This window comes from Somniosus microcephalus, chromosome 18, assembly GCF_052327205.1.
Source record: "Somniosus microcephalus isolate GS21.2 chromosome 18, FLI_Smic_1.0, whole genome shotgun sequence".
NCBI classification, from domain to species: domain Eukaryota; kingdom Metazoa; phylum Chordata; class Chondrichthyes; order Squaliformes; family Somniosidae; genus Somniosus; species Somniosus microcephalus.
In genome coordinates, this window is record NC_141004.1 from 60,213,268 (window position 1) to 60,357,446 (window position 144,179).

At 43.0% G+C, this 144,179-nt stretch overlaps 3 protein-coding genes across 5 annotated transcripts; 1 reads left to right on the forward strand and 2 right to left on the reverse strand.

Moving 5' to 3' along the window:
- The first annotated feature begins 616 nt into the window (after window positions 1-616).
- On the forward strand, window positions 617-113,702 carry LOC147105315 (homeodomain-interacting protein kinase 1-like). Of its 3 annotated transcripts, none has more exons than XM_086011565.1 (17): window positions 617-1,191; window positions 11,858-12,214; window positions 20,052-21,135; window positions 58,708-58,831; window positions 69,138-69,257; window positions 72,121-72,207; window positions 75,400-75,584; window positions 76,997-77,168; window positions 79,249-79,468; window positions 80,770-80,888; window positions 83,789-83,923; window positions 89,816-89,958; window positions 91,708-91,881; window positions 95,871-96,080; window positions 97,127-97,377; window positions 101,966-102,078; window positions 107,587-113,702. In XM_086011565.1, the coding sequence occupies exons 3-17, from the start codon at window positions 20,054-20,056 to the stop codon at window positions 108,070-108,072; spliced, it is 3,621 nt and encodes a 1,206-aa protein (XP_085867691.1). In that variant the 5' UTR covers window positions 617-1,191; window positions 11,858-12,214; window positions 20,052-20,053; the 3' UTR covers window positions 108,073-113,702. The 3 variants fall into 3 exon arrangements, with proteins under 3 accessions (XP_085867691.1, XP_085867692.1, XP_085867693.1); XM_086011566.1 differs by having other exon boundaries at window positions 89,819-89,958; XM_086011567.1 differs by lacking the exons at window positions 617-1,191; window positions 11,858-12,214; window positions 20,052-21,135 and adding an exon at window positions 28,158-28,182.
- Window positions 113,703-127,496: 13,794 nt separating this feature from the next.
- LOC147105316 (uncharacterized) lies at window positions 127,497-130,860 on the reverse strand. The gene is made up of 3 exons (XM_086011570.1): window positions 129,738-130,860; window positions 129,074-129,236; window positions 127,497-128,915 (listed from the first exon to the last, which is right to left on the reverse strand). Exons 1-3 carry the CDS (start codon window positions 129,972-129,974, stop codon window positions 127,771-127,773), a joined length of 1,545 nt encoding a protein of 514 aa, XP_085867696.1. The 5' UTR covers window positions 129,975-130,860; the 3' UTR covers window positions 127,497-127,770.
- Window positions 130,861-130,957: 97 nt separating this feature from the next.
- On the reverse strand, window positions 130,958-132,288 carry mcee (methylmalonyl CoA epimerase). Its single transcript, XM_086011571.1, has one exon. The coding sequence runs from the start codon at window positions 132,241-132,243 to the stop codon at window positions 131,758-131,760; it is 486 nt and encodes a 161-aa protein (XP_085867697.1). The 5' UTR covers window positions 132,244-132,288; the 3' UTR covers window positions 130,958-131,757.
- Between the last annotated feature and the right edge of the window lie 11,891 nt (window positions 132,289-144,179).

Below are 144,179 nucleotides of genomic sequence, written 5' to 3' on the forward strand. Positions count from 1 at the left end.
CAGTAAGCACTGATTAAATTATTAAATGTAAATCCTTTGAAACGTTAAGATTGACTAACTCAACGTGAATGAAGTGGCAGATTGAAAATAAACTTTTTTTTCCCCCCAGTGGCTTTTCACTTTGAGTCAAATCTGCTGCTGAAACTGGCTTTGTTTCACCGCACTGATCTGACACTTGTAACATCACAGCCTCCGTCATTATGTACAGTTGCGTTGGGGAGAAGGTGAAAGAAAAGACAAGCAGGAGGAGGAGGGGGAGGAAAAAACTCCAACTCCCACATTGCATCGCGCCCCATGCCGCGCCTGCGTGCTAGCTGCCCTCCTCGCATGTCATGACGTCAACGCTCGAACCCGGCGCGGGCAAAGGGAGACGGGCGTGCGGATGAACCAATCGAAGTGGCGCACTGGGCTTGTGCGGCGCGCGGGGGGGGGGGGAAAGAAGGCGGGACTTCCGGCAGACAACCTTCCGAATCGATGCGGTAGGTAATCGGCGGGCCCCCCTGGTTTGTGGAACTAGAGCTGGAGGGGGGATCGTTCCGCGGGCTTCACACTAGTTGGTTGGGGCGGGTGGGAGGGAGGGGGGTAGAGAATGAAAGGAAAAGCCTCGCCAGTCGGTGTTGCGATTTAAATCGGCTTTTTATTTCTCTATGCGTGTTTATTTTTTTAATTAGTGGAGGGGGGGGAGCGTTTTAATGTGTTTATAAAGCGGCGGCGGATGGTGTGGTAGTTTCCAAGCGCTTCCAGCGGGGCCCCCTCGAGCGCTCGACGTCGTCAGCCGCGGGTGCGCGCACGGACGTGCGTGCGCGTGCTGGCGTGGGGGGAGGCAGAAACAAAACAATTGGAGGAAAAAAAAAAGCCCCGGAGCTCGAGCGAGAGACCGGAGCCCGGGAGAGGAGAGGAGAGGAGAAGAGAGAGAGAGAGGCCATGCGGCCTGCCTCACAGAGCCTGCCGGCCCACGGCTATTGCTGACACCCGCCTATCTCCCTCCACCCGACCGACGCTTCAGCTTTAAGGAAAGAAAGAAAGGAGAAGAAGAAGAAGGAAGCGAGTGCGAGAGAGAGCGAGAGAGAGAGCGGACATGGGGTCGGGTCGGGGCTGTCCGGGCCTTCTGATAGCCTCACTGCGCGGCTGCCAGCACTGACCAACCTCCCCTCTTCCCCCCACCCCCCCCCCCCTAAGCACCGTAATCAGGTAAGGCTGAACAAGGCAGTTGCAGCCCCCGGCCCCTGTCCATCAGCTGTGTGTGGGGAGAGAGAGAGAGAGAGACAGACAGACAGACATTTCAAATCGCCCCATCTCTTTCTCCCCCCCCCCCCCCCAGAGGGGGCTTGTCTCTACTTTAGAGAGATTTTAAACACATTGGGTTTTTTTTCCGGTGGGGTGGGGGTGGTGTATATGTGGGCAACATTGCTGGAAGTGCCTCATTTACTGGCGTTGCTTTTAAACTCTTTCTTTCTCTTTCCCCCCCCCCCCCCCCCAATCCATTTATTAGAATTGCTGTGATCAGATTGGAAAAAGTGATCTGGTTTCATCTTGTCATTTGGTAACGTAGTCGTTTCGGTGAATTTCCCCTCGGTGGACCCCCCTCCTCCCCAAGTGAAGAATAGATGACTAGTTTACCAGGATTTTAGTGCCGGCTGCTGAGACGTGCTTATTCTGTAAATCTGTAAATGTCTGCCTTTGTTCGAGGTTTGGTTTAGTCCGTTGACCGTTTAGTGTTGCTTTGCATCTATGAATTATTGAATTTTTCACACGTGTCAGATATAGATTTCTAGAGTCAGTGTAAAGTATTGATCCTGTAGACAATGGAACAGCTAATCTAGAATTTGAGAACCTTCAGTCTTTATATACCCTGGCTTGTAAGTCTGTCTGCCAGAATCATTCAAATCATGAACATATATGTTGATGCCTTTTAGCATTTGTGTAGATTGCATCGAGCGTGCTTATGTTGGCGGTTTCATTAGTCCAATCCAGTGTATTTTTGGTATTGTATGATAGATGTTTACCTGCCCTTGCAGAGAAGTCAGGGTGTACATTGCTATCTGTTCATCCAGCTGTTCAATGTGTTGAATAGCTGCTTATTTTCCAGGTTCATTTTGACAGTTTGGGCACTTGAATCAAGGATTCTAGCAAGACTTCATGTCCTAAATTCAAGGTCTATACACTGAATTAATTGAACCAGTGTTGGGGGGGGGAGAGGAGAGTTGTGGGTACGATAATGCTGTCCTACCTGTCTTTAGTGCACTTTGGAAATGGTATTTACAGAATACTGTTGGTGATATGTCAACATGTTATGTTGATAGTGGACCAAATGTAACACCATTGAATATATGGAGAGTTATGACTGAACTCTGAAATTAAATATGTTTATTATGGTGTAACATTTGCATCACCAACTGATTTCTGGTTGTATACATTGTTTTGTGCCATTAATCCCAAATGGATTGTGGGCTTGAAGATGTAGCAGATGGAGATACTTAGTTAGTTGATATTGAATTGCTATCCTTAGACTTGGGCGGCGGGGGGGGAACAAATGCTTGACTGGAATGCACTTTGCCAGGCACAACATGCAGTTAAAATTTCTTTTCACAAGTGTGTTTTGGTATTGGAGGCAGGGGTCCAACTGAACCCTTTTCCTTCTTCACTTTGAGTAATAGTCAATCGAGTTAAAAACAATATACATAGGAGTTTGCTGTTCAGTGACCTCGCTGTCATTGTAATTGCAGATCTAGTTCAGCACCTAGTAAAGAATATTGTTGGAGCCTACCTCAGTGTTTGTATCCAGTGTGTTGGTTTGTATTTTGTGAATAAAGTTTCTACTGCAGAGAACATTTCTTTTGTGTAAATGTTAGCAATAATATGTGTGTTGTACAAGAAATTTAAAAAGAAAAAGAAAGACTCACATTTATATAGCGCCATTCACAACCACCAGACGTCCCAAGTACTACTTGAAGTGTAGTCATTATTGTAATGTAGGAATAAATTTACAGTTGTACCTGTCAGAAATAGATGTCTAACTTTTTTCAATCAAACTTATATTTTCTATAGACTCCTGCTATGGTGGGCGTACAGTTTACCCAGGCTGTGGGCACATTTGGTGTGGCTGGGGGATTCAGATGATCGTGACTGTTGTGGCATTTGTTGAATTCATTAGACCTAATGTAATGTTGAGTTCAGAGATGGCAGTATGTTATTAAGAACAATTTCTGATGTTTTCTGGAGGTTGAAATAAAGCTAACTATGTGTGAGCAAATGGGGTGAGGATGTGGCACTAACCCTATTGAAGGTTTGTAGCTGTCGGTTCCTGTTGAAATGGGGTTCCTAATATGGGCTTGTATTTCATGTTATGGACATCTCTGTTGTATAGATGTAATGCAGTTGATTGTGAAGTCCTTTTTGAGTGATGAGATGTGAAAGTGAGTGAGTTATGCCTTGTCCCGTTATATTAATTTCCATGAATCAAACAGTCTTCATCGTTATCCACTTGTGACTGTTCCACAATGTGGTGGGGCTGCTGGGGTGCCCCAAAACAAATCCAGTTTACACATTTGGCTGTATCGTCCCCAACACCAGAATAACTACATATACAAGATTTGTGCATGCACAGTTGCTCAAAGTTTTCAATGCTTGTGATTTTGTGTGTGGCTGCAGAACTTGCTCAAAGCTATAGAAAGATGTGTACCGGACTGCAATGTAAAAATGGCTCGGTGAGTAGCTTTAAAGCCTCAAGCTCAATCCTAGTCTGTGCTGCATTAACTGATCTTTGCTTGAATGAAGGTCGAGGCACTATAATTGGCCTCAGCACATCAGGTTAAGGAGAAGAAAACAGGCCAGACGTTCCACTTCCAATCACTGTCTGAGGATGGAAGTATGTGTGAACGTGGGTCTTGGACAAGGATAGGTTCAGCTTGTGATGCCCCTTGCAGTCAAATGGCCTGTAAATGAGATATTGTGACTGACAATTGAAGAAGGAGCACCAAGGAGAAGTGGAGAAAATTGGCGAAGGAAAAAGTATGGCGAGAAAATACCTGCAGGAGTGTTTCTCGATGAATGGCTTTAAGTGGAGGGGTTACAATTGAGATGTAATCGACCCATAGTCTCCAGTGCGAGCAGCGAACTCGTATACATGCGTGCAAAGTGAAAGTTAATACCAAGAAATGCGCCTAGGTGAGCAAATTGACACTTCTCTTCGGATGTTCACTGTTTCTGTTCACTGTTTCCATTACTTTAATTTGAAATGTGCTGTTTTTACAATGTACTTATGATGCAGTAGCAGCAGTGATGCCAGTGGAGAATTGCGATTACACTCTGATCGTTCCGGTATGCTGTTAACTGGCCTCTGGCAGGGTCAGCTTTATCAGTTGAGAAGAGCTGATGCGGCAGTTTGATCTCTTAATTGGTAAAAATTGAAAGGTGGCTTTCTGTACTGCCATTGCTTATCAGCACGGATAAATGAAAAACGTAGGCTTTGTACAGAGGCAGTAAAGTAATGTCAGCAGCTTTTGTCCAGTGCCATTTGGCAATAAAGACACCATTAAAGTCACAGTGAGACGTCTTCCTCGTGGTTTTCTGCCTGTTATCACGAAGGTTGCATTGTCTTCAGTTAGGTCAGTTAAATTTTTTTCTTACTTTAAATCTGTGTCCCCAGGTTCATTTGGAGGGTTGAAAGTAAGGTGGGATTTAACACTGGCTGGGTTAGCAACTTGGCTGGTGGAATGTGAATGTGAAAATTTAACCAGACGCTTGGCCTGCTCTGTAGTAGCAGCTTTTGATCTCTGGCGTTTTTCAACTCTGAACAGAACCCCTCGGGATTTCCGAGCCATATTTAACCATAACTGCTTATTATTTCAACTGCATGTGGCATCTTATTCATGAACGAAGTACTTGTAGAACGAAACCGAATTCCACCTGCAGATCTAACCTTTTGAAATAACTCTTTAGTTGAATCTAAAAAAGGGAAATAGTTCATTTACATGCGGAATGAGCTACACATCCAACTCACTGAGCCAATGGGGTGAAGTTACCACCATTTTTTAGGGTGGACAGAGGGCTTTTGTTTTAACAGTGAGAGTTCTGTTTTATTTTTGCAAAATAAATTAGTCAAAACATGTAAATTTGAACATTAATCTGCCAGAGCATTGCAGGGGTATTTTTTACCAGATCATTAATTCAATGATTGTGTATACTAAGCTATATCCATGTATCCTTGGCTGTGGAAATCATTTTACTATATAGCTTGTGGTCATGTGTTGGTCTTCTATAATATTGTACAGCATATGTTGGGCGCTTGTGCTTATTACGATTTCATTTGCAGGATTGAATACCGTGCCTTTTGTTGTTTAGTATGTACACTAAAATTACCCTAGTTTCACATTTTCTATATGGGAGTTCTTCCCTGTACCATTGGGGATTTGGGGTGGAGATTGTTGCACGGAGCAGTCGCGTGCAACACATTTTTAATTCTTTCAGGATTCCCAGGCCTCTTGCGACTTTTTCAGCCTGGATGAGTTCATGTTTATGTTGTGTGAGAGAGGTTGCTGCCCCTCTAGCTATCTGAAGGGGCTGCACTTCAGCCCTGTGCTCATAATCTTTGGTCACCTGATGTGGGGGGGGGGCGGGTAAGTTAGCAGACCTTCTTGTGGGTCAGGGCTTGGCCAAGAGGGTGATTTACAGGTCCATGATAGGGGGGGGGGGAGGCTTTGCTCTGGCTGCCTGCCCCTCTCCTGCAGTATTGTCTGTGCCCGGGTGACTGCTTGAGGCCCTCCGCAACCGGTGGGAACCGCTGAGAATAACATTATGATTTTGTTAAGTTCCTTTTGGTTTTGTTGGGATTTTATTGCTTTTATTTTAAGCATCTTTTAGTTTAATTGGACCATAGTTTTGATTATTATATTAGTGGTGTGTCTTAAAGGGACAATTGTGGTGCCGAGTCTTCTTGTTGGGTGACATTGGGGCAACTTGGTGTCACCTCTTTTGCTCCAATTAAAATGCGCCCAAATTTCATTGCTATCATTTTTTAAATTCAGTTTATATTTATTGTGGACAAAGAAAGCTATGCTATACATACGTATAGCTTAGTAAGTAAAAGCACTGCCTGGTATACTACTGAACCATGATTTTGCTATCATACTACTGAACCATGCAGACTACGCAGCCCCAATGTGTTGCTGAAGTAACTGATCTCAGCTGGGGCTGCAATTAGGGTGCTACATTTGACCTCTGCGCTCCTAGGCTTACCAGGGTAAAATTAAGCCAATGTTCCCAAGGTGTGTCGATAGACCTTTGGTATGATTAGGTGCAGGGTCATTGATGAATAGCCTGTTAATTACTATCTGAAGAATCGTCACTTGGGTAGTATACCAGACATCTATCGGTGAATGTGAGCAATTGTTTTTTGGTGAGAGTCTGCATGCCTTAAAGTTTTTTAGTTGAGGGGGTTGAACCTTTGCCAGTTCTACTCTACAGTGGACACTGAAAGATGTAGACAAGTTTATTTGGGTTTACCTCCCCCTTTCCCCCTATTTCTTCCCCTGATGGCAGAGCAGAGTTGGTTGTGAATTGCAGTCTAGTGCTTTTTAATGCTCTGACCAGAGAAATGAGAAACCACTAAGATGAATTCAGTCATTATGTAGAAAAGAACTACTTCACTACTGTGGTTTAGGTTCCCCTTTTAAGAATTCATCTAATACTGCCAATGCAGAATTATTTTATTAGTTTACATTTATCCACCATGTCTTTTGAGTAATTATCTTTGAGCCCACATTGGTATATTTGCAAGTGAGAAACATTTAAAGTATAATCCTGTTTTTACAACTTCTTTTGGACTAACCATAGTTAACAGTGCTAATGAGGAACAATACAGAATAGAACATTAACCAAGAATCGAAATGTGCATTGTATGTGTTGGCATATATAGTCTGCTACAACAAGGCTAAGCTGTGTGCTTGTAGTTTTCAATTATTGCTACTACCAGTACTTTGGAGCGCAAGGAACTTTGTATCTGAGATTGTTTGATTGAAACTTCTAAGCAATGGGCTGTAGTAGAATCTATTATTTATCCCACTTGACTTCCTCGCACATGGGTGAGGGCCTCCTCTTTTGAGATGGAACCTGTCTTGATAGTTAATCAAAAGCAAGAGAATTTATTGGGTAGTGAATACTCTTATTGTCGAAGTAAGAGGTTACCAGTGAGTTACGTAGACTACCATCCCAAATGGTACAAACATGGTCAACAACCTTGTGTGCAGTATTTACACAACATGTGTGATTTTTAAAATCGTAAAATGTATTGAGTAGACTGCTTGTATTTTGGGGTATTTTTTATTGAGGTTTTGCTTACTTGCTGGTAGGTGTAATTGGATTTTATTCGGCTATGTAGGGCCAGCATTTATTTTTGTACTCTTGGTGTTTCAGAATGGTTAGCGACAATTAGCGTGGGCGTTAGGATGTTTAAATAGTGAGAGTGCGCACAGCTTTTAAAAATATTAGCGCCTTGCTGGAAAGTAGCTTTTGGCCAAGGTGGTACCTTGCCGTGTAGAATTAATTTTATATTCTTCCCATAAGAACAAGTATAATCAGCTCTTTATGATCATGTACATTGCACATTTGAATCATTGCACATTTGAATTATTTTGATGTATGTGGATTCAGTGGGAGGGCGGAAGTTGCAAGGGGCTTGATTGACAGATTATTGAAGTGCAAGATTAAATTGCAGCCTTGAAATAGCTCCTTTCTGTATTTACGCTATTGTCATTACATTTTTTGGGGATCTGTTTTTGGCCATGGTGTTGTGCCTAAAAGCTGTGAATATTTATTTTATATTCAATTATATTTCTTGGGTTGGATTAAAAATACTTCTGTCCTTACTGATAATTGTGTTGACAGAAGTTGAACTGTTCTGCAGTAGTGTTTAAGGGCGATTAATCTTTGGAATTCTCTACCCCAGAGGGCCGTGGAGGCTCAGTCGTTGCGTACATTCAAGACCGAGATCGATAGATTTTTGAATATTAAGGGAATCAAGGGATATGGGGATAGTGCAGGAAAGTGGAGTTGAGGTAGAAGATCCGCCATGATCTTATTGAATGGCGGAGCAGGCTCGAGTGGCCGAATGGCCTACTCCTGCTCCTATTTCTTGGGTTCTTATGTATCAATTTAGTCCCTAGGGTTCCTGCAGGGCATTGCAGTACAAAGAAATTGCAGTATAATGGATCTAAAAATCTCCTGTAGACTCAACACTGAGAGAATTAATAACAACCCTTAACCTTGCTGTACAAACAGTCCAAAGCAAACTACAGGTACATAGTAACTTGAAGACTGAGTCACTTCATCTTTACCCCATCTTCTGCTTGTGTTTTGTTTAAGGTAGTATTTTTGCATAAACAGTGCTGGTGACCTAATTGAGGAGGAACTGGGTGGGAGTCGTTGTTGATGATCTTGTTTATGTTCCAAGCGGCGTGCTGAATCTGCAACAATTTTTAAAATCTTTTTAACCACCATTTTTAAGAAGCTTGGTTGGAATTTACTTGAAGTGTAATGGCAGCAACAGAGGAGCTGGAGGTAGTCATACTAATTTGCCAACTGGCCAGTGCTCTACTATTAATAGTAAATGGGGATTGAAATCTCTCTTTCTGTCTGCAGTTTAAGTTCTAATTGTAATTTATGTAAAGCCAGAAAGGGGACTGACATTAAAATTACTGATTGAAGAACCGAAGCTAAATCGCTGCAATGACCTTATCATTGCTAATTCAGCTCCCTCACCGTTGGTCTCTTAATCTTCCAAATTAGCCTGTTCAATGTCTGCTCTTCTATTTAAGATAATGCTAAAATTCCCATTGGTGAACTGGGATAATCCCAGTTCTTATCAGCTACGGATACTGCTGATGCACTGTTTTTAAGGGTTATATTGAAATTGACGCAGCATCTTTGTAGTAATTTCTGAATGGAGGATCTGCAAAACTGCTTTTTAGGACATGAAGCTAGGATTGCTGTCAAACAAATGTAATTCTTCTGTTGGTAATATAGTAAACAAGATAATTATGTAAATGCCCCAAACCTCCTTTGTGTATATAATAGTTATAAAGCTTCATAAATATTTTGCAATATTGAGGAGGAGACCTGTGATTTGTCAAGGTTTTTGCAATCAGTAGGGTTTGGAGCAATGCTGGGAAATTCCACTCTTCACTAGTTAGTGCAAGTTACCGCCTATCTTTTGACAGTAGGAAACAAAGCAACACATTAACTTGCAAATAACATGAGCATTCTTATTTCTCCAACTCCAAAACGTCATATTTCTTTCTCTGCATCTGATCTTTGTTTTGTTACAGCTCTTCCATAATATATACACTAATTGGTGTGCTGAGGACACGATCGAAATTCAGCAGTTGAGTTCTCAAGGCTCCTCTTGTCTTATAGTGACTGGTACAACGGGAGCATTCTAAGGCCTCTGGACCGTCAGCTATGTCCTACTAGTACAGGAAACTTTGTGATATCCGGGACCGGCGTGTTGCCGATCTATCAAAACTGCCGACATACAAAGTTAATGTTGAAGCATACGGAGGTTTTCATCTCCGTATCTGACAACAAACACTGTTGCTTAGCAACAGCTTCTAAAGAGGCAGCTGCAAGCGTCTCTAGCTGAAGCTGTTGCTATAGCTACAGACCTTGCAGTGGCTGACTGGGGGGGAAAAAAAAACGAGATCTAAAAAAACTTACAGAAAACGGCTCCTGATTTTTGCCGTTAGATCGAGTATTCCGGACATACAACCTCCGGATAAACCAAAGTTTCCTGTATTACTGTTGAAGTGTTCTTTTCACCATATACTGGGACCATATCTACTGTATATAGCTGCATTCAACTGGGAAAACAGGCTTTTAAAATGTTATGTTAAGAATAGAAGCTGATAAAATTACGAAGCTGTTTAATCGGTTTCAGGAACGTCATTTAGTCACCAGACTAAAGTATATTGAATCACAAAAATTGATACTGTCCTTTGCATTGTCCTATATGGCACTTTTGTCATCTTAAAATGATATGAAACTTCAAGCCATGTTTTGGCTTGAAGGATAGATAATATATCCTTTCTATAAGTTTTTTTATTGCACTTATAAAACTTTATTTAGCACATTCATAAAGTTTAATTGCATCTCAGTTAAAAGTTTATTTAGCACATCCGTATCTCAGTTTTCTCCTGTCTTCACTCTGTACTGGGTTTTGTTGCATTGAATCTGTTTTTTTACTGTAGTTGACTTGGTAACAATGGCGTGTTGCCCATTTTCAAGATTCATAAATGTTCATTTGCTCAAAGTTGCAAAAGCAGTTTTGATGCCATGGTGCATGTGCTGTTAATGCAGAGTCTTGCAGACTATGCCAGCTTGGTTGGGAACTTCTCAAATGCTCCAGTCAGAGGCACCAGATGAAACGACCATTTGTATAGTCAACACCGTAGTATTCAGGGGTCATGAATAAACAAGTAAATTGGCTGTACATAATTCCCATGCTCCTGGCTGTTTTAGTCTTCTCGATTTGTAAGCAGTTTTAATCAATGCAGTCTTTAAGGCTGCGACGCTTCAGAACACTGTTGTGGGTGTGTCTTCAAAGCTAGTCGTCTAAGAACAGTGTGACTATGCACTTGCTGCTTTTTTCAATCTTTATTCTGCCTGAAACACCGGACAAAAGAGTTTGAGGAAAAGTTAGATTGGAAAAGCCTATTCGACACATTGACGCTCATCTCTCTGGTACTCCAGCTTACCCAGCCTAGCAGTATTTGGAATGTCCTTAATGTCTTTGACTCTTCTACTTTACCTGGTAGTTTGATTGAAATGCTAATCACTTTTTAAATAAATAAATCATTTCTGATATCTCTTAATTGTCAGTTTAGCTTAGTTGGTATGACATTCAACTTTTAAGTCAGCAGGTAGTGGGTTCAAATAATCTCGATTGATACCAAGCCAGTGCATTTATAAGGTGCTGTTCTTCAGAGGAGACATTAAACTGAGACCCTTTCTGCTTTTTCAATGGTTCAAGCAGATGTTAGAGATTCCATAACTCTGTTCAAAGAGAAGGGAGTTCTCTGGTATTCTGGTCAAAATTCCTCCCTCAACCAATACCACAGAAACATTTAGCTCATTCATCTCATTGCGTTTGTGGAACTTTTTGCCTCTCGCCTCCCTGAGCGCGCTCAATGCATGTGTTTTTTTTTTGAAGCATAGTGGCCAAAATTGTATATAGTATTTCAAGTTATTTGTGACCAGTACATTATAAAGCCTCAGTATAATCTGTGTGTGGTTATAGTATAACACTATTGTCATGATTGAAAATGGAAGTGCTGACCATCTGAACTCGTACAGTTACTATTGCACAGTTAACCAATCAGCATCCTTTTTTTTTTGGAAATGAAATTAAAGTTCTCAGTATTTGCGGGGAGGGGGTAATCATCTTGTACACAGCACCTAGGCAAAAGTTTTTGTGTTAGGGTTGTAGCTATCTGGTACCAGAATAAAAAAATTTCTAGTGTCAAGCATTTTGATGTGCATCTTCCCAGTGTGGGTAGCTGATAATGTTGTCGTAGCTGGCCAACTCTCTCAAAAGGGAGGAATGAGTCAGAGGGAAAATGAAAGTAAGCAAAATAGTGACAAACATTAGAAAATTGTCCAGAAAAGTTACACCACATGTAATCATATGTAAATGAGCAGCGAGTGTGGAATTACCTTGAGCAACTGTTATAAACAGATGTTGAGCAGTTTGGAAAAGCACTGTATAATGTACAAGTGAGCTATGTAACTTGAGACTGAATCACCATTTTCCTACATAAGGCAGAATTTATAGATGTTTAATAAAGGTTTTCTTGTGTTTACACAGGTTTCTACTGGAAAGTGGGGCAGACTGATCTTGGTGACTTCAAGAGAATTGTGCGGAAGCTGAATTGTGCGGAAGCTGAAGTAACCTTTTGTATAGTTCTGGAACCATCATTCATAAGGAAGGACTCACTGCTGTGTTGGAGGAGTTGTAGTTGCTTACACAAGAAGCTGCTTTGGAGGTGGAGTCGCTTGGATTGGAAACCGTGCTTGTGGGGAAGTATTTGTGCTGGGGAACTGATCTGGGAGAAAACTGGCTGGTGTGGAAGGATTTGAGGACTGGAGAAAGTCTGGCTACTACAGGAAGTTTGTGAGAAGAGCTGCTGGTGGAGTGTGGTGGCGTGATTGCTGCTTATACAAGGTGGGTGTTCTTCCCTAATGTGAGCAGTTTTATTTTGTTAGTTTGTGTATTTCTAAGGGGCCAGTATATTAAGATAGGAGGGTAGTCAAAGATCTCTGGTGGGAACGGGCAAGGAATTTACAGTAACTGAATGTTGTGTGAGATGGCAATGAACGAAGAGCTGCATATAATGGTACTGCTCGACTCCCATGCTGATGTAGGACAGAGGTAACGCTGTTTTTATAATAATTATATAACCTATAATGTATTATTCTGTAGCTTTGTCTAATTTTGTGTGCCCTTTACACGAGGAGTTTTGCTGTGCCATGCTCAGGTCAATAAGACATTGATTGTGCTGAACAAACATTCCAATCAATTGGAGTTTACACTGACTTTATCTTAATTATTAAGTGCAACGCTTGAAGTCTGAACATATTTTCTATGCCTTTCTCTGTTCCATTAGATGGTGATTGCTTTTAGATTCTCTCTGCAATTAAAGGTCAGGCTGGCTACTTTTTTTTTTTAAGTGTAACACGCACACTCAGCACCTGAGAAATTATAAATGTGTCTGAAAGCTCTGATATGTTTGAAATAACAACTGAAAATGCTCAAAACACTCAGCTGGTCAATGAGCACCTGCCTGGTTAATGCTGAAGTGTCCAAACTGTGGTCCTTATTCCTGGCAGCTCAAACAACTTTTTTTTTTTTAAATTTGCTCATTTTTTAATTCATTTGTTTGTTTGTTTATTTTAATTTTGAGGACTTGGAGATTGAGAAAAAAAGTTGTTGGTTCTGTTGCATTATCAGTGGCTAAATCTTAAATCGAAACATCAAGATGTGTTGGTATCTGCAGCTGGCAATGCATGTAAATTAACAGGCACATTACTTTGAACGTTATAATTTCAACTTTATGTATGGTCCATGAGGGTGTGTGGTAAGCACCTAAGTGGTCTACAAAGAAAAACGCTTGGATACTCCAAAGCTCATGGGGGAAACCTTTAAATTAAAAACAGTCAGAAGTTCTGTAAGGAGTTGAAGTAGACCATTTGACCTGTTGAGTCTGCTCCTAATTTTACTAACCATGGCAGCTCTTCATACCAGTTCTGTGCCTTTCACAATATACATTAATACCCTGACTGTCTACTTCTACAGATCCAAAGTAAAAGTTAATGTGTTCCACATTATTATAATTTTTTGTGGATTCCCTTTTAATTGGCATAGCTCAAATTGAAAAATGGTGTCCCCTTGTTCTACATTCCCAATAGTCACCATTCCGAGACTTTTATTTCAACTCTCTACCCAAACTATTTCCTGTGCATGCCGCATGGCTACCCAATTCTTTGAGCTTCAATTTTAGCTAGCAGTCTCGTGTGTGGAACCTTATCTAATAAATCTTTATACATGATACCCCTTGATACTCCTTTATCTGCCACCTCAGTGACTGTCAAAAAACAACAATTTGATTAGTTAGAATTATTCACTTACCTGTCACAAACCATGCTGATTCTCACTAATCAGCTCGCTCACTCTGTCCCCGATGATGGATTCTAGCAACTTTCAAAGTATTACAAAGTAATTCCTTCCAGTTATTTACTCACTTAGAGTAACTTGGTTTGCCCTTTCCTTTTCTGTGTAAAAGATTGGCGTTTGCTGCCTTTTAATTCTTTGATACTATCTGTGAATTGTTTTTTTAAGATTATGCATTTCATTTTTCTGCACTCTCCCTATTCCTGGCACTAGGCAGAGACAGCCTAGGAGCAGTTTTTCTTGTTCCAGGCCATTAACATTGACTCCGGACCCCATGAAGTGTCATGGCTTCAGGTCAAGCATGGGCAAGAAAACCTGCTGGTTACCATCTACCACCCTCCCTCAGCTGATGAATCAGTACTCCTCCATGTTGAATACCACTTGGAAGACGCACTGAGAGTAGCAAGGGCACAGAATGTACTCTGGGTGGGGGACTTCAATGTCCATCACCAAGAGTGGTTCGGTAGCACCACTACTAACCGAGCTGGCCGAGTCTTGAAGGATATAACTGCCAGTCTGGGCCTTCGACAGGTGATGAGAGAATCAACACGAGGGGAAAAACCTACTGGACCTTGTCCTCACCAATCTATCTGTCGCAGATGCATCTGTTCATGGCAGCAGTGACCGCCGCACAGTCCTTGTGGAGACGAAGTCCCGTCTTCACACTGAGAACACCCTCCATCGTGTTGTATGGCACTACCACCGTGCTAAATGGAATAGATTCAGAACAGATCTAGCAGCTCAAAACTGGGCATCCATGAGGTGCTGTGGGCCATCAGCAACAGCAGAATTGTATTCCACCACAATCTGTAAACTCATGGCCCGGCATATCCCTCACTCTACCATTACCACCAAGCCAGGGGACTAACCCTGGTTCAACAAGGAGTGTATAAGAGCATGCCAGGAGCAGCACCAGGCGTACCTAAAAATGAGGTGCCAACCTGGGGAAGCTGCAACACAGGACTACATGCATGCTAAAAAGCAGAAGCAGCATGCTATAGACAGGGCTAAGCGATCCCACAATCAACGGATCAGATCAAAGCTCTGCAGTCCTGCCGCATCCAGTCGTGAATGGTGGTGGACCATTAAACAACTAACGGGAGGAGGAGGCTCCATGAATATCCCCATCCTCAATGATGGTGGAGCCCAGCACGTGAGTGCACAAGACAAGGCTGAAGCGTTTGCAACCAACTTCAGCCAGAAGTGCCGAGTGGATGATCCATATTGGCCTACTCCCGAGGTCCCCATCATCACAGAAGCCAGTCTTCAGCCAATTTGATTCACTCCATATGATATCGAGAAACGGCTGAGTGCACTGGATACAGCAAAGGCTATGGGCTCCGACAATATCCCGGCTATCGTGCTGAAGACTTGTGCTCCAGAACTAGCCGCGCCTCTAGCCAAGCTATTCCAGTACAGCTACAACACTGGCATCTATCCGACAATGTGGAAAACTGCCCAGGTATGTCCTGTCCACAAAACGCAGGACAAATCCAACCCGGCCAATTACCGCCCCATCAGTCTACTCTCGATCATCAGCAAAGTAATGGAAGGTGCCATCGACAGTGCTATCAAGTGGCATTTCCTCACCAATAACCTGCTCGCTTTGGGTTCCACCAAGACCACTCTGCGCCCAACCTCATTACAGCCTTGGTCCAAACATGGACAAAGGAGCTGAATTCCAGAGGTGAGGTGAGAGTGACTGCCCTTGACATCAAGGTAGCATTTGACCGAGTCTGGCATCAAGGAGCCCTAGTAAAACTGAAGTCAATGGGAATCGGGAGGAAAATGCTCCATTGCAGTCATAGCTAGCACAGGGAAGATGGTTGTGGTGGTTGAAGGTCAATCATCAGGGCCCCAGGACATCGCTGCAGGAGTTCCTCAGGGCAGTGTCCTAGGCCCAACCATCTTCAGCTGCTACATCAATGACCTTCCCTCCAACATAAGGTCAGAAATGGGGATGTTCGCTGATGGCTGCACAGTGTTCAGCGCCATTCACAACTCCTCAGATAATGAAGCAGTCCATGCCCGCATGCAACAAGACCTGGACGACATTCAGGCTTGGGCTGATAAGTACGATAGCAAAATACTGCAGATGTTGGAAATCCGAAATAACAACAGAAAATGCTGGAAAAACTCAGCAGGTCAGGCAACATCCGTGGAGAGAAATTTGAGTTGATGTTTCGGGTCGAACCCTTCTTCAAAAGTTTCGAAGGGTTCGACCCGAAACGTCAACTCAAATTTCTCTCCACGGATGTTGCCTGACTTGCTGAGTTTTTCCAGCATTTTCTGTTATTTTGGGCTGATAAGTGGCAGGTAACATTTGCACCACAGTCATTGCCTGGCACTTCTATCTCCAACAAGCGAGCGTCTAACCACCTCCCCTTGACATTCAACAGCATTACCATCACTGAATCCCCCACCATCGACATCCTGGAGGAGGGGGGTCACCATTAACCAGAAACTTAACTGGACCATCCACATAAACACTGTGGCAACAAGAGCAGGTCAGAGGCTGGGTATTCTGCAGCGAGTGTCTCACCTCCTGACTCCCCAAAGCCTTTCCACCATCTACAAGGCACAAGTCAGGAGTGTGATGGAATACTCTCCACTGCTCCAACAACACTCAAGAAGCTCGACACCTTCCAGGACAAAGCAGCCCACTTGTGTACCATCTACAAGATGCACTGCAGCAACTCGCCAAGGCTTCTTCGGCAGCACCTCCTAAACCCGCAAACTCTTCCACCTAGAAGGATAAAGGCAGCAGGCGCATGGGAACACCACCACCTCCAAGTTCCCCTCCCAAGTCACACACCATCCTGACTTAAAAGTATATCGTCGATCCTTCATCGTTGCTGGGTCAAAATCCTGGAAGTCCCTACCTAACAGCACTGTGGGAGTACCTTCACCACATGGACTGCAGCGGCTCAAGAAGGCGGCTCACCACCACCACCTCGAGGGCAACTAGGGATGGGCAATAAATGCTGGCCTTGCCAGCGATGCCCACATCCCATAAAAAAACATAACCAGAGGGCATGCCCGACAGGGTGCAGCTCTGGCAAAAGGGAAGAGGTTGTAGCGCAGCTGTAGGCCGCAGACCCGCAGCTGTAGGCCGCAGACCCGCAGCTGTAGGCCGCAGACCCGCAGCTGTAGGCCGCAGACCCGCAGCTGTAGGCCGCAGACCCGCAGCTGTAGGCCGCAGACCCGCAGCTGTAGGCCGCAGACCCGCAGCTGTAGGCCGCAGACCCGCAGCTGTAGGCCGCAGACCTACAGCTGCACTCCCAGCTACCAGGCTTGGGCCGTCCAGTGTGAACCTGGTGGAAGCATTTTGAAACCCCCCAGCATCTGGTGGCCCAACAACTACAAGCCGAGTGAAGGGAGGTGGGAGAACAAGAATGCTCCTCCTTAGCTAATTTGCATGTCACTGCTGGGCCTGTGCCTACTTCATGTGCCGGTGCTCTGCCCCCTCTTCCCCCACCCCCAGGGAAAGCTGGAAATCCTGGAGCAGCCTAAAAGGGGCACAGACTCAACGGTACAAGCCTCCAGCCTCTCTTGTCTAAATCTTTTTTTAATGGGCCCACTTCCTTTTCTGTTCTTTTATTCTTGTACTAAAAAGAAACTTAACCTTGGCTACCACCTGCAAGCTTGTTTAATTCCCCCCCATACCTTTTTTTGTTGCTTTCTGTAATCCTGCCAGTCTTCATTCATGTCATTATCTTCGACCTTATATAAGCTCCTTTTGTTTAATACTGATCTAACCATTCTTTTAGAATATGGTTGCATCACCCAGAAGTTTCCTTTTTGCCTTTCAGAGGTATGTACTTGCTTTGTAATCGACAAATTACCTTCCTGAATAGATTTCGCTGCTGGTCTGTAGATTTGCTAACAATTTTCCCCAACTTTTTTTAGTCAATTGCGTCCTCATCCCTTCAGGGTTAGCCTTGTTCAGACTTCAAATGTCACACTTTACAAACTAAAGCTTTAGTTTTTTTTAATCATCCTTTCTGCCTCTTGAAGCCTGATAGTGAATTCACTCGTATTATGGTCGCTATTTCCCATGTGCCTGCTCACTACCCGATCATTAACTATCTTTTGGTTTGTTCTGCAAATCGTCGGGTTGAAGACGCACTGCTTTAGGAAACTATCCTGAACAAATCAAGTAAATCTTGTGCTTGTGCTGTTAGCTCTACCTAATGTATATAAAGGTTAAAATCTCCCATTAATACATTTTCTTGCAGGCCTCCCTAATGTGCATAAATCATTTAAATCATCCCAGTCAGGAGAGCCATAAAATATTCCCACCTGAAACAACTGCTTTTTCCCTTTCAGACGCAAACTAACCCTCTGGGTATTTCTAGCATTTGCAACTTTCCTCTTTATTTCTAATATTGAATGTTTGAATATTGGTTAAATGTAAATCTGATTTTTGATAAGGTATTGATATTGCATTAAAAAAAAATGCATTTTGACGTTAAGAAATGACCATCTCGCTGTCCATGCACTTCGCTAATGAAAATACATCAGTGTGAATTAGCTAAATCAGATGTGAAGGCCAGAACTGATTCCGAAGTGAAGCGGAACGGAACTCTGACTCCCTCCTCCAGGGAGTCTCACTCAGTTTTGTTGTGGTGTCATGTTATTGGATTCAGACTGCATTTACACTGTGACTCCGTGCATCTCGGCAAAGCAAAACTGCTTCATGCTGGTGCTACAGATGTATTGTAAATGCACTCTTGATGGAAATGGTACCTAATCTATAGGAGCTCAGAAAATGTTCATTGTGTGTTGGGTAATTGCATTTTTGTTGTATAGCAGCAAAGTACTGTAGGCAATCTCCTCAGGAGGTACTAGAGAGAGAGGTAATAGCAAATGAACTAATGTTTCCACTGTTTGTTTTGAAATGGAGAAGCAGCAACATATTTCTACTGGTGTAAGAAACTTTTCTCCCTTTCTGATATGGCTCCATAGGAATTTTCAGCCTTCCAATAGTTCACCCATTCTTCATATGTGAATCTAGATTAATGGGGGAGAGGAGGCAGCATTGTATTGGACACAATCCTGACATTTACATACATGCCCTTTCCAGAAAGGGTCATTGGAAGAATTTCAGCCCCTGCTCCAGAGCGCTGAAGTATCCTCTCCACCACTGTCCTGTCTTACGATCAGCAAGCTCAGTGCTGCTCAGTTCTGCTTTGTACGATTCAGTTCTACTCCACACAGTGCATGTAGCACTGAATCGCTAAAGTTTATTTTTCCTTTTTCTTTCTTTCGCACAGTTTTCTCACCGCTAAGGATACTGCCTCCAGCTGAGTTATGACTCCGAGTGCTGGCAGGGCAATGGTACCTCAACCAAGTAACCATCCTTCGTGTGTGAGCTTAAAGAATGTTTTGTCAGCAGGCTGCATGACGGGTGGAGGCAGCACATCTGATTTCAATTCTGTCCTTAGTGGATGCCCATACACAGGTGTTTTTCAGCAGTAGTCATTGGAAAGCAATCAGAAGCAGAAGCCCCAATTTTTGATTGTTCTCTGTGGTTTAGATTACTGAGACCAGTTATAGCATCCCACCTGCTACCCTGACTTTGCTGAAAACTCCGTACAGAGCAGAGGTCAAACATCAGACCTTTCGGTCTTTATGGCTTAGTGCTACATCACATGATGCATCTATCACATATTACATTTAGATACTGAGGAATCCAATGTAATAGTTGCAATTGAGTAAAGCTTTTTAAATGCTAACCAGCTAAAAATCCATAGGTCGCATTCTGATTTGTAAGTTACTAAAATGTGAAACCTATATATGGCCATCTTTCTTCTGACAAATGTCACTGCAGCATATTTCATTAAGAAAGTTCCTTTTGGCTCTTTGGAGGAGCTTTATGACTTATTAACTTCAAAAAGACATTTGCTGAGTAAATATATAGTGAATAGCATTTAACACTGAATATATTTAGATCTACAGTAATGCCTCCTTTTGAAGTGTTTTAGAACAAAATTCACCTCCTAAAAGCACTTTATTTTGGTCAATTTTAGGAATGTGTCCAAATATTTGAATATTGCACTTGTTACCAGTTTTAATAGAAAAGGTGAATAGTGTTCTTTTAATAGCAGTGCAGTAAACACTTCATTCTAGCCACCTGTTGAATAAACACGGCCATAATCACTTTTTTTCTGGTCTATGGGTTGCTTGTAACCAGAAGGGAAAATTTGTTTGAGAATTTTTAATTTTAAGGGCTGTATTCATCAAGGTCGTCAACTATCAATGTCATGCTAGCTACAATTCTGTGCCCATGAAGAGCTCGCTTATAAACGGATTGTCTTTATTTTGACAGGTATGGCCTCACAACTGCAAGTGTTTTCACCAATGTCAGTAAAGTCCAGTGCCTTTTGCAGCGTGAAGAAATTGAAAGTGGAGCCCTCCAACTGGGATGCAACGACGCAGGGCTGCACAAAACATTACAATCCGAGCAAGAATCCACCAGTGACTCAAATCCAAGCAAACCTGCCCCATCAGGCACCGAGCAGCTTAGTGGTTTATGACCAGACTTTACACCTCGCCACCTCTGGGCTGATCCCAGTTACGAGCGCTGACGGCGGGACCTGCAGGGCGGCCCTGTCTGTGGGGTCGTCCAACGGAGTGCAGAGCTTGACGCGCAGAAGCACCGTGACGTTGTTGGATACCTATCAAAAATGTGGCCTGAAGAGAAAGAGTGAGGAGATTGAGAGCAGTGGCAGCGTGCAAATAATTGAGGAACACCCACCTCCGATGCTTCAGAACAACACTGGCAGGACTGCGGTGGGTACTACTGCCACCACATCAGCTGTAACCTCAAAGAATGGCAGTTCCACCAATGAAGGGGATTATCAGCTGGTGCAACATGAAATACTTTGTTCGGTGACCAGCAGTTATGAGGTGTTGGAGTTTCTTGGCCGTGGCACTTTTGGGCAGGTGGTGAAATGCTGGAAAAGGGGCACCAATGAAATTGTAGCTATCAAGATTTTGAAAAACCATCCCTCCTATGCACGGCAGGGGCAGATTGAGGTGAGCATTTTAAATCGGCTGAGCACCGAGAATGCTGACGATTACAACTTTGTCCGGTCCTATGAGTGCTTTCAGCACAAGAATCATACCTGCTTGGTCTTTGAGATGCTGGAGCAGAACCTGTATGACTTCCTCAAACAAAACAAGTTCAGTCCTTTGCCGTTGAAGTATATTCGACCCATCCTGCAGCAGGTGGCCACGGCCTTAATGAAACTGAAGAGCCTTGGTCTAATTCATGCGGATCTGAAACCAGAGAACATCATGCTGGTGGATCCAACCCGTCAGCCCTATCGGGTGAAGGTCATAGACTTTGGTTCAGCCAGTCATGTTTTAAAAGCAGTCTGTTCCACATATTTGCAGTCTCGGTATTACAGGTTAGTGTGATGTTCTCCTACTTTTCTTGGAGCATTTATCATGTTCTTGCAGCAGTTGTAGAGTACTGATTGTGGTAATTCAATGACTAAACCAAATTGATTAAAATAAAATCTGTATATGGGGGGATTTTAAGTGGAAGTGGGTTGTATCAAACCCCCTGCTTCCCACCTTCGACGTCACCAATTTGAGGCCTGGGCTATTTTAACTCCCGGGCCTCATTTATATCCCACTAGATATAAATTCATTTATCCAGTGCTCCCATTGGGGAACTATACTCAGAGCATGGGTTGGAGATGAGGCGCACCATTGCATCACCAATTCTCCAATCTGTGTGCCTTTTGAGTGAATTGATGCCCATATATCTGCACTTAAATTTTGGCAGTAAAATGAATGTTTCCCCTCTTTCACTGGGGTGATTTCAGAGTGAGAAGTATTGCGATCCAGTCTATGACCTCATCAGTGGAACATGAAAACAGTTGTTGGGCAGCAGAAAGATTGTCAACTAAGTAAATACAGTCTCCACCACTTAAAACATCCACGCTTAAAACTGGCAGTCGCTTATATCGGCCAAAAAGCGATAACCATTATCCATTTGCATTAACACCAATTTCAGAGTTTCCAGTTATAACGTCTTAAGTGCTCTGTTTATTTTGGGCAGAAACAACAGTGCTTACTTACTAGTTTGCTCAACCAGCACACTAGACTAGCACTAACCACATTAGATCAAACTAGAGCAGGAGTGTTAGCTGCTCACTGATTTGAAGGAGTGAATAAAACAAATCCGTATTAAAGCGGTGGAGCTACATACTCGGGCACCGCTTGAATTTCAAGTTAATGCAAATTGATGATGTGCAGGAAATACAGAGCCCCCAAAATTCTGACTGTTCTGAGAGGTCAAAGATTGGTAGGTATGTTTTAACATGCTTCGGCTTTTTACACTGCTGACGCTTTTATGTGATATAAGCCTACAGTGATGGTAACGCTCACAGTTAAAGTGGATACCAGATATGATTGGATAATGAAAAGCTGGAGATCAGAACCATGTATTCTCAGGGGTGGTAGAGATGGGTGCAATATTTCCTCTGAAGTAAAAGGTTTTATGGCTTTGGTCTCTGACAAAGGGAACTATTTGTACTTTACAAAGGTCAACAATATGGCAAATTCTGAGGCAGCAGGGGTCCTAGTTTATGTAAGACTTGGCAGAGCACTTCAGGATATGAACTATGAGGGAGCAGAATGCCTCAGTCATAAACATATCCGCCTTGATAATGCATTTTCAGAAAGACCTGATTGATGCAGTAAGAAACCATATGAAAGTCTGTTAAATGTTATTCCGGCCATCATGTTCACACGAACGCACCCGCTATAAGTGGCGGGGACTGGAATCTGGATTATTAATTGCCTGCTATTTATGCTTATTTTGATTGTTAAAACCCTGAGAGCTACACCGATAAAGAAGCTGCTCCCTTTATATGTAAAACAAATATGCATCAAGGTGTGGTGTAATCTTTCCCAACACCCTTGTAACCATTCACTAGTTGTCAAACTAAACAGCGTACTTTAACTTGGGAATTTTAAGAAACTGTTCTCATTAGCAAGCTGCTTCTATAAAATGTTTTCACAAAATTACATTTAGCAAGTTTGAAATGTGGAACAAATTCCATAACAGGTTAAATAATTTGATCAGTCAAGGATGTCCAAGTATATTTGCCTCTAGTCCAGGATATAAATTTAGGCAGTGGATTGAGGGGGCTGTGTATTAACAAATCAACATTTCCCAAGTGCTTTGGCCACAACAGTTCTGGCCAAAGAATATCAAACACAAACCACTTATTTTTCAGGTTTAGATTTAAAAATGAATTTAAAAAAAGTCAGTTGCAACCTTTTGGTAGCTAGTATATTTCAGCCAACCAGGGATGCAGCACCGAATTGGTTTTGTATGCGGTTTGCCAAATGTTTTTCTGCTCTGCTACCTCTCAGAAATACCTCACTCGTTTGGGATATGACTATTCTGGTGATTTTACCCATTTGGTATTTCCCTCTTGGAGCTCCTCCAGGTTTTTGTAAAGATATGTCTAAACTCGCCCCCCCCCCCCCCCCCTCCTCAAATAAGTTTGCAGTGCTGTTGCTTTGTACAGAAATCTGCACTTTCATCTGCAAGCAAGGGGAATGGGGGAAGGAAAGGACATTGAAGCATTCTAACCATGAAGAGAATTTGTTCCCAAATCTTGTTTACACAGACCAGAGTTAAGATGTAATCTTGTAAGATTTAATTCTATTCAGAGGTTAAATTCTCTGAGCTATCAGGGGAGGGAAAATAACTCCCAACTCCCTTTCCTTGTAAAATGTTTATTCGTTGCACTTTTTTGGGGCACCACTATTGCAGATTAGGTTATTTTTGAGATGACTCTTCAGTGCGTACAAATGTGAATTTAAAAACTTAAATTCAAAACCAGCATTTGCATGTATTATATTCACTTAAGTGGAATAGGTTGCGTGTTTGTGAAGGATTAAGCTGTTCAACCGACGCATTTTACCAGGATTATAGACCAATTGCAGTCATTGTGTGATTTCTATTTAAAAAATGTACTAAGTTGCAGCAAGTTCAAGATAATAACCTGAAGTGTACAATGTGTTCACTGGTTCATGTTACAAACAGTGTCAGGCATCGGGAGGGAAGCTGAAGTAAAGGAAAATACTTGGAGCCTCAAACTGTACTTGCCCATGTTCACACAACTGACATTCTTTCCTTCCCCCAGCATAATTGAGGAACTAGTGTGTGGCGCTCGAGACTCGACTGCACATGGCATTTATGTATATATGTTATTTGACTACATTTAGGGGACGTTTTGTTCATTTTTGCTCTCCATTGCATTCACATAACTATTTATCTGGGGAGCATTTTGTTCCTTCGTTCTTTTCTACCAAGCATTTGCATTGATCATTTTATCCCACAATGTAAAGTTAAACTTCCAAATGTTGTGGGGTTAAAACCTCTGTGACCCACATATACCCCTATACTCAGTGCACTAAAGAGAAGTTGCTGCTTATTTTTTTTATGAAGCTTGATAAAAGTGCCTAACCTGGATGCATTCATTGCTGAATGCTGTATACTAAACTCCGAAATAAAATAAAAAATTGGATATCGGTTGTGATAATCATTGACTATTGTGATTTGATTAAAATGTAGTGACTTGTAATGTGGCGCCTTACTTCCTCATATTATCCCTTTATTTATTTTGGTAGGAAGGATATCTAAGCTTTAGAGAGGGTACAACACAAATTCACCAGGATGTTGCCTGGTAGGAGGAAATCCAATACAAAGAAAGTCTCAAAGTTGGTCTCTTTTTGTTACAACGCCGCAGATTACAGGGAGATATAATAGAAGTTTTTAAATTATGAAAGGCTGGCACAGGGTAGATAGAAGCATGCCTATTTATCTATTGTTTCCAGTAGTTGAGAGGTCAAGAACAAGGAGCCATAGAAACAAGCTTAAATGTGTTAGATTTAAAACCGAGGGCAGAAGAAACTTCTTTACATGGAGTTGTAAAACTGCAGAATTCACTTCCAAGGTTAGTGGTTGGGGCCAAAACTATGTTGGCATTGAAGACTAGATTGGATAGGTGGATGAAGGAAAAGTGGTTAACTGATGTGAAAACAGGGTGGGTAAACCTGATTAGAACTATTTGCTCGCATGGAGGGTAAACGTCGACATGGACTGGTTGTGCCGAATAGCCTGTTTCCACGTTGTAATTTCTATGCATGTCTGAAGAACCAAGTAAAATGGAGAGTTTCAGGGCTAACCTTGTGATGAGTTGGTAAATGGCCTGTAATACTTGACCGTTTAAGAAAAACAAAGGTCAAAGACTTGACCCATGATCTGTGCTAACTTATCTAAGCAAGGCGGTGGCATAGTGCTACAAATAGTCTTGATGTCTTAATTTTGCCAGTCACAATCCAGTGATTCCCCCTCCACCCCCCCCCCCCCCCCCCTCCCCCCACCAAACCTCTGCTGGAAAAGACACGTTTAGATGTTTGGCTGGGACAAGAATAAACTGGATAGTACTCCTCGCAGGTGGATAGCGAGCTGATAAAGAATGATTTACTGAAATGAGCGACACAAAGCTGTGCTTGTGAATCGGTAGTCTCGCATGAATCAACAACAGGAGAACGTGTCTTGCGGAGATTCCAATTAATGTGTAAATTCCAAATTTGGTAAATGTCAAATCTCTCAACGTGGCCCTAAATATCAAGGAGCCGACGAGTGTTGCTACCTTTTACTTTGCAAGAGTTGTTTAAGGCAGTGAATATCTTCTGCTAATGGTCTGCCATTTTCCATCTGACTGTAGCCATCTGTATACTTTTAGAATTGCTAGCCTGTACAGATCTGTTCTGACACTGGGGAAGATCCTGGTTATATTCACGGTCACAATCACAACTTTGCACAAACTGCATCATTTAGATATGTTTAATGGCAAAATCACATTTGCAATTTTGGAGTAACTATATGTGCAGTGTTCCTATTGCCACGTGTGCCTCACAGCATGCACAGGGTCTATTGGCACCAATGGGAGCTTGTACAATACTGAACCATTGCAATATTGAGGTGCAGGAGTGGCCTCATTTCTGAATATTTACATTTAGCTAGACGTCTGCCTACAGAGTGAAAAGTAAAAATACTTACATTTATGATGCTTCCGATCCTGTCAATGTCTCAAGTATCTAGCACAATAAATCACTTATGATATTTAGTGATTATTGTTACATAGGCAAATTGTGCCGGTGTTTTCTAGTTGGCTGAGTGTCAGCTTGGCCCAGGTGGTAATATTCCTGCCTTTGAGTCGGAAGGTTTATGTTCAAGTCCTGCAGTACAGTACTGAGGGAGTGCTGCATTGTCGGAGGTAATGCCGTTCAGATGAAATGGTAAACCAAGGCCATGTCTGCTTGTTGTGGTTTTGGTTGGCATAAAAGATCCCATGTCACTTTTCAAAGAAAAAACAGGAGTACTGTTTGCATTTAGATTAGTGTTCCTCCCTCAGTCAATGCCATTTAATTAAAAAAAAAAAAAAAAAGCCCCGATTAACTGGTTATTCTTCCTGCTTTTTGTGGAATTTGGAATGTGCAAAATGGTAGCTTTGTTGCTTACATAAGCAGTCTTTTTCCCTTTTAAAAGTAATTGTCTTTTGATGTACTTTGGGCTGTTTCTGAATAAATGTGGTAAGACTATAGGTAACTGCAGGTCTCCTAAATACACACTTAATTTGTAATCTTGTTGACGCAATTGTTCAAATTTTAACAATGTATGGGGTTAAAAGTTAATGGTTCTCAGTATTTTCTAGGTTACACTGTAATGAAACACAGACATTTTGTGGTTCTTGCTCATGTTGGGATTTTTTTTGCTGTTGGTTTTTATGATTCTCTATGTACAGCACTTGCATTCAGACTTTCTAACCTATAACTAGGTACTAAAATGCATACGAGTGGCCTACTTGTAACCCAAGGCGAGCAATTACAGATGTGTTCAATTTGCAGGGTGTTTTTTTTGAGCATATGACCAATATGCTTCTGACTGGAAATGAAGCTCGTACTTCTGACTCATGCAGGAAAGTGTGTTTTTGCAACACTTCATCCTGTATACAGTGTATGGTTTGAGCAAGAATGTTTTGAGGTCACAGTTTTGAGTGGTCTTGTACTTTCCATTACACTGCATTATTGTACAGCCACCTCATTCTTGTAACATTAAAACCTTGAAAAAGTCATGTTTCTTTTCCTAGAGAAGTACAGTGTTGTATTTAAAAACCAGACCCATTTAAATAGAACGTGAGAAAACTGTAAGCGTGTGTTGATTGGTTGATTTTTCCTCCCCATTTCCCTTTTTCTGATCTTTTTTCCGAAGAAAACACACCCAGAAGTGCTACACTTTTCCAAAAATTGGTGGGGGGGGGTGGGGAATATTCTAACATATCTGGAGTGTAGGTTTATCTGTGCTTTGCGAGTACGGGAACTCTTTATTGACCGGCGTGGTGTCGGTTTATCAAAAAGTCCGGATTACAGAGAGGTATAGTTAAAAGGTACGAGAGCTCTGTACACAGCAACAAATCCAGGCTTTCCTGTTGCTTAGCAACATGTGCAGGAACCCCGGTTACACAGCCACAGATCCAGGAACGGCCACTAATATGAAGTAAAACTTACCTGAACCTACTCCTGAATTATGCCGGTTAACAGAGCTTTCCGGTTATTTAGGTGCTGGTAAATCGAGTTTCCTGTAACTGACTTTTTGCAAATTATTAAATAAAATTCATAAAAACCTAAAGTTCTTGTTTACAGTTTGCAAAATGCAGGTAATCTCTTAACTTACTTTCCCATGTGATTTCTAACTGACTGGAAAAATGTGCTGGAGTATTGCACAGAAATGTTAGCCACGTGGCAGTTGTTCAGATAAGACTAAGGCACAGAACAATTTAATAATTTTTGAGAAGAGGCAAGAAAAATGATAAAGACCAGCAAAAAATTGCTACCAGCGGTAATTGATTCAAATATTAGTATTGCATTCGGGACAATACAACTCAACTGTTGGCTAAAGAAACACACCCAAGTTGGCAGGTTCCCAGCTTGAACCTCTGCCTACAATTTCTAGGATTTGATATGATTGACACAAAGATTAGCCATTCTCAGAGCATGCCAGGAATTGCCATTTGTAAGTCCTGTCCCTTTTTAGTAGAAAATTACTGGATGAAAACCCCAGGCAAACCATTTTGAGTAACTGTAATTTTATTTGTACGAAACACCAGAACCAGGTAAAGCATGAAATCAACTTTTCTAAGGTAATTTTGAAAGTAAAAATGTGTGTAATATATATTACCAGATGCGTTGATAGTCCAGAAAGAGCTGGACATTAATACAGTTGAGGAGAAAACTGGCAAGTGGGAAAAGAGTCTGAGCAGGATCCTTATTTTTTGCAATGTATTCTAAATCATTACGTTGTTTTATTTAGTTTTTTTGAACAGTGATTTTGGAAGGACTGCAACATTAATCAAGATTGGAAGGTGATTCTCAATGCAAGTTCTGAATTTAAATGTTTACATTTATCTTTTACAAGTTATTCTAAATGTTTAGTGCTTTTCTAATAGAAAAACATTGCAAGGTACTTCAGAGGCATAATCGGACAAAGATGGACCCTGAGGTAAAGAAGGAGACATTAGTAGGGGTGACCAAATGCTTGATCAAAAAGGTGGGTTTTAGGGACGGTCTTAAAGGAGAGGGAAGTAAGGAGGTGGAGGGAAATCAGAGAATGGGCCTAGATGGCTGAAAATATGGCTGCCAGTGGTGAAGCGAAGCGAGGGGACGATGCACGAGGCCAGAGTTCTTAGGTGGAGGCGTGGGAGTGTAGAGCTGGAGTAAGGTGAGGTAAGGCTATGAAGGGATTTAAACACTGGGATGAAAATTTTAAATTGGAGGATAGGGAGCTAATGTAGATCAGCAAAGACAGGAGTGATGGGACTCGATACGGGATAGAATACAGACAGCAGAATTCTGGATATGTTTATGGAGGATAGGAGTATGGTCAGGCGGGCATTGAAATAGTCGAATCTGGAGGTGACAAAAGGATGGATGAGAATTTCAACAGCAGGTGGGCTGAAGCAGGCACTGTTATAGTATGGAAATAGGTGATCTTTGTGATGGAGAGACTGTTATGAACAGTCTAGCTCAACCTGAGAGACAGTGACCAAGCAGGGGTATGGAATAAATCATGGGTGCAGAGTTTGTGGTGGGGGGGGGGGGGCCTTAGACAATGGCTTTGGTTTTCACGCTATTTAACTGCAGATAATTGTGGCTCATCCAAGACTGAATGTTGGGCAAACGGTCCAACAACAGAGGCAGTGGTCGTGAGAAGTGGTGGAGTGGTAGAGCTCGATGTCGCCAGCATTCATGCGGAAGCTAGCCCCATGTCTTCCAATGATGTTGCCAAGGGGAAAACATGTAGCTGAGGAGGGGAGGCAAGGGTAGATCCTCGGGGGACTCTAAGATAAGGATGCAGAGGCATGAAATGGAGGCATTGCTGGAGATGCTCTGACTGCAGTTTTATAGGTGAGAGTAGAACCAAGTGAGGCCAGTGCATTGAGCTGGACAATTGATGCGGGGCATTGGAGGAGACTGGCATTGTCTACCATGTCAAAGGTTGCAGAGAGGTTGAGGGCAAGGAGGAAAAATGCACTGCGTGACTTTGATTAGTATTGTTTCAGTGCTGAGCCAGGGGCGGCAACCAGATTGGTGCGATTCAAGCATGGTGTTGCAAGAAGGATGGGCACTGAATTGAGCGGCAACATGTTCAAGAACTTTGGAGAGGAAAAGGAGGTTGGAGATGGGGGTGGAGGGTAATTTGCAAGAACAGAGGAGGGAAGGATAGGTTTTTTGAGGGGGGATTGTTTTGAAAAAGAGGGAGACAGTTTCTAGAGTGGGAACCATTTCGAATGTCAGCTAGCATGGCGGCCAGGAAGGGAAGTTGGGTTGTCAGCAGTTTAGTGGAGTGAGGTCAATGGAGGTGGGTCTCGTGGACAAGATGAGCTCGCAGGAGGGGAGATGGAGAAACTAAGGAAGGATATGAGATCAGTGGTAGGGTTGGGGGGAGGTCTGGCTTGGTGGATAAGGGGCAGAGGCAGTATAGCTGATGGTCTCAATCTTAGTGACATATGGAGTCCATGAGCTTCTCGCACTTGTTGGAAGTAAGGGTTGAGAGGGATTTAAGGAAATGGTTGGCAATGGATAAAAGAAGCTGGGGTTTATCTTTGCTCTCCAGGAGAATCCTGGAGTAATTGGTAGTTTTGATAGACGAGAATCCTGATAGTGCTCGATGTGGTCCAGCCAGATCTGATGTTGGATGGCGAGCAAGTTGTGCATCAGATACACTCAAGTCTGAGTCCCTTGGACTTGAAGAGAAGATGGAGGCTATACTAAGGGGAAATGACCAGGATGGGAGAGTTTTTAGTGGACAAGGGCATCAAAGGCGGAGGTGAGGAAGTGGTTCTGACTGTTCTTTGAATGCTATTAAGAACAGGAGTGTAGTTCTGCATTGATGCCTTGTTTTCCCTCAACCAGTAATTCATACTTTTTTTTTTAAAACCTTTCGAGCGTGTGCGGCATGTTACTCCTTGCAACTGACCAGGTGGATGGTAACTTAATCTTGATCTCTGCCAGTATCTCCTGTGGGAGGTGCTGGGGAGGAACTCTGGAGTAACTGCATTTATCCTATCCTGAGACAAATCATCTAACCTTTGCTCAAAGCCGTGCCAAACCAAAGTGGTTGAGAGCAAGAACTTGATGACATTCGATCAGATCTGTATTCCACCACCCCATGCTTCTATATGTGATGGTGTTCAAGTGCGAAACTCAAATCTGTTAATATTTCTTGTAGGATCAAGCAGTTTGACAAAATTGTGACATTAAATGTTGTAAAATCTACGTACTTCATTTGTATGCTAATCGTCAATATGTTTTGCATAATTACTTAAAGAAAATTGGCAGAGTGCAGGTGAAATTGTTTTGCAGTATAAATGGAGTGGTTTCGCAAAGATATATCTTTTGAATACTTAGAGCCACATCCTGAATATAACTGAGCATAAACAAACTTGCAAGTAGGTTGCATTGCATTTGCCTTACTAGGATATTGAATTTAGCTAAAGTAATACAGTATTATTGATGAAGAAACAACTTTAAAAAAAATCTTGCTTACTATTCACCTCTGAATTCCCTAGACCAAACTATTTGACTTGTTCTCAGGCCTCTGCCAATGCTGCTTTTGAGCTAACTTGGGATGTGCATAGTCCACTTCTTCTTAGCACCATACCCCAATTTGAGATAAGCTTGCTGTGTGAAACCATCAGTCTGCCTGTGGTACATTAATGCCCTGTTGCACCACACTGGTATGTGCAAAGATTGCCTTCACGTTCATACATTTCAAAATGTAGAAAAACTGTCGTTTTCTGATACGTTATAAATATTCACGAGTGTAATGCTTGTTTTTGCTCTCTATGCTGCTGCCATGAGGACTCGGAATTAAAGCTGCAGGACCAGTAGATGACTGACAAAATTACTACCGTCATTTAAACTAAACAGGTGGCCTAGAGGCAGTTTGTCTAAAGCCTTCACAAAAGAGTCTTGTTTATACAACATTGTGGCTGCTTCAGCGACATTGCTGCCATAGTACCAAATTGCAGCAGTCTCTCTGCTATGGATTCATGCTCACTAGAAACTAGGTTGAGACTCATGATTTAGGATCCTTGGAGAGCAGATGCAGATACTGCTTGGATTCCAACCTTCATTAAGCTAAAAGGTGAAAGGTGCACTAAAATTCCCTACGCCACCTAGTCCTTACTTTAAAAAAAAAAGTAAGTACAGGTCCCTCAGTAGTTCACTGGATAAAGCCAACATGTAACTAAGCCATACAGACCAGAGGGTCCCAGGTCAATTTCCTGGTCTCTACTAACTTGGCTGATCTCAGCACAGTGGCAGTAGAGATTCTACAACTGACCTCAATAACCCGGGGGGGGGGGGAGGGGGGGGCGTGCGGCAGGGAAATTGGCTAAGATTCCAATTCCTGATCGCATCCAAATGATCTGTGCTAGGAAGTGCACGTGTGGTCCTCGAGTGAGCACGGGATTGGGCCGGCTTTGATATCCTGCAAATGCTCACTCTGTCTTGGGTGCCAAAGGACATGCAGCAACTGTGGATACGCGCAGTCCACATCTTAAAAGGAGGAGGGAGGGGGAATATAGAAAGTCGATTTGAGTTTGTGAATTTACATAATGCCTAGACAAGTATGGTCACATTACACTTTCGATTCAGGTATGCAGCATACAGTTTAAAAAGGCACACCAAGATCAGTGATGCATTACAATATCGGCTCCATTCAATGCATGTGCATATTTTTTTATTCATTCACGGGTTGTGGGCTTTGCTGGCAAGGCCAGCATTTATTGCCCTCTAGAAGGTGGTGGTGAGCCGCCTACCTGAACCGCTAGCATATCCAGATTACCTGGCATTCTGCAGTCAGGCCAACTTCTGTCAGAAGCCCAACCAAATTCTGTAACTCAATGTATGTCACAGATGTCCAAATTTCAATATTTGTCAACATCCCAATTTCAGTATATCATTTTTAAAATGCAGTATAAAACATTGCTAAACTGGTGGCCTTGTTTATAAAAAAAAATCAGGCACTTTAAACTGTTTAAAAACAGTTGAATTGTGATTAGCTATTGAGTCCTCGTGGTACATAGCTGTTCACAATAAAATAAGCTCTTACTACCTGGCTGTGTCTAGAAGACCCTCCTTAAAACCCACATCCTTGACCAACTTTGGCTTGGCATCTATTTTCTTCACGTCTCTGATGCACCTTGCCGTGTTTACTACTTTAAAGGTAATCTAAATGCAAGTTGTTTGTTGTCTGGTGCTCATGCTGCTTCCCGCATCCTGTTCAGCAGTTAAGACCTGTTCACCTATTACTCTATCTTCGCAGAATTGGCCGTTTGTCCCCCCCCCCCCCCCCCCAAGGCATTAAAGCCCTCTTTTTTTTAAACCCTCAGCCAGTGGCCCAGTGGGTAGTGCTCTCGCCTCTGAATCCGAAGGTTGTGGGTTCAAGTACCACTTGAGTACCAAAAAATCGAGGCTGACACTCCAGTGCAGTGCTGAGGGAGCGCTGCACTGTCGGAAGTGCCATCTTTCGGATGAGACGTTAAACTGAGGCCCCGTTTGTGCTCTCAGGTGGACAGAAGATCCCATGGCACTATTTTGAAGAAGAGCAGGGAAGTTATCTCTGGTGTCCTGGCCAATATTTATCCCTCAATCAGCTTCACTGCAACATTATCTGGTCGTTATCACATTGCTGTTTGTGGGAGCTTTCTGTGTGCAAATTGGCTACTGCGTTTCCTACATTACAACAGTGATTACACTTCAAAAAGTACTTCATTGGCTGTAAAGTGCTTTGAGGTGTTGTGAAATGCGCTATATAAATGCAAGTCTTTCTTTCTAGTTTTCATCTCTATGACCTTGCCGTGCCTTATCTCTGCATCCTCCTCTCACAATCCTTTGCCACCCATCTCCGGCCTTCTGTGCATCATCGTTCCCTTCTTACACCCCCCCACCACCCCCGACTTCCTAGTCCTACCACTGCTGGCAGGGCTTTCAAACCGAATCTCTGGAAAACCCTTCCTTAACCCCTACGCCGCTTTACTTCAATACTCGCTGTAAAAATATTCTTAAAATTCATCTTTTCAGCCAAGCTTTGCAACTTCTTCTTACTCTGATAATTCAGCTCATTGTCTGCTCCATTTATTCTGTTTTATATTTTATTCTCCTTCCCCCTTCCCCATTTTTATCAACATGATCAAGAAAGGTTTCCGCTTCTGGTGTTGACTGTTGTTCAGAGCTTGAGATTGAAAGACGTGAGCCCTTCTTATCCTCTTTGTTTTGTTCTGTTCAGTTCCACTAATTTTCCAGCTCTAACTGAGTTCACATCCACAATATTAACCTGTCGTTTGTCTTTACCAGTGCTGTGTATTTCTTGTGTTTTCTGGATTAAAGCCAGTTCCTGCACCAGGCTACCATTTGGTCTTTCTTTGCATATTTAAAAAAAGAAAAAAAAAAAAATTGCTGGCTGTTCCGTGTTGTTTCACCAGCTGCTGTTCTTTTGTCTGCTAGTAGAACATTTCATACCAATTTAAACTTGATCTGTATTTGTGTGTGTTTATGTATGTAACCATCCACAGAGAGACGTGACTTCAAGCTAATAGTTGGGGAGGGTAATTTTGTAGATTTCTGGAAAATCCAGGTGCGCAGTGAAATGCAGTTGCTTTGTAAACGAAAGTTGCTGACTTTGTAAAATGATAGTGCTGGTATGTATTGATCTTCGAATATATCAAGACTTGATGCTGGCCCGTTAGATGAGCAGCAGCAGTCTTGAACCAGGGCTGGGACAATCTGAAGTGACTGGTCTATTTGCCCAATATTTTTCCTGTTTGCAACTGAGACATTTCGTGTGATTTATAAATCATGTGGAATCTTATCAAATAAAAATGTGTGCAGCATTTTGGACTGCTGCTGTTTGATGCGGAGGGCAGAGGTTTGGCCTCTTATCTGCTTCATCCCACCTTGGCTGCACTTTTACAGGAAGACAATAAGTTGATCTAGTGAGGAGGAAAACTGGAAGGGAAGTTGTCTCCAGCCTGTGCTGTCACACCTTCTAACAGCTAGCTAAGAGCAGCATTGGCGAAGGCCTGGGAGTAGGACTTGGGTGGTATGAGGAGCCTGGGAAGAAACTTGCAGTGTTGGCAATTTTGCTTCCTTTCATCGCAGAGATGTTGTTTACTTGCTCTGTGAGTAGTGGTGCACTGGGATTGCTAATTTCAGTAAATACCACCTACTAGCACCAGGTGTGAAGTCTGCAATTTCTCGAATTCTACATCACATAAAATTACTTCGATGTACTGCGTGAAAACTTCCGACAGAAGTCGCTGCAATTCCATTTTGTCTGTTGTCTCTTAAATTAGCCATTAGATAGAGCTAGTGCCTTGCTATCAATCCACAACCTCACGTTGAAGCATTAGTGGTGCATCAAATTTTACATCACATGGACTCCAATCCATTGTTGAACATCAGTTGACTGACTAGTCATACTGAATAAATTTGTGCTGATCACAATGATGGATGCTAAGGAATGGGATACTTTACCCAGTGTTAGCGTCCATCCTGACACCGGTTCGATGCAGTCTGCCTTTACCCCAGTCTCCAGATCAGATCTTCTCCTCAGTTCCTTCCCCGCGCCCCCTACCCTCACACTCTTCTCTCCACACTCTTCCCCGATTACACGAGCAGGCATTTTTCTAGCTTCTCCCTCTCTGCTTCTATTTGAGATGGGCAATTGGTGCTGGAAATGTGAGTAGATTTGTGCCTCTGTCTCTTAATTTGTAAGTCCCTGGGATGAAGAGCAGAGATGAGAAGTATGTAGGCAGACCAGATATTCTCGAGGTTTGGCTTCACTAAATATCTAAACAGGCCAATGAAAGATAAATTGCAAACAGTGGACTTTCTTGTCTCCTGTCCATGTTGGGAAAATTGACAACTAGTGGCCACTATAGCCTCTTCAACATTAAAAAATTCAAAGCAAAATTAGTCGACTTTAACTGGAGGGGAAGAATGAATAAGTGGATCATAATCAGACGGAAGTGCTGGCATTTGTGTGGTATTTTTCATACTGAGGAACGCCATCTCGAGCTATGTTGCTGTATAGTTGGGCTGATCATGTATTGGTGTAAGTCACTTCTAAATGGCTAAGAACTGGTCTAGATCTCACCAGAATGGACATGTGCTAAAAGCACTCAAGTTTCTGGGAACAGTCTATTTGCATAATTATTTACTACTGACTACAGATTTAGACAGCTGCAGGGCTGGAACATTGAGCGATCTGTGCAACAAGTGAAGCAGGAGGCATCATGTCATTACTCCTGTATCTGAATATTTTAATAACATACTCATGATAGATATCATTTGGGAGTCATACAAGATGTATTTGACAGCAAGAGTGCGGTGGGATATGGCTTTGTTTTCTCTTGGAGAAGGAATATGCACTATTCAGGTTCCTATTGGAATATATTAAAGCAAAAATCTGGTTTATTAATGTATGGATATAGATTTAATTAATATATTTGATAAATGCTGGAATATATAACTTATGAGCCAGTCATTGTTTTCAGAACTACTGCTGTTTAGTTCAGATCATTGGTTGGAAGCAGTGTTGTAGCCAAAATGCTTGTGTAATTGCAATAGTTTCATGGTACTACTTTTTATTTCACCTGTGGTCCTCTAGAATATTTAGTCTTGGGCCAGGCCATCACAGAGGTGTGGAGGGCATGCAAGAGGGAAGAGAGAATCTGTGATCTTACAGATCTGTGACATACCCTAATTATTTGGATCAAACTTACATTGCAGTGCCCCAGCTGCTATCGATTGTTCAGTTTGGGCACTGTTCATGACGCGCAGAGTCTAAACCAGGAAGTATAAATTAGAATATTTAATTGTAAAATCATGTACAGAAAGATAAATAAAGTGAGGGAAAGAAAGGTGGGAGTAAGAGAGGGAGATGAGAGACAGAAGAAGTAAGAATTTTTAAATTTTAATTTGTAATTTAAAAAAAAAATCTCCAACAATAATTAAATTCTGAATGAATGGGATTCCACACTTATAAAATTGAATTTTCAGTGCCAGAGAGGTTGTTTGGCAGTAATTAAGATTTATCACGCTGTTAAAAATTCACTTACATCTGAATACACCAACCCTAACTTATTCTGGTATGTTTAGTGGGTAAGTACATCAACTTCCTGTCCTTACATGAACTTCAAAGCCAAGCCTATTGGCGAGGTACCGATGGAGCGCAGCTTGTGGAGGAGCAGGGCAAATGGACAGCAACTTGCGGATTCCGTGTTTAACTGCTCATGTGCAGATACTAGAAGTTGCTGTCAGATTTGCTCCTTAATAACAGTGAGTGCTGTTGGCCTCCCCATTATTCTTCACGCAAAATCTGGGTCATTGTATCTATTTGTCATGTCACTTCTCGTTTAGATGATTTGACAGACCATATCTAGTGATGCTTCCTAATATTTTGAGATGAGTTCCCTCTGTTTTTGTGGTCCATGCATTGACTGAGGATGACCTGCTTCCACGCCTGTGCCAGTGCTGCTGTGAGGTGGCTACTGGGACGTTTGAGTGGTTTAGAGGGAGTTGAGACTAAGCTCCGCAGAGTTGGGGGACTAAATCTGTATACAGGAAACTTTGGTTTATCCGGAGGTTGTATGTCCGGAATACTCGATCTAACGGTAAAAATCAGGAGCCGTTTTCTATAAGTTTTTTTTAGTTCTCGTTCTTTTTTTTTCTCAGTCAGGCACTGCAAGGTCTGTAGCTATAGCAACAGCTTCAGCTAGAGACGCTTGCAGCTGCAGCCGACTCTTTAGAAGCTGTTGCTAAGCAAGTGTGTGTTGTCAGATACAGAGATGAAAACCTCCGTATGCTTCAACATTAACTTTGTATGTCCGGCAGTTTTGATAGATCGGCACCAGCTCGGTCCCGTCGGTGCCGGATATCACACAGTTTCCTGTATTACTTTTGCATGACATTGGGAGCCTAATGTGCAACATCATTCTGACTTGAGCATTTAGAAAAACAACTAACCAACTGAAAACTAGTGCCTAGTATAAATTAGTCATTTTAAAGATCGCAGAAGTGCACCATTTGGACTGGTGGCAGGTTTGTTGTAGTTATGGTGCACTTCAAGCTCTGCTTTATGGTAGTTAATACATTTTGTCCCTAATGTTGTTTATAAATTGCTGTACTCGTATCTATAATTGAAAGTGCCTAAGTAAACTTGTCACACTGTAATTACACCCTCCTGGCAGTGGTGGCACTGCAGTGCATCTCCTAGTGCGATGGAGTAATTACAACGTGACAGGTTTATATATGCAGTTTTAATTATCCATGTGGGCATAGGACTTTATAATGGCGAAGGATGACCGGAAATGTGTGAAGATGTAAGATTTTTAATATATTGTAGAAGTGGTTTAGGTCCTTACTGTTGAAATGATTTTCCTGCATTTCTGCAAATTCCTTGAAGCATTTCTGCACGGGAGTATTGATTGTCTGTGGATCAGCGAAATTGCATTTCTGGTCGTGGAATCTTGGAAATTTTACCAATGAAAGAAGCCATTTGGTCAAATGTGCCGTGCCAGTAACACAATGATGAGAAAACTCACTGTTCCACATTCCGAGTGCACATTTAGTTGAGATTTCAGGTATGTGAATTATACCTGTTGCTTCAAGTTCTAATGCTGAAGCAGAAACTATCTTGGCTTTTTGGGGAAAAAAAGTCTTAATTTTTTTCCCGTTCTCTTGCTAATCCTTTATTAGAAAATATTAAAAGTAAATTTAAGGATGAACAAATCAACCATGTGCTTGTGCACCATTCCTCGGAAGAATAGGGTAGGATTCACCACTGTTGTAACTGTATTAAGAGATACATGAGCATAATTTTAAATGTTTTTGATTTCCATCATAAATTACCTTTTTTTTTCCAGGTGTATTGGGATTTCTTCCCAAATTCTTTTTCCATTCCTAGATTTGAACAATATTTAAGAGTACAAATTAAAAATGTACATTTCTAGAGATATTCTTTCCAATACTTTGTATTTTCTCTCTCATACTCTTGATATACAGTATCCTGCTCTCTCGCTGGCTGTCTCTGCATCTTTGTCTCCTTCCCTCTGTCCCCTTTCCTCTTTCCCTTTATTTCCTTGTTTTCACTTTTTTTCTCCCCTTTTACCATCATGCTCTCTCACCTTAGATGTGCACTCTCTCGCCTCGCATGCTTTTACTCACGTTTTCCTTCCCCATCACGTATTCAACAAAAAAAATGCATTTTTAGTTTAGTTTTTCTTGTTTTCCTTTGCTTGTTTCCTTGAATTTTAACAATGTTTCAAATTTTTGCTGAATGTACTATATTTTTTTTTCTCCCATTTTTGATTGGTAATTAAAAACCATCATAATTATGATAAATGAGACTGGATTGACTTTTTTATTCTCTTCCCATGTACAAGTGTCTAATTTTCATACAGCGTCTGCCTGAACTTCCAACATTAGGAACTATAGTGTGAACCCATATGCTGTAACTCCATGGCCAGCTCATCACAATAGCGATGTGCTGTGCCATCAGGCAATTACTAATGGTCACTAGATTTAATGTTGGACAAATGCATTCTGGATTAAACTGTCAGGTGATGCTGTATCCCAAACTAAATGATGATCTCGATAGAAATTGATACTTTTTAAGTAAACTCTACATCCAGTTTGATGCTTAAAATGGGGAAATGCGAAAAGCTTGTTTTATATATCACGAGATGAAAAACCTTTTACTTCAAAGGGTTACAGTCCTCTAGAATCTTTTATAGATGTGATGGTAATGTGAAAAGTAGTACTGTAACAAACTTTGGTGTGAAAAGCTTTTCAGTAACTTGCTTTTATATGTTGTGTTCATAGCTGTGTTCCCGGTCCTGACTCGTGTTCCTGTGGAGGCACTTCCCTGCTGCAGTTTTTACTTTGTGTACTCTAAGCACACCGATTGCAAAGTTCTGAAGGTTCAGTGTGTAGTTCATCCAAAGGGGGATGCATCATAAGGTCAGAAGTGGGGATGTTCGCTGATGATTGCAGTGTTCAGTTCCATTCGCAACTCCTCGGCTAATGAAGTAGTCCGTGCCCATTCAGGCTGGGGCTGATCAGTGGCAAGTACCGTTCATACCACACAAGTGCCAGGCAATGACTATCTCCAACAAGAGAGAGTCCAGCCATTTCATTCAATGGGATTACCATCGCTGAATCCCCCCCACCATCAACATCTGGGGGTCACAATTGACCAGGAACTTAACTGGACCAGCCACATAAATACTGTGGCTACAAGAGCAGGTCAGAGGCTAGGTATTTTGTGGCGAGTGACTCCCCAAAGCCATTCCACCATCTACAAGGCAGAAGTCAGGAGTGTGATGGAATAGCCTCCACTTGCTTAGAGGAGTGCAGCTCGAACAACACTCGAGCAACTCGACATCATCCAGGACAAACCAGCCCACTTGATTTGCACCCCATCCTTCACCTTAAACATTCACTCTCCCACCGGCGCACCGTGTCTGCAGTGTGTACAACCTCGAAGTTACACTGCAGCAACTCGCCAATGCTTCTTCAACACCTCCCAATCCCGCGACTCTACCCCTAGAAGGACAAGGGCAGCAGGCACAAGGGAGTACCACCACCTGCAAATTCCCCTCCAAGTCACACACCATCCTGACTTGGAAATATATCGCTGTTCCTTCATCGTCGCTGGGTCAAACTCCTGGAACTCCCTCCCTAACAGCACTGTGGGAGTACCTTCACCACACGGGCTGCAGCAGTTCAAGAAGGCGGCTCACCACCACCTTCTCGAAGGCAATTAGGGATGGGCAATAAATGCTGGCCTTCCCAGCGACATCCACATCCCAATGAATTTAAAAAAAAAAAAAAAAAAAAAATGCTCCCTTTCCTTTCAAAACTTCAGTTGGTCAGATAAGTTTCACAAAGCATGGAAGAGATGTTGGGAAGTGGTCAGTGCATTTTTATATCTCATCAGTTGCCTCTATTATACCATACCTAGAACAGAGCCAATACCTTGTTTATAGTGGGGAAAATGCAGCCAAGTTGACCTGCACCTTGGAGGATTGACTCTTATTAATACAGTATAAATGGTAACATTGGAAAAGTAGGACTAAAATGGCATCTTTTTAATTGATTACATCTATGTTGAACTGTTTTAAGAGTTCCAGGAGCTATGCTGATTCTGCACAGAACATGGCCATTGGCAGTCCTGCTTCTTTCTGTTCTGGTTGCAGGTAGCTTTCTGTGGATATGGCTCCTCTATGGCTCTAAGAAGGAGAGCAGTGTTAAAAAAAACTTTTCATGCACACTGTCTTGTTTGATCACAATCTGTATAGACAAAACCTTGTCCATTTTTCCTGTAAACTGATGTAGCTGTGATATGTTGAGATGGAAGGTTTGTTTATAGGTCACATGGCTTTCACTGCCGTCATTTCGCATTGCTGTTGAATGCAGTGCTTCAAAAAACATTTGGCACACCCATAATTGTCTAAATTGTAAACCTGTTTCATTAAGGTGTGTTTTTGTAACAAAATGTAGTTATTTCAATTATTTTTAATTAGTCTTGTATTCTTACAAATAGGATTTTAATCAAACATTTTTAATGCTGATTGTAGCACTTGTTGCATTAAGGTGGGAAGTACCTTTGCTAATCAAGTGTTATCTACTTTTTGGTCAGCTGAAAAAGACAAACAATTTGTTAGCTTGTAAATAGCTTTGACACCATCTTGCCATTTGTAGTATTTTTGCTATCATTCTGTTCTGCCCTGTTCCAAGTCTTCCCTACACTTTAACGATTAGCCCCTACTTCAAGCAGTGGTGCATTCTTTTTTCTGCTTAAAATGCAAGTTATTTGTTTGAGTAAATTTACTTCAGTTGCAGCCAAAAGCAGCTGTCATTACCAGATACAAGTCACTTCCAGAAAGAGTTAACACAATTGAAGTAGTTTCCTTATTTATCTTTCTGCTTTTTACTGGGAGCCTGGGCTGCTTCAAATTTGCCTGACTGACACATGCAGGTTTTATTAATATTGTGCAACGGATATTGTTATGAAGCTAAAGAGGAACAAAGTTAATAAAGAGATGGCTGAACAGAATAGCTCATTCTTGATGCACAGACAGCAATTAATACTTTGTCACTGTTAACATGAGGCATGCTAGGATTAGAAATTTGGGAGCTTGTCTCAACATGGTATGTGCTTAAGTGAGCATGACGCCCAGCAAGTGTTGTTTCGAGGTCGCTTGAAAATGCTTAGTGGCAGATGCAGTAAATCTTGAAGTCACATCCACAAATCAGGTCAAAGTATAAAACAGGAATCATTTTACATTGGAATTTGAGGTAGATTCTGATTAACAGGCAGTACTTTCTGGTTACACGGGACAACAGGCATTGAAGGGGATTGAGATTCTTCTCCTCCGCCCACCCCTCCAAAAAGTGCCGTCGACCATTACCAATGAGGGAATGGGTACATAGGCTTCTAAGCTACTGCTATGCCACTCTTAATTCAGCAAGTAGGTGATGTGCAAGAGAGGCTCAGGGTGACTTTGCTTAACTTCATTCTGTCTGGATAAGTGACTGGCCTCTGCTTGGCATCTGCCCGGATGGTATTGAAATCAGGAACTTCCAGTACAGTATACCCGAACATGTATACATGCTGCCAGTGGTTTAGCATTGTTTTTCTCACCATTTTACCCCTCTCCTGAAATGCTGACTACTGCTTTGGTGAGGTACATTTACCAAGTGTCTGTTCATGTGTGGGAATAGATGGTGAGTTTTAGCAGTTTTTATTATCACAGCTGAAGCCAGCCTGCCCTTAATTGACATTTACACACCTGCACATTCCAGCAGGGGTTACTGAATAGCAATCGGACAATTCTTTCTTCCTCCCCCCCCCCTCTCCCCCTCCTCCAAGTCTAGGAGTGTTGATACCAAGTAGCCAATCACCAAGTTGATGCTCTGGGTGGTGCCTTTTACCCATAGGTATTGAGATCTGAATTGTGTTTAGTGTTTACAACTACAGTAAGGCCCCAATTGAAGGAATAACCTATTTAACTTCTGATTACTGTAATTTGAATTGGTAATTTCAGATGTAGGCCCATATCTTGTTGGTTATAATCTTGAATTTATGATGTTCTGATTTATATACCAGTTTTCAGAATTTAGATCATAACCCCCCCCCCCCCCCCAAAATTCAGGATCCATTGCAAGGCATAATGAGCATGCTGCTAACCAAGACGGTTTGAAAGCTAATACTAAGCAGCCTTTTTATTGAGGGCGTATTACATTGGAAACATTACAGAAAGTTTCAAACTGAACTTGAAAATTAGCTTGTGTTTCTTCAAGAAAATGTGGTAAAATAAAATTGATCAAAGCGATCTTTCCACTCGGGCTCTGGTTATGTAAACATGCGGACATACATTGAGAATTGTGGATTAGTCTCCTGATTGTATAAATGCCTGGATCTGTTTACAGCAGATGATTGTTCTGTTTAAGCACTCTGAATACAATTACATAATCAATGGCAGGATTACAGCGAATGTCACATGAGGCCAAAAACTAGTTAGAATCACTTTGAAATTAATTTATTCTGTAATCCAAACTTTAGCTGGAATTTTAAATCCATACAGATTGCTGTAGCTACTATTCTAAATTCATTTTAATGTATAGATACAACTGCCCTATGAGCTGTTGCATCTGTTGACCTATTTTGTGCTGCACACACTGTTGAGAATCAATACTTAAGTTATGCAATAATTTTCATCTTTGCTTCAATTTAAGCTCTGTATAATATAAAAACAAAGATAGTAGCAGGAGTAGGCCATTCGGCCCCTCAAGCCTGTTTCCCCCATTTAATGAGATCATGGCTGATCATCCAATTTCAGTACCCTGTCCCTGCTTTCTCCCCATATCCCTTGATCCCTTTAGCCTTAAGAAATATATCTAACTCCTTCTTGAATATATTTAATGAATTGGCCTCAACTGCCTTCTGTGGTAGAGAATTCCACAGGTTCACCACTCTCTGCGGGAAGAAATTCCTCCTCATCTCAGTCCTAAATGGCTTCCCCCTTATCCTTAGACTGTGACCCCTGGTTCTGGACTCCCCCGCCATACATCCACTTGTACATTCATAAGAACATAAGGACATAAGAAATAGGAGCAGGAGTAGGCCAATCGGCCCCTCGAGCCTGCTCCACCATTCAATAAGATCATGGCTGATCTGATCCTAACCTCAAATCTTCTATCACTCTGCATCCACCCGAACCCATGTGATCTCCCGGGAGAGGCGAAAAACCAGATAAAGACCCAATGGCCAATTTGGGAGAAAAAAATCTGGGAAATTCCTCTCCGACCCATCTAGGCGATCGAAATTCTTCCAGGAGATCACTCTGTCCCTATATTTTCTACAGTACTTACCTTCTGTAAAGGCGATCTCCACCCCAGCCAGGAACAGGAATAAAACCATCTCCTGAAATCTAACAGAATTAGAACACAGTAGGAGCAGAACAAGGCTACACGGCCCCTGGGCCCGCTCCACTACCCACAGGGCCATGACCATTCCGAACCCAGACTCATGTCCAATTTCCTGCCCGCTCCCCGTAACCCTTTATTCCCTTTACTTCTAGGAAACTATCTATTTCTGTTTTAAATTTATTTAATGATGTAGCTTCCACAGCTTTCTGGGGCAGCAAATTCCACAAACCTACCACCCTCTGAGTGAAGAAGTTTCTCCTCATCTCAGTTTTGAAAGAGCAGCCCCTTATTCTAAGATTATGCCCCTTAGTTCTAGTTTCACCCATCATTGGGAACATCCTCACCGCATCCACCCGATCAAGCCCCTTCACAATCTTATATGTTTCAATAAGATCGCCTCTCATTCTTCTGAACTCCAATGAGTAGAGTCCCAATCTACTCAGCCTCTCCTCATATGTCCATCCGCTCATCCCCGGGATTAACCGAGTGAACCTTCTTTGTACTGACTCGAGAGCAAGTATGTCTTTTCTTAAGTATGGACACCAAAACTGTATGCAGTATTCCAGGTGCGGCCTCACCAATACCTTGTACAACTGCAGCAATACCTCCCTGTTTTTATATTCCAACCCCCTAGCAATAAAAGCCAACATTCCATTGGCCTTCTTGATCACTTGCTGCACCTGCATACTAACTTTTTGAGTTTCGTGCACCAGGACCCCCAGATCCCTTTGTACTTCAGTACTTTCCAGTTTCTTGCCATTAAGATAATAACTTGCTCTATGATTTTTCCTGCCAAAGTGCATAACCTCACACTTTCCAGTATTGTATTCCATCTGCCAAATCTCTGCCCACTTACTTAGCCTGTCTATGTCCCTTTGCAGGTTTTTTATGTCCTCCTCACTCACTACTTTCCGTCCCATCTTAGTATCATCTGCAAACTTTGATATGTTACACTCGGTCCCCTCCTCCAAATCGTTAATGTAGATTGTAAAGAGTTGGGGACCCAGCACTGACCCCTGCGGAACACCACTAGTTACTGGTTGCCAATCTGAGAACGAACCATTTATCCCAACTCTCTGCTTTCTGTTAGAGAGCTAATCCTCCACCCATGCCAGAATATTACCCCCAATCCCGTGATTTTTTATCTTGAGCAATAATCTTTTGTGTGGCACCTTGTCAAATGCCTTTTGGAAGTCTAAATACACTACGTCCACTGGTTCCCCTTTATCCACCCTGTATGTTACTTCCTCAAAGAACTCTAGCAAATTTGTTAAACATGACTTCCCCTTCATGAAACCATGCTGAGTTTGCCCTATTAAATTATGTTTATCCAAATGTCCCGTTACTGTCTCCTTAATAATGGACTCTAACATTTTACCAACCACAGATGTTAGGCTAACAGGTCTATAGTTTCCAGCCTTCTGCCTACTACCCTTTTTAAATAATGGTGTTACATTAGCAGTTTTCCAATCTGCCGGGACCTTTGCTGAGTCCAGTGAGTTTTGGAAAATTATTACCAATGCATCCACAATCCCTACCGCTACTTCCCTCAAGACCCTGGGATGCAAGCCATCAGGTCCAGGGGATTTATCCGCCTTGAGTCCCATTATTTTACCAAGTACCACTTCCTTAGTGATTTTAATTGTATTTAGTTCCTCCCCCCCTAGAGCCCCCTGTTTGTCCAGTGTTGGGATATTCCTAGTGTCCTCTACTGTAAAGACTGATACAAAATAATTGTTCAGTGTTTTTGCCATCTCCATGTTTCCCACCATTAATTTCCCGGTCTCATCCTCTAAGGGACCAACATTTACTTTAGCCACCCTTTTTTCTTTTTATATAACTATAGAAACTTTTACTGTCTGTTTTTATATTTTTTGCTAATTTACTTTCATAATCTATCTTCCCTTTCTTAATCAATCTTTTTGTTATTTTTTGCTGTCTTTTAAAGACTTCCCAATCTTCCATCCTCCCACTAGATTTGGCTACCTTATATGCCCTTGCTTTTAGTCGGATACTATCCTTAATTACTTTACTTAGCCACGGATGGCTATCTTTTCTTTTACACCCTTTTTTCCTCAGTGGAATATATTTTTCTTGGAAGTTGTAAAATAACTCCTTAAATGTACACCACTGGTCATGTACCGTCTTACCCTTTAATCTATTTTCCCAGTCCACTCTAATTAATTCCGCTCTCATACCTTCATAGTCTCCTTTATTCAAGCTGAGCACGCTTGTTTGAGATCCAACCTTCTCACCCTCTAATTGAATATGGAACTCAACCATGTTATGGTCACTCATTCCAAGGGGATCCTTTACTAGGACATTTTTAATTAATCCTGTCTCATTACACAGGACCAAATCTAAGGTTGCTTGCCCCCTGGTCGGTTCAGTTACATACTGCTCAAGAAACCCATCCCTAATACACTCAATGAACTCATCCTCAAGGCTGCTCTGCCCAATTTGATTTGTCCAGTTAATATGATAATTAAAATCCCCCATAATTATAGCTGTTCCCTTATTACAAGCCTCAACTATTTCCTGATTAATACTCCGTCCAACAGAGTTGCAACTGTTCGGAGGCCTATAGACTACACCCACTAGTGTTTTTTTCCCCTTATTATTCCTTACCTCCACCCAAACTGTTTCACTATCCTGCTCCTTTGACCCAATATCATTTCTCTATTATAGTGATTCCTTCCTTTATTAACATAGCCACCCCACCTCCTCTCCCTTCCTGCCTGTCCTTCCTGATTGTTAAATAACCTGGTATGTTTAATTCCCAGTCATGGTCACCCTGCAGCCATGTTTCTGTAATGGCCACAAGATCATACCCATATGTCATTATTTGTGCCGTTAACTCATTCATTTTGTTACGAATGCTACGTGCATTCAGATAAAGAACTTTCAAATATGTTTTGTAACACTTAGTTCCTGTTTTTTCCCTTTTTAGTACTTTACTTTTTACTCCATACCTTCTGTCCCTTCCTGACACATTCTGTTTTTTAATTCCCCCACTGCTACCTAAGTCTATGACCTTCTCTGTTGTCATTTCTATTATTTGCTCTCTAGAAACCTCCCCCCCCACTAATTAGTTTAAAGCCCTCTCTACAGCCCTAGTTATATGATTCGCCAGGACTCTAGTCCCAGCACTGGCCAAGTGGAGTCCGTCCCAACAGAACCGCTCCCTCCTGTCCCAGTACTGGTGCCAGTGTCCCAAGAAGCAAAACCCATTTCTCCCACACCAGTCTTTGAGCCACGCATTTAACTCTTTAATTCTATTTATCCTAGCCAAATTCGCTCGTGGCTCAGGTAATAACCCAGAGATTATTACCCTTGAGGTTCTGTTTTTTAATTTGACCCCTAGCTGCTCATACTCCTTTAACAGAACCGTCTTCCTTGTCCTATCTACGTCGTTTGTACCAACATGGACCACGACAACTGGATCCTCCCCCTCCCACTGCAAGTTTCTTTCCAGCCCAGAAGAGATGTCCTTAACCCTGGCACCAGGCAGGCAACACAGCCTTCGGGACTCCCGCTCTTGACTGCAGAGAACCCTATCTATCCCCCTAATGATACTATCCCCTACCACTACAACATTTCTTTTTACTCCCTCCACTTGAATGGCCCCCTGTACCACGGTGCTGTGGCCAGGTTGCTCATCCTCCCTGCAGTCCCCGCTCCCGCCCTCACAGGGAGTAAGAACCTCGATCCTGCTGGACAAGAACAAGGGCTGCGTCTCCTTCAACACTACATCCTGGATCCCTGTACCTTCCTCACTCGTAGTCACACCGTCCTGTCCCTGACCACGGACTACATCTGCAGTAATTAACTTCATAGGTGTGACCATCTCCTGAAACATAGAGTCCAGGAACTTCTCCCCCTCCCTGATGTGTCGCAGTGTCCGAAGCTCGGTCTCAAGCTCCATAACATGGAACTTGAGTTCCTCTAGCAGCAAACACTTGTCGCAGATGTAATCACCGTTAGCCTCAATGGGGTTCAACGGCTCCCACATCTCGCAACAGTAACACATCACCTGCTCCATTCTATATAATTAATTTAATTTCTTATTAGTTATGAAGACCCTGCCCGGATATATATGATAATATCACACCACTATTCAATAGGACTTACCAACTTAAAGGTATGAAAGAGAAGAGAAGGAAGAAAACCAACCAACCAGCTGATCACCAACCTCCTCCTTGAATACTGTCTGTGGAGCCTGTTTGGTTGACTCGTCTCGCTGCTCCGCCTCCGCAGCGCTGTCTAAGCCTGGGAGTGGGGAATAAAACAGAGCAAAAAACACACCCTCACCTCCCGCTTATCCGAACTCTCCCACTTAGCAAAACTCCAACAGCACTCAATGCACAAAGCACTCCGTGCACCGCACTAGCCCCTCCCCTTTTATACCCGGATTCTACTTCCTGTTTAAACTGCCCAAGAGTTTAAAAAACCCTTAAAAAATTAAACTTACTTCAAATAATTGACTTCTTAACACACTAAAATTCACAAAATACACTTAAATGATTTTTCTCCCACTTAGCTTGTCCATTTCAAAACTGATGTCATTGAGTCTTAAAAATGTTCTCCCTTTCTAGCTTTAGACTATTCTTAATCCTAGAATTGTACAAAGATTTCAGCAATTCAAAAATACCTGGTCTGTCTTGAGAACTTTAAGGGCTGGGAATTTGTAAATTGGCAAAGTAGTTCTTATCAGCAATTCTCCATAACCAGGATTAAGTTTGATTCAGGAAATGGGTGAATGCAAGGACGATTAGAATGTAAAAGTTAGTCATTTACTTTTTACTTTGTTTATGGACTGGAGGTAATTTTTTTTACCTTTTTCTTCCAGTGTATAATATTTTGGTAACTGAAGGGTGTTATTAACACTGTCCTATAGCCCCTGACGCTCTGCCTACGCTTCTTTAAGGCATCCAGTCATAAATATTTCCCCAAAAAATCATTTAAAATGTAACTTGTAGAATATGGATATAGATCCTTGCTGTTTGTGAGTGGCATTGTGGTTCAGTTGCTTGTATATTGGCACTGAGAGATTAGTAGTGTGCATGTTTATATGTAGCATTGAAAGAGGGTTGCTGCTATGTTAAGTGCCTGTGTTGATTAATTACATTATTTAAAATGGTATCCGTTTTAAACCAAAACACTCCATACTCCAAAATGCTACCCCATTGAATTATAAATGGTCGTTTTGTGCTATAGTAAATTACTCTCATGGTAGCCAAAGTTCTGTAAGACAGTTGAACTGATGAGCAAATACTTTGGAACTGAGTTGAGGTCGAGAAGGCTGAGGAGGGACAGTGCAGCACGGTCACAGTTTATTTTATGAAAGCAGTTGTCAAATTCTTGAGCTTGCTATTAGAAGTACACACGTTCCAGCATTACTTTTCATATGCATGTTAATACTGTGCATATTGGAAGCCTCTACCATCTTAATTGGTCCAGATGTTTTAAAATTGCTTCAGGTAAGTAAATAAAGGGTCTTGGAATACTAACATTATACAGTAATGTTAAATATATTGTACCTCTTTTAGCACTCTAGCTTCGGTGCCACATTCATGTTTCTATGATTTGTAAGTGCAACGGTAAAATTAGAATGCTCTTTACTGCACCAACAGAAGCAAGACCTCCATGCAGTAGTGTTGAAGATGATTTGGATTTATATAGCACCATCTCACATTAAAGTGCTTCACACAATTAATTAAAGGCCAACATTGTGTTCTATGGGATCATTGTACATTAATATGCCAGTACTTCACCCTCTCTTTTATATACTGAAATGGCTGGCAATAAATTGACTGACGCTGTCTTTTACTGGATGTTTGTTCAGGGAGCATTGAATGAAATCATGAATGCATGTGTTACCTCTGTGGTGCTTCCAATCTGGAGAGAGTCAGACCAGTTGAGGGTGTGGCCTTTATAATACTACTTCCCCATCCATGGCTTTCACTTCCTGGCTGGCTTCTCATCCTTCACCCTCCCAAACCTCAGTCCGTTTCCGATCCCACACTAAGTGCAGCTCACCTATCACCTCTCTTTGCTGACCTACATTCGCTCCCAGTGCCTCGACTTTAAAATTCTTATCCTCGTGTTTATGTCCCTCCATGAGCTCACACCTCCCTAATTCTGTAACTACCTCCGATCCTATAACTACCCAACATCTCTGTGTTCTTCCAACTATCATCTCTAGTTCATCCCCCTCTCTGCCCCAGCATTAGTGGCCGTGCCTTCAGCTGTCTAGACCTTATACTGTGGAATTCCCTCCCTAAACTTTTCTGCCCCCCTCTCTTCCTTTTAAGACCCTCCTTAAAACCTACCTCTTTAATCAAGCTTTTAGTCACCACCTAATATCACCACCTTTGGGGCAGTGTCAATTTTTGTTTTATGCTTCTGTGAAGTGCTTTGGGACATTTTTTACATTAAAAGCCCTATAAAGAAGAAACTTGCATTTTATATAGCGCCTTTTACAATCTCTGGACCAATGAAGTACTTTTGAAGTGTAGTCACTGTTGTAATGTAGGAAATGCAACAGCCAATTTATGCACAGTAAGGACACAAACAGCATCTGTTTTAGGTGTTGGTTGGGAGATAAATGTTGGCCAGGACATGGAAAACTCCCCTGCTCCTCTTCGAATACTGCCATTGGCTCTTTTATGTCCACCTCCCCTGCTCTTCAAATAGTGAAGGGAGATCTTTTATGTCCATCCGAGAGGGCAGATGGGCTGCTGTTTAATGTCTCGCTGAAAAGATGGAACCTCCAACAATGCAGCACACCCTCAGTACTACAGCTACAACCAGCTTCGATTAAATCTCTGGTGTGGGGCTTGAACCCATGACCTTTTGACTCGGCAAAGTCTACCAGTGAGCCAAGGTTGACATCAAATGCAAATATAAAGGCAAGTTGTCATGCTATGGATTTATGTCAGATGATTTATTCCAGGACACTGTGCTAGTAAGACAACATATAATTAGAGGCATTAGTAGGTAGGAAATGCATGCTTTGCATTTAGATTAACACACTAGCATTGCTGAAAGTTTACCCACTGAGATAATGCAGATTGCAGGTTTTGAAAAGCCTTGACATGCACAACACAGTTTCCTTAAGTAACATTCTAACAAAGTACTATCAAAATAATCTAAGTAAAGGTGGTCTAGACTTTTAGTAAAGTGCTCATTAAATGGTTTGCACCATAGTTCTAAGCACCAGTGATGTGAACTGTTCCTTCCTGTGATTAAGAATATAAAATGTATGTATTTGTCTAATATCAGTTGGTGACTGCATTGTTTTCTCTGCGTTCCAATTTGTTGTTTGAAATCTCCTGAGTCTATTACTAACTGGGACAGTGTGGCACTTAGGAATATATGATTTAACAATTTTAGAACATGAATGATTAAATGTATTGCCACACTAGCTCTTGAAGGAAGTGTACATTCCTGAATTGTAAGATTTTAAATAAAGGTAATCCTTTTTCCCCCTCCATGATATATATATTAAGTTGGAATGGCAATTAGAAGTACAGTACAAGTTACAGTTTCCTATTCCATTGTAAAATATTTGTTTCAAGCACCATATCCATTTAGGAGAAGCTTTTTTTGTAGCCAGTAGATTCGGAACTGAACTGCCTTGGATTTGTGTGCTGTTAACAATATTGTATTTCCAACATGTTTTAATTTACTTGGGGCTGAGCCTTTTGATCTTGTAGGAAGGAGACATGCCCCAAGGGGCATTTACTTTAGTGGGGAGAGGGCACTAAATGCAGAGGGTTAAACTTGCATTTGATACCCAATGCAATGTGACTGGTCAGACTCCAACATGGATGAGCAGTGATAAACTAGCCTGGAGCAATGTTACATCATGCTAACTGCAGTATCTACATCAAAAGTGCAGAAATGATGCCGCTTCCTTTTTTTTGCTGGAAACGGGGCTAGGTTTTCACAGACCAGTGCACCTCGAATCTTTTGAGTGCTTATGTGTGTTGCGTGTTCAAAACATGATTGCTATGCCTTATTTGCATATGCCTGAAACTTGGATTCAAATTTTCACCACCTAGCTTAACCCTTACAATCTTGGAAACTAATTTTAGTTGGTATGAAACCAGCTGGGTTTCAGTAAAACTTGCTGCTTAATGAGATTTTAGTGTGCTGGCAGATGTGCCAAGACTGTACATAATGCAAGTAATAGAGGTCAAGATAAAATATTTGTAAATGGTACACGTTTGTACTGGCACCAATCCGCTGAAAAAAACACCTTTATTGTTGGAAATTTTGTGAAAATCACTTTCTAGTGGGTTTCTTTTGTGAATGTGCAAGAATGCACATTGGGAAATAATGGTTCGGAAAGACTGAAAGGCACCAAACCGTAAGATGCAACAGTTGAGTTTTTATTTTGGATCGACCACCACTCCCTGCCATGATTTCTGTATTTATAAAATACAATACAGTATTCTTGAATTGAACACTTAAAAATGGGCTTGCATTTTTATTTTAAAATATTGCTTGAATTGGTGGAAAATAGTGTGGATATAGTAAGAGAATGCACAGTGCTCTAGTTTCTCTGGATCATATAAATCCTTCGCCTTTTACTAAAGCTTTCGGTGGTTCTGCTTGAAATGATATTGATACAAAGTGAGCATGTTTGAAGTTGAATGTTCATCTGGGCTAAGTGGTTCATGAAAAATTGAATTACTTAGAATCTTACAGCACAGAAGGAGACCAATTGGCCCATCGTGCCTGTGCCATCTCTTTGAAAGAGCTCTCCAATTAGTCCCACTCCCCTGCTCTTCCCCATAGCCCTGCACATTTTTCATTTTCAAGTATATACTTAATTCCCTTTTGAAAGTTACTATTAAATCTGCTTCCACCACCCTTTCGGGCAGTACATTCAGATCATAACTCGCTACTTAAAAAAAATTCCTCTCCTCTCTCCCTTGGTTCTTTTGCCAGTTATCAAATGTATGCCCTCTGGTTACTGACCCACCCACCAGCAGAAACAGTTTCACCTTATTTACTCTATCAAAACCCCTTGCAATTTTGAGTACCCTTAACTGCCTCTTTAGTTTATATTTCCACTCTTTATTCTTCCTCCCAGAATGCATACTTCACACTTCTCTGCATTAAATTACATCTGCCATGTGTCTGCCCATTTCACCAGTCTGTCTGACCTGAAGTCTGCTACCATCCTCACTGTTTACTACATTTTCAAGTTTGGTATCATTTGAAATTGTGCCCCCTTTACCCAAGTGCAGGTCGTTAATGTATAAGAGCAGTGGCCCAATACTGACCACTGAGGAACACCACTGTATACTTCCCTCCAGTGTGAAAAAACGAGCATTCACCACTACTCTCTGCTTTCTGTCTCTTAGCCAATATCGTATCCATGATGCCACTGCCCCTTCAATCCCATGAGCTTCAATTTGGTAACAAGTCTATTATGTGGCATGTTATCAAACTTCTGTCCTGACATTTTGGCTAAGTTTGACTCTGTTAGTTAATTAAAAAATATTTTCTGAAATGATGACAGTGTTTTCCTTTGGGCAGCTGACACTGTCTTTTGAAAGTTACAGCAGAAAATTCCTGGGAGTATGTTGAAATTGAGATGGGGCCCCACAAAGAAAAGTTTGAAAACCACTGATTTTAATTTACATTCTGAAGGAAACAAGGATATAATTCTTCATAAGATTTTGGCAGTGATCTGGTTGATATCTGATTCCTCCATTGCTGCATGGTTCATCCATCCATTTTATGTAAAAAAAAAGTTCTGCATCTCTGATACAATTTCTTGATTCAGAGTGGGGGATGAGAGTTTACAGAATCAAACAAATGACTAATGCCACTTCACTGCCCTAGTAAATAAATGACTTAATTTTTACATTCCTATCTAAAAATAGTGCTAAAAATTCAGTAAATATACTGATCTTAAAAAAAAAAAAAAAAAAAAATTATATACAGTACAGGAAACTTTGGTTTATCCAGAGGTTATATGTCCGGAATACTCGATCTAACGGCAAAAATCAGGAGCCGTTTTCTATAAGTTTTTTTAGTTCTCGTTGCTTTTTTCCCCCCACTGTAGCTATAGCAACAGCTTCAGCTAGAGACGCTTGCAGCTGCAGCTGATTGTTTTGAAGCTGTTGCTAAGCAACAGGGTTTGTTGATTCACACGGAGCTTTTCAGTTCCGTATCTCTCAACATTAACGCTGGTATGTCCGGCACTTTTGATGGTACGGCACCAGCTCGGTCCCGTCAGTGCCGGATATCAGAAAGTTTCCTGTACATTGCATAGTATAGGGATTTCTAGTGCTATGTTGTGGCACTGAGCTATACTGACCACAAAGGTCTGAATTCAATCCCTGGCCTACTTGGTGGATTTAGCTGATGTCAGGTGGTTGGAAAGTTGGAGGTGGTATTTTTTACTTCTCCATACTTCTCCCTGCTGGAAGTGGGAACACTGGGAGAAGAACATTTCCCTTTGGGGCAGGCAGTGAAGCTTGCAGTAAACGATCTTATCTTCTAGTGGTGTATTCAGAAAATATCTCAGAACACCAAACCTTCCCCTTGTACTACATTCTCGCCGCTTGGTTTTATGGCTTTTTTTGGGGGGACTCTTATTCTACCTGGTATCTAATTTTTTGGCAAGTTTTATGATATTTTCATGACATGGAAAATCTTGTACTCAGAGTCACAATTTTCTGATATAAGCAAATTCCTGGCAATATCTTAACTCCTGAACATTACCAAGTGGCTTTCTGCTCTGTTTATTATTGGGTTTGACTGTATGCAACGGCTCCCAGTTTAATTAAATAGTTCAGTTAACCGCTACTTAATTGACTACGGCTATCAATCAGATATTAAAAAATCTGGTAATTCGGCCAGAATCTCGATGCACAGCAGTCAGTGGCAGTACTGAAGGCTCAGTGAGAGTAGTGTGGCCCAATAGATACAAACCAAAATCAACTTACACTGGCGTTCGTTTAGATGAGATTCTGGGAGAGCAGCACCCATGAGCTGGCTCCTTGTATTTACACGACTAAGTTCAGCTGCTTTATCCCAACAGCACGGTCAGAGACTTCGTTTTTTGTGGCAGCCAGATTTATGGTGTAAACATGAAGAGCCGGGTAGTGGCTTTCGATCTTCCAGAATCTCCACCAAACAAGTACATATAAAACACCATTTATATCTTGCCTTTTAATTAAAAAAAAAAAAAAAGGGTTCCAAGGTTTTGGCAGAATGAAAATAGATGTCAAACAGGAAGGAAGATTGTTAGGAGCGGTTGAAGAAATGGGTTTTTGAGGAGATTAGACTAACTACTAATATTCCAGGGTCCCAGACCTGAAACGTTAACTCTGTTTCTCTCTCCACGGATGCTGCCTGGCCTGCTGAGTGTTTCCAGCATTTTCTGTTGTTTAATATTCCAGGACACTTGATACCACTGCCGGCATAGATCCACAGTGTCTGAATTATACTGAAATGATGCACCCTGTCTATAAATGCTACAGTACAAAATACTGATCGATACCTGCTCAACAGATTGTAGTTAAAATGGCAACCAAACTGACCAGGTGTATTTAGACAATACTTTGCCTTTTATTCGTTTATTTTTCTGGTTTATTAACACGTGCTTTCCCCTCATCTGAAGAAGTGGCTCGCGGATGTGAAATACCTGCCCTAAGCGGCCATTTTTTCTGTTTGAGTGTCTGCAGACTATTTGGTCATTTGAAGGGGTCCACTTTTTGCCAAGCCTGATGAAGATTGAGCCGATGAAGATTGAGCCGATGATCTTTCTTTTAAGCAGTATGCTTTAGGACTACTGCATGTGATGCATCTACTGTAGTCCTGGGAAGGGGAGGGAAAGTATCTTTTTGATGGCCTGTTGTTTCTATGAACTGCAGCCCTTTTACCCAAGTTTACATGCAACCAAATGGCCCATTTTGTAGGTATGTGTTTTACCTCTAATATTCTTAACTGTATAATTAGTCTATGTGCTTTAGAATCAGAATTAACAGCAGGGAAGGAGGCCATTTAGCTTATCATGGTGCTAGAGTTATTCACTTGAATCCAATTTCCCTGCCCTTTCCCCATAACTTCTGATATTCTTCGTTTTGAAATACTTATCCAATTCCCTTTTTTAAGAGTTGATTATAGTCTGCTCAAATAGCTTCTTATGGTATTTATTGTCAACCAGTAGAAGCAATTTTTATAATTTTAGAAATCGACTGGTTGTTTATTGATATTGGAAATACTACATCACAACTTTAGATAGCACCTTTATTGTAGAAAATATCTTGAGGCACTTTACAGAGAGGGGAAGAAAATAAATGGATATAATGGAAATAAACAAATGGATGTCGGGCCATGGTGGGAGAGTTAGAAGAGATGATTGAAAGCTTGTTTCAAGGGTGAGTTTTGAGAAGGTTTTTAACAGGCGCCGAGAGTTGCAGTGAAGCAGAAGGGTTTAGGCATGGAATTTCAAAGAATAGGGCCGAGGTGACTGAAGGGTCTGCCATGGCGGGATGGGCAGGGGCTGGGGGATGCATAAAAGGCCAGTATCTGAGAACTGGAGTGGGTGGGGTTTGAAAGTAGGAGAATGTTACTGAGATGGGATGGGTAAGGCTGTGGAGGGATATTTTTTATTCATTCATGGGATGTGGGCGTCACTGGCAAGGCCAGCATTATTGCCCATCCCCAATTGCCCCTGAGAAGGTGGTGGTGGTGAGCCGCCGCCTTCAACCGCTCCAGTCCATGGTGAAGGTATTCCCACAGTGCTGTTAGAGAGGGAGATCCAAGATTTTGACCCAGCTACGATGAAGGAACAGCGATATATTTCCAGGTCAAGATGGTGTTTGACTTGCAAAAGAACTTGCAGGTGGTGGTGTTCCCATGCGCCTGCTGCCCTTGTCCTTCTAGGTGGTAGAGATCACGGGTTTGGGAGGTGCTGTTGAAGCATTGGCGAGTTGCTGCAGTGCACCTTGTAGATGGTACACACTGCAGCCATGGTGCGCCAGTGGTGGAAGGAGTAATGTTTAAGGTGGTGGATGGGGTGCCAATCAAGTGGGCTGCTTTGTTCTGGATGGTGAAGGGCTGCTTTGTCCTGGATGGTGAAGCGCTTCTTGAGTGTTGTTGGAGCTGCAATTATCCAGGCATGTGGAAAGCATTCCATCACACTCCTGACTGTGCCTTGTAGATGGTGGAAAGGCTTTTTGGAGTCAGGAGGTGAGTCACTCACTACAGAATACCCAGCCTCTGACCTCCTCTTGTTGCCACAGTATTTATGTGGCTGGCCCAGTTAAGTTTCTGGTCAATGGTGACCCTCAGGATGTTGATGGTGGGAGATTCAACGATAGTTATGCCATTGAATGTCATGGGGAGGTAGTTAGACTTTCTCTTGTTGGAGATGATCATTGCTTGGCACTTGTGTGGTGTGAATGTTTCTTGCCACTTATCAGCCCAAGCCTGAATGTTGTCCAGGTCTTGCTGCATGTGGGCACGGGCTGCTTCATTATCTGAGACTTGCGAATGGAACGGAGCACTGCAGTCATCAACAAACCTCCCCACTTCTGACCTTATGATGGAGGGAAGGTCATTGGTTAAGCAGCCATCTAGGTCATTGGTTGAGCCTAGTACACTGCCCTCCAGCGGCTGAGCTGATTGGCCTCCAACAACCACAACCATCTTCTGTTGTGCTAGGTATGACTCCAGCCAGTGGAGCATTTTCCCCGATTCCCATTGACTTCAGTTTTGCTAGGGCTCCTTGGTGCCGCACTCGCTCAAGGGCAGTCACTCTCAGCTCACCTCTGGAATTCAACACTTTTGACCATGTTTGGACCAAGGCTATAATGAGGTCTGGAGCCAAGTGGTTCTGGTGGAACCCAAGCTGCGCATCGGTGAGCAGGTTATTGGTGAGTAATTGCAGCTTCTAGCACTGTCGGCGACCAACAGCACAAGGTTGCCATTCAGCCTGCCGTGCCTGTGCTGGTTCTTGGAGCAGTGGTGCTTAGCCCCACATCCCTGTTTTTTTTGTCCGTAACCCTTTAAGCTCCTCATCAACTCCCTTTTAAAATAATTTATGGAATCGGCTTCCAGATCCTGACAACTGAGTGGAAAACATTTCTCCTCATATCTCTCCATTAGATCTTTTGCTAATAATTTTGACTCTGTGACCTCTGGTTATTGAGCCACTCACCAGGGGGAATAGTTTTTCTTCATCTACTCTATCAAACGTGACCCCAAAGTTTTGCACAGCCTGGTTTGGCCTGAGCAAGGGGCTGGGGAGGGGAATTGAATTGGTGACTCGGGAGTGGATTTGATGATGGGGACTGAAAACAATTGCTTTGGTTTTCCTGATTTTCAGTTGACTCAGAGTGGTGGCAAGTGGTGGAGGTAAAGCTGTGTGTTAGCATAAATGTGTACGGTGACTGTGTTTTGCGTATTAGGTGAATTTTGTTTTGAAGCATTTAATATTTTTAATGAATGCAGAACTTCTTGGCTCCAGATTGGACAGCAACTCTTCAAAATCGGTATTTGGGGAGTTCTGGCATAAACGTGAACAGTGCTGACCTGCCAGCCTCATTCATTTCTTCATTCATTTTTGACTTTTAAAGTTGTACAGACAATTATTGCCTCGACTTTGAATTATCTTTAAAAAAAATTTTACGGGTGTTCTTCTGTTTCAATGTTTGATTTTCTGCCACTGTACATTCGTTCACACCTGCACCTTTTGTAATGGCAGTAGAAATTTTAGTGGGAAGTTTGAAATGTTTAATGGCATGCTTCGTAACTAGTTGTTTAAATTTAGAATGCTGGTTTTAATCTCTTACTAAAGTAATGCATATCAATCTTGTATGAGTGGTAGTGCAATAATTTTTTTCCCCTCTTTGCAGAGCTCCTGAGATCATTCTTGGGCTACGATTCTGTGAAGCTATTGACATGTGGTCACTAGGCTGTGTTATTGCAGAGATGTTTCTGGGGTGGCCATTGTATCCAGGCGCATCAGAGTACGATCAGGTATGCAAAGTCTGAGAAAATCTGTAAAATGTGAAATTTTAAATATTTGTGCATGTTACTGATCATATATCACCTTAAGAGAAGATAACTTTAGTAAATACAGGAAACTGGTTTATCCGGAGGTTAACTGTCCGGAATGCTCAATCCACTGGCAAAATTCAGGAGTCGGTTCAGTAAGTTTTTTTTCTTCTCGTTGCTTTTTTTTCACTAGTCAGGCTCTGCAAGGTCTAACTAAAGCTGTTGCTTAGCTACAGAGACGCTTGCAAGCTACGGCCGACTGTTTAGAAGCTGTTGCAGGGTTTGTTGCTGGATACGGAGCTCAAAAGCTTCCGTATGTTTTAACATTAGTGCTGGTTTGTCCGGCAGTCTTGATGGGACGGCAACAGCTCGGTCCCGTCGGTGCCGGATATCTCAAAGTTTCCTGTAGCTTTGTTTCTTAATCAATAGGAGGACTTTATTATGCTGAGACTATTAATTGTAACTGGAATCTGCTTTAGAACACATCGGGCTGTCGGTCTTCAATGCTTTCCTGATTTGTGTGGTAAAGTGGTAATCCCAGCTGTAAGAAGGCCCATATTCAACTTGCATGTTTGTAAGATAAGAGGCACTTCAGTATTTCTTTTCCATGTTCTAGTGGAGACTCACTCCTTGAATTTTAGAAGCTGTTGCCAGACTTACTGACTCTGCTTCTGCCCTGCACAAGATAGAAATGTTAACAGGGAGCTATTGCCGGGAACCAGTATAGAGTCACTCTCCCAAAATCAGCACTGCAGTGTGAAACCACTCGAGTGTCCGTCATCTGCAGGAGACCTAATCCAAAGGTAACTTGATATTGCAGTTTCAAATGGGTGGTCACCAAGAAAATTATCATTGGGAAGACTAAAGCCATTGTCTTCAGCTCCTACCACAAACTCTCTTCCCTTGCCACCGATTCCATGCCCCTCTCCAGCCACTGTCTCTAGCTGAGCCAGACTGTACGCAACCTCCAATTGACCCTAAGTTGAGCTTCTGACCTCTCATCCTCTCCATCACAAAGACCACCTACTTCCAACTCTAACACATCCCATCTCTCTCTTTTCCCCCCCCCCCCCCCCCCGACTCAGTTTATATGCTGCTGAAACCCTCCTCCATGCTTTTACTCGACTATTTCAATGCTCTCCTGGCTGGCCTTCCATCTTCATAAACTTGAGCTCATCCAAGACTCTGCTTCCTGTGTCCTAAGTCGCACCAAATCCCATTCACCTATCGCTCCCATGCTCGTTAACCTACATTGGCTTCCGATCCACGAACATCATGATTTATGAAATTCTCATCTTCGTGTACAAATTTCTCCATGGCTTCGCCCCTCCCTAACATTTGGTGATGGCGTGAGCATGAGGTGCAGGGAAGAGGAGAGGGGACGGGAACTGGGGACAGGCTTAGGAGAGGGCAAGGGCTGGGGAGCAGGAGGGCGGTGAGGGAAGTGGTAGTGCGTAAAGTGAGGCAGAGAAGTAAAGGAAGGGGAGAGAAGGAGGGGAAGGGGAGGGAAATGGCAAGCAGGACTTTGCCTCAGCGAGGGGAGTTCCAGGCAACTAATTTTGCTTCCAAGCGGGGTAGGTCGGATGAGTCATGATGTGACTTTTTTTTACTTGGTGGGAGAGGGGAGTGTTGATGCTATTTGTGTCAGTTGTGGGTGGGTGCAGGTAAAGGGTGGAGTTGTATCATACTGAGAACTTTGCTTCAAGGCGGGGGGGGAGAGGGGCAGCATCCAAGTATTTCCTGGGGCTGGGATGGGATCATTTGGTTCATTGCCTGATTTTTGGCTTCTTGAATTCACCTTTGTGGTTGAGTAATTTTTCTGCTTGCCAATCACGTGGTGGGGAATCTGCAATCTCTTAAATGACTTAAGAGCCATAAATTAGTTTTAAACGTAATGTTTTTGGTTACTCGCCTGTTCTATTTTGCATTTAGGAGGGCTATCTTTCTGTAGGCCGTACTTGGCTGCAGGTGCCTTTCAGTTCTTTCTTTGAGGTCTAGCATTTTTTAGTTTCTTTTTTAAGGCGGTCTATTTCTAATGCACATTTTACAATTTTTTCTCCTTTTAATGGTTCCAAAGGTGAGTTACTAAATTTTTCCTTTAGGTGGTCCTCTCACTTAACATGACTCGCAGCACCACCTACAGGTGGGCTACCTTTGGAATGTTGTGACCACGTGGTGTTTATATTTATAAATATTTTTGATGAAACATTTTTACATAGAGGAATTTTTTTTTCAAATTTCCCAGTCACAGTTATCCCTCCGCACTGACCTTCACTTTCAGAAGCACAAAATTTAATGGTGCACATTCTGAGGTTGCTGCCCTTGTGACCATCTTTGCTGCATTTTTGAGGCTAAATGCAGAAGCAAAACAGGTCTTCAACCAGCTTTGACTTCTAACACTTCCTGCTGTATTTTCCATGTGAATGCCACCGGCTAATGCCAGTTTGTGCATATCCTAGCATATTTGTCATGCACTTTGTATGCATAGCAGTAACAGAAGTTTTGAAGATATTTGTACTAGCTAGTAAGAGTAAGCTACCTAACTGTGGAAGCTACTACATCCTTTTTTAAAACTCCTTCAATGTTTAATACTTTTTTCCACATCAACTCCTATTTGTAGAGTGTGCTCACGATGGTGTATTCCATCCACTCTAGTGCTGTCTTTGCAGTCACTGTTGTTTCAGCATTTGGTGTGGTATTGCCAACGAGCATAGTTTTTCAACCATGCTTCCCCCATCTCTGAACCAGTGAGTGGATAACATATCCATGGTTTAGAAGTTTGTGGTTGGGAACATGTGTACACACAGGAGAATGCTAAGTAGAGCAATAAGGTATGTTCATGTGACATTGTATCTAGTGATGCTGTTTCTCCAGTGATGCTGTTTCTCCGGTATTGTGCAGTTAAATGTAAAAGTTTCTGAACAGAGAATTTGGCAGAGTCTGTGTATGTATTCAAAAGAGCACTAAAATAGACTGTCAAGGTGCACACTGTGCATCAAAGTGGTTTCCTACATGTGTGTCAGCTGTAGCTCAGTGGGTAGCACCCTCAACTCTGAGTCAGAAGGTTGTGGGTTCAAGTCCCACTCCCGAGACTTGAGCACACAAATCTAGGCTGACGCTCCAGTGCAGTACTGTGGGAGTGCTGCACTGTCAGAGGTGCCGTCTTTCAGATGAGACGTTAAACTGAGATGGATGTAAAAGATCCTATTTCGAAGAAGAGCAGGTGAGTTATCCCCGGCCCGGTGTCCTGGCCAATATTTATCCCTCAATCAACATCACTATAAAACAGATTATCTGGTCAACATCACATTGCTGTTTGTGGGAGCTTGCTGTGCTCAAATTGGCTGCTGCATTTCCTACATTACAACAGTGACTACACTTCAAAAAGTACTTCATTGGCTGTAAAGTGCTTTGGGACGTTTGGTGGTCGTGAAAAGCGCTATATAAAGTCTCTCTCTTTTTCTTTATTTTTACATTCCACTGTTTTTAGGACTGTATGACTGACTCCTCTACCAAAGCTTGGCGTCATTTACTTTATTACCAGTAAATGTTGTGCACCCTTGACTCCCGTTTAAATACCAGAGTATCTTTCACGGCGTGCACTCAAGACATTGTGTACCAGGCTAGGAATAGACGAATTAGCTCTTGTACTTGTGAGTTTGAGTTATATCGCTCGCAGGTTAAGATATTGGTAGCGGTTGTACTGCAGTAGCTATGTGATGCCATTCGTGAAGTCACCACATCCAGGGGAGCCCCATTGTTGGGATAGTTTTTGAAAACACCAGGGAATACTAACTCTGCCTATTACACTGGTATAGCACAAAAGAAAGTGGCACTAAAGATGAAAACAAGGTCCGCTTTAAAAACAGCTTTTATTTTGTAACATTTAATGAATTAGTTTGCAATATGTGGCACTTTATAAGGTTGGGACTTTGGACATTTAGGTTTGATTATCTGTATACATACCAGCCCAGAACCTACTTGGGTTACTGTTGAGGAAATTCATGTTGGAGCTGAAGATTGGAATTACCAGTGCCAACATTTTCTCAGGAAAGCAGATAGATTTGAGATGGATAGGGAGTTCATGTTTCACTGTCATAAACAAGTTTACTCATTTGAGTAATCATGGGCCATTTGTGCATTTATATGTTGAAGATCCTCTTTTAGGTTATGGTCAGACTTCTAAGCCTGGACTTTTGTTTGGCTGAATCACGGCTTTTAAAGCTGTTTTCTCGGGTAACAAAAAGCCAGTTTTTCTAAATGGGATCTTGCCTCCAAAATGGGCAGCAGGGAATAAAAGTTAAGTGAAAGTGTTTCCTCTCATTAGCATAGGGATGTTCAGGCCGCTTGTAGCGTTGCTACTTGTACCCCAGCTGAGACCAGTTGACTCGGCACAGACAGGGAACTGAAAATGGGACCTTCTGGTCTCTAGAACTTGATCATTACCAATTGAGTCAAAGAAGAAGTTAAATTGTATTGTTTTTAGTTGTGTCTTAAGCTACTTGGTTCCATAACATTAAGTCGTGTTATTACTGCAATATTGATGCGTAGTCAATATCATTGTGTTTGAGTTTTAAAACTGAGCTTGTGGGAATTGTGGCCTGCTGGAGGTCTAATGGTTAAAGCTTTGTTCTTTCGTTTTTACAGTTTTTCAGTGGCTGTGCATGTGAATGCAGCTATTGGTGCACTTCAATCCATAATACTTGCAAGATATCACACTAGGATTAATGATTGTGCTGCTGTTTTTTCTAGGCTCACTGAGAAAATGAGAGTTCATTATTTGAAAATTCTGATCCAGAGTAGTTTTTTTTTAATTAAAAAGGCAGGCATGAAATGCTGAGCTTTAATTCTGGTCCCGTTGTTTTGTATCTTTCTCCAAAGATCACTTTTACCATCTATATTTCTGTGTCTATGAAATGAATTGCACAGTAACCTAGTGCCTGAAAGTGAGATAAGGTATGTTTATTGTACTTGGCACTTTCATTTCTGGGAAGTTAGGCCCAGTAAGTGGGTGTGGATATTGCAACAGACTTGTTTTGCGAGAAAGCTGCCGTGTGCGTAAAGCAACAGGTGACTACAATTATTGGCATCAGCCTATCTGCTGTGAAGTGTGATAACATTAACTGCAGTACATTACAGTTAATAGTAAATGTTTCCAAATAATGTGCTATTGTAAATTGTTAAACAGTTAAATGAGACCAATGTAAGAAATTAAGGCAATATTTTGAAAGTTACACCTTTTTTTTTTTCTCCCCCCCCCCCCTTCCCATCACCCCATTTAAATACATTTCTTGCACATGCCATTCCAATTAAGGTAGGCAAGTGACTAGCATTTTCCACCATAGCCGTTGATTTGCTCCATCAAATCCTTACCTCCATCCTTGATGCCTTTTGTAACCAGCCAAACCTTCACTGGCTCCCATCCCCATGGCATCTTTGTCCCCTCAAGTCCAAGAGGTGCAAACTGGAGTGTGCTTTGTGCACAACTTGCTTAGCCATCCATAGTCAGATGTGGCTGGACCACATCAAGCTGTACTAAAACTATCCACTACTGCAGGAACATCGTGGAGGGCAAAGATAACTACAGGCTCCTTTTCGCCACGGCCAACCGTCTCTTTACACTCCTCCCATGCTCCTTTCACGCTCACTTCTAACAAGTGCGAGGAGCTCAAGGAATGATTGTCACAAAGGTAGATCCATTCAGCTTCCTCTGCTAATTCCCTTCCCCTCCTACTTCCCTACTAAGTCAAACCTGCCTGCACCCTTAGCTACATGCTAGTCCTTGGTGACATCATCTAAAAACATGGGCTCAGCTTCCACATGTCTGCTGCTGATACTTAACTCGACCTCTTTACTACCTCTTGACCCCTCCACTGCTTTTATGCTGTCAGACCTCTTGTCCAACATATACTCTTAGATGAGCCGTAATTTTCTCCAAATTAACATTGGAAAGACCGAAGCTATCGTCTTTGGCCCTCACGATAAACGTTGCTCTTTCACCAACGACTCTATTCCCCTTCCAATCTACCTTGAGATAAACCGGACTGTTTGCAACTGTGGCGTTCTATCTGACTCTGAATTAAGTTTCTGACCCAGTATACTTTCCATTTGAAAGACTACCTACTTTCAGTTCCATGACATCACCTATATCTGCCTTCATCTCAGCCTATCTGCTGCTGAAACCCTCGTACATGGCTTTACCACTTCTATACTTTATTATTCTAATACAGGTAGACTATCCTTTATCCGCACTTCTGAAAACCGAAAACCGAAAGTTTTTTCGTGGAGCGTAAGTCGTGCGCACGACATTACCCGAGTGGCGCCAAACATGACCTGACGCAGCCGATGCTTGACCCACGCAGGTGTGAGGCGTCAGACATTAAGCGGTCTAACCAGTGGTCATTAAAGAGCATGCTAGAGGCTGTTCAAAAACTGGCTCAGCAAATTTAACATTTTTACTTTGTGGGCCCTAGAGTAGCAGGAGTGGTCCTCCGGGGCCCAGAACAAGAATTCCTGCACGCTGCCTCTTTTCTGACCTGATTTGCGGGCCAGCTTAGCATAGGAGTCAGCCGATATCCGGCTTTCCCACAACTGGCGGCGGCAGTCGAGCCCCAGACCCCCGCTAAGTCAAGGAATTCAGATACGGAGCAGGGGGAGCTGTAAACAGACTGAGCGGCAGCACAGAGAAGCAGGAAGGGGAATGAGACACGGAACAGTCGCAAGAGGTATCCTGAACTTTTAACATTTATATTAAATACAAATACTAATTACCAAATTAATTTAATGTTCAGAGTTTCCCAGCCTCATAATAAATATAATGCCGTTCTGAAATCCAAAAAATTCCAAATTCCGAAACACAGCTGGTCCCAAGGTTTTCAGATAAGGGATAGTCTACCTGTACTCTCCTGGCTCGTCTCCTATCCTTCACGCTGTGTAACCGTCATCTCATCCAAAACTCTGCTGCTCATATTCTATCATACCAAGTCCCACACTCGCCTATCACCGCTGTCCTCACTGACTTCCATTGGCTCCTGGTCCCCTAGCGCCTCAAACTTAACATTCGCATGCTTCTGTTTAAATGCATCCATGGCCATGCCCCTCCCTAACTCTGTAACCTCCTATAGCCCTATAACCTGCCCCTGCCTTGTGGTGTTGGAGCTGCACTCATCCAGGCAAGTGGAGAGTATTCCATCGCCCTCCTGACTTATGCTTTGTAGGTGGTGGAAAGGCTTTGGGGAGTCAAGAGGTGAGTCACTTGCCACAAAATACCCAGCCTCTGACCTCCTCTTGTAGCCACAGTATTTGTGGCTGGTCTAGTTAAATTTCTGGTCAATGGTGACTCAAAGGATGTTGATGGGGGATTCGACAATGGTAATGCCATTGAATATCAAAGGGAGGTGGTTAGACTCTCACTGGAGATGGCCATTGCCTGGCACTTATATGGCGTGAATATTACTTGCCACTAATCAGCCCAAGCCTGGATGTTATCCAAGTCTTTTAGGAGTTGAGAATGGAACTGAACACTGCAATCATCAACAAGCGTCCAACTTCTGACCTTTTATGATGGAAGGAAGATCATTGTTGAAGATGGCTGGGCTTCAGACACTGCCCTGAGGAACTCCTGCAGTGTTGTCCTCAGGCTGACCGCCAAAAACCACAACCATCTTCCTTTGTGCTAGGTATGACTCCAGCCAGTGTAGAGTTTTCCCCCTGATCCCCATTGACTGCAGTTTTATTAGAGTATGGCATCAAGGAGCACTATCAAATGCTTCCTTGATGTCAAGGGCAGTCACTCTCCCCTCACCTCTGGAATTAAGCGCTTTTGTCCATGTTTAGACCAAGGCTTAATGAGGTCTGGAGCCGAGTGGTCCTTGCGGAACCCAAACTGGGCGTCAGTGAACAGGTTATTGGTGAGCACGTGCCTCTTGATAGCACTGTTGATGACCATCACTTCGCTGATGATTGAGTAGGCTGATCGGGATTGGCCGGATTGTATTTGTCCTTTTTGTGGACAGGACATACTTAGGCAATTTTCCGCATTGCCGGGTAAATGCCAGTGTTGTAGCTAAACTGGAACAGCTTGGCTAAAGGCTTGGCTAGTTCTGGAACACAGGTGTTCAGTGCTACAGCCGGGATGTTGTCGGGGGCCATAGCCTTTGCTGTATCCAGTGTGCTCAGCCATTTCTTGAAATCACGTGGAGTGAATCACATTGGCTGAAGACTGTCATCTGATGGTAGGGAGGCCGAGATGGATCATCCACTTGGCACTTCTGGCTGAAGATGGTTGCGAACGCTTCAGCCTTGTCTTTTGCACTCGTGTGCTGGGCTCTACCATCATTGAGAATGGGGATATTCATGGAGCCTCCTCCTCCCATTAGTTGTTTAATTGTCCACCACCATTTATGAATGGATGTGGCAGGACTGCAGAGCTTTGATCTGATCCGTTGGTTGTAGGATCGCCTAGCTCTATCTATATAGCATGCTGCTTCCACTGTTTAGCATGCATGTCGTCCTGTGTTGTAGCTTCACCAGGTTGGCACCTCATTTTCAGCTATGCCTGGTGCTGCTCGTGGCATGCTCTACTACTCTCCTCATTGAACCAGGGTTGCTCGCCTGGCTAGATGGTAATGGTAGAGTGAGGGATATGCTGTGCCATGAGGTTACAGATTGTGGTGGAACACAATTCTGCTGCTGCTGATGGCCCACAGCACCTCATTGATGCCCAGTTTTGAGCTGCAGGATCTGTTCTGAATCTATCCCATTTGGCCTGGTGGTAGTGCAACACAACACGATGGATTGGTCACTCCTATCAATACTGTCATGGACTGATGCATCTGCGATACGTAGATTGGCGAGGAGGAGGTCATGTAGGTTTTTCCCTCGTGTTGGTTCTCTCGCCACCTGCCGCAGGCCCAGTCTAGCAGTTATGTCCTTCAGGATTCGGTCAGTAGTGGTGCTACCAAGCCACTCTTGGTGATGGACATTGAAGTCCCCCACCCAGAGTAAATTCTATGCTCTTGATACCCTCAGTGCTTCATCCAAGTGGTGTTCAACGTGGAGGAGTACTGATTCATCAGCGGAAGGAGGGTGATGGCTGTTAATTAACAGTAGGTTTCTGTGCCCATGTTTGACCTGATGCCTGGAGTGTTGAGGACTCTCGGGACCACTCCTTCCCAACTGTGTACTACTGTGCCGCCGCCTCTGGTAGGTCTGTCCTGCCGGTGGGACAGGGCATACCCAGGGATGGTAGTGGAGGAATCTGGGACATTGCCTAAAGTTTGATTCTGTGAGTGTGACATGTCAGGCTGTTGCGTGAGTAGTCTGTGGGGTAGCTCTCCCAATTTTGGCAAAAGCCCCCAGATGTTCGTGAGGAGGACTTTACAGGGTCGACTGGGCTGGGTGTGCCATTGTTGTGTCCGAATCCAATGCCTAGGTCGAAGCCAAGTGGTCCGTCTGGTTATATTCTTAACGGTGTACATATAAGATTCCGTGCCACTATTTGAAGAAGAGCAGGAGAGCTCTCCTGGTGTCCTCTGCATCATTTATCACTTGCCCAATATTAAACATCATCTGGTCATTTCTCATTGCTGTTTGTTGGACCTTGTGCACAAATTACTTCATTGACTGTGAAATGCTTTGGGATGCCCTGAGCATGCGAGAGGTGCTATATAAATGCAAGTTATTTGTTCTGATATTTGGTTTTCTAGTCATTTTTTTCTTTTCACTGCAGCTTTAAATGCCATCATTTTTTTAAAAAAAGTGCTGCTGCTCTGCAGTTCTGTCTGCTCAACTGTAAAGGAAGTTTCCAACTGGTTACTCTTAACAGCTGCTCGTTCAGTTGGTGTGTGCTCAACTCACTAGTACTGTTTAAAATTGAAGTGGCAGAGAGAGGAGCTGATGGTACGCACAGCTGTTGAACAACCGCCTGGAAACACTCTTCATTCTTGGGTGGACTGAGGCAGGACAGTGGACTGGCAGTTTAAAGCCTGCTGCTGAATTGAATGAAGAGGTAGTGAGTAGAGAAACTGGTAGCCAATAGGGTGAAAATCACAGGGTCTGTTGTAGAATGTTGGCATTATGACAAATTACTTTGCCTGGTCATCAAGCATAACATGGTGTTGCATTGCACAGCAACAGTCTGCAGACTGAATAGTAGTTCATCAATAAACTTCACTTTGTGTGTGGGGGGGATTTCTGCATCATGTAGGATTTTAATCAAAATCATCTCACAAATTTTCCAGTTGGAAGAAGGTTGCATTTATGGTTGTCCTTCTGTGCTTTCTTTCAGATTCGCTACATTTCCCAAACACAAGGTTTGCCGGCTGAGTATTTGCTCAGTGCAGGAACAAAGACTACAAGGTTTTTTAACAGAGATCCAGATTCAGGATATCCATTGTGGAAGCTCAAGGTTAATTATATCATCATTCTGATTTTAAAAATAGATTGGGCCACCATGGGAGATTCAAATTCGACTTGCATGTTTAAAAACTGAAAGCCGGGTGTTTTTTTCCAAGCATCCCTATTCTGCACTTGCAATCAATTAAAAAGACAGCTTTCAGCTGCTGAATTTTTAACTTGCTCCTCATTATCTTCAGTAATTATCTTCAATATATTCTTACCTGGCTATTTCTCTCTCTCTCCCTTCACCAAGCACAAGTGTTAACTGCATCAGTTGCAGTTTTGGAAACGGAATTGTTATGTATAGGTGTAGTCTGAACTGCTTGATGGCTAACCAGATGCATGTTTAAACAACGTGGGACGGGATACCAGATGTAGACGTAACTGGCAAACTCCTTTCCTTTCCCTTGAGGAGCTTTGGTGTGAATGTCAGACTGAAATTCAGTCTTGGGTGTTCCAGTTGCAGAATTTCTAGCATTTCACCCGTTGAGCTCTCGGCTTTTAAACTTCTGGTGCAACCCCGCAGTTGGTAAAAGTGGTTAACCAGTTATCTAACTTTCCTGTTTGTGAGTAGTGGTATATAGCTTAATGGAGCTTGTTCTCCTCCGAGTAGTTCTGGTCAGCCATAATGTTAATCCCAATACACATTGATTCCATGCTGTTCTGATTCTTGTATAGACTGCACTGTGAAGTAACTATTGTAGTGTCCGTTGCCTGCAAAATCCACCGACTCGCCAATGTAATCTTTACACAGCAAGAGAAGAAAGTCTCTTTTCAATCAATATCACACAGCTACAGGCGTACTGCCTGCTCCCTCCCAGCTATTCCGTAAGAAGCTTTGTACAGCCGCCTGTTTCCCTGTTTTAGGATTTTCCTCCTGTTTCCCTGTTTCAGGGTTTTAAAATTATTTGTATGTTGCTCCCGATAAGGGATGACTTCGTTGCCAGACAGTTTGTTGGCCAACTGCAGTGCCAAAAACACATTTTAATCACTTCAACAAAAGCAAAATGCTGCGGATGCTGGAAATCTGAAATAAAAACAGAAAATACTGGAAATACTCAGCAGGTCAGGTAGCATCTGTGGCGAGAGAAAGAGTTAACGTTTCAGGTTGATGATCTTTCATCAGGATTGAAACTTTCAGCATGAAAGGTCATCGACCTGAAACGCTGGGGTCGATTTTCCCGAACCTGTCGGGGAGAAGGGAGAAGGGTTTTTGACCCGCCTACTTTGACGTCCGGCCAATCCGCGCGATTTTCCCTTGATTGACCTTGTTGAGCCCGCTCAGCAGGCCAATTAAGGGCCACCCGGCAACAGGTGACGTCACAGACTGCAATTTCATCTGTCAAGATTTCTTGACAGATGAAATATCAGTGTTTCACAGCTGTTTGAAGCTGTGAAACACTGACACTGAGTTCTAACATGAGTCCTTCTGCACAGACTCAGTTAGAACTCTCAGCAGCACTCAAAGCTGAAGGCTTTCACTTTTCACAGATTGCAGCCGTTCAACTTTCAGTTCCGGCTGAATGATGCGCTCCCGACGGCTACAGGAAGAAAGGCTGTTAAGGGAAGTACAGGTAAGTAAAAGTTCTTTAAACACTTTAGACACACCAAACACACTTACCTTTGCACTCATGTACCCATCACTCACCTGAGCACCGACATTGCGACCCCTCCAACTCCTTCAACCCGACGGCCCGCCTGCTCTAACCTGGCGTGGTTTGGAGCTGTCGGGAAACCCCTCAAAATAGGGATTAGGCTAAAAACTACCTGTTAACAGGCAGTTAATTGGCACTAATCCCTTCCCGCCTGGTTTCGGCGGGTCCCAGTGCGGGGCGGGTACCCGCCGCCCCTGAAACTTACGTGGGGTGGGGTTTTGGGCGGGATGGTGTCGGGACCCCCAAATTCAGGATTTCCCCCCCCCCACACACACGCCTGAAACCCCGCCTGACGGCTCCACGAAAATCTAGCCCGTTAACTTTGTTTCTCTCTCCACAGATGCTACCTAACCTGCTGAGTATTTCCAGCATTTTCTGTTTTAATTTTAAATACTTCAGATTGTATAATCTGAATTTGGTTAACAGTCTCTTCTTTCTTCCTTTCCCCTGCCTTAAAATAAAAGATTTTGAGGGCAAGTAATAGAAATTTGGAATTGACATTACCTTTAACAAAATATATTAAATGTTGGAGGGCACCTAATGTTGATGTTAATTCTATATGAACTGTAACCAGTTGCTATGCATGAAGGAATCTGTACAGTCGGCACCAATATTGAGAATTGAGGCTTAGTTAATCTTATTACACAAAGGGAATATTTAATAGTGTAATGTTGTTCTTGCCAAAATTCCTTTATAAACTTATCAAAAATAAGATGCTCTAATTAAACGAATAATTTGCTGAGAGAGCTTCCCCCTCCCCCTCCGTGGTATAGGGCTATTTAATCCTGTTAATTTGAAACTCTAGAGTTGCCATAACCATCTTTTACATTTTAAAGAAATAGATTAATCATATTTGGAATTAAAAACCTAATCCTAGTTATTCTATTCTGAAGATTGACTTCCCCGTCACTTTTGTGATGTTCTAAAATGGAGTCAGAAAAATAATCTGGCCATTGGCAAGTTAAAAGTATGGGCTGAAGAAATCGAGTGTTCAGCTTTTTTTTGTGTAGTTGTGGTCTGTGCAGTTTTTATGTAAGTTTTTCAGTGTTGGAAAACAAACTATTATTGGATCAACATAACTGGCCATATTCTCTGTACAATCCAAAGTACACACAATTAATGGATCGTATGTTTCTATTTCAGTGTTACTGTGCTGTCAAACTTTCACTATAGCTTGTGTGTGTGTTTGTTTGGAGAGTCATTTTTTTTCCTATTTAGACACCAGAAGAACATGAGTTAGAGACGGGGATCAAATCGAAGGAAGCGAGAAAGTACATTTTCAACTGTTTAGATGATATGGCTCAGGTAAGCATGGAACTTGAAAATTGGCTTGCTGCAAGTTGTAGAATTTATTGCTTATTGGTGGAATAATTGAAAATGAATATATTAAAATTTTCTGATTCCAGTTCTTCATATAAACCCCTTTTATATATTTTTTTTTAGCCATGAGGGCTGCCAGTCCCTCTTCCTTTAGCCCGTAGCTGTGATCATCTGATCGCAAAGCGCATTTAAGCAACACCAGGAATTATCACCCTGGTATTCTTTCTCTTTGCTCTTCTCCACAACAGACTTAAGTATTTTTTGTTGCTAACAAACCTGACCATATACAAGACTGGTACTTTTTGAGTGTTAAGGACCTTAGAGCCTAAAACCTTTGACCTGGGTTTGCAGTAAACAGTTTCACCAAGCTCACCAGATTCACTTGGGCACCTGTTTTTAACCACTTGTAAATGGTGCTGTTTCATCAGGATCTTTTAAAAATTGATATTGTGCAGTTGGCAAGAATTTAATATGTTGGTCAAGTCTGGATCATTCAGTCTTGTACATCTGGAAAGCATTGTTTTGTTTGTCAAGTCTACATAGTCGACTAAATAGTTCTTTAGTGCTTATAGAGAACTGTTAGCTTTGTTCTATAATGTGTTGTACAGATGTTTTATTATCTAATTTGTATAAAAGTGATGACGTTTTGTAGTTCAGACAGAAATGTGTGAACTAATCCTTCTGAATAATTTCAGTTGTTGCACTTATGTGGCTTTTTAGTCCCATTTATGAAAAATCTGCACAAAGCTCCCAGGTGGGTTAGTGGTTTTGCATTGAAATAAAGACTAGGTTTAATCTGTAGTTTGTGCTAACTTAACTAATCGCTGATGGAGTGGCAGTGGGATTGCAAAAGTTGGCCCCATGGTTAAAGATGCAGCAAGTGATATTTTATCATCAAGGGTATCACAGCCAAGTCTGACACCCACATATGCAAATTTTCCTCATGGGGGTGGGGGTGTGGAGGATGGGGGGTGACGGAGAGAGCACAGGATAGCACTCAGCAGCTGGAATGACTTCATTCCCCTCCCCTAGCAATGAGCTTAAGATCGGTGACTCCACAAAGACTAGGAATTAAATTCAGATCTTTCCGGACTTTATTGCGGAGTTCCACATTGGACAAAGCAGCTCACAGATACAATCTTAATGCAATGTTAAAGCATATAGGTGCAGAAATTCTGGAGGAGTTAGTTGATGAACGGCAGGGCAGAACTTCTACCCATCCACCTTGGAGGACCCTGACCAAATCGGAAATCCCAGGGTCAGACAACTTAACATATCTCTGGTGGGTGCCAGACAGTTTTCAGCGCAGTTAGTGCACCTACCTGGGAGGAATCTTGCTGTGATACTTTGCCACAGCAACAGTAGGCTATGGTGAGCCTCGTTTTTTAAAAATCCAAAAAATGGCTCCTCTCTGTAGGGAATGCGATCAATCATTCTGTGATCAATTGCATTGCAAAACTGGCCTGGGAATTCCGGAATTTCCCCCTTCTCTTTCTCCACCCAGCACACGACCTCAGCAATGCTGTGGGTTAGTCATAGATATTCCTGACATCCAGTGCTACTAAAGGCATAAATGAGGGAAGTATATTGTATGATCCCCTCAGTAGATATTGCACCTTACCCCCAACCCCTTTCGTTTTTCTCCATGTTCATTTTGATCTGCTGAATTAGGCTCCTCCGTTAATTCTGGAGCTGGTGTGTTAGACTGGATTCTGCTAAATTATGGTGTTTTTAATCAAAGAGTGAAACCAGATCCGATGTATTTCAAATGTTATTGTCTTAAGTAGTTGGACTCGGATTGGTTATACCAGTAATCGAAACAACCTATGCCAACTTTGATGGGACATAGTAGACTGCTTTTAACTGCAGTTTCAATGAATCTTCCAAGAATTTCTTGAATTTAACTACTTGGGTTTTGATACGAAGTATTATTAAGCATATAATAATACCATTATTTGCAATTCTACTTTCAGATAAATTCTGTATTGGGAATTATGATTCTATAACTTGTTTCAACATTAGAAATTGATGGCTCTTCAGAATATTTTTTCTGCTGCACTTTGCCCTCCTCTCCCGAAGGCAGTGACTTATGCTGGTGTATCATTCCATATTGTTTGCCCCCCAGTGCCTTGTCCAAGTGGCCATTCTCTATGCGCAAGTCTAGAAAGTGAGTGTTGGAAGACTGCTTAATGACGAGCCTGATCTTTTCTTCATCCAGTACTCAAAGGGGAACTTTCCAGTCTCCAGAGATCAGGAGAGGGAACTTTGGTTTATAATTTTCCTGTCTTCCCTTCTCTTTTTCTCTTTTCCCCCCCGCCATCATTGCTCAGCAGTACGGAGACCAATTGTATTGCTTCAACTGTAACCGCAACTAGAATTTGGTACAGACTAGGAATCTAACCCAGGATCCTCGAGTCTATACGGATGTTGCATCCCATATTTATAAACTTAACCATTGGGGGAGCTTTGACTTTTTTTTAAAAAGAATGTTTATGGAATGAGGACATATCTAAGAAACATGTATTAGTTTAATGATGTTGTTTGGCCGTGTATAGCTTTACTTTGCAGACTGATGGGTTTGCCGGCTTCACCGGTTAATAAGTGACTCGTGCGTAACAAGATTAGTTACTACGCAAGGCATAACTGAGTACTTAATCCACAAGTGTATTAATCAGTAGAGGATTATTATTGTATGTTGTACTTCTCAAGCCCTGCTGATGAAAGGTTCTGTATTACCAGTTTCTGGAGAAAACTGTTAATCTTCACCCATGTTACATAAAAAGGACTTGAAGAATGAGAAGTGTTCAAAGCACTGATGATTGCTGAAATTTGCTAAATGCATGCATACATCTCTTAAACATTCTGACAATAAAGCACACTAGTTATTCATTGGTTGATAGAACCTGCAGTGAGAGGGACTCGCCCAACCCCTGCCCGGTTTTCATTTTCCAGTTCATCCTCAGAAAACCTAGCTGCAACATGTAAACTGTACACTTGTCACTTAAGATGGTACTCAAACTTGGGTCTCATTTGAGATTCCAGTGTTATAGCTACCTTAAAAACAAGTTCAGTATTTAGGAGTTCAGTATCTTAAAACAGTTAATAACAAACCCAATATCACATTGTGCCTCTTTACTGATGTGCATTTATCTTGTTTAATGTTTTTTCTACTTTCAGGTGAACATGCCGAATGATTTGGAGGGAACAGACATGTTGGCAGAGAAGGCAGACCGGAGGGAATATATTGATTTGTTGAAGAAAATGTTGACTATAGATGCTGACAAGAGGGTTAATCCGTTAAAAACCTTAAACCATCCATTTGTTACAATGACACATCTACTTGACTTTCCTCATAGCAATCAGTAAGCTTTTTAAAATACATAACTAAAAATTATTTGTGCGACAAAGCTCTTTGGAACTAGGTTTGGAAATTGTACTGTTGGACCTTAAGGCTTCCACCTCCGTAACATTGCCCGACTCCGTTCCTGCCTCAGCTCATCTATGCTGAAACCCTCATCCTTGCCTTTGTTATCTTTAGACTTGACTTTTCCAACACACCCCTGGCCGGCCCCCCATAAACTCATTCAAAATTCTGCTGCTTGTATCTCAACTCTCACCAAGTCCCGTTCACCCATCACCCCTGTGCTCGTTGACATACAGTGGCTCCCGGTAAAGCAACGCCTTGATTTTAAATCTCATCCTTGTTTTCAAATCCCTCTCATGGCCTCATCCTTCCCTATCTCTAACCTCCTGCAACCAATGTTCCATGTAGGCTGCGCAGCGCTCCAGGGAACCTGCACAGCCGGCTTGCCAGCTCTTCAATACAAAAACTGCACAGGGCCAAACAAAATTAGAGGGAACATTGCCTACAACCCTCCGAGATCTCTGCGCTCCTCCAATTCTGGCCTCTTGTGCGTCCCCGATTTTAATCACTCCACCATTGGTGGCCGTGCCTTCAACTGCTGAGGCCCTTAGCTCTGGAATTCCCTCCCTAAACCTCTCCGCCTCTCTACCTCTCTTTCCTCCTTAACCTTAAAACCAATCTCTTTGACCAAACTTTTGGTCATCTGCCCTAATATCCCCTTATGGGACTCGAACACTCCTGTGCAGCGCCTTGGGATGTTTTACTACATTAAAGGCGCTATATAAATGCAAGTTGGTGGTGGTGGTTCCTAATTGGGACATTATTTCAAGCTACTTTTTATGCTATGCAAGAGCTGTGCTAGCACCTCTGGTTCCCAACATATGGTACAATTTCCGAATCCTTGCATAAAATAGGCATGCTGGTTGCTGTTCATGTGTGTTCCATAGATAGAAGGAAACTCTATCCCATACTTTGAGTGATGAGAGATCAGACATGAGGAGTAAAAAACCTTTAGCTGGGAAAAGAAACTAAATGCCACAGATCCTAGGGATACAGACGTTAGAATGGGAGAGCACGTGCAGCACTTGTCTGTAATATCATGATATCTTCATATATGCCCAGTGCATGGCTTCCCCATAACCTATCAAGCCAGGCTATACTCTTACAAGGTGAAGGAATATTATGAAAAGTATTTGTATGTAAACCTAACTCTTTTCTGGTAGGCTATGCAAGGGGAGTGGGAGGTTTTTCACTGACTCATTGTGCATCTTTTGCTCCTCCTTTTGGAAAAAATATGATTGCAGCAGATGTGTGACTGCGCACAGCAGTAAGTGGAAATAAGTGCACTGCTAGGTGTATATTTAAATCTGCTGATTCCATTCATAAAATAAACATTTAAATTTCTTGCAGTGTGAAATCCTGCTTTCAGAATATGGAGATCTGCAAACGGCGAGTCAACAACTATGAAACGGTAAACCAGAATAAAAGCCCATTTATTGCACACGTTGCGCCGAACACAAGCACAAACTTGACGATGGCCTTCAATAACCAACTCAACACCATGCACAACATGCACAATCAGGTATGAGCCACAAAGTCTGTTGTACATAAAAATATCTATTGTAACCCAGTTTAGACTGATGGGATAAAAGTCTCCTCCTTCTGCTAGCTACAAGAATCCCATGTGAAATGAGCTTGGGCAGTCCTAATGCAGTTTCTAGTGGACATGGATTCACAACGCACGCATATTTCTAATTTGGCATAGAATTGTCAATCTCATGCAGAGTCCACAGAGTGATTGATGTGGGGAAACAAGGAGAAACAGCGCATTGGTGCAGTAGGGGGCTGCTTTTCCAACTTTAAGCTGAGAAACACTGTTTGAACAGAGTAGAGGGAATGCCAGATACTGACGCTGCATCCCAAAAATAGAGAATGCTCCAATCCCCAGCAGTGAAATTACCCACTTTGATGAGCACAATATTGCCAAAAAAGCATCCCAAATATGTTTTCTTTTTATTTAAAAAAAAAAAAAAATTGAATTGGCAAAGTGCTTCATTAAATTGCAAATTGATGCTCACTCTGCCATTGCAGTGTGGATCTCCAGTTACTTTATTGCAGTCATATTCTGGAGTTGAACTTCCACCTGTTTAGTTGCTTGGACTGTGAAGTGAAAAATCAGCACATGTGTTGTGCTGATAATCTAATACCATTTACCATATGAACTGAATCTGATCAGCCCAAAGTGTGTAAATTGAGATTACATTTCAGGTCTTCCTTGTGTGGCCATAATGTGACCTCTATAGGAGCTGCAGTATCAATGGGGTGAAGGAGACCTCTATTTTATTGTAACCATATATATGTTAAGAAATGGTGCTTGTACTTTGTCCTGGAGTTATTTTCACACATCATATATATATGGTATGTGTGGTCTTTTAATTTCAGCAGATCAGCTATTTTGTATGAATGTACTGTATATACAGATAAAGACTTTAAAGATTTTACTTGGAGTTCTGTTAATGTAATAATGCTTTATAGTTCTGAGGTATACCCAATGTATCCGCTAAATTTCAAATTGAAATGGAGTAGAAGAAAGAGAAGGAAAGTAATGAAGGGAGTGAGGAACAGTAAGAGGAACAAATATTGCATGAGAAATGGGTGCAATGGAATATACACTGGAAGGAATTGTGACTCCTCTAGCTATGTGCATGCCGTTCAAAATATAAATGGGCAAGGAACCCTCGGGCTTTAAAAAAAAATCTTGTAGGTTTAAGTGAGGTTGATGTAACTGAGGAAATTTTAACCAATTCTGTTATGGCTAAGGTGTAATAGTATAAAGATTGTATGTGTAACAGAGGGCATAGCTGATTGTGGAACCCTTTAATTAGCATGATTTCCTTTCCAGATTAGAAACTAGCATTCTTATTCTATAGCCCATGAAGTAGGGTGGAAGCCTGTTTTATGAACCTGTGCATGAAATAATTTGGCCTTCAATTCAATCAGATTTTATGATATTCCTTTTGTTAAGCATTACTATGTCTGGAATTCTGTTAGCTTTGATAACTTCTGTAGTTTATGGTTTTTAAATTGAGTATCGTGATTTCGTAGCCAAAAGCAAATATGAAAAAAAAAATTAGCAGTAGTGGATATAAACAGCAAACTCGTGAACAAAAATGATGAGACACAAATCATTCTTGCTTTACTCTTTGTGGTTTGCCATTGCCTGAACCCGTTGAATTTATAAAAGCCTTGTGAAAAGAAGACTGAGAACCTTGTGCAAGTTTTTCTTCTGCAGTACTCAAGGTTTTGTGTCTTCACAAAGGCATTAGGAAGAATTTGAAGTATATCCAACTTTTTATTTTGAATTGCTCATGCCAAATAGCAGTAGTGAAAAGGTGAAGTCTTAAGAGCTGTATTGGGAGAATTGATTTTGTGCAATATTCCTTTTAATCTTTGAAGAAAAGACTATTATATGTGAGGTACACATTGCCTGTTCTTTAGATATATTGTAATTGTGACATTGATTATAGATGTAACCTTTGTGCTTTTTTAACTGAACCAATCTACTTGTATTTTTTTATTAGATTTTTAAAAATCCCAAGCAAGTGTGGCACACTTTATTGTATTGTTATACCTATAATTTGATCATTGAATTCTCTCTTTAGGCCAACACCCTGGCTTCTACCTCCACAGCTGCAACCCTTTCACTGTCCAGTGCCGATGTATCTCTGCTTAATTATCAATCTGCACTCTACCAGCCTACAGCGGCACCTGTAGCGGGCGTTGCACAAGCAAGCATGCCTCTGCAGGCTGGAACAACGCAGCTGTGTGCACAGGCTGACCCCTTCCAGCAAGCCCTCATTGTGTGTCCACCAGCATTTCAAGGTAAGTGACTTCTCCTCTCCTGCAGAAATTAGAGAGTCTTAGGCCTCCTGTGAAATCGGAATGCCTTCCCATTTCCCTTTGTGCTTTTCATACATTCAGAGTGCCAAGTTCATAGGGTAACATTAGTCTAATGGTTTTGAAATAAGTGTGTTTAAGTAGACTATTCTTTGTTTAGATTCCCATTTCCTTTGTCGGCCCAGGTAAATCCCTTTTCTAGGAAGCCTTCTGTTTGGCTCAGTTTGGGAATGGTTCAGCCCTGTGATCAGTAGTGGACTACTTCTACGAGCGATTATTGGTATCCATTGTTTGTTGGTTGCTTTTCAAATTGGTTTACATGATATAATGTAACAGCAATTTTGGATTTGCTAATCTGACTGGAAAATATTTTAATCTCGCAGCTGACTATAATTGACAATTTTTGTCCACCACTGGCACCTTACCACTTGAATTTCTTTTGACTAGGTTCAGCTAGATATCGAATCCTTTGCGTAGTTTCCGTGTAGGCACTGTGATTTATGAGCCTCTAGGTTGAGCGCAAAGGTTGAGGAATGTTGTAGTAAAGTAGAGCAAAGGCATTAAAGGGGAGAGAGAAAGAGTTGATGGAATGTGCTGAGCTGCAAAGAAACACCAAGAACAGTTGGGGAATAATCAAGGTAGAGAAAAACTAGTAATTGTAGAATAAACTCCTTTTGTATCTATGGATTGAAACTACTTAGTGAGCTTGAAGCATAACGGTATAGGTGAGACTTGGTAGTACAGTGTGTGGCAGCATCTGAATCCACAGTTAGAATATTTAAATTCACTTTTTCTGTTACTGTTTGGGGAGCTTAAGTAGAGAATTAAGTAAGATAATGTTTAAGTTTATAAATTTCTGAATAAAATGGGTCCTACAACCTTAATGATTACTGTTGGTTTTTTCCCTTCCCCCCCCCCCCCCCCCATCCAAGCAACAAAAAAATATCTCTGGTCAGGAGAACGGGCACTAAACTGTTCCCAAGCTCCAGTATTGACTTTTGGACTGGCCATTTGATAGTGTGTAATAATGATCTATGAGGACTGGATTTGCACCTTTTCATTTGGCTGAGATCAGGGATTGCTGTGTGGGTGGAAAATCAGCATCCAACCACCATTCTGCTACCCTGTGATGCTACACGGCTTACAACCTTGATGAAATATTCCTGCTTGCACTCTTTAAAATAAAAGCGTTTAACCGTTACAGTTCCTTTTCGAGAATTTCTTTTCCACAAGCCAACTTTTGAAATGACCTAAAAACATGTTATGCTGTATGCTTTTATTGACAGGGTTGCAAGCAACTGCAAAACATTCTGGCTTTTCTGTTAGAATGGAGAATGCAGTGCCCATTGTACCACAGGCACCAGCTGCACAGTCAATTCAGATTCAGCCCGGTGTTCTCGCTCAGGTAAGTGGCTGACCAGTCTATTTTAAATTGAGTTTTGTTTCCTGTGCTTCAAATCCTGAAGTTAGTAACTCTTGCTGGGCTCCTCCCAGGGGCTGGCATCTCCCCCAGTACCTTGCCTCAGTAGTCAGACTTCATAAGGGTTGAGTGTCAGCAGGAGTGGAGACCTGGGTAATTTTCCACCCCTACGCAACACTCTTTCATTTCTCTCCCAACCAAGGGACGTGGCGACTAATCTAAATGCCTTGTTTAAAACCGCAGATTTAACCCTTACAAATCTGCAATTTTTTGTAAAAATTGCCTATGTGGTAGCTGCATTAATGAAGATCAGGGTTGCTTAAAACATCTGATTTACATTTCAGCAGAAATGCCACTTATCCAAAGATAGTTGAGAATGTTAAGTACATTTTACAGGTGAAAATAACTGCAGAGGTCTTGATTTTTTTTTTCTTGTTGATTTACTCTTCTCCCCAAAACATTGGCTTTTTACTGGACTACAATTTCACCAATGCAGTACTTGCCCAAGTGGTTGAGCTTTGACATTTAGTGTCAGCAAGCTATTCGACCACTGGGGCTGCCGTAGCCAGGCCCTGTTCTGTCCGGCAGGAGAACCGAGGGAGCCGTGGTTGATTCCCGAGTGACACGGAGGCCAGTAGTAGCACCCTACCACTGTCTTGCTAAAATCAGTTAACTCGAGATTGAAGCTGGGACCATATGGTTTGCATTCATCAGAGCATTCCCTGGTTAAATTTGCTGAGCCATCGAGGGAATGCAGGTGTCAAATGTTTTTCTCATATTGATATTGTGGTGTTGATGATTGCATAGATTGATCTTATGTTGTTGAAAAAAGAATGTTTAGATAATCCTTAAAAATCACAAATTACAGAACAAATTTTTATTGATGTGAAGATTGTGGCAGCTACATAAACCTTTTTACCAATCTTAAAATTCTACTGACTTGACAAACAGAGCAGATCATTGCAATGCCAGCTGCAACTTTGATTTTATACTGTTGGGTGTTTACACCAATAAGTGAAAGATAAGTTGAAATTGCTCCAAAACTTAAAAAAAATAAATGACTTGTATCAAATGTGTTAAGTGAAAAGATGCAGATGAGAGTATGCTAGCTGCAGAGGCAAGGAGAGAACACAGACAATAATTTAAACAAAAGCTAAACTTAATTTTGAGGATTCTTTGGATGTGAATAACTTTTAGTGTAGAGAAAATTTTAAAAGATTATTTTTGCAAAAGTAGCTTGAAAGCTCAAACAGATAACTGCATTCCATATAACCTACAAATACTTTCATTTACATAGTGTCTTACCATGCTAAATCATTTTGGAGCACTTCATACAGTGAATTACGTGAGAGTACAGCAGTGACTGCTGTTTTTATGCCCAAGATTTCCATTTTAATTCACTTACTGGTGCAAAAACATTTTGCTAAAAAAAAGCTCTGGTGTGTTTTCGCTACGGCCTAATTTCTCTCTGTTCACATGTGACTTTAAAGGCAGTTTTAAATCAGTAGGTGTAAGTAAAAATCATTTGGTATGACAACAGTTTTATTAAACTTGTCCACATAGAGCTAACAATTAGCACTTTTTGCATCAAGTGTAGCTGTTGTTAAAAACAAACTAAAACCACAGCGCTACTTTCCTTGAATCACTGTATAAATATCTAATTGTCCAAGCCAGCAGCCTTAACTTGAAACTGTATCTATAATCGTGAAAGCATATAGCTGTGCCACTGGTGCTGCACTGGGGTTTAGGATTGGGTTGCTGAAGTTGTTCACAGTTGAGGCATCTTTTTACCCATACTATTTATTTCAGATTTTTTGCATCTGATGTACATATTGCCTCAGTGGAAACGTGCTGTGGAAATTCTGAGAAAAATCGCCACCCATTTTGGAATCCCTGTAAACAGTAATGCAACCTTGCTTGGCTCCATGTGGACACAGTTCTGCAATTTGAGATTGATCTGTAGTGCAGTGATTCAGAGTCATCCAGAGCAGGGACCCATATAATGAAACCTGGTGACAAAAGTTTTGGCCACAAATGATTGTAATCAATCAGGGAATGTCTTGCGAGCTACTAATTCTCTTTCTTTTCACTCTAGGATTGTGGGAATTTGGAATAAATAACAATTTTTTTTTTTACACAGTGTTGGAAAATGTAATTTTGTAATTGTCGAGTGAACTCTTCATAGCTTTGAAAGCCTTATTGCTAAAGGATTAAAGGATAAACATTTCTGTCCAAGATTTTGAGACCTGCCTTACAGCAGCGCTGTCCTGGTTTAATGATTTTGTTGGGGGGAAAATATAAAACTTAAAAAAAAAAAGCAGAAGCAAGAGTATTTCTGTTTGCATTAATGTAGATACAACCTTAGCTGTTGCTTTTTAAAGCTATGATGGGGATCCTTTTTTCTTTTACTTGCAGTTGGCAGTGTCCCTTTTTGTATGCCTGACTAGAATGTGTATCAAACCCACTTTAACATCAAATCTAATATTGATGCTAGTCACAGTTATTTGTATTTGTTTCTAAAATAAATGAGGGTATAGTTTTTCAATGCGTTTTATCAAATTCAGTGGGATAGGTGGCTGTGTACTAGTACTTGTCTCTCCTTTCCCCCCCCCCCCCCCCCAACCATTTTGGGGCCCAGACTTAAATCTGACCAAAGACAAATGGGGTAAGAGATGGAATGTTGGAAGAGGCTTAAGTAAAACAAGTCTGAGTAATCTGAACTTAATTCCTGATTCACTTGACATGCACAGTACTGCCTCTGCTAAATTTCATTTTGCCAAAAGACGAAACCTGATTTTTTTCATGCTATTCAGGGCATCAAAAAGGGACGCTGCAGATTTGAGAACTAATGTACCATATAACTGACTCCCACCCCCCCATTACAGGGCAGCTGCACACCGCTGATGGTGGCCACTCTACATCCTCACGTTGCCACTGTTGCTCCGCAGTATGCGGTCCCTTTTACCCTGAACTGCGCAGCCGGCCGGCCTGCGCTGGTCGATCAGACGACCACAGTACTGGTAAATGCTCCCACTTGGTGTGATTCTGTGCACTAACAGATGCTCCTCTGAGGCTGCTGCAGAGGAACGGAAGCATGTATCATTGTGTGCCTTATATATTTTCCACGTCATTGGACGTCTCTTCTGTCTTACTCTTTTGAACAATCTGGATGATGAAACAAGTTATACTTGAGAACAAAACACTCAACATTTCTAAAAGGCTCGAATTCTAGTAACATGGTTGGGGATGAAGGGAGTGGAAAGTAACTTTCACTACCAATTGACTATTTATGTTTCATTCATGGTTCATCAACCAGACAAATGTAAAACTGTTTGAGGACTGATATGGTGGCATATAAATACAATTGTGCCTAACTGTATCTATGTCCCCTAGGGAAATCATGTGAAAGGTTAACAGCAGCTGCCAGATCTTTTCACCTACTTCAAACCAGATTGAGTTAATCTATGTTCAGAAATAAGGTGGAAGAGAGGGAGGGAATGATTCAGTCCACATAATTAGTATTATAGTTTTCCTTGATGACACACAGAGCATTTCAGGGAACATTAGTACCGTTATGTGGATTCTGCTAGATAGAGCTAAGCAACTTTAACAGTAGATCAGGAGTTATTGGCATCTCTTGTCGTCTTCCCCCATCTCCACAGTGTTCAAAGCCTATGGGAAAGCTAGATAAGCACATGAGGGAGAAAGGAATAGAAGGACATGCTGATGGGGGTTGGATGAAAAAAGGTGGGAGGAGGCTCCTGTGGAGCATAAATGTTGGCATAGACCAGTTGGGCCGAATGGCCTGTTTCTGTGCTGTAAATTCTATGGAATTTTTCCCCCTTTGTTTTTCTGCTCTTCATTAGAGCCATTCTTGCTATACACCATTTTGTGAGCAGGCACACAGCCTGCTGGAAGCCTCTGCTGGTGCTATCCTAACCAGCTACTGGGAGACATGAAAGAGACTTGAGAGCACCAGTAGACCTGTTACTTTCAATTATATATATTTTTTTTAATTGAATGTTGTGCTAATTATCTAAAACAATAGAGTACAAGTCTTCAGAGGTTAAGTTTTATAATACATTGGTCAGGACACACTTTGGGTGCTGTGTATAGTTTAGTCATCCTACTTTGAGAGGTATGTATGATTAGAGAGGATAAAGAGATGTGTAAAAAGGATGAGTTATGAATATACTAGGTAAGATGGTAATCAGAGATGCAGTTGGATGCTAGGCTGCATGATGGCTTGCACTATAAGTACTACTTGCATTTACGTAGCGGTAGTAAAATGTCTTGCGGTAAGTCACAGAAGTGAAAACTGAAAGGGTGCAGGGGGGGAGCTGGAGATTATGTAAAGTGGACCTCAGAAGGTGGCTGAGGAGGATGTTTCAGAAGTAGAACCTGGAGGTAACCGAAGTGGGGCTGAGGTAAGCATGGAGGCAGGCTAAATTGTGGAAGTGGAACTGGTGAACGTGGAGTGGCAGAGAGATTGAATTGGGTGTCTTCATACAATGCGGGGAAGAGGGGACCAAGGATGGAACCTTGGGATATTCATAAAATGGCAATGTATGGGTAGAAGGAGATTCACTGGCTTTTTTGGAACAAGTAGGAGTAGAACCAAGAGAGCATGCTTCCATGGAGGTGACTTGTGAAGGGAGGAAAAAGTCTAGGAAGATGAGGAGAGATAGCGTACCATGATCACAATCACAGTATTGGTGACTTGAAACAGGCAATATTGGTACTGAGGGCAGGGTGAAAAGCAGACTAATGGTATTCCGACAGGGAGTGGTAGGAAAATGTGACAATGTGTTGGTTATATTCCTAACTTTTGTTTCAATATCTTGGTTGAGATGGTGACCTTGGTGGCCATCTGATTACTTTCAATTGGTAAACGGATCATGGACCCTTGTTTAGCTTCCACTTTAGTGGCATTCATTTTACCAACTTTGGAAGGTAGAGTGGGAGTCAAACTTCTCGCCATTTGACTACAAGCTGAGCACTTTACTTATAGACTGCCAACGTAATTCCTTCAGGTGACTGATAGCTGAATTTGCACATCACCCTCATTGATGGGCAGTATAGCAATATTTTCGGAGACGTAAGCCTAAAATGGGAATCAAATATCAGAACCTGAACATATACCCTCAGAATTGGTACCAGAAGCAAAAACCCACCAAGCTCCATTGTAGGTAGCTATTGGATATTGATTCTGGCACATGACTGTCTAAACTGGCAGTGATGTTGCAACAAAATACAGGAAACTTTGGTTTATCTGGAGGTTGTATGTCCGGAATACTCGATCTAACGGCAAAAATCAGGAGCCGTTTTCTGTAAGTTTTTTTAGATCTCGTTCTTTTTTTTCCCAGCAAGAGATACTTGCAGCTGCAGCCGACTCTTTAGAAGCTGTTGCTAAGCAACAATGTTTGTTGTCAGATACGGAGATGAAAACCTCCATATGCTTCAACATTAACTTTGTATGTCCGGCAGTTTTGATAGATCGGCAACACGTCGGTGCCGGATATCACAAAGTTTCCTGTACTCTGTTCTGGCCACTACATCCCGCTGTGTCCTCTCACTGTTTAGTACCACACCTTGACATTAGTGTTAAGTTGGCAGAGCTGAGCCTGCACTGTGGCAATGTTTCAGCATATAAGCTGTAGGGTGAGCGGCTGTTCTCTAATTCAGAGGCTACAGTATGCCGTTCATTTACAGAACCATAGTGCACCATTTTTCTTACCTTGCTGTTGAGGATTTGAATTATAGTTCTTCCATACTTGAGCTTTCTCAACCCCTGAATTCTGCTGTACAGTTAGCAGCCAGTTCAGAGCCTTTTAGTAATGCTGAGTCCATTGGATTTAAATTGATATTTTTCAATAAGCAGTCAATGACTGGTGACGTGGTCAGATTGATAATCCGAATCAAAACCTGAACTGATATTTTAACATTCGAACAAATTTATAGTGAAGACTGCAAAAATGAATTAGCATTTTTCTTTTCCTTAGAACTTATAGCAATATTAATAGATAAAATGATGGATTTGAAGTGGGATTGCAGGGATGTGAGTGAGCAAACTGTCCTCTGTATTGATGCATTTTATCTTAAATGAGGAGGTCAGTAACTTGCATCCTGCCTAATTGCTGCTTCAAATAGCCTTTTATTAAAGGGCAAAACCAGTTATCTCAGCTGACCGACAGATGCTGTTAATATGCTCAGACTAGGATATAATTTCCTTTTAAAATAGGATGTAAGCTTCCCCTGTAACTCCACTAATTAAGGTAGTCGACATGTAAGCCATGTAAATAAGGACTATCTGAGATTCGATCCATGCTCTGCTGAATTCGCTGATCTCAGCTGGAGCAATGTTGGGGAGTGAGAAATTGGCCAGGATTTCCCACCCTGATCGCTATCCAGTGATCCTTGCTCAAAACCAACATATGTGAACACCAGGTGAGAACAGGATCAAGCTCAGCATTGATTTAAATTAACATAATCTCATTTGTTTTCCTCTTTCAGTAAAATAAAAAAAACTTTTAAAAAGATATAATGCACTAAAATGTACTCAATTGCACTATTTTGGAGGCACTGTCCTAATGGCTGAAGAGTGAGAGCAGCCATGTTGATTTTTGATGGGTTTTGTAATGTCCTATGACATTAATTGAATCCCAAGAATTTGGAGAAAGACAAAAAAAAGTTGCAATACTCTTTTCCACAAAGACACTACCTTTACTATAAGTATGTATGTTCCTGTAGTATTTGGAAAGTATTTCTCAAAATTCTCACTCATATCTTTCATAATTAAGCAATTTAAATAGAGATGCTATAATTTAGCTTTGGAGCAAGACTAAATAAATTGAAAATAGCCCTAATATAGGGTTACTAGTAGCTCATGTTTTGTAAACCAGATCCTATAAACCTTGCCTAAAGAGATAGCTGTGCCTTGCCTTTATGGCAGGCATCAAGTATATGACCATTGCTTGTAAATTGTGGAACAACAGTCTTTTAACATGGCCTTTGAAAGACCCATTTGACACCAAAACTAATTGGCTATCAGGGTGTCTCATAAGAGCATCTTTTTTAAAGAACACCCCACAGCTGTTAACCACAGTTGTTTGAAATTAATCTCTTACTATTTAGCTCTGTAAAACCCTTTTGCATAAATGCCACATGCTAATAACCTCATTGTGGGAACTGGCTGGGAAGAGTTACGAGCATGATGTAAGGGTCCAAATCACCAGTGTCATTGACCTGGGGTGCTGTAGCAGTTGGGTACCCACATTCCTTCCTATTCACTGAGTTAAATAGTTTTTCTATGTATGTTTCTCTGATTTAATCTGAAATGTGTAAAGTAGTATTTAAGTCAGAAGGTCAGGGAAAAACATATAGGCCCTGAAATTAGGATCGGGAGCTTGCCACGCGTGCAAGCTCCCGATGTGCACTCTCCCTGCGCGCCGACATCTGAAGCCCGGGCCTGCTTGCATTTCCTGTCACTGGCCCGGTTCAGATGTCAGCGCGCAGTGCTTACCTGATCCAGCGGCGTAGTTAGTGCGATGTGCCGGCTGGGATCAGGTGAGCACTGTGCAGCCAATCAGGGGAGGGGAAACTCATGAGTTTGAGAGTAAGAACTGTCAAACTCATGAAAAGTATGGGCTGCCAAAACACTACTTAAACTTTAAATAACATTTTAAACAACATCCCACTGATTATATGAACTATAAGTTTTTAAAAATGCTTTAAACAATCAAATTTTTGAAAAAAATAAATTTTTTAAAAATAGGGTCTAAAACTAAACTTACTGTAAATTCTTTAAAAATAATAAACCTGTGGAAAAAATTTTTCTAAATTGTACTAAAAGCCCACTTACCTGTAAAACAAAGTACTTACGTCTGGTTTTTCCACGTAAAAACTGGAGGCCTTTACACTCGGGCAACTCTGGGGGGAAAAAAAAGGAATTTCACTGCGCACGCGCTGCCTGTGCAGTCGCGTGCGTTCTGCCTCTTAACCCCTTGGGTCAGAGGAAAGGAAATGCCGGTTTTCAGCGCATGCGCTGTGCATGCTGAAAACCGGCAATTCCTCCGGTCACACGCGTGAGTACCCCGTCCGTACTCACGCATTGTGACAGGAATTACTGGGCCATTATGTGTAACTGATATCTAAAATTGTCCCCGATGGCAGCATACTTATCTATAAAGTCTTGCATATAGCGTGCACTTCCTGTAAGTGTCAGAATTACTTCCTGCAACACTTTTTTAATATCACATTTTGTTGACAATGTCCCTATTGTTAGAAAACAGTATATCCTACGACTCACTGTGCACAACAGCATGGGAGAACTGCTAGTATATTAAAAATTAATTATGTAGGCTACTCCCAACATTTAATGAAACATTCTTAGGTGATTGGAAGATTGCTAATTAGCTTTTGTGGTCTTGAATTAAATCTTAGTAGCATGTTTAAATGGATCATGCAACTTCTGCAGTCGCTTCCAGTGACCACGTGCATTTTGCTTTCTCAGATCAAAGGTTGGTTAGAATGTTCCCTCCCTTTTCCCCCTTGCTGCTTGGCATGAGCCTGCTTAGAAGAGATTGCTGTGTCTGTGTGTTTGTATTCCTGCAGAATGGCTCGTCGCACAGAATATCCAAATGTATGTTTCTGCTTCAGAGCTGCGAGATATTGGATATACTCACTTTCTCTTTCTCTCATTAAACTGTAATGCCTTGTCCTGTGCAGGTATTAGCTTTGGAGGGAGGCGTTGTGTAAATCTAACATCACAAATCTTTGTTTTACCATTGTGCTTCTCTTGCCAGCTGTGTGCGGTCTTCAGCTAGATGCTTTGTGTTCTTTTCGGGTGTCTGCAAACTTTTGGGGTAGTGTCCCACACAGTGGCAATCTTGACAATCTGTCTTTGTTTGCAGCAGGCGTGGCCTGGAGGAACCCAGCAAATCCTGCTGCCGTCAACTTGGCAGCAGCTGCCTGGAGTGGCTGTCCACAACTCCGTTCCACATGCTACTGTGATACCAGAAGCTATGACTAGTACCCAGCAAATAACAGACTGGAGGCAAGTATGCTTTTAATAAAATGAACTGCTTCTGCTTTAACTCTTAACTTTGACCAAACTCTGCATTTTCACCCCTCTAAAAGGAAGGGAAGTACTGGGATGGGCCAATGCTTTAAAAAGAGTTTACCAATAGTACTATTATCACGATAATCATGACTGAAATTGTGCTGCTTATTTCCACAATTTCTGCCTACAGAATACAACAAAATTCCCTACTTTTCTTAAAATTATCTTCCTCTTATGGTAACTTACAATAAATTGAATGTTTTCATAGTTTTCGCCATTACATCCCTTTATAAATCATGCCCAAGAAATAGTACATTTGGGCAATAAAAACAAGTTGTACATTTGTTGAGCTTTGGTGCAGTTGGATGGTTTGGATATGAAGTAAAGCTGAGTTCTGATGCCTCAATTACTTGCATTTGTAATTTAGAGCATAGAATCATAGAATGGTTACAGCACATAAGGAGGTCATTCGGCCCGTCGAGCCCGTGCTGGCTCTCTGCAGGAGCACTTCAGCTAGTCCCACTTCCCCGCCCGTTCCCCGTAGCCATGCAATTTTTTTCCTTCAGGTACTTATTCAATTCCCTGTTGAAAGCCACGATTGAGTCTGCCTCCACCACCCTATCAGGCAGTGCATTCCAGACCCTAACCACTCGCTGCATAAAAAAGCTTTTCCTCATGTTGCCTTTGGTTCTTGTGCCAGTCACCTTAAATCCGTGTCCTGTTTCTCTCTCTTTACTCTGTCTAGACCCCTCATGATTTTGAACACCTATCAAATCGCCTCTCAACCTTCTCTGCTCTAAGGAGAACAACCCCAACTTCTTCAGTCTATCCACATAACTGAAGTCCCTCATCCCTGGAACCATTCTCGTAAATCTTTTCTGCACCCTCTCTAAGGCCTTCACATCCTTCCTAAAGTGCGGTGCCCAGAATTGGACACAATACTCCAGTTGAGGCCGAACCAGTGTTTCATAACTTCCTTGCTTTTGTACTCTATGCCTCTATTTATAAAGCCCAGGATCCCGTATGCTTTTTTAACCGCTTTCTCAACCTTCCTTGCCACCTTCAACGATTTGTGCACATATACCCCCAGGCCTCTCTGTTCATGCACCCCCTTTAGTTTATATTGCCTCTCCTTGTTCTTCCTACCAAAATGCATCACTTTGCACTTTTCTGCGTTAAATTTTAGCTGCCACGTGTCCGTCCATGCCACCAGCCTGTCTGCCTTCTTGAAGTTTATCACTATACTTCCAAGTTTTATCATCTACAAATTTTGAAATTGTATTCTGGTGCACTCTGGTTTGTAGTTCATAAAAACGGAGGCAACCCTGGAGTGGATTTTCCTAGACTTAGACTGCAGAGTATGCTGTAGAATTAATCAGCGTCCTCTTAGATCCCCGCTACTAATAATTTTAGGTTGAGTATTGGGTTGGGGAAGTTAAAATATTTTCCAGTTCAGTCCGTAGTATAGCATAAAAACTTAAAGTTGAGCAAAATCATGTATCTTACTGAGTTTTGCAATAGTACCTTGTAGCTTAATTGGGTCCCTTTTAAGCGTCATGACCGTCTTTTTAAAAAAAAAAAAACACCGCAACAAAGCATGTCAGAGGATTTTATTAGTAATTTTCACCTGTCTCTCTCAGACCAAGCTTTGGGTAACGAGTTCAGTTACCTTTGTTTCTTTAATGTTGGATGTCTGCTTGCTGTTTTCACTTCACTTAAATTAATTTTCCTCTTTGTCCTCAGAAATGCACATTCCCATGGAGGCCAGTATAATGCCATTGTGCAGCAGCCATCTTTGTTGGCTGGTCATGTGACCTTAGCTGCACAGCCCCTGAATGTTGGTGTCGCCCATGTGGTCCGCCAGCAGCAAAACCCCAGGTCTTCCTCCAAAAGGAACAAACCGTTTCACAACACAAGGTAAAATGTCTGCACGTAGCACGTTAAAAGTGTAATCCAGTCATGTATCAAATTGATGTGCTTAAAGTGGCCGAGTTCAGATACACTACATTTCGGGTATAATACCTGGCACTAAGAAAGTACACTGCCTTTTGTGGAATTGGTCCCTAGAGACCAGAAAGGTTCCAGATTGGTTCCCTAGTTTGTGCTGAGCTAGCCTCAGCAAACCTGGGTTATGGAAGGGAGGTATCAGCTAGGTTTTCTGCATTAGATTGCAAGTGTGTTTCTACATAATGGATAAGTACCAGATAGAGCTTAACATAGAAACATAGAAGCTAGGAGCAGGAGTAGGCCATTCGGCCCCTCGAGCCTGCTCCGCCATTCAATGCTGATCATCCAAATTCAGTACCCAGTTCCTGCTTTCTCCCCATACCCCTTGATCCCTTTAGCCTTAAGAAATATATCCAACTCCTTCTTGAATATATTTAATGTATTGGACTCTACTGCCTTCTGTGGTAGAGAACTCCACAGGTTCACCACTCTCTGGGTGAAGAAATTCCTCCTCATTTCTGTCCTAAATGGCCTACCCCTTATCCTTAGACTGTGACCCCTGGTTCTGTATTCCCCGACCATCGGGAGCATCCTTCCTGCATCTAGTCTGTCCAGTCCTGTCAGAATTTTATAAGTTTCAATGAGATCCCCTCTCCTTCTAAACTCCGAGTATAAGCCCAATCGACCCAATCTCTCCTCATACGTCATTCCTGCCAGGTATCAGCCTGGTGAATCTTCGCTGAACTCCTTCCATGGCAAGAACATCCTTCCTCAGATAAGGCGACCAAAACTGCACACAATACTCAAGATGTGGTCTCACCAAGGCCCTGTATAACTGCAGCAAGACATCCTTGTTCCTGTACTCAAATCCCCTTGCTACGGAGGCCAACATACCATTTGCCTTCTTATAACCGCCTGCTGCACCTGCATGCTTACCTTCAGCGACTGGTGCACAAGGACACCCAGGTCTCGTTGCACTTCCCCTTCTCCCAATCTATTAATAATGTCTGTCTGTCTTCACTACCCTCCCCACATCCTCAGTTGAAAAACAAGTGACAAATAATGTCCAGATTCGCATGAAAATGGAGCACGTGGACCCATGGATCCAGGCCCAGAACATGTCCGTACCTTTAGGAGCAATTTGCATCTCTGTTCTGTGCTCAGCTGGGGGAAGTGGGGCTGGTGCTCAGCTGGGGGAAGTGGGGCTGGTGCTCAGCTGGGGGAAGTGGGGCTGGTGCTCAGCTGGGGGAAGTGGGGCTGGTGCTCAGCTGGGGGAAGTGGGGCTGGTGCTCAGCTGGGGGAAGTGGGGCTGGTGCTCAGCTGGGGGAAGTGGGGCTGGTGCTCAGCTGGGGGAAGTGGGGCTGGTTGGTCGGAGTACTGCAGCATTTGGGCACTGAAGGGGAAAATGAGCCAAGATCTCCACATCAAGATCAAGTGATCCTCTTGTTGCAAACAGGTTCTAGGTCAGCTGTGATGCCCCAGAACAATGAACTCACCAACACTTGCTTTCAAAACTTACACATGAACAAGGGCCATTGGAGGAAGGTGCAGAGGGCAGCTACACCTGAGGAAATGTGTCCCAACAAGCATTAATTACCTTTGGGGTGGGTGGTGGGTAAAAAACAGTTGCAACAAAAAAAACCAATTCAAACATGCAAAATTTGCCAATACATTAAAGAAAAATCCAAAAATAAAATTCTCATTTCAATACAAATTACTAAATTCTGAAGTATCCTTATGTCTAATTGTATAACAGAATTTAAATCCTAAATCACAAGGCGGGCAGAATAATAGATCTCAATACAGTGTGGGCTACAGATTATTTTGAAAGACAGAATTTATATTAAACTCTTGGAGAACAGTTTGCAGGGGAAATGTGGTAGAATTTGTAGGTCACTGTGAAGACATAGGTACTGGAAGTGGTTTCTTTTGCAAAGCTTAATTAAGGTGTAAGTTTCTGGCAAAAAGTACACATACAGTAAACACACGCTGAGTAATTAAAAAATTACGATCAAGTATCCATTTTCTGTGCATGCGAGGAATGTTCCTGCTGCACGGTTTTACGATGTGTAGTGTTCTGTTTCAGGAATGCATTCAATCTTCTAATATGCTATGGGGAACTTTAAAAAAATTTCCTCGGAATATCGACTTTCTTAGGCAGAGGTGGTGGGTTGGAAAGTTATTTTTATTGCATAGTATTAATTAGTGGATAGTGAAGTGGATAAAACTGTTCCTGTGGAATAAACAATTACTTATTTTGCACTTTTAAAAAATTAGAGACAGTGAAGGAATCGTTTCTAATTTAATAAATGTTTAAAATGCCTTTGTAGGAACAATTGGACTTGGTAGCTTAAAATATTTCCTAAAAGTTATACCAAAAATAAATTCTGCTTTGAAAGAGTTGAGTAGAAATCAAAGATCTAGAAAGTATGCAAAAGTAAGAATTTGGAAACTCAATGTAAATCAATTTAGAAATTGAAGTCATAAATTTTTGTGCAACATCTCCAGACTGATTGCTTTGTTAAATATTCTGCCTTCTCTGCTTATACTAAAGTAAATGGTTAAAATATTGATAAAGGTACCATCTGCAGGTAGATGTTGCACTGAAAACTTGCACATTATATAAATGAAGCCAATGCATGTCTTTAATTTCTAATATGTAGGCTATTCATGCACAAAAAATCCCAGCTCCTCAGTGGTTGAGTTGGCAGCATGTAGCTGATCCATATAAACCAGAAGGTCACTGGTTCCATTTCTGGTCTATGCTGTGTCGGCTGATGTCCACTGGGGAGGGGCGGGGGCAGTAGGGACAGTCCAGTTGGCCTCACTGCCCCTGCATTAGGGAGGGAGAAATCAGCCAGGGTTCTTGCTCCTTACCACTATCCAGTGCCCTTTGTTGGTAAGTGCATGTGTGAAGACAGGTTCAGGTTTGGCTGTGGTTGAACAGTCTGCCAACACTCACCAACTAGTCTCACACATGAAGAATGGCTGCTTAGACCCAGTTCTGGTGGACACTCAGCACCTGTGGAACTACCCAGCAGGAGTCAGCCTCTTCAAGAAAAGGGGAGAGCAGAAAAGGAAAGAAATAAACAAAAAGAATACTCTTAACAAAATAGTTTATTTTATAAGGAGTGGTATTTGATACTCTATTTGAATTTGAAACTGCAGATAATGAGCCTCGAGTTAAATAACATCTAAAGCGCATGCATTGTGTATTCACCATTTTCTATATGAAGTGCAGCAGATGTATGGTGAGTTATTGTAGATGGTCCCTTTTCAGTTATGTTGTCAAAAGCAATTGGAAAATCCCTGAAATTTGCCTCGTACTCTAGACATGATGAATTGCCAACACTAATTTTAAAGCCAGTTGCAACCAAATGACCACGTACAGGAAAGTTTTTATTTTATCCGGCACGGACGGGACCGACGTGCCGGTTCATCAAAAATTCCAGATAACCGAACGCTATAGTAAAAGATACGGAGCTGAGAGCTCCGTATAAAGCAACAAACCCTGTTGCTTAGCAACAGCTTCAGAACAATGGGCACAAGTTGCAAGCGTCTCTGTAGCTTAGCAACAACTGCAGCCACACCCTTGCACAGCAACAAATGGAGTAAAAAAAAGTAATAAGTTACCTGAACCTACTCCTGAATTTTGCCGGTTAACCGAGATTTCCGGTTATTTAGGTGCCGGTTAATCGAAAGTTTCCTGTATAAAGGAATGTATGGACTTGCATTGTTAACTTTTGGTGCAGTGCACTAACGGTATGTTTAGTCTCAATGTACAGTGAGCTCAGTGTAGCCTCTTACAAAATGATACTTCTGTGTAAAATTGAAACTAGTTTGTTAATGACTTTTCTTGAACGGGGTTTGAGCAACAAATTTAGCTGATAATTTTAAACTTTAAATCTTTTTTCCCTGGTTTCCACAATAAATTTGACTGTTACTTAATGCTCTACCAGAAATGTTCCTGTGTTGGATGTCGCTCCCTCCCAAACGTACATGGTGGTTCAGAACAGTCCTGCAAGTGCACCCTCCCCATACTGCGGCACAACGCTTGATCATCAGCGACAGACCATTGTGATTCCTGACACACCCAGTCCTGCTGTCAGCGTTATCACCATCCGCAGTGACACCGATGAGGAGGAAGAAACTAAACAGAAACTTGGGAGGTAGGTGGATCTCTGTACAGTCATGAACAATTACAGGAGATGGATAGCAGTCACCCTATTGTAGCAAGTTAGAACACTGCCCACACTACTTCCAAGTGCAACCCATGTAGAGAAAGCTCGCTTGATTTTGGAGGGAAGGGGGGCGGGTTAAGCACATGTAAGTGTGCTCTGTTGTTTGTCAGAACATGGTTCATTCACCTTAGAACCTGCCTTTAGGTTGACTTGTTAGTATTTTACCTGTGGATCCTGGCTGCAATCAAATCCAATACAAAGATTCTTTGTTGTTTTTCTGTAAATGTCACTGCAAATGTAAATACTTCACATTAGTAATAAAATAAGTTTTATGATATTGGAGTTGACAAATTTAAATCTCCCAAGATTCGACAGTAACGTGAGTGACCGATAGTGGTACTTTTAACTACTTTTGTCGAGTTTCTTAGCTTTTCCCCTAGCTTGAAGTGGTGACCCCTGCTGGAGTGTGATCTACAAGTGGCACCCACCCTGTGATACTTCAACCAGTTAGCCATTCTTCATGAGCCTAGACATAGTGTTGGCAAGCTCCTGATCTTAGGCAAAGAAGCATCATAGTTGAGCTCGATGTCGTTCTTGCCTGACTTCCACACCCACTCCGTGGATAGTGATCAAGAACAGGAATCTTGCTTGTGTTTTAGCTAACCCAGCACAGATCAAACTTTTGAAATTGGGATTGTTCTGGTCAACAACAACACCGTGCATTTCTATAGAACTCTTTATGTGCAGGAAGACTTATCAAAACAATTTATTATTAGGATGGCAAAATAAGGGGTATTGAGGAAAATGGAGGTCAAACCAATGGAAATATATTAAGTATTACTGTTCCAGCGTCCATTTCTAGCAGTTAAGATTGTAGAAGTATTGGGATAGCCTGACTACCTCAGTGTCAGGAATTTAATGCAGCACTAAAATTTTTTTTTTTTTTTAAAGACCTGATTGTACATAATATTGACTCTCTGGTTTAACAACATCTACATAAAACCTAAACAACTTTTTTTTCCTTTTCTCCTCAGCTCTGGTGTGAAACAGAGATCAAATGTCATCAGTTATGTCACTGTCCATGATTCTTTAGAATCTGACTCCTCAAATAGTAACAGTCCCTATCCATGTGAACGCCCTCGAGCAACGCACGTCATCAGCAGTACACAGGAAGTCTCTAAAAGAACATTGGATGCCTGTCATACTTCTGGATCTCGCACCATCATCGTACAGCCTTTGAAGGCACAAGTCAGTGAGAGTATGGGAGAAAGCAACAGTTTGTCAGGTAGGAATGTAATTGTCTGTGTACTAATGTGCTTCCAACATTTCAAAATTGTAGTAATCTTTGTCAGATCATTTTATCTTTGCTTCAAAACTTACTCTGCATCGATGAAAATCCAAAGTGTGTCATTGAATATAGAACTGGTTTTGTCATATGAGCTTTTTCAACCCGAGACACACCAGGGACATCCAAATCAGACTGTATTTCCATTTATAATTTTTAAAATTTTAAATATACAAATTGCGATTCCTTTCTTTTCATCCCTTCCCCTTGACTTTTTTTGTCTCCCTCCCGTAAAAATATGGGGGGTGATTTTGCCAATTCTGCTGCTCGTCAGGTTTCAGTCCCGCCTCCATCGACGTCTGGCCAACCCACGCTATTTTCCCTTGATTGACCGAGCTTAGCAGGCCAATTAAGGGAAAGCCAGTGACGAAACGTCATACACTGACGTTCTATCTGTCAATTTTTGACAGATGAATTATCATCGTTTGACAGCTTTGAGAAGCTGTCAAACACTGACATTCTCTGTTGTTTGGTGAGTTCTTGTACTCAAGGCTCACCAAACCTATTTCCTGAGCAGAAAGCAGATGGCTGTTGCATTGGAGAATGCAGCAGCCATTCTGTCATCTCTGCCGTGGAGATGCCGGAGCCTCCAGATCCCCAATGATTGAAGCCTGCAGAAAGAAACAAAAGTAAGTAAACTTTTTCGAACACTTTTCACTCACCTCACATACTTCCCTCTCCACACTTGCACACATCACTCACTTCCACAGATCACTCACTTCCACAGCGCACTTTTGGACCCCTCTCAGACCCACTGCTCCCCTCGCTGACCCTGGCGAGGTTTCCCGATGTCGGGAAGCCCGCACCTCTTGGAAAAATGGGGATAATCCTCTTAACTGCCTGTTAACTACCTGTTATAGATATGTGAAGAGAAAAAGATTAGTGAAGTCAAGCATGGGTCCCTTGCAGTCAGAATCAGGGGAATTTATAATGGGGAACAAAGAAATGGCAGACCAATTAAATACATATATTGGTTCTGTCTTCACAATGGAGGACATAGATAACCTCCCAGAGATGTCGGGGAACATAGGGTCTGATGAAAGGGAGGAACTGAAAGAAATCAGTATTTGTAGGGAAATGGTATTGGGGAAATTGACAGGATTGAAGGCCGATAAATCCCCAGGGCCTGATAATCTACATCCTAGGGTACTTAAGGAAGTGGCCCTAGAAATAGTAAATGCATTTCTGATCATCTTCCAACATTTGATGGAATCTGGAACAGTACCCATGGATTGGAGGGTAGCTAATGTTACCCCACAGAGTTGGGATAAATGGTTCGTTCTTGGGCTGGCAATCAGTAACCAGTGGTGGTCCGCAGGGGTCAGTGCTGGGACCCCAACTCTTTACAATCTATATTAACGATTTGGAGGAAGGGACCGAGTGCAACATAGCCAAGTTTGCCGACGATACAAAGATGGGAGGGAAAGCAGTGAGTGAGGCGGACATAAAAAACCTGCAAAAGGACATAGACAGGCTAAGTGAGTGGGCAGAGATTTGGCAGATGCAATATAATGTTGGAAAGTGTGAGGTTATGCACTTTGGCAGAAAAAATCAAAGAGCAAGTTATTATCTAAATGGAGAGAAACTGCAAAGTGCTACAGTACAAAGGGATCTGGGGGTCCTGGTGCATGAAACACAAAAAGTTAGTATGCAGGTGCCGCAGGTGACCAGGAAGGCCAATGGAATCTTGGCTTTTATTGCAAGGGGGATGGAGTATAAAAACAGGGAAGTCTTGCTTCAGTATACAGGGTATTGGTGAGGCCACACCTGGAATACTGCGTGCAGTTTTGGTTTCCATATTTAAGAAAAGATATACTTGCTCTCGAGGCGGTTCAGAGAAGGTTCACTCGGTTGATTCCGGAGATGAGGGGGTTGACGTATGAGGAAAGGTTGAGTAGGTTGGGACTCTACTCATTGGAGTTCAGAAGAATGAGAGGCGATCTTATCGAAACATATAAGATTGTGAGGGGGCTTGATCGGGTGGATGCGGTGAGGAGGTTTCCACTGATGGGTGAGACTAGAACTAGGGGGCATAATCTTAGAATAAGGGGCTGCCCTTTCAAAACTGAGATGAGGAGAAACTTCTTCACTCAGAGGGTAGTAAATCTATGGAATTTGCTACCCCAGAGAGCTGTGGAAGCTGCAACATTAAATACATTTAAAATGGAGATAGACAGTTTCCTAACTGATAAGGGAATTAGGGGTTACGGGGAAAGGGCAGCGAAGTGGACGTGAGTCTAGATTCGGATCAGCCATGATCCTATTGAATGGCGGAGCAGGCCCGAGGGGCCGCATGGCCTGCTCCTACTTCTTATTTATGTTCTTAATTATTTAAAAAAGGTGGTAGAGAGAAAACGGGGAATTACAGACCGGTAGACTGACATCAGTAGTGGGGAAAATGCTAGAGTCCATTATAAAAGATGTAATAGCAGAGCACTTGGAAAACAGTGACAGGATCGGACAAAGTCAACATGGATTTACAAAAGGTAAATCATGCTTGACTAATCTACTGGAATTTTTTGAGGATGTAACTGGTAGAATAGATAAGGGAGATCCAGTGGATGTGTATTTGGACTTTCAAAAGGCTTTCGATAAGGTCCCGCATAAGAGATTAGCGTGTAAAGTTAAGGCACATGGGATTGGGGGCAAGGTATTGACTTGGATAGAGAACTAGTTGGCAGACAGAAAGCAAAGAGTTGGAATAAACGGGTCTTTTTCCGAGTGGCAGGCAGTGACTAGTGGGGTACCGCAGGGATCGGTCCTTGGACCCCAGCTATTCACAATATATATTAATGATCTCGACAAGGGAACTAGATGTAATCTCTCCAAGTTTGCAGACGAGACAAAGCTGGGTGGGCGTGTGTGCTGTGAGGAGGATGCTGAGAAACTCCAGTATGATTTGGACAGGTTGGGTGATTGGGCAGAAGCATGGCAGATGCAGTATAATGTGGATAAATGCGAGGTTATCCACTTTGGTGTCAAAAACAGGAAGGCAGATTATTATCTGAATGGCAATAAATTGGGAGAAGGGGAAGTGCAACGAGACCTGTGTGTCCTTGTGCACCAGTCGCTGAAGGTAAGCATGCAGATGCAGCAGGCGGTTAAGAAGGCAAATGGTATGTTGGCCTTTGTAGCGAGAGGGTTTGAGTACAGGAACAAGGATGTCTTGCTGCAGTTGTACAGGGCCTTGGTGAGACCACCCCTAGAGTATTGTGTGCAGTTTTGGTCACCTTATCTGAGGAAGGATGTTCTTGCCATGGAGGGAGGCAACGAAGATTCACCAGGCGGATACCTGGGATGGCAGGAATGACGTATGAGGAGAGATTGGGCCGATTGGGCTTATACTCGCTGGAGTTTAGAAGACTGAGAGGGGATCTCATTGAAACTTATAAAATTCTGACAGGACTGGACAGACTAGATGCAGGAAGGATGTTCCCGATGGTCGGGGAGTCCAGAACCAGGGGTCACAGTCTAAGGATAAGGGGTAGGCCATTTAGGACAGAAATGAGGAGGAATTTCTTCACCCAGAGAGTGGTGAACCTGTGGAATTCTCTACCACAGAAGGCAGTAGAGGCCAATTCATTAAATATATTCAAGAAGGAGTTGGATATATTTCTTAAGGCTAAAGGGATATGGGGAGAAGGCAGGGACAGGGTACTGAGTTTGGATGATCAGCCATGATCGCATTGAATGGCGGAGTAGGCTCGAGGGGCCGACTGGCCTACTCCTGATCCTATCTTCTATGTTTCTATGTTAAGTGGCTGTAATCCCCTTCCCGCCTCCAGGAGATGGGACCCGGCGCGGGTTGGGTACCCGCCTCCTGGGAAGATGGCACGGGGGCGGGTTGGGTTGGGTACCCGCCCCCAGATTCTGCCATTTTCCCTGCAGACCCGCCTCCCCAGGGCTGGCAAATTCGCCCCATGGTCTCAACTGCTGATGCTGTTGAAGTAACCGCCACCTATTTTTTAGTTGAAAGTAATTACTGCAGTAACCCATGACGTGCAGGCCTCCACACTTGTTTAGTGTTCAAAGCTTATTGAGATATGTGTAAACTTCTCTGGTTGTACTAATGTACTGAAACGGAGTACCTATGCAATAGCAGCACTGGACCATTATATTTAATTCCCTCTTCCCCAATCCGTCCTTTAGGTTCCTTTTAACCTGTCCACACTACAAAGATATTAATTGCCATTGGGGGAAAAATTGCTCCTGAATTTCAACAGAAAAAGATCTGAAAATGAGCTGTTCTGAAGCAACGATGGGATTCAACTGTATCCATTTGGTGGAAAAGTACTCGCGATAGGAAACCCATCCTTACAAAAAGGAAACCCATTGGGTGCTTTGGATTTGGTTTATTGGGGTCCAGATAAATTAGTTTGTGTGGAATTACTCTTGTTGGAAGTTTGTTCCCCATTTCTCTCCTGTGCTGGCCTGAATTTTTGCTGCCCTCATTGAAGGGAATTGAAGCATGGCATGTGTTTTCAGTAGTGATTTATGTACTCACTTCTGTATTTCCTGTGCCCTTTAGGCTTTTTTTCGAATGTTTATAAGGCTAAAACAGGCATGCCTATGAGTGGGCAGACTTCGAGCTCAACCACACCAAACATGTACCGTCAACGGCAGCCTCTGAACCTCAGTCAGGTATGCAACATTTCCAGTTTCTTAGCATTTATATAGCTCATTTAAAATGACCCAAGGCGCTTAACAAGAAGGAGATTAATAAAAATATTTTTGACAACAAGCTACATCAGGACAGATGACCAGAAGCTTGGTCAAACAGCGAGGTTTTAAGAAGCATCTTCAAGGAGGGGAGAGGTTTCGGGAGGGAATTCCAGAGCTTGGGGCCAAGGCAGCTGAAAGCACAGCCGCCAATGGTGGAGTGATTAAAATCGGTGATGGGCAAGAGGCCAGAATTGGGGGAGTGCAGAGATCGCAAAGGCTTGTAGGGCAATACATATTTTTATTTGGAGGAGAAGCAGTTTATAAAAAAAAAATGGCCAGCAGACATATACTTCAAGATGTTTCCTGACATTTTTTGCCATGATCCATTTAAAAAGATGCAATAAGGAACATGCTTTTTAGTGGGATATATTTCTCATAAGAAACATGTCCACCATGATCACTTGCATGAATTTGAAATAAAATAAACATTTCTAAAATAAGTAGGACAAAGAGCAAAGTAATAAATTAGAATAAAGCTGATTTTAAGGGCGTGAGAATGGAACTGGGGAAAATAAACTGGAAAAAGTTTGGAACTAGGGAAAATAAACTAGAAAATTTTACTGACGGAGAAATAGAACAGCAGTGGGGAAACATTTAAAACGGTGATCAGTTGAGTCCAGGAGAAATATATCCCACTAAAAAGCAAGAACAAACTAGCCAGTAATGACACGCCATGGATGAATAAAGAAATAAGAGCAAAATTGCTACAGAAAAAGGTATACACGAAGTACATATATAGACAATAAAGGAGAGGATGACAAAAGGGAATATGAAAAAGTTAGGAAAGAAGTCCAAAAAAAAATTAGGAAGGAAAAGAGAAACTAAGAGATTAAATTAAATTATCAAGGAATATAAAAAGAAATAGTGACGTACTCTACAAACACAAATAACAAAAGAAAAATCAGAATAAGGATAGGGCCACTAAGGGATACACATGATAAACTCACAGGTAATGACCGCGAAATGGCAGAAATATTAAATAATTTCTTTGCCTCGGTATTTACCAGGGAAACTAACATGGTGACATGACTTTAGAAGAAGAGATCAAAAAGGATTTTGCGGTGGGTACTGACGGCAAACTGTCAGCGTTCGTCGTCATTACCCCTCTGAAACTGACCGCAACTTCAGGATTTAGCGCATGAGAATCTAAACGCGGAAATCCTGAAGATGCGGTCAGTCATTCACTGCTCCGACACAGGCTGCGTTGTGGACCAGGGAACTACAGACCAGTTACCTTAACAGTGGGAGGAAAATAATGGAATCCTTACTCAAAAATGTAATAGAAAAACATCTTAGAAACTGAATATAATAGAGTAGCCAGCACAGATTTCAGAAGGGAAGGTCATGCTTGGCCAACCATACAAAATTCTTTGAAGAAGTAACAGAAAGGATAGATCAGGGTAATGCAGTGGACGTAATTGCCTGGAGTTTCCACTAGGCTCCACTGGTTTTTTTCAGTGCAATTTGTCTGAAATCAGCGAAACCAGCGCAAAAGATCGTGGAATTTTAAACGCAAACTACGTTCAGCGCAACTCGCGCTTCCGCCATCTTTTTGCGTTAATTTAAAACACATTGTGCTAGAAGCTGGCCCCACCCTCAGATCAAATTAATTGCCATAGTGACACCATTGCGCCCACTTGCGGGCCTTTGAGGAGGCTCTAAAAATTAAGCTGCTTCTTTTGAGCACGACACCAATAGGCACGGTTTAAAAGCTTTTGAATTAATTTTTTTTAAATTTAATAAAACTGACTATTGTACCCCAATATAACTAGTAAAGGTTCTGTGTATTTTTTAGTCATTTTCAGTTATTTAAAATTGGTTTATTCACAGGTGGTGGACTAGAAACTGATTAAAATGCTTTTTTTGTGATAAACCCATTTTCAGCTGTATTAATCAAACTGTATCAAGGGGAATATTTTTTTAAAGCAAATTTTTAAAAAAAAGTTACGTTCTAAAATGCTGCTCGATTTGCACTGGTGCATGGCAATATGCAAATGAGTTTGAGTGGAAACTTGAGGGGGGGAAAAACTGATTTCAAAACTAGTGCAATTTATGTCCAAAGCAGAAACTCTACCCCATATTTGGATTTCCAAAAGGCCTTTGATAATAGTAGACTCATGACTAAGGCCAGAACCTGTGGAGTCCGGGGACAAGTATCAGAATGGAGAGCAAGCTGGCTACAAAATAGAAAACCAAGTAGGAATTTAAAGTAGTTACACCGATTGGCAGATGGTGGGAAGTGGTGTTTCACAAGGATCAGTGCTGAGACCACTGTTCACTATTTACATAAACGATTTAGACTCGGGAATCGGAAGTACAATTTCAAAATTTGCGGATGACACCAAATTGGGAGGTGTAGTTAATACAGGAAACTTTTTTTTATCCGGCACGGACGGGACCGACGTGCCGGTTCATCAAAAATTCCGGATAACCGAACGCTATAGTAAAAGATAGGGAGAGCTGACAGCTCCGTATAAAGCAACAAACCCTGTTGCTTAGCAACAACTGTAGAACAATGGCCTCAAGTTTCAAGCGTCTCTGTAGCTTAGCAACAGCTGCAGCCACACCCTTGCACAGCACAGATGGAGGAAGGCAAATACAAATGAAGTAAAACCTACTCCTGAATTTTGCCGGTTAACCAAGATTTCCGGTTATTTAGGTGCCGGTAAATCGAAAGTTTCCTGTACAGAGGAGGTCTGCAACAAAATACAGAAAGACATTATAGGAAACTCTCTTAACCGGCAAAATTCAGGAGTAGGTTCAGGTAAGTTTTACTATATGTTAGTGGCCATGTAACCGGGGTCCCTGGATCTGTGGCTGTGTAACCGGGGTTCCTGCACCTGTGGCCGTGCAACAGGGACTCCTGGATCTGTGGCCGTGTAACCGGGGTTCCTGCACCTGTGGCCGTGCAACAGGGACTCCTGGATCTGTGGCCGTGTAACCGGGGTTCCTGCACCTGTGGCCGTGCAACAGGGACTCCTGGATCTGTGGCCGTGTAACCGGGGTTCCTGCACCTGTGGCCGTGCAACAGGGACTCCTGGATCTGTGGCCGTGTAACCGGGGTTCCTGCACCTGTGGCCGTGCAACAGGGACTCCTGGATCTGTGGCCGTGTAACCGGGGTTCCTGCACCTGTGGCCGTGCAACAGGGACTCCTGGATCTGTGGCCGTGTAACCGGGACTCCTGCACCAGTGGCCGTGTACGGGGCTCTCTTACCTTGGTAAATATACCTCTCTGTAATCTGGACTTTTTGATCAACCGGCACCACGCCGGTCCTGTTGGTGCCGGATAAAAAGAGAGTTTCCTGTAATAAACTTGCAGAATGGGCATGTAATTGGCAAATGAACTTCAATATAGATAATTGTGAGGTGGTACATTTTGGGAGGAAGAATAAGGAGGCCACAAACTCATTGGAAAATAAGTGTCTAACTTGAATAGAGGAGCAGAGGGATCTGGGGGGGTACAGATACACAGATCACAAAGTAGTGACCCAGGTTAATAAGGCCGTAAAAAAGCAAACAAAGCACTGGGGTTCATTTCTAGAGGGATAGAATTGAAAAGCAGAGAAATTATGTTAAACTTGTATAGAATCTTGGTTAGACCACACTTTGAGGATTGTGAGCCGTTCTGGTCTCCATATAAAAAGGATATAGAGGCATTGGAGAAGGTGCAGAAGAGATTTCCTGGAATGATGCCAGAACTGAGAGGTTATAGCAATCAGCAAAGCTTGAACAGGCTTGGGGCTCTTTCCTCTAGAAAAGAGAAAGCTGAGGGCTGACGTGGTGGTCTTCAATGTTATGAAAGGGTTTGATGGGGTAGACGCAGAGAAGATGTTTCCACTTGCAGGTGAGACCAGAACTAGGGGCTATAAATACAAGATAATCACTAATGAAACTTCTTGACCCAGAGAGTGATTAGAATTTAGAACTCGCTACCACAAGGAGGAGTTGAGGTGAATAGCAGAGATGCATTCAAGGGGAAGCTTATATAAGCACATGAGGGAGAAAGGAATAGAAGGATATGTTGATGGAGTTAGATGAAGAGAGTTGGGAGGAGGCTTGTGTGGAGCATAAACACCGGCATGGACCTGTTGTGCCGAATGGCCTATTTCTATGCTGTAGAAGGGGTACGGTAGCATAGTGATTTATGTTACTGGGTTAGTAATCCAGAGACCTGGACTAATAATCCGGAGACGGAGTTCAAATCCCACCAAGGCAGCTGGGGAATTAAAAAAAAAAAAAAAAAAAAAAAAAAAAAAAAAATCTGGAATAAAAACTAGAATCAGTAATGGTGACCATGAAACTACCGGATTGTTGTAAAAACCCATCTGTTCCTTTAGGGAAGGAAATCTGCCGTCCTTACCCGGTTTAGGCCTCTGTGACTCCAGACCCACCGCAATGTCATTGACTCTTAACTGCCCTCTGAAATGTCACTTACTCAAGAAGGCAGCTCACCACCACCTTCTCGAGGGCAGTTAGAGAGAGGCAATTAATGCTGGTCGGTACGTCCACATCCCATAAATGAATTTAAAACATTTTTTTTAATACTTTATAATACTTTGTAAAATGGTAAAGTCCAGTGGAGGAGACTTGTATCACTTCTTAGACACTGGCAAGGCCACATTTATTTTCCATTCCTAGTTACCCTGGGTAAGTGATACTGGGCCTTCTCACGATTGTTTTTACAGCTAAGTGGACATTAAGAGTCAACTATGTAATATGGGACTGGGAGTCATGTGTAGGTTGGAAAGGTAATTGTACTCCATTTTATAAAGGCAGTGGAAAGTATTTTACCTTCTCTCCAGTTACATTGGATATTATAAAATGAGCCCAATTCCAAATGTTTTCAGTTTATTTTTGCTACATTAGACAATAGTATAGCTTTATTACTAGGTGGCCGGCTTGCTGACAGAAATACCCAATATTTCAGAGAGATGCTTCCAATCAGTTCCATTACAGAAACAATCTGGCATAATGGTGCTTTAGAAAATCCACTGATTGAAACCTTTTTCCTATATTAAAGGCTATATATATATTAAGAATATAGGATTTGGAGACAACGGGTGTGGTTTTTCTGCAGCTCCCCAGCCTGTAATTTTCCACCCATTAAAATGCACGGCTGCAAAAAGGTAGACTGGCAGTGAATAAACACAAAATCCTGGCCACTGAAGTCAAGCCTGTAAAAAATATTGTCAGAACTTCAATACTAAATGACCTGTGTTACTCAATTTTCAGGTTAATTAGATGTTGACACTACCGACTGGAATTAAAAAAAAATAATGTTGATGTATTCCGGTGACACACACTGTCTATTTTTACTTCTACTTTTTCAGAAGGCCACTTTAGATCAGAGGTATAACATGTTTAAATGGAAGAATGCAGCTTTAAAATAGTTATAGTCAATTACTGATTTTTTAATTTCTTTTTAGGCCCAACAATCTCTGTCTCAAGAGCGGAGTGTGAATCCTGCTCCCCGCAGGCAACAGGCGTATGTGACACCCACCCTTGCTCAGGCTCCCTACTCTTTCCAGCATAACAGTCCAACACATCCGGGGGTTCACCCCCACCTGACAGTGTCGGCTTCTACGCACCTTTCAGGACAGCCCCACATGTATACCTACACACCAACTGCTGCTGCCTTGGCAACCTCCAGTTCCATGGCTCATCTTCTGAACCAACAAAGCTCCTCCAGACATGCCATGCAACAAGCCACGTACGCAGCTCATCCAACCAGTCTTCTCCAACAGGTGCCAGTCAGTATGGGCCCTAGCCTTCTGCCATCTGCCAGCGTTGCTCCCAGCCAGTACCAGCATCCGTTCGCCACCCAGTCATACATTAATGCTTCCAGGGCTCCTACTCTTTATGCTGGCTATCCACTCAGTCCCACTAAAATAAATCAGTATTCTTACCTGTAGCTCTCTTATTTGCAGATGTGCTGTGCTACTGTATGAGATCTAGACTAATCCAGTTTTGTATGAAGGAGGAGTGCGCTTCGTTCCATTAGACAGGACTCTTCTGTGGTGTCATGTTTTGCTTCTGAACTCGGTCACATGTCTACAGAGCATCCAGCAGCGAGGAGACTTGGTTTTTAACCCTTTTTTTTCTAAAAGGGTATTGGAAATAGACCACATTTTAAATATATTTTACAATGATTTGGGAATAATTTTCAGAACCAACAGAATTGCTGTTTGTTTTAAACGTACTGTTGCTTTACTTTTGCCAGCTCTTTGCCTGAACACACTGATGAACCTGCTACTTGAAATGGGTTTATGCTGCTGAAAGTGTTAATACTATTGCTTGGGAAGTTCAAAGAATGCATTTTTTTCTAGGCCTATTACATAATAAAATGGTGAGTAATGGATGTCCTGGTTGGCTTGGTTGGCACGTGGAAGCCTGAACTAATCCTGACTTGCATAACTCATTAATGGACATCTTCAAGCATATCACTGTTTTAAGATGTTTTGGAACATTTGTGAGGGCTTCAAAATTAAAAAGAAAAATGTAATTTTTTTTGAATGGTGTATAAAATAGTTTGAAATGTCGCATTTTTAGAATGTTGTCAGTAACATTAATTTTGTATTAATCTGGATTTCTTAAAAGTATTGGTTTCTGAGCAGTACAATGTGTAATTAAGTGTGAAAATGGGAATCGAAAACATCGACTTGCTCTTGTAAGAAATGATTCCTTTGAACATTTCAGTCAGCTGTGATATGCTGATGGAGCTGCCGTCCATACAGGATTAGTGAGCTTTATTTAAAGCTGCAGGCTTAAGAGCCGTTTAATCACTGTTTCAGTGAACCTATTTTTAACCAGTTGCTTCTGTAAACTTCACTTGCCTGTATCCTCATCATGGTTGATCAAGAGCTGTTGCGCTCTGTGACTTATTTTGGATGTACAGCTCACTTAAATTAATTCAGGAAACTTGCCTTGAAGTTGGAAGGGTGTAGGATTAAAAAAAAAAAGGGGTCACAGCTGAATTACGAAAAATTGAGTAAGTTATTCAAAGTTGCTCATGCTTTAATTCTGCGGAGAATGGGTGTGTATTTTAATTGTACAGCACATACTGTGCCATTACTCTGAACACTGGCGTTGCAGTGGTGTATTCTGGCACCTACATCACTGCTGGAACCCTTATATGCTGTGTAGCAGCCATTTGGGCATCAGCAGTGCTGATTTGCATAACTGAAAATAACTATATGTATGCACACACACTAAGTTTGTGTTGAACCATGCCCAACATTGTGTTCCAGAGCCATTTTGGCCCCTCCCCTGCCCAACTTATTAGTTCCCTTGGCGTGTCACACAGGATTGAAAGTGTGTTGCTCAGCAGCTCACTGTTTAAAGACCTTCAATCACTAGTGCCTGTGGCAGTGAGTTGTTGGGTCAGTTATGCTTGTGGAAGAGACGGTGGTATTACTGCTATAATATCCTATGTATGTAAAGGTCTAGTTAGATTAATTCTAGAAACTAATATAGCTTTAGCATCAGAGCTGCAGAAGCAAGACATGTGACTCAGAGCTTCCAATGGAATTAGCAACAACAGTCTTTGATGGAATATGTAAATTATGATACTTGAATTCTGTATTTTTAGTAACTCAAGTTTTAGTTCCTTGATCACCCAGAGGGATTTTTTTTTACGTACCTGTCATTTTAAGAGAAATTAAGTTGGAACATGTTGGAATGTACATGCAATGTCGTTAGATACATTTTGGAACTTAATTAAATGTTGTAGCACTGATGAAAAAGTAATTGTGTTTGAAAAGAAGTGGTTGCAGAACAGGCATCATCTGTGTGTTCTGAACGGGAGTAATTCTTTGACTCAGTTTTTGCACAGGTGTGAATGTTGTGGGGGTTTATTTGATGAGTTCTTTCCCCTAGTTAGTGCCTTAACAGATTTTTACATAGTACGTTGAATTAATACTTTTACACTGTGCTTTAGAAAATCCCAACTTGTTACAGTTAGATCATTGGACTTGTGTGTGCATGGAAGGCCTCTCGGGAGTACAAAACAAAGTGATGGGAGAGTAGCACAGGAAAGGGTGTTGTACTGTTGAAACTGATTTTAAAATCATTTAAGTTGGTCTTTTTAAAAAAACAAAAAAGTCAGTTGAGTATTTTAATTGAAGTTCGTTTTAGTTTAAGAAAGGGAGATGGAATTTGAAACCGTATTCTTGTTTCTCTTTTGAAGTTTTTAGTTTCTTTTCATTTGGCACATATAACCATGCTCCTTTTAATGCAGCAAGCTACTTAGAATGTGAAAGTGCATGTATCCACGTACTGTCTTCTGAACTTCAGTTGCTTTTTGATTTTTACCTTTATTACTAAGTTACAATGGTATGGCTGAGCATATCGTACTTGTGTGAGGATAGTGCAGTATTTTGGTTTGTTTAATGAGTTTTCGGACAAGGAAAATTATGTGCAATTAGCTTTAGGTGGTTGTGGTTCTTCTAGATGTGTAATTTTTTAAGTTTATTTTTCAATAGTTTATGGATGCTAACATTCCTTGTGGCAGTAGGATGCTGTTCTGAGTAAACCCTTTGAAGGCAACTGCCCAGATTTTGGCTTCACACAGGCAAACTGCCTGTAAAGCACATGTTCATCACACCAAAGAAAAGCCTATTTATTCTGCCTCATTTACAGGGCATGGAATAAGTGGTATTGCTTAACAGATATGCAAGTATTTGCTAATCATTATTTTCAACTTTAAAAAAAAAATCCTGCTATTCATTCCAACAGGCTAAACATTCTTGTTTGCTGCTCAGTGCTGCACTCTGCATTTGAAAGGAAAGTACTACGCACACTACTTCCCCTATCTGCTGTTGAAAGTGTTTACGAAAGCCATTTGTTTTTTTTTGTTTTCCTCCTTACTCTCTTATTTCATGCCCTGGCTTCATAAGGTTGCAAAGAGTTGATGTGTGCTTGGCAATCTCCCAGAGACATGGCTTTCAGAAAAATGCCGATGTCGAATACCTCTGGTGTTGCAAAACCTATCTTGTTTCAAGGTTTAGCGGGAGGTGGTGTTTTGTGGGTGTTTCTGCAGGAAAGGCTTTAGTCCTATGTATACATTTGGAGAGCACAGATCTACATTAGAATTTATTACGTGCAGTACCAGCTTTATAAAATGATAAACTGGTAGAAATGTGAGGGTTTACAGAAATACATGAGCCTGCTGGTTCAGATGTTTTTTTAAAAAAGATTAAATTTCTAACATGAAACGAACATTCCACCAATGCTTCTGTACCAGGTAACTATTTCTACAGCATTTTATACCGAGTGCTCCACCTTCTGGACCTTTTCAGATATCTAGAATATTGAGACATGTGCTTTCTAGTCATCACAAGCCAGGTTTGTGTAAAGCAAACCGAGGTATGAGGGTAGAATAATTAGTTTAAAAAATAATATTGTTCTCTCTGAGCTGAGCACAATATACGTGTGAATCCTGTTTTGTATTTGGCCTCAGTATGGCTTGCACACACCTTCAGCAGGAGTGGGGAGAGCTCCAAAGCCCAGCAAAATCTGCACAGCAAAATTTTAGCGCATTGAGTAGTTTAATGTGGTTCACTTAGACTTATGGGGGGGGTGGGGGAGGTCGGTGGAAACTGGTGCTCAAAAATCTGGTAATTCAAACTTGAAACAGAAATATTTTACAGAGGCTAATTTTTACTGGTTCATGTCGGATACATTGTGCCCAATCTCAAACCTACTGTCTCCCCTCGCCCCCCCCCCCCCCCGGATGGTGCAGCATCTGGAATCCAGAGAAAATATCTTGACATCTTGTGACACTATTGGATTTCTGTTGAGCCAAATGTTCACTTTTACCTCTACCAATACTGTGCAAAGTGCTGTCATGATGTGGCGTTTCATAGTCCTGCTGTTTCGTATCTGTATTTTATTGGTGCAGTGAAGTGCATTTTTGATCATTCTTGGCCTTGTAAAATGGGACAGTTTTTTTAAAAAACTAACATTCATACACGTGAGCTTCATAAAAAAAAAACTAGTCTTAAAAACTACGGCCAAGCACTTTGTAATTTTTGTCAATTACTGCTCCATGTCCTTTTATTGGGAAATGCACTTGCTGCAGATTGGGATGCACATTGTCTTTTTATCCTGTCCACAAACTAGGATGCTCCGGTTCCATGGAGCGCCCCCAGTTAGCAGCACAGGGAAGTACTAATGAAAGGTGGAATTTCTACTGTCGCTTATTATCAAGTGCAGTCATTGGAGACTCTCGCCATGTTAGATTTCTGCCCAGTTCTGGATTCTTGTGTCCAAACCTGCTGTGGGATGCCCTTGATGGTAAATTTCTGTGGGATTTTCTTGTGGGAAGGAGCAAAATGCGAAATTTTGGAAGTTTAGTTTTATTTATGAAAACATTTGCCCAAGGAATAACACTGGTTTTGACCATAAATGCAGGTCAAACAGACCTGTAGGTAAACTTTCCAGTGTCCTCGCACCTTTACGTACTACTTTGTAACAAATTTTTTGTCAATGTTTTTGTAAGGAAACCATCTGTATCCTGTGTAAGTCATTTAGTATCTAAAATGTACATTTAAAGAGATAGTCAGAGGCCCACACTGGTTGTATTTAAAATGATTGACATGGGATCTAAGCAACACCTAATGAACCTTGTCATAGCCACCTTTGAATATAACTGCAGCTTGCTTGCTTGCTTTAATTTTTGGAGGGGAGGAGGCAGGGATTGGAATTTAGACCGAGATTAATCATGAATAACTTCAAGCTAATTATGCAGCCAATCGTTGATTTTTATTTTTTAAAATCGTTACAACAACTTTGATTTAAGCGAAACTGAGCATTTCGTGGGATTGAAGGTTGCTGCACTGATTCAAACAAAATTTTCCAGGATTTTTGTTTAACATAACCTGTGTAGGGCTGCAAAAGCACTGTCTCTTTAAAATCTATATAAACAGTATATATTTATAGGGTTGACTTATATATGGTTACATATGGGTGTGTCATTATTTACTGTTGGCTGGAGCATGTTCTCATTATTTTGCTGTATGTGTCTGCATTTACTAATGCTAATCATATGTGGGTGAACTTTAGTGTTTTTTTAATAGTATGATTGTAGCGAATGCAACAATTGTTAGTAGCATACTTGGCTTGTATCATTGATATTGCTATAATAGGTTATTTGACTGGTTTGTATAATGTTATTTGCTACTCTAGTTCTTGTATGAACTGCGGTTTCTTACTTTTTGATATAGCTATGTGATTATCACATGTAATGTGTAGGCAGCTCATAGAAATTATTGATTTTTCTATGGTAGTCTGGCAGTTAAACTGTAGAGGTTATTGTAAAATAATAAATTTAACAAAAGATAAAGAGATTATAGTTATTTAAAAAGAAGTTCATAATACTAACTTTAAACTGGGAAAAGGGGTCCATTGTGATGAAACTGTTTTATCTTGTAATTCACTGTTATATTGTCTTTGGTTTCCAAAGTAGCTTGTCTTCTGATTGAAGTATTTTCTACATATGTTAAAAATGCATTGAGTTACCAATAAAATGGGCTACATTTGTGTATTTTGTGCCTGTGTCATTTTATCTAAATTTGTAGAATCTGCCTGTTTTTATAAAAACCTGCAGTTTGTATTGCAGGCTTTTTCAGTTTTTAGTGCATAGAATTTTGTAGCTATTGTCTCTGTGGGATCTGGAGTTCTCAAATTCCAGGTAAAATGATCTAGAGAAAGAAACTTGACTAAAAATTTGCCAAAGGTGTAAATTGCGCTCAACTTCAGTTTCTCCCCCCACCCCCCCCCCCCCCCCGCTCCTCCTGAGGGACACTGGCTCATGCTGAGTACAGCCTCGCAGGTGCTGGCTGTCCTCCACCTTTGGTTCTCCATTGGTGAGCCTAGCGTGCGGTTACCAGTAGACTGTTTGAACATGGAGGGTAAGTGGGTACAGTATCACATTGAGCCTGATTCTGTCCTCACTTGATGTCTACATGCACGCTTTCCAACAGGAGTCACTCAATAGAGATCCAGAGTGGGAAAATCTGTCTGACTTCCCCAACCCAGGAACGCACAGACCAATTTTAACACTCCATCACTGCTTGACTGAGATGAGTTAATTCAGCATTGACCACAGGTTAAACCTGGGAGCTTCCTGGCCTGTATTACACAGTTCCACGCTGGCCGGTGCTTAAACATATTCTAGATGCAAATTTATCTTTACTGCTTCAAAGTAATCTTCCTGCTCGTTTTCAACTTCCACCGCCTCAAAGTGGTACTTTAACCCTTCAGAAACTAGTTTTGTTGTAAATTACAACAACCAGTACCCGGTTACAACTCAGTCTGCATATGAATGTTTTTGCTGAAGTCCTTTGCTTCTTTATTTCCCAGTCCACAATTCACGATGCAGAGCTATAGATGCTGGTGTATGTTTCCTTGCTAAGACTGTGGGCAGTATGCTTCACTCTCGGACAGACTCTCATTAAAATATGAAGTAGGAAAAATAAATTTAAAAAGTCTGTAGGGAGAAAGGTGAGGGGAACCCACTGAGAAGAATAAGGAACTTAAGAAGGAACTAGAAATGAGTCTTGCTGTAGAAGCAAGCATAAGTGATATATCTCACTATAATAAAGAAGAATTGAGATTAAATGAGGTCAAAAATGACTGAAAATAGTTAACATTGTAAAAAGATTACTTTCAAGGTATTCACCAGAAGAGACACTAGTAGCACACCACCCACCATAGGAGACTCTACAACTACACTTAATTGATTGAGGCACCAAATGGCCTGAGGGTTGACTGTTCTAAACCTAATGGTGTGAAGCGAGACTAAGGATGGAATCAAAAGTGCTGAGAGGTCGTGAGGGAATGTGTGAATAAAGATGTCTCTCCGAATTAGAATAAAGTGGATTTTCTACACATAGGGGTACCAGAACAAACCTGGATATTACAAACACCTGTTTCATGCATTAATAAATAGCAAAATAATGGAACTGATCATTAGGAACAAATTTTGAGAATTGCCTATGTGAAAAGTAGCTAGTAAGTGACAGCCAACATTTTCAGAAAGAGGGCGATGCTGCCTGACCAATCTTTTGATTTTTTTTTTTGAGGAAGTGACATCCTAGTTGGATATTGGAAAGCTTGAAATACCTTATACCTGGACTTCTAGAAAGCCTTTGGTTTTACATGAAATTTTAGGTAAAATTTGGGAGGTGGATTAGGAATTGGCTGAAAAAGAAAGCAGAGGGCATTGGGTTGGAACATTGAGAGACAGGGGAGAGGTACGTAATGGTGTGCCCCAGGAATTGGTGCTGGATTCCCTACTGTTTCCAATGTACAGAAACAAATTGGATTCAGAAATATATGGCAAGTTAGTCAGAGAGGAGCAGTCAAGTCTAAAGTAGCCAAGGAACTCAACAAAATTAGGACTCAAAACAGATGTTTGCAAGTTGTTACATAGTGAAAGAAAAATTTGGGGATAAAATGGCGTCAAACTTGACGAAGAAGAGATTGAAAGAGATCCAGGAGCTTAGGAGACTCAACACTAGTCTTTGCAAAGTAAACAATCCTTTGCTAGTATTGCCAAATCAGTTTAGAGGTTCCACTGCTGAGTATTTCCAGCATTTTCTGTTTATATTTCAGTTTAAAGGCTGTTGTGCTGAAGCTGTATAATGCTCTGGTCACGCTGCAGTTTGAGCGCTGTTTGTTCTAGGTGCCAAAGCATAAGAGACAACTCCAAGCCCTGGAACTGGTACAGATACAGGCTACGACACTAAGTCATGAGGGTAATTTTAACCCCAAAGAAAGTTTGGGTTGGGTGAGAAGTTAAAACTTGAAATATTTCAAACACGACCCCAACCTGTTTTAAAGGAGGCGGGACGGATCAGGTCGGTCAGTAAAAGCTTTTAAGGAGACTGTATGCCTCCATTTTTACAGGCTTTTTATTTTTAACCCATTTTGGCCTGGTTTCTCGGGAACCCAGAAGGTAACAGGAGGCGAGAAGGACAGGATCCTTACGGTAAGTGCATTTACACCACTGCTTGTGGGTCACTAGGAGCAGGAGTGTTTCCTCCTGGCCTAACGAGCTAATCTGCTTCCAGCTCCACAATCGCTGACTTCCCCCCTCCCCGTGATCTCTCCCCCACCCCCCCGACTGATCACGAGCTCTCCCTCTCTCCCTACCTGCTGTCTGCTCCTCGGCTGCGGCCTTGTGCCACAGGCTTTCCCACCAGACAGGCACCCATCTCGTCAATCAGGCTGGGAGTTGGGCAGGAACCAGCAGAAAATATTGAAAAGACGCCCTGAAGTTAATATCTGCAAGACAGCTGGGAAACCTGTACTTTCGGGTTTCCCGTACAAAACTACAACCCCTCACCCCGTAAATAGGTTAGTGTATGAGGAAATGTTAGAAATACTTACAATCTTCAGCCTTGAAAGCAGGTAAATGAGAAGGAACCGTAGAGATAAATGATACCAAGTGGAATTGAAAAGGTAAATCCAAGGCACTTTGAAGTTAAAACCATGACTATAGGAGACGGGAACACAAGTTAAACTATTAAGAGGTAATTTCAGAAATAACAACAGAAAATGCTGGAAAAACTCAGCAGGTCAGGCAACATCCGTGGAGAGAAATTTGAGTTGACGTTTCGGGTCGAACCCTTCTAAACTGGAAAGAAAAGAAACTGAATCGAAGGCAGGGCTGCGATCGGACAAAAGAATAAAAGGGACAAAAGAATAAAAGAAACAAAAGAAGTAAAAGAGATTAGAAGCTAGACGAGATGGTAATAGGCTGAGATTAGGTGTAAAGGGTACTGGCAGGGCAAAAGATAGCTGCCAGGTGTGAGAGAAACAAAAGGAAAGGGGGGGGAGGGGAAGGAGTGGAACAATTACAAGAGAAAATGAAATGGGGGCCGAGCTTATGATCTGAAATTGTTGAACTCGATTTTGAGTCCGGAAGGCTGCAGAGTGCCTAATCGGAAGATGAGGTGCTGTTCCTCGAGTTTACGTTGAGCTTCCGTGGAACAATACAAGAGGCCAAGGACGGTGAGGTCCAAGTGGGAATGGAGCGGTGAATTAAAATGACAGGCGACCGGAAGCTCAGGGTCACCCTTACGGACTGAACGGAGGTGTTCCGCAAAGCGGTCACCCAATCTGCGTTTGGTCTCCCCAATGTAGAGGAGACCGCATCGTGAGCAGCGAATACAGTATACTAGATTGCGAGAAGTACAAGTAAATCGCTGTTTCACCTGGAAGGGGTGTTTGGGGCCCTGGACAGTGGGAAGGGGGGAGGTATAGGGGCAGGTGTTACATCTCCTCCGCTTGCACGGGAAGGTGCCAGGCAAAGGGGAAGGGCTGTTTGGGGTGATAGAGGAGTGGACTAGGGTGTCTCGGAGGGAGCGGTCCCTGCGGAATGCTGAAAGGGGAGGGGAGGGGAAGATACGTTTGGTGGTGGGATCACTTTGGAGGTAGCGGAAATGCCGGAGGATGATCCGTTGAATGTGAAGGCTGGTGGGGTGAAAGGTGAGGACAAGGGGAACCCTATCGTGGTTCCGGGAGGGAGGGGCAGGGGTGAGGGCAGAAGTGCGGGAGATAGAACTGACACGGTCGAGGGCAGTGTCAACCACGGTAGAGGGGAATCCTCGGTTGTGGAAAAAGGAAGACATGTCTAAAGCACTGGTGTGGAAGGACTGATGTCAGAAAGCACGTCACTTCGCAAAGTACTTATTTACTTTTTTAAGGGAGGGTGGTGGAGGCCAAGTTTCTGCAGTGATTCAAGAGGCAGATGCTGTGATGGGGGGACATGTAGGTTTCTATGGAAGGTTGAATGGCCTTTCTGATCTGTAATCTTTACAAAAGGTGGCAAGCTGATGTACGTATGTGAGGAACCTACAGCTCTGCAATTGTTTGGGGGGGAATTGACTCTTGTAGAAGGTATTCTGTATGTTTCTTCCTAATTTGCTGTGCAGCAGGCAGCCTGGCACGATAACACAGTAAACTTCTAACTTTTTCCTTTTTAAAAACGCCAGCTAGTTTGTACGTAGTATAATGTCCTCTGAGCACTTTCCATTCCATCTACATTGTAAAAAGTAATTTCAAGGTGGACATTTTCTTCTTGCCTGGTAGCAGCAATGAACTGTTCTGATGTGTTATTTTGAAGGTTAGCAATAAGTTAATAAAGTATTTCATGCTTTTAGTGTTTCTCTGAATCTAATTAGAGCAGCAGCTTAACTGGAAACAGCACAGGAGTTTATAAACAAAAACTGACCTTGTTGCATAGACCGTATTAATTACATTACAGCAAAGGTTTTTTTTTAAGAACCAGCAGAATGAATCACTGGTGCAATCAAACTAAAAGCCTCAGTGTTCACATTAGCAACTCAGGTGACTGGAAAAAGGTATCTTGAGAAAAACAGCCACTGTGAATGATTAGATTTCTAATCATTAACTTGCAGTTTCTGTTTCTCTTGCGTGCAGTACTAAGTCCTGTTAGATTGGTGTGATCTGTTAATATAAACACAAAGGGTTTGCTTAATAAAGTTCAGTTACAATGTTATAAAAGATTGCTCCTTTTGTCAATATGAAGGAGCAAGGGTTTTTACAGGGTGAATTTTTGTACTTAAGCACGTGGAATATTTTTCCACTTTTCTCACTCAATGTGCGCGCTGATGACTCCCATGTCAAGTGTACTACTAGATACAGGGTATCTGCCCTCTGCACTGTCCTGACAGTGATCCTTAAGATTAATCTCAAACAACATTCCTATAGTGCACCAATGGTGGGCATCAATCAACATATTCTGCAACAACTATCTTTGGGCCATTGGCGAGACTAACAGGCGATGAACTGTAGACTTGTTTCTACTGAGAGTTCATTTCATTTACATAAACCTAAACTCACTTCATTTAGCCATTTGAGAAACTTTAATCTTAGCCATTCACAGCTGGGTCCCAAAAGTGAAATGCCAATGTTGCTTCAACACATCACCCATATGCCTATGGTACTTAAAGTATTGGGTGAGAAATGATCATTCACTCCATTAAGCCTGTGATTCCATAGATCATGTCCAATCTACTCTTCATTTCCCATTTACTGTGAAAAGGTTCTGCAATGTTTCTCAGTGTCTGCTGAAGGTAAATTGGGAGAAACTCCAGAATTTCTCTGACTTTACAACCTACACAGTTTTACTTTATTAATTTATTTTCCCTTCTATAATACAGTTCCATGATCCCAACAGCCAGGCATCCTGTTCTACACACTGTCTGATCATTTCCATCTATTTATCCTTCTCGCCCTTCTTGCTATCGCCCATCTCTCTTATCGATGGTGTTAATTGATTGCAAACCCTGTTTATGTTACAGCCTTGACTTTTTTTTCAGCAAGAATACATTATAAACGTGGGCAATGCAGCTGCTGCCAGAACAGCAACAGCTGAAACGCGTGCACATTGGTTCCTCGGTTTCTGCTGGTGCTCTGAATACCACCCTGTAAATTCAGAGCACTGTCAACCAAAACATTGTAAAACAGCTTCAGGTTGAAGAGGTTCCATAATAATGATTTAATTGAGTTTGATCAGGAAACTGTTAAATGTGCTCTTATATTACAAAGGGTGATCCTGCACTGCCTTTGAGGAGCCATACTTGCAGAGTAAGAGTCCAAGAAATAGGCTGCAATGTTGTAGCACTATCTCCGATCCCTGCTCCCTTCAACCATGGAATTTTCCAGAGTATTTATTGCCTTATTGGCACTGGGTTTTTCTCTGTATTTTTGCCTCTCCCAGATGATTGTATGGTTGCGGATGGGGTAGGAAGTGTCTAGTCGCGCTGCTCCAGGCATCTTGAGTGTGTGGCTGGCTTGATGGACCAGCTGGTCTTTTCCTGCACGTCATTTTCATATGGTCGTATTGTGCAATTACACATTACAGATCTCCCTCCGTTAAGGCGGTGTTACATTTTTGAGTCATTTCTATGTTTCTTACTCTAGGTTGTTTTGGCTCTTCTATTTTAGATCACTCTCATGGGCGAGTCCCAACTCCGTATACCTTTGTAAGTTTCTATCCTAGCCCTGAGATCTAACTTAGCTTTCGGTAACACAGGATCACGAAACAGAATACTCTGTCTATTCATTATTTTTAAGCCACTGTGATTTATTCTATGCCCCAATCGGATCTACATTACAACAGCGACTACACTTCAAAAGTAGTTCATTGGCTGTAAAGCGCTTTGGGACGTCCTGAGGTTGTGAAAGGCGTTATCTTATTGAATGGCGGAGCAGGCTTGAGGGGCCAAATGACCACCTCCTGCTCCGATGTCTTATGTTCTTATGTTATATGAATGCAAGTCTTTCTCTAGTCTTGGGAAGATGTAGAGCATCACATCAGTGCTCATTTTAAGCAAATTTATTATACGAACAATGAATGATCTAACTGCTGTAATATACATTCAGAGTAGAAAGCCCATTATGTAACCTATGGGAAAAAACTGTAAGAGTCACAATCTAATGTTAAGCTATTCCTTTAAAAGACAACTTTTATATAGATGTAGTCCCTTTCCTTCTCATAATCTCTTATGGCTGTGGGAGCCAGTCAGTCTACCTTTTATTTTCCTATGTCATTTTTATGTAGTGTGGCCTGATTTAAAGGGACAGCCACCAAACCAAAACTAGACAGACAAAAATACAATTTTGTCACAGGCCGCACTCCGAAGTATAAATTGCCCACACTCTGTATTGTAGGACAAATCAAATGTGGGTCTATAGATGTGAGAGAGATTGAGGAAGCCGGCTTCACAAGCTCAGTGCACCTGACCAAAGTAAACAAGGGAGAGTGATGCATGGAGGTCACGCTCCATAAACAGAAGAGAAGATTCAAGATCATTTTATTGCCATATGTAACTAGTACAATGGAATGCTTACTCCCCACTCTCTCCCACAATACAAGCATATAAATATAAAAGCAAAAAGTAAAAAACAAGTATAAATAAAAACAATAAGCAGAAAGTATAGCAATAACAGTCCAAGTTGCAGGATATGATGAATAGTGCAAAAAAGCCTCAATTACCACTGGAAATAATAGTAATGTAATATGATAAATATAAGGGGGCACGGTGGCATAGTGGTTAGCACTGTTGCCTCACAGCGCCAGGGACCCGGGTTCAAATCTGGCCTCGGGCGACTGTCTGTGTGGAGTTTGCACATTCTCCCTGTGTCTGCGTGGGTTTCCTCCGGGTGCTCCGGTTTCCTCCCACAGTCCAAAGATGTGCGGGTTAGGTTGATTTGGCTATGATAAATTGACCCTTAGTGTTAGGGGATTAAATACGTGGGGTTACAGGGATAGGGTGGGATATGTGTCGGTGCAGGCTCGATGGGCCGAAATGGCCTCTATCTGCACTGTGGGGATTCTGTGATATGGTAATATAAGTATAATATATATATTTACATAAACATGTAACTATAATATGTGGGGCAGTGCAGTTAGCAGTTCAGTAGGCGCACTGCCTGTGGATAGAAACAATGGAGCAGAGCGAAACCACCAAAAGTGAATCTTCGGCCTCCAAGGAATTTCAGTACAAGCATTCCTCCAGTTAAAACAGTTAGCTATTTCATCTATATATATAAAATCATGGGGCGTTTTCAATGGATTGCTTTGAGAGTAAGTTTAACAGGTTTTTGATGCCAGATGTGTCACTGTTTTTCAAAGAGGGAGCAATCCCGACAGATTTTTATTTTCAGTTTGGACTTGTTTACTTTTTAACTGAACAGTTGACCTACACATTTAATGTGAAACTACAAATGATTCTAACCATACCACATTGAGCAAATAATCTAGGCTGACACTCCAGTGCAGTGCTGAGGGAGTGCTGCACTGGCGGAGGTGCCTATTTTCGGATGAGACGTTGAACCGAGTTTCCGTCTGCTCGCTCAGGCGGATGTGAAAGATTCCATGGCACTATTTCAAAGAAGAGCAGGGGAATTATCCCCGGTGTCCTGGCCAATATTTCTCCCTCAATCAACATCACTAAAACAGATTATCTAGTCATTATCACATTGCTGTTTGTGGGATGTTGCTGTGTGCAAAATGGCTGACGTGTTTCCTACATTACAACAGTGACTACATTCCAGAAGTATTTTATTGGCTGTAAAGCACTTTGGGATGTCCTGAGGTCATGAAAGGTGCTATATAAATGCAAGTTCTTTCTTATTTTAGCCAACCATTTGAGAATGCTGCTGCCTCGCTGCAACAATAATGTCTGCTTTCAGTATGTACAGAAACGTCCAAACTACTTTTTCCTCCCTCCATGCAGTTGATAGTGATTGTAGAGTTTTAGAGTTGTGTGTGTCCAGTAACAGCAGCTTGGAGCCGGTGGGTGTCCTCAATCCAAGGTTAACCTTGTACACTATACTTTGAGAGAGAATGTGCTGTCATTTCTCCAATGTCCTGGCTTAAAGTCTTAGAAAAACATGTCCACTTTAGATGGATGGAATTGTCTTTTTTATTATTAGAATTTCAACCACAGCAGCACACTCTGACTGCACCAGTGTGAATATTTTTAAATTAATTTTTGGGAGTATGGGTGTAGCTAGCAAGGCCATTTTTATTACCCACCCCTAAGAGATCAAACAGCAGCCATTGTTACAGGGTCTCTGAAAGAGCCAGTATAGTACCAGACCACAAGCAGTTTGTGCCTCAGTTGCGATTGCCTAAGCTCATTTCACATTGTATTACAGCCAGCCACTGGGGACTTTCATCCCATTGCCCTGGGCTGGATTGGAACCTGTTTTCCCAGAGGGGAAAGGGCAGTCTGCTACACTAACCTACTGCACCCTGTTCTAGATTGTGTGCATTGCAAAAATCCTAATGCTTCGGTGAGAGTTTTCTGTACCTTCATTCTGCATTGAAAGAAGAAAAATTCTACTTTAAATGGCTTTTTATGTATCTTGAATAAACAGTGAGGCATCTATTGTTCAAATATTGTTCCAGTTCCTGGTCATCATGCAATGATCCTGCTGGAACTGCACATGTGCAGGATCAGGCGCAACTATTTTTTTTTTAAATTCCCAGGATGTGGGCGTCGCTGGCAAGGCCAGCATTTATTGCCCATCCCTAATTGCCCTTGAGAAGGTGGTGGTGAGCTGTCACCTTCTTAAACCGCTGCAGTCCGTGTGGCGAAGGTACTCCCACAGTGCCGGGATTTTGACCCAGCGATGATGAAGGAATGGTGATATATTTCCAAGTCAGGATGGTGTGTGACTTGGAGGGGAATGTGTTCCCATGTGCCTGCTGCCCTTGTCCTATTAGACGGTGGAAGTCCTGGGTTTGGGAGGTGCTGTCAAACTGTTGCTTCCTTTCATTATTGAATAGCTTGCTGGCACTCACTGTCAGAACTATCATCAATATTGAGTGAGATTTAACATCAGAGTGAGCCAGATCCCAAATCCATTTAAAGAGGTGGAGTTGTGTTTATTGAAGAGTGACATACATCCACAGAAGGGACACTTTCAACTCAAACGAGTGAGGCTGGACACATCGGTTCACTATCCTGGCCCAGCATGAGCAGTGGCAAAGTGGGAGGCCTGATGGTGCCTGTGGATCTGAATCCCACCTGGAGTCAGGAGGGGAGAGGGAATTGCTCAATCCACCTTTTGTTGGTATTTGTTCTTGTTTTGTATGACGGTTAACGCTATTACTTTGGTTGGTAACTAAACTACTTTGTAACAGAATCAATAACAGCACATCAAAATTCTGCTGCTGGAATCCCCTTAAAAGCTCAGAGCTGCAGTTTCGTCAGAAAAGTATTGCGTAAGGGTTCTGGGGGTGGAAAACAAGAGCTGGGATCCGGTTGGATAAACAGTGCCCCCAGTTGGCTGCTGTCCATCAGTGCGGCCCGTTCCTGCTCTTAACTCCTTGTTGTTGGTCTCTGACAGAAGTACAAGCTCTATCTTTGTACAGACTAGAAAGTTTCCAGATTTGATTCTGGTCTGTGCGGAGTTTGCTGGTTTCAGTTGGACTGCTCCAGTTGGCCTCAGTGTCCTTAGGCTGAGGGAAGAGAAATCAGCCAAGGTTCCCACTCCTGGGTGCGATTCAGGGACACTTGCTGGAAAGTGTGTGTGTGGACATCAGGTTGGGGACGAGGATCCACCGCTGCTACGATTCCCTCCTTAGTCTAGTTTATACATGAACAGTGGTCACGTGGGCAGGGTGTCGGAGAGCTGTTGGCGTCCATGGCACTGTACCCCAGCACGAGCCACCACTCCCAGGCTGGGAGGCAGAAAAATGGTTCGCCCCCAACCCCACAAATATCTGACTAATTGGATGCAATTTAGATGCGTAAAAATACAAAAAATCCTTCCTATTGTTCTGGTTCAAATAAAATGGTATTTGAAATAATTTTTTAAAATAGAATGGTACCAGGGATAAGGGACTTCAGTTATGTGGAGAGACTAGAGAAGCTGGTGTTGTTCTCCTTAGAGCAAAGAAGGTTAAGAGGAGATTTAATAGGTGTTCAAAATCATGAGAGGTTTTGATAGAGTAGAAAGAGAGAAACTGTTACCACTGGTGAGTTAGTTGGTAACCAGAGTATGCAGATTTAAGGTAATTGGCAAAAGAACTGGGGGGTGGAGGTGGTGAGGAGAATATTTTATTTAAATACAGCGAGTTATGATGATCTGAAATGCAGATTCAATAGTAACTTTCAAAAGGGAATTGGTTAAATACTTGCTAAAGAAAAATTTGCAGGGCTATTGGGAAAGAGCGGGGGAGTGGGACTAATTGGATCGCTCTTTCAAAGAGCTGGCACAGGCCGAATAGCCTCCTTCTGGGCTGTAAGATTCTGTGAAATGAAACCCTGTTGCACCATGCCGAGATTGATAAGAATTAGTGCACTAGAGCCGACTGTCTGATTGAGGAGCGCTGGTCAGGAAACTGGGCCTGCAACACACGAAAGGCCAGTCAGCATTTGCAAGAGAAAAGATTTCAAGTAGGCCCCAGCAAAGGGCTCTTCAATATATTTCAGTATTCCCTGGCTAAGTGACAAGAGCAAAAAATGACGCTGCTGTTCATTACTCAGTAACCTTCGACGGTCAGTGTAGGTGTGGGGTAGGACTGGGGTCAAACAAGATGTACATACACCACTCTGCTCACTTAGCTTGACAACAATCACAGTCCAGGTTAATGCATGAACAAGGTGCTACAAGGCCACTGGGATCCAAGAGAACTTCCTGCAGCATCCAATACTAGCAACACTACAAAAGACTGAACAAACTTGCATTGGTATAAAATCCCATTATGTCCCCAGGTCATCCCAAAGTCTTTTACAACAAACTGATGACCCTTTTGAGCACTGTCGCCATTGTTAGAGGGGAGAGAGAAGAAAGTCTGAGAACATTTGAGAAAAAACAGTGAAACAGTTACAGAAGAACAAGAAATGCTGAAACTGGGAAATAAACAGAAAATGCTGCAACTGATCGGAGGGCAGGCTGCAAGCTGATATTTTGGGTGGGACCCACTGAATTCAAATACGCCCATTGCAGGGAGACAGACAGACCTTGCAAACTCAGATAAATAGCTGGAGCTGGAGTGGGATGGGCAGAAGGGTGACCGAGTCCAAGACACTGGACACATTTAAGAATCGATAAATGGGAAGACAGTGGCCTAGAAATTCAGCTGTTTGCGCCAGCCGTTAGCGCCAGATTTCCGGCGCTATCCACTTAGCGCCCGGGCACCGCCGGATCTGCGCCTACGCCGAAATTCAGCTGGGCTTTAGCGCCGGCGCAAAGTGTTAGCGCCCGCTCAGCTGCGCGCGCATCTTATGACGTCATTCCGTCGTGCAACGCCGTTTGTGCGCCCCAAACCGGAAATTCAGTGGCGCCCGGCCGATGTGGGCGTGGCGCTGCTAAGAACTGTGAAATGGAACTCAACAGAGGCCCTGTGGGATTCGGGGAGCGCTAATTAAAGGGCACATCCACTCACCCATAAAAGCCAGCCATTTCGCTGCAATGACTTGACTGGTTTGGATTTCTGCACAGAGAGCAAGGCACAGAGATTACTGATTTCGGACACCATAGGAGAGGTATTTTTGGCTTCTAGCCAGTGCTTTGACATTTGCATCCTTGTGATTTTGCTGTTTGGAACTTTGTAATGGGGGCTGCATGGGGGGCCAACCCTCGGTTGCTACATTTTGTGCGAAGGGCTCGCAGATGCTTTGAGAGAGGGCCAGGCATGCCTAGACGCAGAGGGGCCATTAGGCGTCGCCAACGTAGGCCTTACCCAGTCAGGCAATACCGGGAGCAGGTCTCATATCTCACCATGACTGCGGCGCATTGTGTTAAGAGGCTGCGCTTCAGAAGGGAGGTGGTTGGAGAGATCTGCCAGCTGCTTCATGCAGATTTGCAGCCACAGCTCATGTCCAGGGCGTCTCTCTCGGTGGAAGTGAAGGTCACGGTGGCTCTCAGCTTTTATGCAAGCGGCTCCTTCCAAGCCGCTGCTGGGGACATTGCGAACATCTCCCAGTTCGCCGCGCATCGCTGCATCCGACAGATCACCGAAGCACTTTTCGCGAGGAGGCACCAATTCATCTCCTTCCCCATGACCCAACACAAGCAGGAGCAGCGTGCAGTCGGATTTGCCAGGATCGCGGGCTTCCCCATGGTGCAGGGCGCCATTGACTGCACGCATGTGGCTATGCGGGCACCTATCCACAATGCCGAGCAATACCGCAACCGGAAGGGCTACCATTCCCTAAATGTGCAGCTGGTGTGTGACCACAGGCAGCGCATCCTAGCTGTCAATGCCCGCTTCCCAGGAAGCAGCCACGATGCCTTTATCCTGCGCCAGACTACTGTGGCTGACATGTTCCAGGCACAGCCTCCACCAAGGGGATGGCTTATCGGGGACAAGGGCTACCCTTTGTGCAGATGGCTCATGACCCCGCTCCGCGCGCCCAGGACCCCAGCGGAGCTGGCATACAACGAAAGCCATCAAGCCACAAGGAACCTAATAGAGCAAACGATAGGCGTCCTCAAGCAACGGTTCCGTTGCCTGGATCGTTCGGGCGGGTCTCTTCAGTATTCGCCGGATAGAGTCTCCCAGTTCGTCGTGGTGTGCTGCATGCTCCACAACCTGGCTATCCGCAGGACTCAGGCACTGCCACCTGACATTGCCCCACCACCTCAGGAGGACGAGCAGGAGGACCCTGAGGAGGAGGAGCACCAGGCCAGGAGGGAGCGACAAGGTCCAAGGGCCGTCCGCCGGGGGCTTATTGCTCGACACTTCTAGGCCCCCTGTCAGGGAATGGCCTGGGCCACTGAACGCAGCCGCTCCGCAAGCCCTCAGCCGGTTAACCCAACAACCACTTGAAACATGACACCTGCACATGGTGAATAAATAAACATCTTTATTTCAAAAACTCAGGGCCCTTCCCACATGGAAGAGCAAAACAGAGAAGACCCCCAAAAAACAGTCACAAACTTCTGTCACTCCCAAAACCTGGGGAGGACTAACAAAACATCACCATCCAAATGGCCTTCGTCACTGGCCTAACAAAAACAAGCCCCCCCCACAACACAAACACCCCCATAAAACCAAACCACATAATGCCCCCCAGAACAGAAGCCCCCGCATCACCCAAACCCTCGCTCAACACACTCTATTCGGTGTGGCGAGAGGGCGAGTCTGTCGACAGCCGTCTTTTGCCCCGGCCCGTCCTGCTGCTGCGCCTCAAGCTGGGCCGTGAGGCTGTGGCGAGGCTGGGGGAAGGATCTTCAGGGCGACAAGGCGTCTCGCCAGATGCCCTTGGGGGTCGGCCTACACGAGGGCGGGCCCGGGAGGGGCCGGCTGGTGGCTGCTGCAGCTGTGGGTGGCCCTCTTCACTGGCTGCAGCAGCTCCTTGCACCCTGGCTGGGGGAGTGGCAGGCTCGCCTGCACCAATGGGGACAAGGTGGGTGATGCCAGGCGCGCGCTGGTCGCCAGACACACGTGCACTCGGGCGGCCTGGCCGGGGAGCAAGCGCGCCAAACTGTTGGTCGCCAGACCGGTGTGCGGCAGCAGGGCGGCGGCTGGCCTGGCGACGCCTCCGCGCCAGTGCGAGGGTGGCAGAAGTCAGTGCCCCAACTGCGCCGGCATGTGCCCGAATCTGCAGTGCCATTGTCTGCACAGCACCTCTCAGCTGGCGACTGGCGTGCTGCGCTGCCTCGAGTTGTTGCACCCCCCTCTCATGCGCTGCCACAAGGAGCTCCACCCCCCTGGCGTGCGCTGCTGCGAATTGCTCTAGGCCCCTGTCCTGGGATTGGCCGAAAGCCACCACACTTTGTGCGAGGCTTTCGATGGCGTGAGGCATCTGTGCCACCACCTCCATGATTTCGACGTGCCGCCGCTCCGACGCCGCCGACATCTCGTCCAGGAGGCGCACCTCCTGGGCGACGTCCGAGTCCGGACTGGAGGGCGCCTCCACCCTCTGGCCAGAAGGCTGGCGTGCCGCCGGAGCCTTGCCGCGTGCGGCCACGCCACTGGGACCAGGTTCTGCCCTCCCCTCCACCGCCTCCCCCCTCTGGGCAGAAGGCTGGTGTGCCGCCGGAGCCTTGCCGCGTGCGTCCATGCCATTGGGACCAGGTTCGGGGCTCCCCTCCCCCGCCTCCCCCTGGCTCTCCGGCACGCCAGACGTCTCCCCTTCATTGCCATCTCCTGGAGCGGAGGAGGGTTCCCCCGAGGTGGCGCCTTCCTGCTGCTCCTCGACGTCCTCCTCCTCCGAGGGCCTGGCTGTCTGGGCTTCAGGGAGCACCTCCTCCTCACCAGCTGAAAGCAGGAAGGCACAAGTGTAGCTTTAGAGTGAGGACAGGCCGACAGCGAGGGAGGCCGCACTGGTGCATTATGCGCATTTTTCGGCCAGTGGGGAAGGATGTAGATCTGATGCGCGAGGGCAAGGAGAGAGGTGCACCCGGTCCTGTCCTTACCAGTGGGTTCCAGTATAGGGTCGGCGTCGCCGAGCGCCACAGGCCCAATCACCGGGTGACGCAGCAGTCGGGCCACCCTCTCTTCCAGAACCGTTAGCTCCTGGTAATCGCGAGGGCCTCCACCAGTGACACGCAGGCTCCTGATGTTCCTCGCCAGCTTGGCCTGCAAGAGAAAGGAGGGCGTCTAAGTACAGTGTGGTGCCCCGTTGTTGTGTGTGAGGCCTCCCATGGTGGAATAGCTTGCACAGTGTGGTGCCCTGTTGCTGTGTGTGAGGCCTCCCATGGTGGAATAGCTTGCACAGTGTGGTGCCCTGTTGCTGTGTGTGAGGCCTCCCATGGTGGAATAGCTTGCACAGTGTGGTGCCCTGTTGCTGTGTGTGAGGCCTCCCATGGTGGAATAGCTTGCACAGTGTGGTGCCCTGTTGCTGTGTGTGAGGCCTCCCATGGTGGAATAGCTTGCACAGTGTGGTGCCCTGTTGCTGTGTGTGAGGCCTCCCATGGTGGAATAGCTTGCACAGTGTGATAAGTGCAGAAAGAGCTATTGATTAACATGCAAGTGCCATTGCAGCGGCAGCAGGGCTGGGCATTAGACCTTGGATGTCCCTTTGGCCCTAATGGGAGGTGCATATGCAAGGATAAGGGGGACACTGGAAAGGGTACTCACCTTGACCAGCCGACATAGGTCATTGTATTTCTTGCGGCACTGGTCCGCACTCCTGGGAACATCGGAGTTGGAGGAGACCCTCCGGGCAATTTTGGTCCACGCCTCCCTGAACTGGCTCCTGGGAGCCTTCCTGCCACTAGCCGGGCACACGACCCGTCTTCTCTTGCGTACCCCATGAAGGAGCACACCCAGCGCATGCTCAGAGAACCGCTGGGCTCTTTCACGGGCCCTCTCCATGACCTCCAGGCGTTGATTTGGTACACAACCAGTCCTGAGGCCTAGTTGCAGGGCTACAGCATGCAGGGCGTGGCTGCAGTCAAAGTTGACCCTTCCCCCTTTAAGAGCTGGCCGGCGTCAGGGTGTCTGCTGACACTCACCACATGATCGCACCTGCGCTGCGCCCAGAATCGGCGTTATCAGGCTGCATCGCCGGATTAGCGCCTGAACACAGGGTTCCAACGCCTTTTGCAGCGCTCGGCCAAAAAGTTGGCCAAATCTACTGAATTTCGGCGAGCTCGCCTGCACTTTCCGGCGGCCGCTAAATTTGCCGAGCGCCCGACTTTAGCGCCGCAATAGCGTCCGAACTGAATTTCTAGGCCAGTAAGTTGCCATTCTGCATTTATATTGCACCTGTCACAAACTCAGGACGTCCCAAAGCAATTCACAGCCTTAATTGTTGTACATTGTTGTAATGTAGGGAATGTGGCAACCAATTTGCACACAGCAATATCTCACAAACAGCAATGAGATAATGGTCACATAATCTGGTTTAGCATGTCAGTTGAGTGGTAAATATTGGCCAGGACCTCCCTTGCTCCTCTTTGAAATAGTGCCATGGGATTCTTTTACATCCAGCCGAGGGGGCGGAAGGGACCTCGGTTTAATGGCTTATCCAAAAGATAGCACCCCTCTGTGCTGCACTGAAGCGTCAGCCTAGATTATGTGCTCAAGTCTTGGAGCGAGAGGTGAACCCACAGCCTTCTGACTCAAGTGTGCTAGGAACGAGCTCAGGCTGACACATTGAAAAGGGTGAGATCAACTGTGTCAAAGGGCTGTTTTCATCTGAACTTGTGATTTTGTTGGCAGAGTAAGAACATGGTGCAGCTACCCTAATAAACATCTATGGAGGAACATTCTAAACATAGTTCAGAATATCGATTTAACATTTAGATTTGTCCCAGCGCACACAAGAGTGTAACATTTAACACATTATCCACAAATATCACTCCTCCCTTTATTAATGTTGATCTGATAGGAATTAAGAATATCCCAAGTTTAAATTTACAGGCTATGGTGATTAAACAAAAACAAAATACTGCGGATGGTGGAAATCTGGAATAAAAACAGAAAATGCTGGAAATACACAGCAGGTCCGGCAGCCTCTGGAGAGACAAACAGAGTTAGTGTTTCAGGTCGATGACCTTTCGTCAGAACTGATTGTTTCATAAAGTAACTCTCGCTCCTCTCTCCCGTGTGGCTATTTTTTTCTGCAGAGCAAAGGTCTTATTCCAGATCTGCCAAGTGTTCCTGGTGAGGGGAAGAGTCACTCATTTCGGTTTTTTAATCCATTTGATGTACGCTGTGCACACGAGCGAGGTCTCAAATCCGCGACAGTCTTGTTGCTCAGAGAAGGTCACTGCCAACATCTCCTGGGTGTTGTCAGCTCCCAAACTGCCTCGGATACAGACAAGAGGAGGGTCACACAACAACACCCCCTGAAGTCAAGTCCAAATCCGCCCCGCGGGTGTTCTGCGCTCCAACTGCTGTCTGTCAATTTCCTGCTTTCAAGTCAGTTTCAATGGATCCAGGGATATGGGGAGAAGGCAGGGACAGGGTACTGAATTTGGATGATCAACCATGATCTCATTAAATGGCGGAACAGGCTCAAGGAGCCGAATGGCCTACTCCTGCTCCTATCTTCTATGTTTCAGGGGGAGGGAGAGGTTAATTTTAGCGCCCGCTGACCCTGGCTGCCATCCTCAGGTCTCCTCCAGCTCCACCAGGGCCCCGGCCGCCATCCTCAGGCCTCCTCCAGCTCCACCAGGACCCCGTCGCAGTCTTTGGGGTGGAGGAAGATGACGGGTTTGCCGTGCGCTCCGATGCTGGCCTCGGGGCTCAGGGTACGCACCTGGCGGGCCCGGAGCTGCTCGATGGCGGCGGGCAGGTGGTCCACCTCGATGCAGAGGTGGTGCATGCCGCCCTGGCGGTTCTTGCGCAGGAAGCCGCTGATCGGGCTGTCGGGGCCCAGCGGCTCCAGCAGCTCCAGCTTGGTGTCGCCCAGCTCCACGAAGGCGGCGAGGACCCCGTGCTCGGGCAGGGCCACCGGCTCGCTGACCCGGGCCCCCAGCACCTCCCGGTAGAAGGTGCGGGCCTTCTCCATCTCCGGCACCGCGATCGCCACGTGGTTGAGGCGCCCGAGCTTCCAGAGCGCGTCCCGAGCCCCCGAGCTGAGCGCCCGGGCCCCTGTCCCCATCGCCATGGCAACCTTCAGCATGGAGGCTGCCATCTTGGAGCCGCTCTTCAACAACCAACTTTATTGACACTGCCTCGGGCCGGCGTGAAGCCCCGCCCCCCGCTCAATCACTGCCCCAGATCGGTTGCCAACCCTCCTGGATTGGCCTGGAGTCTCCAGCCATTGAAGATTAATCTCCAGGATAACAACAGAAAATGCTGGAAAAACTCAGCAGGCCAGACAACATCCGTGGAGAGAAATTAGAGTCAACGTTTCAGGTCAAAACCCTTTATCAAGACTAAAGAGGCACAGGGAATGAAATAGATTAAGAGGCCAGGCTGGGAGAGAACAAAAGAGAAGTGAAGAGACATTAAGAGGTATTCAAAATGAGACGAGAGGGTGATAGGACTGGTGGAGACAATAGACAGCTCTAGATTAGGTGTGAAATGCGCTGGCAAAATGGGAGACAGCTGCCATGTGGGAGAGAGAAAAAAAGGAAAGGGGTGGGGGGGGGAGAACCAAAACAAAGGTGTGGATGAAAAATATAAGTAAAAATGTAATAGGGGCCGAGGTTATGATCTGAAATTGTTGAACTCGATATTGAGTCCGGAAGGCTGTAAAGTGCCTAATCGGAAGATGAGGTGCTGCTCCTCGAGTTTACGTTGAGCTTCCGTGATTAATCTCCAGGACCCCACTTGTGTGTGTGTTTTTAAAATTTTCTTTGAACACTTCTGTTTATCAGTTGTGAAGGGGCCTTTAGGGACAAGTGACCATAATATGATTGAATTTTAGATTAAGTTTGAGAGTGATGTAGTCAGGAGGCAGTTGAGGCCAATTCATTAAATATATTCAAGAAGGAGTTAGATATATTTAGATATATTTCTTAAGGCTAAAGGGATCAAGGGATATGGGGAGAAGGCAGGGACAGGGTACTGAATTTGGATGATCAGCCATGATCTCATTAAATGGCGGAGCAGGCTTGAGGGGCCGAATGGCCTACGCCTGCTCCTATCTTCTATGTTTCTATGTTAATCTGAAACTAAGGTCTTCAATCTAAACAGAGGAAACTACAAGGGTATGAGGGACAAGTTGGCCATGGTAGATTGGGAGACTACACTAAAAGGTATGAAAGTGGACACACAATGGCTAACATTCAAGGAAATAATGCATAATTTGCAACAAACATATATTCCTCGAGGGCATTAAACACCCAAAAGCAAAAGTGATCCAACCATGACTAATAAAAGAAATTAAAGCTAGTATTAAGTCAAAGGAGGAAGCTCATAAAGTTGCCAGAAAAAGCGGTCAGCCTGAGGATTGGGATCTTTTTAGAAATCAGCAAAGGGGGACCAAAAAATTGATAAAAAAAGGAAAATGGAACATGAGAACTAACCAGCGAAAGATATAAAAACGGATTGTAAAAGCTTCTATAGGTGTGTGAAAAGGAAAAGACTGGCGAATGTAGGTCCTTTACAATCTGAGATGGGAGAATTTATAATGGGGAATGAGGAAATGGCAGAGAAATTAAATAAATACTTTGTTTCTGTCTTCACGAAGGAAGACACAAAAAACCTCCCAGAAATACGAGAAAACCAAGGGTGTGGTGACAATGAGGAACTTAAAGAAATTATTATTAGTAAAAAAACAGTACTAGCAAAATTAATGGGACTAAAAGTCAATGGCCTAGAAATTCAGTGGGCCTTGCGCCCACTTAGCGCCTAAAGGGGTCTTTTGCGCCGGCGGGGTGGTAGCGCTGAAATTGACTGCAGCGGTATTGGCGGCGGTAGCCGTTAGCGCTGTGCCGGGACCGATGACGTCATCGGTGTGCGCGGTGGCCCGTAACGCCCCAAAACCGCGCCGATCCCCATATTTATTTGCGCCCGCCTCCTCCGAAGCGGGCGCAAACAGCGAACAGAAAACGGGGCCGTCCTGCTGCCATAGTGGGGCGCTTTAAAGCTGAAGGTGCGGCCGGCCGCTTTTTCGGCGGCCGCCTGCCCGCACCTCCTTCCCCGGCCTCCTCCACCCCCCCCCGCGGCATTGCCGACTGGTTTCTGTGGAGCCCGGCACTTCTCCGTTGTGCCGGGCTCTTTTGCCGGCACTCGCGATCGGGGCTCCGGCCGTTGCAGGCACCTCCCCCTTAAGAGAAGGGGGAGGCCTGCAGTACCGCAGCCTGCCGCACCGCATCGGGTGGCGCTGCGGCAACTAGCGCACCGATATTCAGTTGCAGCGCCCCAAACGGAGGCGGGCACACCCTGGTATAGCGCCCGCTTCCGAATTGGGGCGCAGAAGACGAATATACGGCGTGCGCTAATGCCTCCCCGCCCAGCGCTAACTTTTGGGCGCGAGCGAGCTGCCCGCGCCCAAGTGAATTTCTAGGCCAATAAATCCCAAGGACCAGATGACCTACATCCTAGGGTTTTGAAAGCGGTGACCATTGGGCTAGAACCATAGAAAGTTACAGCACGGAAGGGGGCCATTTTGGCCCATCGTGTCTGCGCCAGCCAACAAAGAGCTATCCAGCCTAATCCCACTTCCCAGCTCTTGGTCTGTAGCCCTGCAGGTTACAGCATCCCAAGTGCACATCCAAGTACTTTTTAAATGTGGTTAGGGTTCCTGCCTCTACCACCCTTTCAGGCAGTGAGTTCCAGACCCCCACAACCCTCTGGGTGAAGACATTTCCCCTCACATCCCCTCTAAACCTTCCACCAATTACTTTAAATCTGTGCCCCCTGGTTTTTGACCCCTCTGCTAATGGAAATAGGTCCTGTCTATCCAATTTATCTATGCTCCTCATAATTTTATACACCTCAATAAGGTCTCCCCTCAGCCTCCTCCGTTCCAAGGAAAACAGACCCAGCCTATCCAGTCTTTCCTCATAGCTAAGATTCTCTACTCCCAGCAACATCCTTGTAAATCTCCTCTGTACCTCTCTATTGCAATCACATCTTTCCTGTAATGTGGTGACCAGAACTGCACGCAGTACTCTAGCTGAGGCCTAACTAGTGTTTTATACAGTTGAAGCATAACCAGCTAATAAAGGCAAGCATTCCGTATGTCTTCTGAACCACCTTATCTACCTGGCCTGCTACCTTCAGGGATCTGTGGACATGCACTCCAAGGTCCCTTTGTTTCTCTACACTACTCAGTGTCCTACCATTTAATGTGTATTCCCTTTCCTTGTTAGCCCTCCCCAAATGCATTACCTCACACTTCTCTGGATTGAATTCCATTTGCCACTGTTCTGCCCACCTGACCAATTTATTGATATCTTCCTGCAGTCTACAGCTTCCTTCTTCAGTATCAACCACACAGCTGATTTTAGTATCATCTGCAAACTTCTTAATCATACCCCCTATATTCAAGTCAAGACCATTGATATATACCACAAAAAGCAAGGGACCTAGTACTGAGCCCGGCGGAACCCCACTGGTAACAGCTTTCCAGTCACAAAAACATGCATCAACCATTACCCTCTGCTTCCTGTCTCCGAGCCAGTATTGAATCCAACTTTGCCCTGGATCCCATGGGCTTTTAACTTCGTGACCAGTCTGCCATGTGGAACCCTATCAAAAGCCTTGCTAAAGTCCATATACACTACATCAAATGCACTACCCTCATCTATCCTCCTTGTTACCTCCTCAAAAAATTCAATCAAGTTTGTCAGACACGACCATCCCTTAACAAATCCGTGCTGACTATCTTTGATTAATCCGTGTCTTTCTAAATGAAGATTTATCCTGTCCTTCAGAATTCTTTCCAATAATTTTCCCACCACCGAGGTTAGGCTGACTGGCCTGTAATTACTCGGTCTATCCTTTTCTCCCTTTTTAAACAAGGGTACCACATTAGCAGTCCTCCAGTCCTCCGGCACCACACCTGAAGCCAGAGAGGATTGAAAAATGATGGTCAGGTCCTCTGCTATTTCCTCTTTTGCTTCACTTAACAGCCTGGGATACATTTCATCTGGGCCTGGGGATTTATCCACTTTTAAAGCTGCTAAAGCCCTTAATACTTCCTCTCTCACTATGTTTATTTCATCTAATATTTCACACTCCTTCCCCCCCCGATAGCAATGCCTGCTTCGCCTCTCTTCTTTATGAAAACAGACACAAAGTATTCATTAGTGGACGCATTGGTTGTCATCTTCCAAAATTCTATAGATTCTGGAACGGTTCCTGCAGGTTGGAGGAAAGCAAATGTAACCCCGCTATTTAAGAAAGGAGGGAGAGAGAAAACGGGGAACTACAGACCTGTTAGCCTCATATCAGTAGTTGGGAAAATGCTGGAATCTATTATAAAGGATGCAATAACTGGGCACTTAGAAATTAATAGTAAGATTGGGCAGAGTCAACATGGATTTATGAAAGGGAATTCATGTTTAACAAACCTATTGGAGTTCTTTGAGGATGTAACTAGTGGAGTAGACAAAGGGGAACCGGTAGATGTGGTGTGTCTGGATTTTCAGAAGGCCTTCGATAAGGTCCCACACAAGAGGTTGGTGAACAAAATTAGGGCACATGGAATTGGGGGTAATATACTAGCATGGATTGAGAATTGGTTAACAGACAGAAAACAAAGAGTAGGGATAAACGGGTCTTTTTCAGGATGGCAGGCTGTGACTAGTGGGGTACTGCAAGGATCGATGCTTGGGCCCCAGCTATTCGCAATCCATATCAATGATTTGGATGAGGGGACTAAATGTAACATTTCCAAATTTGCTGATGATACAGAGCTAGGTGGCAGTGTCAGTTGTGAAGAGGATGTGAAGAGGCTTCAAGGGGATCTTGACAGGCTCAGTGAGTGGGCGAGAACATGGCAGATGGAATATAATATAATGTAGATAAATGTGAAGTTATCCACTTTGGTAGAAAAAACAGAAAGGCAGATTATTTCGTAAATGGTTAAAGATTGGGAATGCAGATTCTCAAAGGGACCTGGGTGTCCTTGTACATGAGTCACTGAAAGTGAATGTGCAGGTGCAGCGAGCCATTAGGAAGGCAAATGGTATGCTGGCCTTCATTACAAGAGGATTTGAGTACAGGAGTAAAGAAGTCTTACTCCAATTATATAAGGCCTTGGTGAGACCAAACCTGGAGTACTGTGTACAATTTTGGTCTCCTTACCTAAGGAAGGATATACTTGCCAAAGAGGGAGTGCAACAAAGGTTCACGAGATTGATTCCTGGGATGGCGGGACTGTCATATGAGAAGAGATTGAGTAAACTAGGCCTATATTCTCTTGAATTCAGAAGAATGAGAGGGGATCTCATTGAAGCATACAAAATTATAACAGGGCTTTATAGGGTGGATGCTGGGAGAATGTTGCCCTTGACTGGGGAGTCTAGAACCAGGGGCCACAGCCTCAGGATAAATGGTAGGCCATTCAGGACTGAGATGAGTGAAATTTCTTCACACAGATGGTGGTGAATCTTTGGAATTCTCTACCCCAGAGGGCTGTGGAGGCTCAGTCATTGGGTATATTCAAAACAGAAGTCGATAAATTTCTGACTAGTAAGGGCATCAAGGGATATGGCGATAGGGCCGGTGAATGGAGTTGAGGCAGAAGATCAGCCATGATCTCATTGAAAGGCGGAGCAGGCTTGAAGGGCCGAATGGCCTATTCCTGCTCCTATTTCTTATGTTCTTAAATATTGGAGGTAAGGAAAGTTATCTTTTTGACTTGATTGTCAAGAACCATCCAATCGGGTAATGAAGAGCCTGTTAGCTTTCCGATTGGCTGTGGGCAGGCGAGGACGGACGTGTTGGGCGGCCAATGGCGAGAGTGTGGGGGGGGGGAGCGGTTGGTGGCAGCTTGTCATGTGATGAAACCTCCAAGAATACATTGAACGGGAGTTGGTGACCCAACCAATAGGGCACTGCAACCTGACAGACGTTAGCCCCACAAGTGCCCCTTTTAAAGGGCACCACTAATGCACCAATCTAAGATGTGCTCCAATCAAACTGAAGATGCTTAAAATAAGGCAACAAAGTCAAAAACCAAAGGAACCTTAACAACTAAAACATGATGTTATTCCCAGTGTCTATTAGACACTCTATTCCATGCATTGCCCACTGGCCATGGAAGGACTGCTGAGCTGTGGCCCTGATATTCAGCTGTTTAAGTCACCTATCTTGCCCCTCTATCTGTCTGCCTGTCTGTCTGTCTCTCTCACACCCTACAGAACTTGGAAAAGTCTACACAGCCCCCCAAAAGCTGACAACTCAAAAAACAATGTACCCATAAAAGAATAATAGGCCCAGGCAGGATTCGCACCTGTCGAGGTCGGTTTTGACTTTTGGGCGACTGACTGGCGGAGCGAGCCTGCCGATCGGCCGTTGCCATGACGAAGAGATGGCTGTAATTGTGAGGCACCAGCCTTAGTAACGTTGGACCAGTGAGTAACCAGGCACCAAACGGGCTTTCAGATGCAGCTCGCCGCATTGAGGCCTCCCAATATCGGGCAGACCCGGCCGGCACTCGGCAGCAAGGTAAGTGTGGAGGCGGTGAGTCGCGATCCTAGGATGGCAGCGGCTCAGATTATTTTTGTGGGGCCCCAATGAGCGCTCCTGCTCCCCCAGGCATAATGGAAATGATTCCACACTTACCCTGACTGGGCCTCTTCAGCTCCTTGTTGCATGGTGCAGGAAAATAACTGTTCTGATCTAAAATGGCAATCGGGGTCCTGGCATTTGTGTGGCGCGAATGTTACTTGCCACTTATCAGCCCAAACCTGGATATTGTCCAGATCTTGCTGCATGCGAACATGGACTGCTTCATTATCTGAAGAATTGAGGATGGTGCTGAACACTGTGCAATCGTCAGCAAACAGGCCCACTTCTGACCTTGTGATGGAGGGAAGGTCATTGATGAAGCAGCTGAAGATGGTTGGACCTAGGAAACTGCCTAAGGAACTCCTGCAGCGATGTCCTGGGGCTGTGATGATTTATACCATATTACTATGTTATATACTGTATTACTGCAATATATAACTGTGCTATATTACTGCACTATATTACTGTGTAATATAACTGCATCTAATATTGTGTCATATTACTGCACTATATTACTGTGTAATATTACTGCACTATATTACTGTGTAATATTACTGCACTATATTACTGTAATATTACTGCACTATATTACTGTGTAATATTACTGCACTATATTACTGTGCTATATTACTGCGCTATATTACTGCACTATATTACTGTGTAATATTACTGCACTATATTACTGCACTATATTACTGCACTATATTACTGCGCTATATTACTGCGCTATATTACTGCGCTATCTTACTGCGCTATATTACTGCACTATATTACTGCACTATATTACTGCCCTGTATTACTGCGTTTTATTACGGCGCTATGTTACTGCACTATATTACTGCGCTATATTACTGCACTATATTACTGCACTGTATTACTGCCCTGTATTACTGCACTATATTACTGTGCTATATTACTGTGCTATATTATGCACTATATTACTGAACTATATTACTGCCCTGTATCACTGCACTATATTACTGCGCTATATTACTGCCCTGTATTACCGCGCTATATTACTACACTATATTACTACACTATATTACTGCCCTGTATTACTGCACTATATTACTGCGCTCTATTACTGCGCTATATTACTGCGCTACATTACTGCACTATATTACTGCACTATATTACTGCACTATATTACTCTGCTATATTGCTGCACAATATTACTGCACTATATTACTGTGTAATATTACAGCACTATATTACTGTGCTATATTACTCCATTATATTACTGTGCTCTATTACTGCGCTATATTACTGCACTATATTACTGTGTAATATTACTGCACTATATTACTGCGCTATATCACTGCGCTATATTACTGTGCTATATTACTGCGCTACATTACTGCACTATATTACTGCACTATATTACTGTGTAATATTACTGCACTCTATTACTGTGTAATATTACTGCACTATATTGCTGTGTAATATTACTGCACTATATTACTGTGTAATATTACTGCACTATATTTGTGTAATATTGCTGCACTATATTACTGTGTAATATTACTGCAATATATTACTGCACTATAGTACTGTGTAATATTACTGCACTATATTTGTGTAATATTACTGCACTATATTACTGCACTATATTACTGTGTAATATTACTGCACTATATTACTGCGCTATATTACTGCACTATATTACTGTGTAATATTACTGCACTATTTTACTGCACTATATTACTGTGTAATATTACTGCGCTATATTATTGCGCTACATTACTGCACTATATTACTGCACTATATTACTTTGTAATATTACTGCACTATATTACTGTGTAATATTACTGCACTATATTACTGCACTATATTGCTGTGTAATATTACTGCACTATATTTGTGTAATATTACTGCACTATATTACTGTGTAATATTACTGCACAATATTACTGCACTATATTGCTGCACTATATTACTGTGTAATATTACTGCAATATATTACTGCACTATATTACTGTGTAATATTACTGCACTATATCTGTGTAATATTACTGCACTATATTACTGTGTAATATTACTGCACTATATTACAGTGTAATATTACTGTGCTATATTACTGCACTAGATTACTGCACTAGATTACTGTGTAATATTACTGCACTATACTGGTGTAATATTACTGCACTATATTACTGTGTAATATTACTGCACTATATTACTGCACTATATTACTGAGTAATATTACTGCACTATATTACTGCACTATATTAATGCGCTATATTACTGCACTATATTACTGCACTATATTACTGCGCTATATTACTGCGCTATATTACTGTGCTATATTACTGCGCTATATTACTGCGCTATATTACTGTGCTATATTACTGTGCTATATTACTGCACTATATTACTGCACTATATTACTGCGCTATATTACTGTGCTATATTACTGTGCTATATTATTGTACTATATTACTGCGCTATATTACTGTGCTATATTACTGCACTATATTACTGCCCTGTATTACTGCCCTGTATTACTGCACTATATTACTGCTCCATATTACTGCGCTATATTACAGCGCTTTATTACTGCGCTATATTACTGCACTATATTACTGCTCTATTTTACTGCACTATATTACTGGGCTTTATTACTGCGCTATATTACTGCACTATATTACTATGCTATCTTACTGCGCTATCTTACTGCGCTATATTACTGCACTATATTACTGCGCTATAATACTATGCTATATTACTGCGCTATGTTACTGCGCTGTATTACTGCGCTATATTACTGCGCTATATTACTGTTCTATATTACTGCACGATATTACTGTGCTATATTACTGCGCTATATTACTGTGTAATATTACTGCACTATATTACTGCGCTATATTACTGTGCTATATTACTGCACGATATTACTGCGCTATATTACTGCACTATATTACTGCGCTATATTACTGCGCTATATTACTGCGTTATATTACTGCGCTATATTACTGCGCTATATTACTGCGCTATATTACTGCGCTATATTACTGTGTAATATGATAATGGAGGTTCTACTCTATTACTGTTCTAGATGGTAAGAAATCACAGTGGTGAAGTAGTTAAGCAGTCTTGTCATGCAACATATCATCAACAAATAGCCATTCCGAAATAATGGGGGGAAAATTCAGTATCGCCCCGTTTGGTGCGCAATTATCGACCGGACGCAAAGATTAGCGCCTGGCGCTAATTATCGCCTCTGACTGCAACCTTGGCTTTTACCGCCCCATGAGCTGATTGGAGCGCTGAGTCAGGCGCTTCACACCTTTTTTAAGGCACAAAGGCGGAGGAGCAAGGCGTTACCTCAGAGCGCTGGCGGAGCTCATGTGATGTCAGTCAGCAATCAACACAGATACAATGGCGCCGGCCAGTTCTTAAAGGGGAAGGTTGATCTTGCTCTCCATCACATCCTGCTCATTGCAGCCATGAATCTCGGCCTGGAGAGACCTGTACATCAAGTCTGCTGGAAAGAACAATGGAGAGACCTAGGGAAAGAGCTCAGAGTGCAGCCCCCACAGTCTCTTCTAAATCGATACAAGGAAGGGCAAATCAAAATGAACCTGCAAAGTGCTGCTCAGTACCCCAAACTCCCTCACACAGCGTTGAATCTCTCCAGAAGTGTCTCTCTCTCAGAATGCATGGTGCAAAAATGTCACCAACAATAAAAGGCAGGAAGCGGTCGCCTTTAAATAGCACTCCCCCAGTCCCTTCTTGACTGCAAAACCATCCCCTCAACCTGTCGTTGCTAGTGGCAGGCGGTAAGGCAGGGGGCGCCACTCAATATCCAGTCCGGGGCACTACCGGGGCGTTGCACACTCGACTGGCGTCATGATCTGCCGGCGCAGGAGATCGTGGTGGTGGTGTTTAGCGCCGCCGCAAAATGTCTAGTTAAATTTGTGAACGGCGCAAACATCGCCGCGCCCGGGCGTTAGTTGCTTTGTGCCCCATTAGTGCCCTCTTAAGGCGCTAACGGGACGCGCAAACCAACTGAATTTCCCCCCCAATAACTTTACTGAAAACTGAACCTGTTTTTGTGTCTCACTATCTGCTTAAAACAGTTTCAGTTTGGAATGACTGCCCCTCAAAATATTTGTGGTGCCCTCCCTATGAGACAGAGGCACGTCTTGATTACAACATGCATATGGTGTCCTCCCTGTAAGGGGTTGTGTTTGCTCAACGTTCTGGTGAGATCGATAGACACCCGCTGATTATGGGTCAGTGGGAACTAAAATTCTAAATTCTGTACAAAGTCACCCTGGCAAAAGGGCACGGAGGCGGGATGGGGGCGGGTTTACCACCCGCCCCCAATTTCTCTGATTTTACGTGCTGTCCCGCCTCCATGCCCGCCTCCTTGGGGCTTGGAAAATCGAGCCCTAGGAGTCAGATGTTACACACGAGGGGGCTCGACAGGGTAGATGCAGAGAGGATGTTTCCCCTTGTGGGGAAATCCAGAACTCGGGGGCATAGTTTCAGAATAAAGGGTCGCCCATTTAGAACTGAGATGAGGAGGAATTTCTTCTCTCAGAGGGTCGTAAATCTGTGGAATTCTCTGCCCCAGAGAGCCGTGGAGGCTGGGTCATTAAATACATTTAAGGTGGAGATAGACAGATTTTTGCAAGATAAGGGAGTGAAGGGTTATGGGCAGGGAAGTGGCTTTGAGCCCAAGATCAGCCATGATCTTATTGAATGGCGGAACAGGCTCGAGGGGCCAAGTGGCCTATTATTGCTCCTGTTTCTTATGTTCTTATGTAATGCCCAGCCTGTGCTGAGTTAACAGATGTCAGTAGTAGGGCCTCAATGCCCCAGAGCTAAGGAGGGGGAGAAAGTCAGGCAGGGTCCCCAGTTCCGATCACTTTCCACTGACTCCTGCCAGTATGTGTGGGTGGCTGCTGGTGAGGACAGGATTGAGCGTAGCTGTGATAACTCCCATGGTCAAATAGCCTGTTAGCACTCACTGTCATGTACAAAGAATGGCCACTTTGGTGAGGCAGCAGAGGCACCTGAAAAACTTGCCCAGAGAGCTTGGCCTGCAGAACACTTGGCTGCGGAACAGTAAATCCAACAAGGCCGCAGCTCTTAAAGGGCTGCAGCTCCCTGATAGAGGAGAGGTTATGGCGGTGACAGAAATGTTGACTAATTGTCAACTAATTGGTACAGTGGAGATGTGGGCAGCTCTGTAACTTTTCAGGCTGAAGATTTGGAGGCCCTGCTGCAGGAGATGCAGCAAAGGATTTTGTCCTCACTTGGGGCTGAACACGCCCTTCAGCCTCTGCTCTCCCTGTGTAGTGCATCAATGACAGACAGGAAAAAACCCACTGGTCCATCCAACCTGTCCCACACAACTGCGATGCCTTGTACATTGCAATATATACACACCCCAGGTGAAAAAAAACAGATAAAAACCCAGGCCAATTAAGG

Bases quoted from the DNA above. Each gene is read 5' to 3' on its own strand.
- LOC147105315 (XM_086011565.1), top strand. From the start codon at position 20,054: ATGGCCTCACAACTGCAAGTGTTTTCACCAATGTCAGTAAAGTCCAGT. The intron at 69,258-72,120 runs GTTAATTATATC...TTTCCTATTTAG, and splicing joins ATCCATTGTGGAAGCTCAAG to ACACCAGAAGAACATGAGTT. The intron at 83,924-89,815 runs GTAAATGCTCCC...CTTTGTTTGCAG, and splicing joins ATCAGACGACCACAGTACTG to CAGGCGTGGCCTGGAGGAAC.
- LOC147105316 (XM_086011570.1), bottom strand. From the start codon at position 129,974: ATGGAGAGGGCCCGTGAAAGAGCCCAGCGGTTCTCTGAGCATGCGCTG. The intron at 129,237-129,737 runs GTGAGTACCCTT...TTTCTCTTGCAG, and splicing joins ACCTATGTCGGCTGGTCAAG to GCCAAGCTGGCGAGGAACAT. The intron at 128,916-129,073 runs GTAAGGACAGGA...TCCTGCTTTCAG, and splicing joins CCCTATACTGGAACCCACTG to CTGGTGAGGAGGAGGTGCTC.
- mcee (XM_086011571.1), bottom strand. From the start codon at position 132,243: ATGGCAGCCTCCATGCTGAAGGTTGCCATGGCGATGGGGACAGGGGCC.